At 42.4% G+C, this 144179-nt stretch overlaps 7 protein-coding genes across 16 annotated transcripts in view; 3 read left to right on the top strand and 4 right to left on the bottom strand.

Moving 5' to 3' along the window:
* The window catches only part of zgpat (zinc finger, CCCH-type with G patch domain), a 12971-nt gene extending 2013 nt beyond the window's left edge, over positions 1 to 10958 (bottom strand). The window contains exons 1-7 of one of the 2 annotated variants that reach the window (XM_083770368.1): positions 10895 to 10958; positions 6127 to 6757; positions 5510 to 5643; positions 4940 to 5095; positions 4284 to 4409; positions 3209 to 3626; positions 1 to 1789 (exon numbers count right to left, since the gene is read on the bottom strand). The exon at positions 1 to 1789 is cut by the window's left edge and continues 2013 nt beyond it. In XM_083770368.1, the coding sequence (XP_083626494.1) occupies positions 1654 to 1789; positions 3209 to 3626; positions 4284 to 4409; positions 4940 to 5095; positions 5510 to 5643; positions 6127 to 6716 (1560 nt within the window). In that variant the 5' untranslated portion in view covers positions 6717 to 6757; positions 10895 to 10958 and the 3' untranslated portion in view covers positions 1 to 1653. Of the gene's footprint in view, positions 1790 to 3208; positions 3627 to 4283; positions 4410 to 4939; positions 5096 to 5509; positions 5644 to 6126; positions 6758 to 8794; positions 8842 to 10894 lie in introns of those variants that run through there. The other variant, XM_083770367.1, reaches the window with a different exon arrangement.
* tti1 (TELO2 interacting protein 1) lies at positions 9225 to 21048 on the top strand. Of its 2 annotated transcripts, none has more exons than XM_083770358.1 (16): positions 9225 to 9307; positions 10823 to 11038; positions 11383 to 11650; positions 11902 to 12164; positions 12558 to 12895; positions 13188 to 13449; positions 13579 to 13756; positions 14156 to 14430; positions 14733 to 15110; positions 16449 to 16608; positions 16975 to 17136; positions 17818 to 17963; positions 18522 to 18662; positions 19184 to 19388; positions 20548 to 20635; positions 20732 to 21048. In XM_083770358.1, exons 1-16 carry the CDS (start codon positions 9260 to 9262, stop codon positions 20976 to 20978), a joined length of 3375 nt encoding a protein of 1124 aa, XP_083626484.1. In that variant the 5' UTR covers positions 9225 to 9259; the 3' UTR covers positions 20979 to 21048. The 2 variants fall into 2 exon arrangements, with proteins under 2 accessions (XP_083626484.1, XP_083626483.1); XM_083770357.1 differs by having other exon boundaries at positions 17791 to 17963.
* A 9125-nt stretch (positions 21049 to 30173) lies between these two features.
* On the bottom strand, positions 30174 to 39644 carry LOC310862448 (uncharacterized protein). Of its 5 annotated transcripts, none has more exons than XR_014569571.1 (9): positions 39264 to 39644; positions 36355 to 36468; positions 35207 to 35332; positions 33880 to 34125; positions 32734 to 33426; positions 31616 to 32187; positions 31433 to 31522; positions 31231 to 31297; positions 30174 to 30714 (listed from the first exon to the last, which is right to left on the bottom strand). XR_014569571.1 is itself a non-coding variant. In XM_083770363.1 (9 exons), exons 1-8 carry the CDS (start codon positions 39498 to 39500, stop codon positions 31262 to 31264), a joined length of 1644 nt encoding a protein of 547 aa, XP_083626489.1. In that variant the 5' UTR covers positions 39501 to 39644; the 3' UTR covers positions 30174 to 30714; positions 31231 to 31261. The 5 variants fall into 5 exon arrangements, 4 of the variants coding, with proteins under 4 accessions (XP_083626489.1, XP_083626491.1, XP_083626492.1 ...); XM_083770363.1 differs by having other exon boundaries at positions 31616 to 31717; XM_083770365.1 differs by having other exon boundaries at positions 31616 to 31717; positions 33322 to 33426.
* A 20627-nt stretch (positions 39645 to 60271) lies between these two features.
* ctnnbl1 (catenin, beta like 1) lies at positions 60272 to 71528 on the top strand. Its single transcript, XM_083770362.1, has 16 exons — positions 60272 to 60462; positions 61713 to 61910; positions 62692 to 62792; positions 63582 to 63725; positions 64020 to 64113; positions 64762 to 64855; positions 66045 to 66136; positions 66516 to 66588; positions 66803 to 66861; positions 67391 to 67539; positions 68001 to 68182; positions 69166 to 69263; positions 69556 to 69636; positions 69756 to 69893; positions 70433 to 70505; positions 70741 to 71528. Exons 1-16 carry the CDS (start codon positions 60433 to 60435, stop codon positions 70827 to 70829), a joined length of 1695 nt encoding a protein of 564 aa, XP_083626488.1. The 5' UTR covers positions 60272 to 60432; the 3' UTR covers positions 70830 to 71528.
* An 843-nt stretch (positions 71529 to 72371) lies between these two features.
* On the bottom strand, positions 72372 to 108350 carry LOC310862450 (calcitonin gene-related peptide type 1 receptor-like). Of its 4 annotated transcripts, none has more exons than XM_083770372.1 (13): positions 100284 to 100299; positions 89544 to 89601; positions 89045 to 89192; positions 84939 to 85046; positions 84693 to 84805; positions 84287 to 84378; positions 82813 to 82939; positions 82009 to 82162; positions 81469 to 81529; positions 79292 to 79358; positions 76281 to 76499; positions 75745 to 75786; positions 72372 to 74712 (listed from the first exon to the last, which is right to left on the bottom strand). In XM_083770372.1, the coding sequence occupies exons 2-13, from the start codon at positions 89595 to 89597 to the stop codon at positions 74398 to 74400; spliced, it is 1500 nt and encodes a 499-aa protein (XP_083626498.1). In that variant the 5' UTR covers positions 89598 to 89601; positions 100284 to 100299; the 3' UTR covers positions 72372 to 74397. The 4 variants fall into 4 exon arrangements, with proteins under 4 accessions (XP_083626498.1, XP_083626496.1, XP_083626497.1 ...); XM_083770370.1 differs by lacking the exon at positions 100284 to 100299 and adding an exon at positions 108266 to 108350 and having other exon boundaries at positions 72373 to 74712; XM_083770371.1 differs by lacking the exon at positions 100284 to 100299 and adding an exon at positions 91583 to 91711 and having other exon boundaries at positions 72373 to 74712.
* On the bottom strand, positions 95306 to 95812 carry LOC310862459 (small ribosomal subunit protein eS10-like; the record flags this gene model as incomplete). The annotated part of the gene is made up of 1 exon (XM_083770384.1): positions 95306 to 95812. One exon carries the CDS (start codon positions 95810 to 95812, stop codon positions 95306 to 95308), a length of 507 nt encoding a protein of 168 aa, XP_083626510.1.
* Positions 108351 to 109533: 1183 nt separating the features above from the next.
* itchb (itchy E3 ubiquitin protein ligase b) lies at positions 109534 to 141705 on the top strand. Its single transcript, XM_083770361.1, has 24 exons — positions 109534 to 109671; positions 113853 to 113939; positions 117503 to 117644; positions 120582 to 120706; positions 121808 to 121969; positions 122192 to 122237; positions 124867 to 125048; positions 125556 to 125799; positions 126753 to 126848; positions 127072 to 127246; positions 127830 to 127896; positions 128785 to 128869; positions 129367 to 129495; positions 130294 to 130366; positions 131233 to 131304; positions 131500 to 131588; positions 132046 to 132205; positions 133861 to 133994; positions 134652 to 134792; positions 137146 to 137266; positions 137806 to 137910; positions 138766 to 138862; positions 139050 to 139122; positions 139546 to 141705. Exons 2-24 carry the CDS (start codon positions 113870 to 113872, stop codon positions 139643 to 139645), a joined length of 2688 nt encoding a protein of 895 aa, XP_083626487.1. The 5' UTR covers positions 109534 to 109671; positions 113853 to 113869; the 3' UTR covers positions 139646 to 141705.
* Positions 141706 to 144179: the final 2474 nt, after the last annotated feature.

Genomic DNA, 144179 nt, shown 5'->3' with positions numbered 1-144179 from the left:
ACAGAAGTCAAATTGGGTTAAAACGTTGCCCAAATATGGAGATGACTGATGTAACCAACTGAAAAATATTTGTGCATATTTCACCAATGCAAAAACCCAGGAATCTACCACGACCAGTATTAATTAGAGTTGACTGAGATCAGAAGATCATCTACAAAGCATGTTTTCTGCAATAGTGAATGGTGTAAAACTATAAACTCAAAATCATTATTAGACATCTCAAATAATGCATTTTAGAATTCCATCAGTCCATATGTAAGTTCCAGTTTAGTTTTTGTAATTAGCTTAATTATCTTAGGTTCCACCAATTGTAGATGAACATGAACCTTGCTACCTGTACATAAATTAACTGGTATAACGGTGTCGCTTATCAAGAACAGCTGGCAAACTGACATGTGTCAATGTTTAAAACGGTTCACAAACATTTCCTTGAACATTTATTAAAAACATTAAGTGTAGGTGTGCCAGTTAGTGCACAACCACATGCTCCTTGAGTCTCTCTACAAAGCTAAATTTGCTTAAAAATAAAATAAAAAACATTAAAGGTGGTGAAGTGTAATATTTTGTTAAAATAAGTGTTCAATTGCTCTATATTCCGATAGCAACTATTGCAGCGTGTTTGTTCCCCCGTCTCCAGCTTCATCTTGAGTAAAGATCTGTCAGTCTCTCAAACCTGATAGAAGGCATGACCTTTTTGCGTGTTTCGGAAGTACTGTAACTGATCATGGTTTTATGTAGATGATCTTAAAATGCATTTTCTGTTCACGAAAGATCTGGAGAAATAATACACTCTATAGAAATGATTAGACAGAATATAGAGCTTTGACATTTAAAAAGAAAAAAACAAAACAAAAAAATATCCATGCATCCATCTTCAACCACTTATTCATAGTCGGGTCGCGGGGGCAACAGCTCCACCAGTGTTCCAGACTTCCAGAGCAACATTAGTGACTTCCTCCTGAGGGATCCCGAGACGTTCCAAGGCTAGCGAGTCGATGTGTTTCCTCCAACTGCGCCTTGGTCTGCCCCGGGGACTCCTCCCAGTGGGACGTGCCCCGGGGACTCCTCCCAGTGGGACGTGCCTCGAGGACCTCCCTAGGGAGACGCCCTTGAGGCATCCTAACCAGATGCCCGAACCACCTAAGCTGTCTCCTTTCCAGGCGAAGTAGCAGCGACTCTACTCCGAGTGTGTCTCGTGTGACTGAACTTCTCACCCTATCTCTAAGGGAGATGCCAGCCACACGTTGAAGAAAACTAATTTTGGCTGCTTGTATTCGCGACCTTATTCTTTCGGTCATGACCCACACTTCATGACCATAGGTGAGAGTAGGAACGAAGATTGCTCGGTAGACAGAGAGCTTTGCTTTCTGGCTCAACTCTCTTTTTGTCACAACAGTGCGGTAACAGCAAGTGCAATACCGCCCCTGCCGCTCCGATTCTCCGGCTGATCTCATTCTCCGTCCTCCCCTCACTCATGAACAAGATACTTGAACTTTTCAGATTGCAAGAAGTGGTGCCGGTCCACTCTCTGAAATCATACTGAAGGTAGACATTGGTGAGTGATGTTAATAATAAAACAATATACCAAAAGACAATTAAACAATAGACACGAGATGAAGTTGATTGCAGAGTTTGTGCTTGAGAACAGTGGAGTCAAAAGGTCATTTTCTTGTGTGTGTCGGCCTTCTTGTGCTCATTCTGGATGGATGTCTCATGGGCTTTTTGCTGTGCCAGTAAACCACGGGCCGCACACAGCTTATCCTCCAGATGAGTGACCATAGATGCATCCCTGTGTAGAAACCATACAGAGGGATGAGAAACTCCAAAGAAACAAGAGTGAGTAAATGGGGACTGCCCATAAGTCAGACTTCCCGTTAGACCGACCTACGTGGCCGGTTAAGACTGAGGTTAGGTTAGGGCTCGTACACACTGCACGATATTTGCTCCAATTGTGCTGTCGGGGAGCATTTTTGGCGCTCGCCGACAAAACTCCCAATCTGACGCAAGACCGGGCTTTGATCGCCAAGGTTTTGCTCGCTGTGTGTGAAAGGAGCTGCGAGAAGATCCAGCGCCGATAAAAGCGCTCGCCGACGCCTTCCCGTCTAAACTTTATTCCTTGGGTAAATCCCTGTGTCATACATATAGGTAGTTATATTAGCCCAATATTGCTGCTACGCATTTCACTTGAATAATGTTGATAAACCACATCGGAATCAACTCTGCAACATTTCGCTTTGTATAGCCTATTCTTGTTTGCACGCAGAGAGAGAGAGCGGGGCGGTATCACGATTCACGGCATCCTCCACGTACGTGGGATGTCAAAATGAATTGGAATAAAACACAAATTATGTAGCCTACTGTATGTATCGGGTCTGGATCGCATCTTGGTGAAGTCTTGCAGTGTGTTATCCCTACTTGGCTGTCAATTGTTTAGTGTGCAAGCCACAAAGATATAATGACAGTCGATTTCAAAAACAGACTCCTGTAGTCAACGATCTGATGACTCGCGGACAACTTTAAAACTCCTACAGTCTGTAGGGGCCCTTAGCGACCTGAGGTTAGGGTTAGCGACCTACGTGGCCGGTTAAGACTGAGGTTAGGGTTAGCGACCTACATGGCCGGTTAAGACTGAGGTTAGGGTTAGCAACCTACGTGGCCGGTTAAGACTGAGGTTAGGGTTAGCGACCTACGTGGCCAGTTAAGACTGAGGTTAGGGTTAGCGACCTACGTGGCCGGTTAAGACTGAGGTTAGGGTTTGGGATAGTGTTATAATTATGTGAGGTCGGAATATTAAGGGGTTGGAATAACGACATGGCTTGGTGAGATGTTATTGACTATCGTCGCTGTCATGTGGAAAGTTGGAAACCTTGTAAGTTACTTTTCAGGAAATGGGGGAAAAAACCTGTGCATCAATGGATACAATGTAGTTATAATTTAGTCACAAGCTCATTTCATTAGTTAAATATTTATAACAACCACAGACAGATTTAACCACTTTCACTTTAAAAACAATTAAAAATAGCCGCACAAGCTACAAGCCCACATCATGTTACATTGCGACATGCTATGAGCTTTCTGTTTGGCTAGGTTGTAGACATAGAAGTACCTATACACGTCAGAACTACCGCTCCCGTTTTTATGCGAGAGCTTCTGGGAACTCAGATTGGGTCACAATTAGTACATTACAGTACATTTAAAGAGTACTGACCTCCCTGCTCGTCTACTCAGCGCCTCCATTAGCCCCTTGATCTCCCTCTCTGTCTGAGTGACTTTTTCAGCTGCCTTGAACAGTTTCACATTTAAGCTCCGCTTTATGCTCTTTCCTCCCTGGTAGGCGTCCACCCCGGCCCGTGATGATGCAGGACAGGGAGCTCCGCTGGCGGCCGACTCTCTCCCCCCGTCTCCCAGTCTTTGGTTGAGGAAGTCAAAGACACTACTGCGCCCCCTGTTGGTCCTGGGCCGCGGCTTTCTCTTCCTTGCTTTGTGGACCGTTGTATCGCCGTCTTTGGCTTTCCTGCTCCGAGTCCGTCTTTGGGTGAGCTCACTGCACATGTCCAGAGACTGGCCTTTGGGCAAGACCATGGCTGTCACTGGTTCTACGCGACCCTCTTGCTTCTTCCCCAAACCTGCGAAAAACAAAAAGGGACACATAACTTGTTTGTTCATGAATGAGGCTTTTGTCCAACCAGTCACTTGGACAGTCAAGTAGAATTAATATGTAGGAATTTGTCTTGGTTGAACTGGTGCAGAGATACACACTTATTTCACACGTGGTTATACAGTTATGAATGAGACCACCTAAAATGATAATACCTGTGTGCACCATGAAGGAACCTCAACTGAAGCTGATGGTATGTGAAAGAGGGCTTTACATTGTATGTTAAACTTTTATTTTGAAGGGCTTGGCCACAACATAACAAAATATTAATTTTTATGTGGGGTATGCATTTAATCAGCAGAACAGAGGTATTACACCTTCCCAGGAAAACTGTTACAAGAGGGATAAACAGTGATTCCAGTAATTATGCACACAAACCAGTGTAAAACATACCAGAACCTGCACACATTATCAGCATAATTTGGCTCAATAGCAAGACACTGAATGTATACATTTGCATGAGCCTACTGTACCTCAAACCATCTAGCTGCTAGCACCTTTGACGGAGTCACCACAATTTGCGACTGCCTGTCCATGGTGGCAGTCTGAACATCCATTGAAAAAGTAAGAATAAAACATCTCTATGGTCAGTCTAACTGAAAATGTTCTTTCTGTTTGTACTTACCTTTACCATACTCATAGCCCATTTTGAGCATAAGTTTGGAGCCAATGCCTCTGGTATGTGCCTCCCAGCCACCGAAATGAGAACTGCTTAAAGTTGCACTGGATTCTTCAGCAGCAGATTCAATAACTGTTGGGTAAGAGGGCTGAATATATTAGTACATGATTTGTGTCTTAAATAAATGTTAATAATATACATATTATAGCATACCAGCCCCATTTTCTCATGGACAGGACATGGACAGGACTACACACATGCACAAAAAGGTACAATTCTATTTTATAATAGAATGTTGCGCTGGGCTTTATACTAACTATCAAACGTATCATGGCCAGTTCCAGATGTAACTGCATTTATTATTTCCTCACAAAACATTTTACATCATCAGCTTCGATGCAAAATCCTATATAGTCTGTGATTAAAAACTCTAACTTGCAGTCAGTCAGCTATGAGCCTTCGTCAGAGTATCTGATAAACGCTCATAGCCGAAACGCGTAAGCGCTTGTTTCTTGGTGTGTGTGTGTGCCAATGAAAAGTGTAAATGTGAGTACTTTGTCCTCAAATCTTACTTTTGATATGTATACTGGGTTTTGGGTCTAGCACACTGGTAGTCATAGGGTATTAAAGGTCACTGTGACTGATAAAACAGTTACACCTACCTTTAGCATAAGCTACATCTCCGTCTGCAGAGTCATCAGAGTCAGAGGAGATGGGGTCGTCTTCTCTCAGAGGAGGTATAATCCCATCGGCCTCAAGCACAGCATCTTTCAGCAGGACGGAATCAAACTTCACCGTGTAGAAACCGTTGTCAATCTCTACATGTGAATGAAGCAGGAAGCATTTGAATAAATTAAATACAAACACAAAACACACAAATTCCTTGTGTGAGTGTGAGTGTTAATGTTCGGAACTTATTAGACCGTTGTAGCTGAAAGTTTGGTTATTTATTTTGGCTATTATGTCCACATTAGTAATGATCTTGTATAAATATCCATTGAAAGCACCAATTATTGGCGCTTTCAAAAGGACATTGATATAGTGTGACAATATTCGTCACATTATCGATATCAATGTATTGGGTGAACTGAAAATGTTAATGTTCTATTTTGTCCATATCGCCAACGCCAAGCTTCTTATTCGACTATTCTACTTCTATGGAAATAATTGATAGTTGCAGCCCTACAATGTTTCCATCAAATCGCTGTGAAGTTGATTATCAGTGGAGTAACCTGTTATTTTGGCTGGGTACCAGATGCCATCCTCATGACGGGCCAAACAGGCCGAGCCGTCTTGGAGGCTAGTGAGGTCCAACTCCAGGAAGTCTCTTAGTTCCAACATATGGACCACCTCACCGTGCGAGAACCTACGAAACATAAAAACACTATGATGTGATCTACAATAAAAGGGAGACACACAAAAATAATGGTAATCATAAAAACACAAGAAAAAGGAGGTCCTGCACTTATATAACAGTAGTTTATAGGCTACTGAGTTATGACGTTTCGGTCTCACAACCTTCATCGGGTTAATCTCGAAGGTGTGCATAAGGACTATTTTCTACAAAATCATAAAACTTAAGATTTAACCACATGAACCCTAGCATCCCTATTCTAGGGTGAAGATATGATAGAATAGAATAGCTTGTAGATCGCCTATTTGTGGGGGAGACATTTCGTGTTGAGGTAAAAAAAAAAAAGAGAAAAGAAAAAAGGAGTGTGCCTACAGTACAGTAGTATAGTAGTATGGCTAGGATGAACTATTCTGGCAAACACTGCTTTAACTTCCAAAGATACATTTTTACAGTTCTTTGAAAACAAAAACAAAGCTAAGAGAACACATACTGTACCTGCAATTATCCGGAAAACGACATTTTTCCTCTAGAAAGTATGGACATGGTTTCATTGATTTCTGGGTGGGGTAGATGTACAACACCCTCACTTGTGCCTCGTCCCCGTCTGGGGTCTCTGTCCCCACCACCATGGCATTGTGATACTCCAGTGTACCCCACGATGTCCGGTAGGGTGCCCTGACCTTGGTACCACTCATATTGTCTTCCTCTTCTTCCTCCTCATCTTCCTCCTCCTCTCCGTTCACATCGCCGCCCTCTCTCCCACTAAGCCTCTCTGTAGCGTCTAAACCGTTCCCAGAAACCGCCCCAAGCTCAGAGTAGAAAGCACTGAACTCTGGGGCCAAGCTGAACGATGCCCCTGCGGCTCCCACTCCAAGCTCACCACTCTCAAGACTGGCTAGAAGTTGACTCTTTTTGACAGACATCAAGGACGCTTCGGTGAGCTCTATGAGCTGACAAAGGTCCTCCTTCAGCTGGAGCAGGTCTGACTGTTGAGAAGGGTCTGTGGCTGCAGAGAGGACTGTCTCCACCTGCTGCAGCTGGGCGCTGTAAGCGGCGATGGCCGCCTCCAGTTTTGCTTCATCCATAACGTCACCCCTCCCCTGGACTGTTTGTCAATGTTGAGTACCTGGAACCCAGAAAAACACAAACACAAACACAAACACACACACACACACACACACACACACACACACACACACACACACACACACACACACACACACACACACACACACACACACACACACACACACACACACACACACACACACACACACACACACACACACACACACACACACACACACACACACACACACACACACACACACATTTGAAGTCCACTTGAAACAACATTTGGAGAATAACAGTTGAAGATTGATTGATCGCTGGATGTAAGCCTATTTAAGCATGTTTAACAGGAAGAAAACATTTTGATTAAATAATACAAAGACATTTAAATGTATTTATTTATTCATTTGGCATAATTAGGTGCCCAGTAGTATGACTGGGAAATGTATCTAAAGCAGGGGTTTTCAACTGATTGTGAATGAGGGACCACCACCCAACCAGTTGTGTTGCATGGGGCTTTGGGCCAAGATTAGTGCATGCAACACTTGCTATGCATCCCATGTGTATACATCCCACTGTTTCTCAACCAATGGTCCATTTACTACTAATCATTTAATAATAATTCTAATAATAATGACTCCACCAGGCAATCTGGTGCACTTCCCCCTCTTGAGATTCCAACTCCCAGGTCAGAGTTCCCAGGTCATTCAGTTCACTGTTTCTCAAATAGTGGGAAGCCTTTTTTTTTTTTTTATCAACAAATCCTACATTACTAAATGAATGGTCTGGGACCACTTGTAACAGATCACCTGTTGAAAACCCCTGAACTAAAGAGTAATTATTTATTTTTATTCCATGCCGACGTTTAATTCAGTTGGCTATAACCATAATGGTTTTGGAAATATCTTTCACATAGTCAAACTATATGAGAGAGCAGTGGTAGAAAGTAGCTATGTGACTTACTCAAGTACTGTAATAAAGTACCATTTTGAGGTACTTGATTATTTCAAATTTGTATACTTTTATGGTTCTACTTCTACTCCACAAATGGAATCTGCACTCTGTAGCTACCTTGTGTGTGCACATGTATGTGGCCTAGACCAGTGGTTCCCAAAGTGCGGTCCGGGGACCCCCAGGGGTCCTAGAGGGAGTTCCGGGGTACCCAGCTTAATAACAGTTTAGAACCAAATGGACCCTTATGGGTCTGTAACTCTGAGTGTACAAATGAGTGTACAAGTGTACATTTTGTACACTCTCAGTTAAATTAACATTGATTTTACAATATTTATTTGGTTCCCGAGATAGAAATGCCATGGGCCGGGGGTCCGTAGACTAATGCATGTCAAACGGGTTGAGAATCACTGCTAGAGCCGTAAAAACCTTGTTATGGGGTCCCTGGCATATATTTTCTAATGGGGGTCCAGAGGCTGATTAGCGTCAATTTGGGGGTCCTTGACATGAAAAGGTTTGGGAACCACTGGCCTAGACATCCAAAATGACGTTCCGAGCCTGTACTCATCTTCACTCCTCCACTACATCTCAGAGCCAGTCATTGTACAGAATGTACACATCACTACATTTCATTTGATAGCTTTAGTTTACTAGTTAGGCCTACTACTTACACATAAATACAAATTCACAAAGCATCCCATAATACTATATTCAGCACAATAATCATCAGCTTCAACATTATCTTATGATTATACATTAATGCACAATACTCATGAAATTAATGAGCATGCATAGTTTTACGTTTGGTATTGTTTGATTCGAATACTTTTTGTACAAACATCTACTTCTACTTCTTCCAAAACAATATGAGTTATAGCAGCTAAAGCTAGATAACATATAATAGGTTAAATAAATAACCTCAGTTAATTGAACACATTGTTACAGCGAAACAAGGTGGGTGCTGTTAATTGTGTTGATGTTGACGTTCCAGAGAGGACAGTGTGTAGGGCTGTCGCTTGGAACAGAATCAACAGATTTAGATCTGTTCTTTTTCAGCAAGCGACACCGTCGTACTATGAAGCACACATTGGGCTTCAGCGTCGTTGTAATTAACTAAATATAACCATGTTAATTAACCAACCTTTGATCATTCTATTCTTTCCACCCGTCCTCCCGACCCGTCTATCCATGGCAGGAAATTCAAGCGTTTTTCAGGACAGTGTATGTTCAACCTAGCATGATATCTATACTGTGGCAGACCTGGTTGCAGATCCGGTTTATGTTATTGTTCCTAAGATCAAGATGCAATAATGTCACAAATCCAGCGAGTTTCCTCAAGTACTTCCTTCCTGGAATACGTAAATCGACATGTTTATGATCTAGTATAAATTCATTAATTTATTGTATATGAGGAGGAAAACGGTGCAGCACAAACAGGAAACGGAAACTTTAGAATAGGAGGGCTCTAGACCGGATCTCACTACAGTTCAGAGATAGAAACCCAAGAAACCACAGCCTGGTGACGGACGCGACGTTATGACACACGACACGGCGCGTAGTTTTGACGTAATTAACTAGTATGGCAGCAATGTGATGTGCAGCATCTATGTGCATCTTTGTTTGTTGTTATTCTGTTGTTGATGACCATGTGAAGGTAACCAAACTAGCTCGTTTTGTGTTGGATTGATGACTATATTAGTATATTTTACATTTACGTAAATACAAAGTACGTAGTTACGTTGGGTAAAGTATCATTGGCTTTTTTGTAATTTCTTTGTACTGACACATTCTCTTCTGTATCCTTGGATCAAGACTATCATAATATATGTATTTTATCGAGTCTGACTTTTACTAGTAATAAATGTCAAAATCGATAAATACCATGAAGTCTTGATCCTAGGCTACATCTTCTGCTTCTTTGATGTGCCTTTGCAAGCATGTCATCATCACTGGTTTTGATCAAACATGGTTTTATAGGTCAAGATACGGTAGGGTACCCATGGATATCTTGGCTATCACATGGCTATCTTTATAATATACAGCTATTATAAAGTCATTACATTGAGCTCCACTTGACCAACTACATTCAAGTGATGAATGCATTCATCATAATCATCATCATCATGATCATCATCATCATCATCATCATCAGTTTTTACGTCTGGAATGATCATATAGTCAATAACATTATTTTACTACATTTTGATGCCAAGACTTTTATTCTTTGACTTAATTAAAGGTATATTCAGTGATTTCACTTAATTTAAATATCACTTATTTTTTTGTTTTGTTGTGATAATCCTCCCTACTATAGAGTGTGCTGGCCATATAAGGAGTTCCTCCCTGTCCCCAGTTAACCCCTGGGGGTCAAAAAACCTTAGGTTTCGTTTTTGACTCTCTATCCCATATATGTCAAACTCAAGGCCCGGGGGCCAAATCAGGCCCGTGAATGAATTATCTTTGGCCCGCGGGATGATATTTAATTAGTATTAGAACTGGCCCTCTGGTATATTGCACGGACCACAATAATACTACAAGTCCCACAATGCACTGCGAGTGCATTGTCACGTATCGAGGGCCCACAAGCGCAAGCATGCGTCTTCTCTTCACTATTGATCAGCAGTGAAAGTATATCACTTGTGGTCAACTTTCAGCTACCTCTCTCCCCAAAAATGGCCCGTGTGTTGAAACACAGTCCGGCCCTCGACTTGTACCAATTTCTTTATTTTGGCCCACTGTGTATTTGAGTTTGACATCCCTGCTCTATCCTGATTGGACGAAAGGCTGGGTCCCACAGCCAAAAACGAAACCTAAGGTTTTTTGAGTGAAATCACTGAATATACCTTTAAGTTGTATGCACTGCAGGACGTTTAGTATTTTTACATTGTGGTATTTCTACTCTATTTAAAAGTGTTCAACGTTTAAATACTAGTATAACTGGTCCTCTCTAATCCTCAATATACGATGACGCAATTTCCGTCTACTCACTCCGTCTCTTGGTGGGCTACACTACGGAGAAGATTATTTTTCATCTTGTTTTTAAATGATGTCACTGGCTATAGTCGGGTGTCATAGAGACAGTTATACAGACCAGACCTGTGGAATGATAGTCCTTCCTGCTTAACTGCTTTACCCCTTTGGGTGTCTCTGTCTTTCTGTCCTCTCTCAGTGTCCCGTAATGTCACCATCATCAGCCTCATCCATGGCTCAGATAAACGACCCAAAGATTGCCTTCGCCTACCTGCGTCCGGCCTGCGTCCTCCTGACCCGTGAGCCCACACTGACCAACGTACAGACATTGGGAGCCCAGCTGAGAGACATTGATGATGCCACGTTACAGCAGCTGCAGGACTATGTCCTGTTCCCCCTGCGCTTTGTCCTCAAGGTATGGATGAAAGCTCTCAGGCGACACAACTGATTATCATAATGGAAAGCATATTGTGTACCAAAATAGCAGATCTACAAGTTCACAACACTGTTGTGAGATTTTAGATCGGCTATTTTCAGTTATTAGATTAGATTAAAGAGTATTTGAAGTGATCAAACTAGCAATAGAATACATATTTAGAAATTAGAAGCATCTTCTCCATACATGGTCTCAGAGAAAGAAAGAAAATGAAGCAAAGGTTAAAGCGTCAATCTGTGATTGTAGAACAGTAACAACATGATGATACCTAAACATCAACAATAAACTTGAGATTTTATTTTTGCTTCATTCCATGCCTCAAGGTCCCCGGGCCCAAGAGGGAGGGCCTGGTGGAGGCCGTGGCCGAGACCATGTGCTACGTTCTGGAGAACACATGCGTGCAGAGCTGGGAGACACTCCGCGACGTCCTGTCTGAGCTCTGCCTCTGCGTCTGCTGTCCCACCGATCCGGGGAAACCCGCCGCCGTGTCCGAGGAGCTGAAAGTGGCCGCGCTGCGTTGCCTGGACGCGCTGCTTCACGCGGCGTACGGCGATATAACATTCAGGCTCTTTGAGCCTGTCATGCTGCCAGGTAAGTAGGGCTCCAACTATCCATTAATGTTGAATCTTGGATCATCATCAATGTAAAATAATCGTAAGTCATGTTTTTAATCAACTAATTAAATTAGTCTGATTAACCACTTAAGCCATACAACTGTGTTGCCAAAAATAGCTAAAATAACCGATCTACTGTAGAAGTAGTGAGTTTCTATTTCCACAAAATTATCGATTGCAATATATCTTATTGCAGTCGATTAAATCCATTGGTTTGCCTACTGCCAGGCCTGGGCGCCACGGTGTCTCTGCTCCTTGCTCTGGCGGAGCAGGACAAGTCGAGGAGCATCCAGACAGCTGCGCTGAAGTGCCTCCAGGCGTTGACCCTGCAGTGTGACTGCTCTCAGGACCACATCATCCCCTCCACGGAGGAGCGACGCACTCTGGGCAGCACCATGGCCTCATTCCTGCCCGGCATCACCATAACTCTGAGCAGGATTATCATGGGAGATTTGAAGCAGGGCCATGCAGTCACAGTCGGGGCCCTCAAGGTGCATACTGTACATCCCTATATCTTTCATTTAACTAACCCATTACCGTTAATACCTGAGGCCGATTCTACTTCTAAATCAGTAGTTCTTCTGAAATGAACCAAATTGTATTTGCCCGCAGCCCCTCCCAGAAGCGATTTGTGTTAAAATTTCTAAAAGTATGGTACAAGATACCGGGGTTGTGGCTCTTTCAGAGCGAGAACTCTGGGGGGAGGGAGGGGTAAGAATTTCAACCTTTTTTTTTATTGCTATTTTGCTATCATATGTGACTTGAAAAATGTTCTACTATACATATTGGTTAAAATGACGGTTTAGTCATTCAAATAAGGTGTGTGATTTTGAAGTGAAATGTACAATTACAAAAAATAATTCAAATTCATTCATTTTATGTAGATGTGGTCCAGAGCAGTGGGACTTGTCATGGAAGATTGTCAGCTTGAGAAGTGTGACGCGGTGGGAACGCTGTCTCCCGTGTTGGGACAGATCAGTAAGCTGGTGGTGCAGCGGTCCCAGGACTGGGTGAAGAGCACCTCGCACAGACTGACTGTACAGCTGAAGAACATCATATCCTGCGTGTCGGCCCACCAGCACTGGAGGGTGCGACTGGAGCTCGTAGAACTGGCTGACCACGTGCTGGCCGGCTGCAGCCAGTCACTGGGGGAGTGTGTCGGACCACTGCTGGAGGTTCTGGTGGGGTCCGTGAATGACGAGGACACCAGGATCAGAGAGAGGCGAGTCATTTATTTGAGAATGGAGCCTGTTCAATGCCAGATTATATTGGATCTAATATATTTAGTACATAATTCTATAGCTGTCTATAGAATAACTAACGTTTGTTGTATGTTCCATACGGTGACAATACAATTTCACTTGTTTATCCTGTAGGAGTTCTCTCGTTTGATGGCATACAATTGGTATCCCGGCCTGAAAATGTATTTTGTTTACTAAAGAGCTGTAGTGACGGATCATTACACACCTTGTCTCCACTCTTCCCCTTCTCCTGTGGCGTCACCTCACCTACAGGTGTTCTAGTGTTCTGAGGTCGGTGTCCGAGAGGATCCAGAGGTCTGGTGGTGGTGGTGATGGAATGTTCACTGATGTTCTGTCAGAGAACCTGCACGTGTTGGCCTCCTCTCTGCCCAGACTGATGAGGACATCAGACGATCATAAGAAGCTGTTCGTCCTCAATGTGTTTCTGGGTTACTTAAAAATCCTGGGTCCCACGGTCAGTGTGGTGCTGAACTCGGCCGCACATCTCCAGAGGATTTCCAAAGCCCTAATGCAGGTAACGGTAGCAATGGCATTAAGTTTGCTTGCTATTCTTTGTTTTAAACATTTCTTTGAGGCAAAAAAATAAATCAAACGATGGAACTATCCGTTTTAGAATCGGCATTAAAACACTGTTCTACTCCAGGTGCTAGAGCTAGATGTTATGAATGTCCGCATCGTGGAGGAGAGGAGTACTGCTGTTTCTATAGACGGTTCCTCGAGGTCCCAAAATCCCTCCACTGCATGCAGCCAGAAGAAGAATTTTCTGTACTTCAGAGATGAAAAGATCTTCTCTGCACTCATGGAGCTCTGTCGAACCTTAGGTATGAGATAATTTGGCTTTTTTGACGACATAGTTATCTGCATTTATAATGCAGCCGATGTGTCACAATGTGTCACAAATATGTTGAGCTTGTGTAAATCTGCTATTTTTGAGAATTTGAGAAAAAGTGGTAAAATAAAAAGTTCAGTTTATGTGCGTTTTATATTTAATGGTTCATCTCATTCATTGTACATTTTTTAAGTCAATTTTTTTTTTTTATATTAAAGTTTAATGGTATAATGTTTTGATTCAAGATTCAATAATTTATTCATTTTTATTATTATTTGTATTTACAAAATTTCAGTCAAAACATCTGTATTATGTAATCGGTGGGGGTGTAGGACTCTCTAAATCCGCTATCGGTTAAAAATCTTGCATTGGTTGTCCATCTACCCCTCAGGTTGCTACGGCGACATTTACCTGTTGACCGATCACTTCCTGGATTTGTACCGAGAGTCTTCAGTGTACAGGAAGCAGGCGGCCATGGTGCTGAACCAGATTATCATGGGGGCTGCCAGCGGTGCCGCAGGGCCCACAGGGGCAGAGCGGTGTCCTCCCTGCAGCCTGGAGGAGCTGAGAGCAGCAGTGGTGTCTGTCCTAGAAGAATACACCAGTCTGAATAACTGGAACCTGCGTACTGTCACAGAGGACGATGATGGAGACACAAAGGACCAGGTAATGGAGGTTGTTGACCGGGGATATATATACTTGGTCCCCTCCTCTTCTGAAAATGTTTGCCTGTACCCAAAAGTGTTTCATATGGGCACACATATATTAACTTAAAGCAACAATTCATATTCGTGTTATGCTTATGTCTCTCCCGACAGAGAGCTAGTTTCAATGATGTCTAGACTACATAACAGTAAAGATGCCAGTGCATCTAGTGTTCTGTCCAATCCTGTCTGTGTGAGGATCAGCGTACAATTTGACATCTTTGAATATGATAACTCTTTTTATTCTCTCTCTCCCTCCTACAGCCTCACTGTCCATTCATGCTTCCGGCCGTATCTAACAGAGAGCTCGTCCCCTCGTCCCTCTCCACCTCGCCCGCACAGTCCGCCGTCCACCATCTCAACAGCAACATTTGGCAGCTGTGCGTCCAGCTGGAGGGTGTTGCATGCTTTGCCCAGGCCCTGGGGCGCGACTTCCGCTCGCTGCTGATGACGTCTCTGTACCACGTGCTGGAGAAGGCCGGGGACGAGAGCCTGCTGGTCAGCCAGGCGGCGTTGGACTCCATGTGGGGCGTCAGCGACGCGTGTGGCTACGGCTCGCTGAGGGAGCTTATCAACGACAACGCCGACTACCTGCTCAGCCACGTGTCCCTCAACCTGCGGAGACTCAGCCTGCATCCGCAGGTAGGGCTGTCAACATCATGGCATTTTAGTTCGTAGGTTCTCAAACCTTTTAATTTCAAGGACCCAACCATAACTCATAACTCATAATTCCATGTACAAATGGATTTGTACATCTCTGAGTTACAGACCTGTAAGGGTTTATTTGGTTCCTAGCTATCAATCAACAATAAATTGTCAAACTATTGGCTTTGAACAAATAAAAATTACCGTACATTCCAGTTTGCGTTTAGTCTTTAAAACAAAATTGCAAAGGGCATTCATGACAAATACATTAAATCTAAAATACCTAAAATCCGTATAGTATGAGTAGTACAGTACAGTACAGTACTGGGGGTATACGTGACCATACCTCTGTTACAAACATTTATTTTATTTATATGTTTATTTAACAATACAAAAAACAATGTATCATGTATAAAACATGAAACCGTTGCATTATAATATAGAGTTTATAGCCGAGGCTAATTTGCGACCCCAGTCCCTGGTTAGGCCTTTCCATGCCATGATCTATACTAAAAACAATTGTTTAAGTCTTTGTATTGAGTTTGCGCTTGAAATGTACTGTAATTCTGCAAACTGTTAATAAATATTTCAATCAATCAATCATCAGGCCTCATCATAGGTCACCAGGTCATCTAGTTTCTCAGGAAAAAATGAAAATAAAAGACAGCATTCACTTTCCTATATGTTTCTAAATGCATGATCAGACAGGGACCACATGCAATTCCTTCACGGACTACCAGTTGAAAACCCCTGCTTTAATGTATCACATCTGACATGCTCTTATGTAACATGCATTAACATTACATTTATATTTGACTTTGTACATTCATTCAATCAACAATCAGTCCTTATCCATGCATAAAAGCCTCTGAGTTGGTGTTTACAAGAATGGAGCAAAGAGATCAAGTACAAGTGCAAAGGAGAGGAAAAGGGCCCCATAGAGGATGTCTGGTGGATTATAGTACAGTCAGTACAATATGTTCAGTACAGTATGTACAGCACAGTAGTACAGCACAGTACGAGTAGTACAGTATAGTACGAATAGTACAGTACCGTACAGAACGAGTAGTACAGCACAGTACAATACAGTATGAGTAGCACAGTAGAGAACAGTACAATACAGTACGACGAGTAGCATAATACAAGTTCTTATTCTGTCACTCATACAGTACAACTCTCCAAACCTCCACAGTCAAGAGCGCCCTCTACAGGCTCTAGTCTAGCCTCTAGTAATCAATACAATCCATTTACCCTCAACTCACCTAACCTCCGCTCACCTCTTCTCTCCTCTCCTCACCTCTCCTCTCCTCACCTCTCCTCACCTCTGCTCCTCAGGCTCCCCGGGTGTTAACAGTCATGTTGGCCCATTCCAACCCCAGCCTGCTGCCACTAGTTGGAGATGTGATCCAGGATGTTCTCGTTGCGCTGGACCTCAGCTACGACCACACAGCTCCACTCTTCTGCTCCATACTGCACTCTGTCATGAAGGCCTTGGGTGAGCTTCAACACTCATTTCATTTACTCCGTCTTGTTTCATACAGATGTATTGAGGTGGTCGAGGCAAATGTTAGTACCGTATGCAGCTTTTTATATCATGAATAGGGAGACCACCTCCAACCACTGCAGATGTATTAGTAGTTGTATTGTGTTAAGAACCTCTACCGTACAGACTGGTTAAAATAACATTTTATTAATTCAAAAGTAGATTTAGTTTGTTTTCTTGATACATAATTGTTATGCTTGTTGAAATAAACATCTTATTGGTGAATTAGGTAATTTGCTCAGCCATACTACATCTCTAACTAAATGTACAATGGATAGGTATAACCTGATGTCCGGCGAATATTTTGTTTCTCTACAGTGAGTTGGTTCCCGTCTAGCCATGGTAGTAAAAGTGAATGTACCCGCGACAAAACGACTTCTCCCGAAGCACTGAATGTCCGTCAGTTCCTGGTGGACTACTGCAAACAGAAGGAGCTGGCTGAGGGTATCGCTGCAGAGGAGGACGACACAGAAGATACAGGTAATGTGATTTCATTGTACAGTATGACACTGTATAGCAGGGTTCCCCAATTAATTTTCCTCAAGGGCCATATTTTGACTACGGTACCAGGCTGGGGGCCGAGTCGGCACGCGTGAGGTCGAGGTCTTGCCCTGAAATTATTGTTCAGGGCAAGACCCCATTTGAAAAGGACCCCCAGTTTGACATGCAGAGGCTACTGACCCCAATTTAATGCCATTTATATCTGGGACCCCCCCCAAAAAAAATAATATATATATATATTTTTTCTTCTTTTCTTTTCTTTTTTTAAATTCTTCCGTGGGCCACAAGGGGCCGCTAATTGGGGAACCCTGCTGTATAGAATAATGATGAATATGATGATGATAATAATAATGTGTTTAGCACCTTTTCATATTATAATATCCTATGATGGATATAAAAAAAAAACTGTGTTAAAGATGAGATTAAGCAGAATTGCAAACACTTTCTAACCAGACTGCAATGCAACAGTAATACCGAAGTTATCCACTTGGTGTCACACTTGTCTTGGGAATAACAACTTCTTTAAAAAAAAAAAAAATCATTTATTACACTCGTAGTGTTTAGTTTGTATTCATGAAGAGTAAGTATTAGCTTAGCTAAATACATTTTTAAAGTATCTTGCAAGTATGGCAGCTCACCGTCCAGTTGCTGTGGTTACAGTGATACCACCCGCCCCCCAGGTTGAGGAGGAAGACGAGGGTCCAGATGTGAAAGAAGAACTCCCCTCCCACCTTCAAATCACCAAGGACATTATGGAGCGCTGCATTCACCTGCTGTCGCACCCCAGCCAACCACTCAGACTAAAGGTACTTTTGTGTGTGTGTGTGTGTGTGTGTGTGTGTGTGTGTGTGTGTGTGTGTGTGTGTGTGTGTGTGTGTGTGTGTGTGCATGAAAGTACACTAGTTACACTAGATTGGACTCCATACCAGTTCCACAGAAGATATAAGTCATGCATCAACATCTCAACGATACATACTGTAGTTTTCATGTAACAATTTGCACATGGGCCTATATACACTTTGACAATGGTTACTTTGCAGTTTGCACAACCTACACCTTCCGACAGCCTACATTACCTCACTCTATACCATACCACTCTAGACCATAAAGCCTGATTTAGGCTTAGTTGCATGTTCGTGTCATACACCGAAAAACAGCCGATCTGTCACATTTCTGCTATTTTTGTGAATTCTTTTTTAACATGTTCGCCTATAAGTGCCTAAATTATGGATTATGGATACCAGGTTGGAAGTGGTTATGTACTGTATGTCTGTAGATTTTATAAACATTTAACCAACGGAAAGTTGTATTAACTAGACCTTCCTGTAACATCCAAGTGAAGTTGACTATGCTGTATATATCAGGTGTTGGATGTGTTGGAGCTGTGTGTTCATGTACTGAGCGAGAGGGAAAACGAACTGCTTCCCATGGTGCACCGCTGCTGGCCTGCACTCCTACAGAGACTGACCACTGATGACCCGCTGGCGGTCCTCAGAGCCTTTAGGGTACGTACTTTATATGTAACATCCTGGTGTCCATTTAACTCAGAGAGTGTACATATGGAACCAAATGCATAACGTGGCCAGTTTTGTATTGTTTTATGTCCATTTTTGTATTATTTATTTTATCTGGCTTTAAACATTCAGAACTCACTCAGGCCAGGTCAAAAGATAATGCAGTAAGCTTAGCTAGCCGTCAGCTTGCTTTTATTGGTAGGTGCCGGTGGCTGATATGTACGTACAGTATGGTATTTGGCAATTGGCTGTATTATAGATTTTTTAAATGTGTGCTTAGATTCCAGTTTGAATGATTATTCACGTTTCATTCACGGGGTGGCTCCACCAATTGGTGCACTGATTATTATGCCCCTTGTTAGTTGCGAGTTTGAATCAGACTCCTTTTAATATATTTAAAAAAGCATAAAATGGAAAAAATGGAAGAAAAAAAAAAAATCTTCATAAATGATTGAGGGAATGCCATTTGGTTACACTTTTGTTTAGTGAGTGTACTTGAATATCCCGGCTAGGTGCTGTTTGTGCTGGGTGAGACCTGCGGCGACTTCTTGCGCAGGAGAGTGTCCAAAGAGGTTCTGCCCAAGCTGACGTCCTCACTGAGCAGACAGGCTGCGGTCAGTGGCAGGGCCACTCCCGTCTACACACACTCCCTGGCCTACAAACTACAGCTCGCAGTACTGCAGGGCCTCGGCTCCCTGTGTCTGTCACTTAACTTAGGTAGGAGAACACACACACACACACACAGGTACAGGGGTGCAGCAGTTAATCAAACTATTCTATTTAGATTTTAGAGCAATTCGTTTTGCAAAAACAGAAAAATCACACCTCTGTGAAGTGAGGGGTGCAACTCCGTGTGGGGGGGGGGGGGGGGGGGGGTCCGCGGAACTTCCAGACCCCCAGGAATGCGCCCAGGGTGCACGTCCGAAATGGTCGAGAAATGGACAGTTACCGTGTGGGGGTCCCCAGGGGGTCCCTGTACTGTACTGCACTGTACTGTACTGTACTGTACTGTACTGTACTGTCACGTAATGACTGCTAAAAACTCATCTTCCCATCATGCACCTGTGCACAGTGTGAAGCTCAACAGCGTACTGTACATACGTATACATACATATATACAAAGGGACACTCATTGCTGTTCAATGGAGTGAATTTGTTCTGTTGCTTTTGAAAGTAATCTGAATGGCTAATATGATGTTCAAACTGGGAATGAAAGGAGTAATGCATGCAAACACAATACATAAATCCAATTTAAATAGTTTCATGTACTCGTATGTTGATGTAAAATTCAACCATAAACCTATTGTCACTACCAGATATCAGTCCTGTAACATGCATAAAGTAGATAGGTAGCAAATAGTTACACCTAATAATTAGACATTTCAAACGTTCTTTCACAGAGATACTGAGATTCCACAGTTTACAGCAGTCGAAAGTACTTGCGCGCTCTGCTTGCGCACTAGTTGGCCATTTATGGCCTACTAGTGTGCAACAAGCAAGTATGCACTCGACAGAGTGCAGTTCTAGTTTATATACTATAGTTATACTGTACTGTACTAGTACTACTTTTGTAAAAGACAGCTGTTAAGCTCTCCACCACCGCACCACCAGGTAAGTGTTGGAAAGCGTCTGTTGATGAAAACCTGCTTATGAAGCAGGAGGCGGGTACAGTGTTGGGTCACAAGCGTTGATAGCAGTGGGCTTGTTGAAAAAGCCATAGTATGTCTGTTGGTGTCGGCTCTCGGGTGTATTCAGATTTTTACACCTTCCAACGGACTGATCTCCTAACTTCATTTGACTGTCTGTCGTAATCTATAGTAGTCTGTTTGGTGAAGAGCTACCTTTAGTGATAGAGCTGTGTTTTAATTCTGCTCAGGTGAGACAGACCTCGACTCTGTGTGTGAGGCCTGCCTGCCCTACCTGAGCTGTAGACAACCCATCAGACTGCAAGAGGCCTGCTTGAGGTAAGAACATAGAACACACTAGAATCAATGGTGCCACAGGAATAAAATAAATTGGTTTGATTAACTGCTGCAGCTCTCTTTGTCTTCTGTCGTCAGTGTTTTCCAGCATTTAATCCAAGTGGACCCAGACGCTATCTGGTTCATGCTCTGCGAGTTGCACTGTCCATTCTCCTATGAGCCAAAGCACTCCGACCTTCCACCTGTACACCTGAACGGGTTTGGTCAGCAGAGGGACGAGTATACAGACAACCTGCTGAAACTACTGCAGGAAGAGTTTAGCTCACCTGTCATTCAGTCCACCTCATTAGATAATGGCATGATTAAATATGCAATGAATGAATGAGTGAGTGCTTAACCTACCAATGCCAGATAGCCAATATATCTATACATACTGTATATTAAAGCTGTACTCCATAATTATAATTATAATATTTCTTTTAAATAAAACATTCCTTTTTACAAATCTGTATGGCGAGGTTCTTTTGTCTCCCTGTTCTTCTAGAAATGTACAGTACATCCTGTGGTCGTGTTGGTGCTGCTCTTGCAGGCGACCTGGGGTCCAATCCCGGGTAGGATATGAAACGTATGGATTGTAGCTTTAAAGGTGAAGCAGCAGGTACTACTTGCATTGCTCTGGAAGCCGCTGTCAAATTCAATGTGTATTGATGATACAACCTACCTATCTATCTATGTATCTCTCTCTCTCGGCACTTAAATCTAAATAATGTTTGATATAAAGTGTGTGTGTGTGTGTGTGTGTGTGTGCGTGCGTGCGCTTCCATGTGTGTGTGTGTGTGTGTGTGTGTGTGTGTGTGTAAAGGACCCTCTCTAAAATAAGAAGCTGCATCTCAAAGGGCTAAATGACCTCTCTGTACACTCTGACCTCATTCTGAAAATAGATGATCTACCTGTACAAACTCACAAGTCACAATGCAACATGATGAGCTGTCAATCATGGTTCCTGTCAGTCACTGTTAAAGGAATCCTCTGTTGGTTCACATTCCAAACACAGCAGAGTGTTTCCAGTAAGGAAGTTTTTTTAATATATAGTAAACATGTGTTGCCATGGAACTTAAAGGTATATTCAGTGATTTCACTTAATTCAAATCTCACTTATTTTTTTGTTTTGTTGTGATAATCCTCTACTATAGAGTGTGCTGAGTTCCTCCCTGTCCCCAGTTAACCCCTGGAGGTCAAAAAACCTTAGGTTTCGTTTTTGGCTCTCTATCCTGATTGAAAATGCCTTGTGCAAGGGACCCCGAGAAGGTCTGTGTCAAAAATGTCTAAAAACATTTTAGAGATTCTTTTAAAGAAACAGAAGATGTACAAGCTCACGGCACAAAGTGACACGCTGTGAGCTTGTACATGTGTTATTTTCTAATAGCCCAAAATCCCCAAATGACAATTACTTTTATCCAGGGTTATTGAGTTAATGTGTTTTTTTTTTCTTTCAACCAAGCTCGTATTCAAAACATGAATTCACGATCATGAATAATCGTGCATAGCTTTATTACAGAGACACCGTCCTAGACAGGTTATTCAGAACATAATAATAATAATAACAATTCTAAATAAATAATTTATTATTAATTATTATTATTACTTGCACAAGCAGAGCGTGCAAGTAATAGTTTTCGTCCATGTCGCCGTTTGATGCGTCATACCTCATAATTGTCTCTTTATTGTTTAGGCATTTAATGTTTGGATAAGGGGTGCAGGGCCGGAATTTGGAATGGGAGAATGACTGTGTGCTGTGGGCCATGCATGCGTCTTCTTCACCCGTTTCTCAAATACAAAGTTGAAAAGAAAGTAAATCATATACATATGGCCCATATATGGGCATATCGGTCGGAATGGCACTCCTGAACAACCGGCCTAGCCAACCCAGAGCCATAGTGTAAGACAGAGTTACGACGTTCACCAGACCAATGGCGGCTCTTCTACATAGACTCCTATTGGCGAATAGTTGCAAAGGCCTGAACTGGAAGTTTACGGAATGCATTGGAGTCTATGGGCTTTATAGTGGCAAACGAGTTACATGAACCACGTAACCGGGCTGTTTTCTGCCCCTCGATGTCGTAACTCTGTCTTACTCTATGGCTCTGATCCGACCGACCTCGACCCAGGCATGGATGGGACTTCTTCGGGACAGTGGATACGTTTTTTCCATAACTCTTCCATACTCTGGTAGACAGCATTGTTGTGGAGTGTGGAGAAGACGCTCATTTTCTTCACTGTCTGTCTGACCGAGTGAAGCCAATGTCGCACTGGCCGCAGTGGAATGGTTTTTCTCCAGTGTGGAATGTGGATACACTGCTGGGCCTTCAGACTGGCCAAGTGGTTGAAGGTCTTTTCACACTGCTCAGAGGAACAGTCTTTCCACGGTGTGGACACGTTGGTGTGTCCTCAGGTGGCTCGACTGATTGAACGTCTTGTCGCACTGTTTACAGTGAAAGGGTTTTTCTCCGGTGTGGAGTCGCTGGTGGGTCTTCAGGTGACTCAAAAAACAGAAGCTCTTGTCGCACTTTTCACAGTGGAGGGGTTTTTCCCCTGTGTGGAGACGCAGGTGCTGCTTCAGATTGCCCAAGCGATTGAAGGTCTTTTCACACTGCGTACAGATGAATGGTTTTTCTCCGGTGTGGATATGCTGGTGTTTCTTTAGACTATCTAACCGATCAAAGGTCTTTTCACACTGCTCACAGAGGAATGGTCTTTCCCCGGTGTGGGCACGTTGGTGTGTCCTCAGGTGGCTCGACTGATTGAACGTCTTGTCGCACTTTTCACAGTGAAAGGGTTTTTCTCCGGTGTGGAGTCGATGGTGGGTCTTCAGGTGACTCAACAGACTGAATCTCTTGTCACAATGTTTGCATGGGAAAGGCTTTTCCCCGGTGTGGAGATGCTGATGTTGCTTCAGATTTCCCAAGCGGTTGAAGGTCTTTTCACACTGCGTACAGATGAATGGTTTTTCTCCGGTGTGGATATGCTGGTGTTTCTTTAGACTATCTAACCGATCGAAGGTCTTTTCACACTGCTCACAGATGAACAGTCTTTTCCCGGTGTGGACACGTTGGTGTGTACTCGACTGGCTCGACTGATGCGCTACTTCTACTTTCCCTCCTGGCAGGGTTAAATGCAATTGTGGTTCATCTGTGTCTCCTTGATCTTGTCTCTGGCTAGTTACAGGGCTGGTGTTTTTCTGACAGGCTGCCGATGGGATCTGTCCATTTTTCAACATTTGCTGGTAGACGTTATTGTGGCTCCTCTTCATGTGTTTATGGAGCAAGATCTCAGACATGAAGCTGAAGCCGTACGGACACTCCGAACAGGATAAGACCTTGGGAGATTGGGATCTCACTCCTTCCAGGAGTGGCGGTTGATTGTCTAGGATAGACATGAAGAATTGTAGGTCTGTATATAGGTTTGCGTTTCACTTTGCTCAGCTTAGTAAGCTATGAGGCCTTGGAAACGTTATGTCTCTATAGTGCTCTGTGTGGTCCGCTTTTAAGTGGACCCACACTTGCATCATCAGTATGACATCAGTCATACCCAAATATGGAGTTCCATGATGTCAGCTTCCCCATGGAGCTCAGATTGGCCCCAAGAACTCTGACTGGGGATATCGGGTAACCATGGCAACCTGACAACAATGTCAAATCAACATGTCAACAAGCATGGATTGTGTGAGGCCTTTTTAACAACTAAACCGGTGTCCTTCATCCACCGGCCTACTCGGTGGAATGTGGAAGTGCTCATTCTATCTCAATGGGATAGTTCCAGCCATAGTAGCAATGTTTGGAATAGCCCATAGGCACGCGCTTTGTGGCGAGATCAAAGCGTGTCGCTACTCTCCTATTCTACACTCTGACTCGGGGACAACAGGAACGGTGCAAGTTGGGCATGCATGCCCCACCCGGTTATACAATACCTTTTGTCAGAGTATCCGTTGTACCCCTCTGTTTGTCTCTGTGTTCCTTTCTGTATACGTCTGTATGTGTCCCTTGTATGCCCATATATATATATGGAGTTGTGACTTGTGAGTCATGCCCAAATATGGAGTCCGTGTCTGACCCGACTGACTTTCCACTCAGAGAATAGTCTCCATATATGGGTTATTGCGACCGTAGGTTTTACTATAAAAACATTCGGTCAGTCAGGCACGCCTCCATATATGGTTGTCAGAACAGTGACATCACGCCTTGTGACATCACGCACAATCGCACATATATGGGCATTCTGAGAATGCCCATATATGGGCCAGACGATGCTCTAATACAATCCCTGTTATGCCCATATATGGAGATCCCTGATGTCATCAATATTAAGTGATAAAAACATGATTGGGTGACCTTCTTTACGTGGGGCTCGAAGTTCATGTGTTTATCGAAAAAGACACCCAGATTATTGGCAGTGTCAGTCATGTTGGAAGCCAGTGGGCCCAAGAAAAGTCGGATTGCGTTAGTGATGTTATCAGAGCCTATGACAAGGATCTCTGTTTTGTTAGCATTCAGGTGAAGAAAGTTAAGTGCCATCCAGTTAAACTGGAATAAATAACGATGGCCCGGTTATTCTCTGTAAATCTGGAATAGTACACTCCCTTCACAGGTGAAAGCAAAGCCTTGATGTTTATTTATTTGTTTATTTGGATCCCCATTAGCTACTACCTTAGTAGCAGCTACTCTTCCTGGGGTCCACACATAAAATACATTACAATTACATCATATTAAATACATTTTACAAGACTGTAAGAAAAACAGTTACAAAAATAAAATAGGCCTACAACTAAATATAAAACAAGTGATTAATAAATATAACATCGCAACCATGAATACAATTTCAGTTTGAGTAGCCTACCGTTCAGTATGAAAGATTTTAAACAGTGTTCAATGACCATCATCAAAAGCAAGTGACATGAGATATTTCTTTAACTTATTTTTGAGTGGTGCAACCACTCCTACATCCAGCAACGTCCGTGTACCTGTGTGTGTGTGTGTGTGTGTGTGTACCTGTATGTATGTATGTATGTATAAGTGAGCACGAGTATGTTACATATTTATACCAGTAGGGGGCACCAGAGATACAGAGAAGAAATTGGAACGATACAGAGAAGAAATTGGAACGATGCAGAGAAGAAATTGGACGATACAAATTGGAATGATACAGAGAACCAATAGACGGGAGTTGCACCACTCGGTTCACACTGGTGTGATTTTTAAAATCTGATTTACTTGTTGCCTGTCTGATTTGTGATGGAAGACTATGCAGATCTTTCATTGCTCTATATATTACTGTGTGTTGCATTGCGTTTTTGAGATGGGAAACGTAAAAAGACCTTGTGCTGAATGTCTGGTATTGTAGGTGTGTTCATCAGAGCTGAACTTCAGTCTGCAATACAGGACAGCTGGAACTTTAGATGCAATAACAAACAGTATATGTTGCAATATGAAACAGTCCCATGAGTCAACTGGTAGAGAGTCCTATAGTTAAAGTGTAACCATAGACACACTCCAGTGGCAACGCCTCCCCTTTATAAGTGAAGTCTGCAGTGGCATCTCTGTTCATAATATAGGCTCAGAGACACTTTGTGCTCAAGACTCATTTAATTCGACTACCACAATGATACCTGTGCTCGGCATGGCCCTACTTGGCCTGGCGTGTGTGTCTCATGCTCAGAATGGTGCAGAGCCAGCGGCCACATGCTCGGACTGCTCCTGTGGGTCAGAGGTGAATGTCTACACAGAGCTGAGGGACCTGCGAGCACTGGTGGGTGAGCTGAGCACTAAACTCACCATCACACAGGAACAACTACAACAGCAGAGTGCAGCTGTGGCTGAGCTCAAGAGAGAGAATACAGGTGCAGCATACAATACTTCTTCCATTACCTTCCAGATATTTGTATTTATGGGTTACTTTTCTTAGCAATTATTCCATTGATTACTTAATCAAATAATTTAATTTAATCAAATAATCGATCAATTTTAGCTGTGTCTTTTTTTTAATCGCTAATCAAATTTAGATTGTGTGCTTTGTATCAGATATAGCTTGCTGTAGTGTAGTGAATTGGTGATTCTGAATATTTGTAAGACGACAAACGGGGTACACTGCAAAATTGCATTGTCACATTGCCACATGTTTCGACTTTGTAGATCGGCTAATTGTGGTATGAAGGTTCCAAATGACTGATGCCAGACTGATAATGTGGATTCACTCACACGTCGCTCCATGGTATCAGTCTAGACTTCGGTCAGAGAGTATGAGAAATCAGAAAATGAGTTCCGCTTTTTTGAAATGCAGTCACTAATCCGATCTGATAATTTTCTGATTACCGATAGTTAATTATCAGTCTGGCTAATGCCAGGCATGCCAGAACTATGAGGAAGTAGGCTATGTATAAATGCAGGGCATAAGTTGTTAAATCTGTAACTGGTTTGTTTTGCAACACCAGTGTCACTTGAGACAGAGCTATAATTCCATTGTCCACAACCACACTTTCCACTAGCGTTATAAGGCATTGGTTCTCAAAGTGGGGTCCGGGGACCTCCAGGGGTCCTTGAGGGGGTCCTCAGCAAAACTAGTTAATATATCATAGCAACAAAATCAGTTTTTAACCCACTATAAATTGGCTGTTTGAAAATAGCCGATCTACAAGCTCACAACTAGTCGCAAATTCTTGCAATGTGATGTGAGCTTGTAGATCTGCTATTTTCCAAAATATCTTGAAAGAATATTTTCTATTGGGTATCCAGTATATCCACTGGTCTGACAACCACTTCCTTGACATCAAAAGTTTGAGAACAATCCTGGTCTCTAAAAATACCGCTGCCTGGCCAGCCGGGGCGCCTGATGGAGGGGAAAGGAACTGGTTGGAATAACCTGTTCCTTCCACACGCTACGTCTGGCCAGGGAAATTCCCCCGTCAGGTGAAAAGAAGCAGCTTGGACTCCATGCATAGAAGGAGGCATGAGGTCAGTCCGCTGCCTCCCCAGGTTGGCAGAGGAAGTGTAGTGCCCAGGATCACATTAGATTTTGAGAACCACTCTTATAACAATCTGGGATCCCAGTGATAAAACAAAGGAAAAACAGACCCCTCTTTTTATCCTTTGAATTTGAGTCAACCCCTCTGTCCCCTTTGAGTCAACAGTTTGTCTCGACTCTCTCTCTCGACTATACTGTTATAAGGACATAATAAGCCCAAGGCGTAAACGTGTCAGGATGACGAAGGTATTTGTTCTGCTACACTACAGAGCGTCCAAAGGTGGCCTTCTCAGCTGCCCTATTGTCCAGTGAGAACAAAGATTATGGCCTCATCAACACTGAAACAAACCTGGTTTTTGGTAAAGTGCTAACCAACGTAGGCAACGCATATAACCCAATTACAGGTAAGATACTGTATCTACTGTTTAGTACAATGCAATTGTATGAAACATTATGAAAATTCACATTTTGTCTCTTTCTCCATTACCATTACACACACACACACACAGGAGTCTTCACATCACCTGTGAAGGGAGTGTACTATTTCAGATTTACAGGATATGCTTTTGCCAGCCAGGATATGGGCCTGAGCATATTCAAAGGAAATGAGCGGATGATGTCTGCGTACGAGTACAAATCCAGCGGTGACACGACTGACGTCATCTCTAATGGAGTCACACTGCTGCTGGAAGTGGGGGATGTGATCTACATGCGCCTGTGGGTCAACTCGTGGGTCCGCATCGACAGCAGCTACGACTACACCTCCTTCAGGGGTTTTCTCCTGTTTCCTGTTTGATCGCTTCAGTTCACAGACGTCTAGTGCCACGAAAAAGGAAAAGAAAGTTGCATTGTGACATCCTTTTGCCTTCAGACATAATTATGCTATACTTTATATAGATATATTTTAATAAAGCTTTACTGATTATTAAGTAAACCATAACTAAGCATAAATGAGGCTCAAGATGTCTTACTCTGGTTGATTTCAGACTTTCTATCATTATAGAATTATCTCTCACTCACCTGCCACTGTCTCTCTTTAGTAGTGGTTCTCTGTTGCTATACATACAAAATATTTTCAGATGGTGGTGGTCTGTGGCCAAATACATGTTCATTTGGGGGTCCTTGATGTTGAGACTCACTGCTGTCCGCCTTTCCTTGCTTAATTACATACAATTCAGGGCTTTGCGTTATCCTTTTAGCATAACCTGTACCTTTATTGTACCTCTGTGCTTTTGCAGACTGTTAAAGTATATTCAATCAATCTGTCCATCAGCCTGCCTGCCTGCCTGTCTGCTCGTCTTACAGCAAGTGTCCCAGCTGACTGTTCTCTATTGGAACATGAATGTCATTTTGGAAACATTTACATGATTATAGCAGTGATGGAGCAAAAAGTGGAAAATGCGGTGCTCGTCTATGACCTCAAGTTCACAACAGATCAAACATACAGTAAATGGCCTCTGTCTGAAATAAAACCTGTAATAAATGTAAATGATGCTGAAACCTTCATATCATAACATGCCATGCGCTCCTCACTAGTGGTGGTACAATGAATCATATTACTTGATGATTTTATCCAAGGCGTTAAGCCTGGGAAGATCTTTTTAATGATGAAAAGCTATAGTTCAGGCAGACAACTCGTGAGCGAGCCTACCTGATCAGGTGACTAGTCTCATGCAATCTTTCCCTGATCAGAGCGGCTATTTAAACTTATCTGCTTACCTGCTCATTCCTGGCTTCTCTCCTGCTGTGCAGACATGTGCTGCTGCTGTCTCCCTGCTAACCTGCTGCTCATGAAGTTTTTGCAAATCCCACCACCTCCACAGCATCCACCTGTAGGCTCCGTTTCTAGATCTTATTCATTCCCTGTAATTCTATTTGGCTTATAACTTAACTAAAATGTTAAAGGGAATGAATAGGGACAGAACCCTGACGCCAATCTATGCTTCATATATCTATGCTCAATATACTGTATATTCTAAATTCATTCTAAGAGTCATCTGACTGAATTCAACATTTTAGGCTAGTTCTAAAGAAAACAGCACAGTGATTGCTTGTACCTTAGATCTTACATTATATTAATTATGTTGGGATATTTATATATGATAGATTCACTATGACTCCAAGATTTTAGTTTTATATTTAATGAAAAATATATACAGATACAATATTATATAAACAAGATTGATTATGCCCCTAATGACTGGCTGGTCAGTTTGTGTAAGCAATTTGTTGTAGAAGCATTAGACCTTACATGTCAAATGCTCAAGCATGTTCAGATCATGTATACTGTACTTCCGAATATTTTCAATATTCGTATGTTTTACATTTTGTTGCCACTCTTCTGGTTTCCATTTGAGTGTTGCACGCCTACAATAAAGTCATGTGAATCAGTTGCCTCTGCAGTCAGTGTAGAGACAGCGGATGAACCCCTTTTGGTGTTAGCATTACGTTATGCTTTAGCTATTTAAAAATAGCAGATCTACAAGCTCATAGCACGCCACTTACGAGCTTGTAGGTCTGCTATTTTTGAAAAATCGAAGAACGACTGACATAGAAACATAGCTTTATCAGAAAACTGTCATTTTCAAACAGACATTTGTAGAATCTGATCTCAGGTCAGAATGGGTTAAGGTCTTTATGGGTGCTCCCAGAGGTAGGCCTCAACAGAGGGGGCAGTCTCTCACAGTATCTGCCATGCATCTCAACTGGAGCATTGCCCGGCCGACAGCACACGTGAAAAGATGTGAAGAGGGGCATCAGGATGTTCTCAGAGGTACCCAGCCCCTCCCCCCCAGCGGCCGCTGTGGTCCTGTGTCTCGCAGATCACCATGCGGGTACCGTCAAGGCCATCTTAAGAACGAGGAGGCCTCATTCTCCAGGCTCGCTGCACTGCACAAGGCTGATCCCCAAAAGGAGGTTTGGATGCTATGATGGCAGGCTCAGAGGTGTGCCAGTTGCTCTGGAGGCCCCTAGGTCATAGGAGGCGTTTGTCAAGGACCCCCGCTGGGCTCAATCGGGCGTCTCACAGCTCCATGATGTTTGGAGACAGCTGATGTCACACTGGAGAGTCAGCAGGTTGTGCTTAGACTTACTGAAGTACTTTGAGCCTACAGAGATGAGTGGAACAGTAGCATCAGGCTAGGATCTACAGAGATGAGTGGAACAGTAGCATCAAGCTAGGATCAATTGCAGAATTATGTTGAACTCGATCTAATTCAGTGGTTCTCAAAGTGTGGTCTGATTACCCACAGGTGTTAATATAAATCAGTTCAACCACCAATACGCTAGCCTCGGAAACCCAGACGTTTTTATTTCCACTAATACGCTGGCTATTTGGAAATGGCCGATCCGGATCTAAAAGCTCAACGTGTGCTTGAAATTTGTGATAGGCTATTTTCAAAAGAAATTTGAGATAATGTTTAAACTTTAAACAGTGAATATTTGTGAAACATTTTAACGTTACAAATCTTGTGGGTACACAGATGTTTTCAGGCGGTTTGCGGCCAAATACATATTCATTTGAGGATCCATGACATGAAAAGTTTGAGAACCATTGCTCAAATTTTTTCATAGCCGAAAACTCAGTTGGCTTAGCCTAAAGAGTTCTTTACAGAGATACTCACTCTTGGACTTGCTTCCCTTAGGCAGAAGTCTTTAGTTGTTGGTGGCAAGAAAACCGCTAGATCTCTCCTGAGTGGCATAGAAATGACAAATTGTGCAAGTCAGAGATTATCAAACTGTTTGTCTGCATCATTCCCCAATTTAAAAATATTGAAAATTGAATAGGGTGGTATGCATTATGAAATCTGCAGCATTATTGCCTACCTGTTCAACATACAGGGCGGTCAGCTCAGATTCTGATAATGGCTGGAAATCAGACATTGCACTTTCTTCACAGCTGGGACTTGAGACTTCCTTTGGAAAACAAAGAAACAAAACAACACTTAATCTTACTGCTACACTGAATAGAACAACCTTTACATGTGTAAAATCAACGTTATCAGTTACCTGTTCACTTTGATATGGACTCTCATCTCCGGATTCTGTGTCTGTCGTTACCATCTCCGAGAGACCACTTTGACTGCTGCTGGAACTGGCATCACTGTCTGCCTGTATAGCAGTAGACAGGATTCCCACACATTTTTACCAATACATTTCCAAAACTATTCCATATTTAACCCAATTTCTAGGCCTATATTAATATAACAATCATTCAGCGCACTAGTTATTCTCGTACTCGTATGTGCAATGCCCTCAGACAGGCAGTGTAGCCAAATGAATAATATCCTATATCCCATCCTAGGGCATAGGATCACGCTGCAGCATGTTGCTTATAGATCTGTTCTTTTTGTCATGTACCCGCAGCCCATTTGGCAGAAAACAACGTATGTTACATATACATTTCACTAGTAAGAGACCACACCTTCTGCTTAAAGTTTAACGTTTTTTATTGAACAAAAACGGATGGGCGAGTATTGAATGGGGAACACAGGTAGGGTGGGGGAAATAGTCTCGGGAGCGAACACCATCAATGCTCGCTCGGGGAGCGGTCGTCTCTGCTCTGATACTGCCCCGGGTTCCTGGAAGAGATGGAGAAAAGAGTAGGAAGGGGGATAATGAGGAGGTAGGGGTGGATGGGGAGACTATTCAAGACCACGTAAATAGTAGTAAGAACAAGTAAGTGACAGCTCGCAGGTGTGTTTATAGTGTGGTGATTTTGATGGGGATTGGCCGAATGATAATAGAAGGCAAGTGATGTTGATAAGGAGGTACTGTAGTGAGCGGGGAGTACCATGATAAGCAGAAGGAGGTCTCTACTCCTGAAACTACGTTGCACATACACAACTTCCCATTATGTGTAATGTTAACAAATCAATAGCCCAAAACAATGCATAGCCAACAAATTGTCCAGAACCCTTGATAAATTCCAAACCTTTTCCAGGACTGAAAAACTTTTTTTCTAATTTCTAAATATTTCCAGGAATTTCATGACCGTGGGAACCCTGAGTAGAAGATCACAACAATGTGTACGAGAGAGAGACAGAGAGAGAGAGAGAGAGAGAGACACAGAGAAGAGACAGAGTGAGTTCCCCATTCAACAATTTCACATTTCTTTGTTTACAAACCTTCTGGCCACTGCTTTCATCTGTCAAACCTTCTTCGATGGGGCACTGTTCATCTGTGGTCCGGCATCCACTGTCGTCTTTCCACTGGAGAAGCTTTGTGTCCCATTCTTTACTTCCATGCATCTCCTTCAATTTAGACATAGACTGACGGTAGGAAATGCAGACTCCAATTCTTGTAAGTTGCTGAATGCACATTTTCTTGACTCCTCCATGTCTGAGTAGAAATGTGTTGCGGTACATTGGGGCACTCATGGCAATGTCACGTGATCTTAAGAGGGTTGCACCAGCCATAGCCATTGTGCAGGCTTGCGTTTTCCTCTGGTGTTTTTGTCGTGATTTGAGCCCCTGTAACCTTAGAGTTTCATTGTACATGGTGCCAGCACATTCTAAGAACTTTAAAAAAATGGGTGCATTGGCCCTCCACTCAGCTATCAAATTGTCCCACTTGAAGTCGGTCAGAGCTTGCGGATTTGTTCGCCTTAATATAGAGTTGAACAATGGACTACACAGTGTCTTACACTCTTTCTTCAACAGTTCAAGAACTTTATCCACTGTTGCATCCAGCATGCCAGGTACCGCCATCATTACCTTTGGGAGGCGTTCATGTTTCCCTCTAAGAAGAAGTTCTCCCATCTTTTCTAATGGCCCACGTAGGATTCGGCTGGCAGAACTGTGCTGAGTAGTCCTTTGAACCTGTGGAATTAATTACAGCAGCTTTTCTCAGAAATCATGTTCGTGTGTAGAGGGCTTATTATGGACTAGACTAGACTAGACTATAGGGTTTAATTAAAGGAGTTACATGCTAGAAGGCTTTCTTACCTTTCGTTGTAGTTGTTAGGTCCGCACCAAAGTGGTCCAGGTGGTAATTTGCGCAAAAACGCATTATTGGCTTGGAAAATACATTTCCCCTACCCCACCATAAGCCCTCAATGGGGCGCTGGGTTTTAGTGCTAATTCCAATTTGCTTATTTCCATAAAATAAATAAGCGAAATAGCACTAGGAGAAATAGCCAAGAATGCGTTTTTGCACGAAATAACACATGTACAACTTTGGTGCGGACCCAACAACGGTAAGAAAGCCTTCTAGCATGAAATTCTCCTTTAAGTAAACTATTGCACATTTTATATATTTATTGAATCAAGTACCTTGATTATTTTTCTGTCTATGCATCGTTGCCTTCGCTGCATACTTGATGGTCTCAGCACAGAGGGACGTATTTTGGGTGAGGTATTTTGTGTGGAGGTGCTTTGGATGGACTGTGGGACAGCAGCACGTGTTGGGATGGGTTTAACGATGTTGTGGACGGTCAATGGCAGCACAGATGCTGTTGGAACGGGTTGCGTGGATTTGCACGGCTCTTGGCGATCCATGGAGAGTCTTTGTACAGCAGACTAAGAAAAGTAAATTAAGTTTGATTAAATGATTGAAATTTTTATTCACGGTTTGTAGAATGGGTACAGTTCAAATGAAAGTAGAGGTCGATACAAAAAGGAGGATAAAACCAGAAAAAAGCACTAAGACTTGTTTACGTTTACTTGTTTAAGTAATCAATTAATGCAGATGTCCTAGCATTCTTGAAGTCAAAGGTATAGGGATGGGACGTTAATCGTTAATCATGATAAAAAAACGCTCGCTATTCTTTTATTATTATTGGGGTTTTTTTACAATTTTTTGTTCGATCGATTTTTATGTTGCATTTAATTGTTATAATCATTACTATATTTTCTCATTTTTTTGTCAACGGTGGTTGGTGCTGGTGTTTGGAGGTAGGATTTTTAAAAATGAGGCAAGGGGCAAGCCACTGATTGTACGGTAGTTGGCAAATAATTTGAATTATGTTTTATGTGCATTTTCTTTGTATGCCTGTACCTGTGCCTTTCATCCAAAAATGAAATAAATTTTTATTTAAAAAATGTAATAAAAAACCGCTCGCAATAATCGTATTGCAGAGATTTCAAATTATCGTAAGATTGTCCTCCATCTGATGAATTTGTTTATGTTGAGCTGCAAATTCAGTACCACTCTTAAACCCTTGATGAAAACGGACTGGTAAAGAGCACATTTGCTATACTCCTATTTCAATCTACACAAATAAGTTAATAGCAGATCTACAAGTTCACAACACACTGCATTACAACGTGTTGCATTTTGAGCTTGTAGATAGACTACTTTGGCGAACATTCCCCCCAGAATAGGGATGCTGGGGGCTCAAGAAAGTGTTATCGCGGTAATATAGTTAATCACAATTAGTTTCACCTCAATAATGTACAGTAATTTGAATTTCCATATCGTTCCATCCCTAGAAAGGTATTGGCCTGTCTGTTGTGTAACTGTAAACAACATGCTCCACCCCCTGGGGGTCTTAGGATAATTACCCTTTTCTTCGTTTCCAAAAGGCTGGCCAGGACACCACACACTCATATATATTGTACAATGGAACATATGAATATCACATTTTGAATACAGACTAACCTTTACAGAGCCAAGAGAAAAGGGTACAGCAGCTATAAGCTTTCCAGTCTGTTTCTGGGATGATGGTTGAGACACCAATGGTTCTGGGATGGGTGGCATCACTGCAGATGAAGTTGCTTCTATACTCTGAAAATGACACGCCATTGGTATTAACATTTAACCATAATAAGGCTAGAAAAATACATTTTAACCACTTATGTACTACGCATGATGTATGTCGTATGACATCTAGCAATGCTATGTGTTGTGAGCTTGTGGATCACCTATTTTTGACTAGGCGATTTATTGTGGAGGGGAAAAAGAGCAGAGCTTTGAGCCAAAGGTTAGTTTTAAGTTGAATAGAGGAAGGAAGCGCTGCCGTGGTCCTTTGTTTGTTGAATGAATACAGGTGCTCGTTGGCGAGGTTTAATCATGAAGATATTAAGAGAGTCCAAGGCACTCTGTTCCAGTGAAGTGAGAAAGCCTTTATTGTATGTTTTATGGCATGGCAAAGATAATTTATTTATTTTTAATTTTTAAGTATTGTGAGAAAATACACTAAAAAATATATAAATTTACACAAGACATATGATAGTATACCGTCAAAAGATTGACCCCTGCAGCTGTTTTGAGCAGTCAGCTAAGTGAGCAGTCATTGCTATGGTGGATAGTCTGGTGACACTAACGTGAGGTTACTCCGTGGTGGGAAATAATACAACTTATACAAGTACGACTACGGTATAATACAAGGGACAGAGAATGACAGCTTGGGTTGTTCTAAATAAAGTGTTTGTGTTGATTATCGTGCATTAATCTAATTATAGTAAACTAATACTATTATACTAAAAAGGATGAAGATGAAGGGATGTATGAGGTCTCTGAAACCCGATGAAGAGCAGAGGCAGGCGGGGCGTTACCATGGGCGGTCTTTGTCTGATGTAGTTTAGAATCATGCACGATTGCTATTGACCCTGCCGTTTACAGACGGCCCCACACAGACGGTGTGTGCACGCGTGCTGGCACGCGCGCACACACGCACACACACACACACACACACACACACACACACACACACACAATTTTTTTATACTACAGAAAACATTGTATAGTTTTACGTCGTACATATAAAAATAAAAATAAACAGCCATAATAAATCAGATAGCACTTACCCTTCTTTTTCTGTCAGGTGATGCAGGTGGACTTGGATTCTCACTCTTGATATGGACTGTCCCACAACGCTCTGGGATGGGTGGCATGTCTGCAGATGAAGATGCTTCTATACTCTGAAAATGGCCATTGGTATTAACATTAACCATAAGGCTAGAAAATACAGTTTACATAATGTGACAAGGTTAGTCTGTACTGTACACTTACTTACACGTATGTCATCTAGAAAAAACATTTGTTTAAGTCTGTAATAAAAAAGTAAAAGTCTGTAATAAAAAATGCACTTGGGCTTGACGGCCCGGGTATCAGAGGAGACCTGAGGCTTTCTTCACCCTGCCAATGACTGATTGTGGGGATTAGCAAAGATGGAGTACTTGTAGAGAGGCTGGGGAATTGGCTTCACTAAATTGGGACTTTCTTTTGTCTTGAAGGGGGTATGTTTTACCCAACAACATAGTCTTTTCATTATGTCTGCCCATGATCTCTGTGATTTATACGTTTATTACCTCTGAGTCAGACACTAAAATCTGATGTTTTAATTTTTTCTATGAACCTGTGACTTGACATCCATACTGTTTTGTATGAAAGAAAAATGCACTTGACTAAAAGTACAAAGATATTGGCATAAAAATGTACTTAAAAGAAATGTAGGGCTGAAGTGGTTAATTTATGTTTTGTAAAACATTGTAACTAAAGTTTTCAAATAATTGCAGTGGAGTAAAAGTACAATGTTTGCCTCTGAAATGTAGTGGAGCAGTGATGTAAATGGTTTTCAATGTAATGAGTCCCGGGATGCAGGGATGGTCTTTTAGTAAAAGACTAGCTCTGGTCCATAGCTCAGAGCTATGGACCAGAGCTAGTCTTGAGTCCCAGGGACATTTTATGAGTCCCACTTCAACGACGTTTTTGCAGCATTTAATTCCCATTTTATTTTATATTGTTATATCCATGTAGAAAACAGAAGAAATTATAATTATAACTAAAGCTATTTAGTTATAAGAACATAGGGATTAATGGTTATTTTAAGAACAGAGGGTTTAATGGTGATGCTCACATCAGTCTTATTGGTTTTGTGTTGTATGGTATTGTGTGCTGGTCCTTCCAAGAGAAATTAAACCCCCACCTGCTTCCTACAGCCTCTCCACACCACAACAAGCTTTTTAAGAGCATGCACCATGCTTTGTAGTGGTAATGTCTTTCAAAACATAAATACAAAACCTATGCTATGGTCAGTTGACTTGTGTCACTGTTGTTCAAGCTAATCGATTCTGACATTTTAAATCTGTCCGAATCGATCAAAGTCTAAATCTTAGGCTAGCCTAGCCCTCCAAGTAGAACCCAATGGTACTGAAGTTTCGGACTTTTTGACGACACAGACCATTGGGTCCTGTTCCAGCAGTACCCCTTAGATAGCATTTCTGTTGGCTTAGATAGCATTTGACACAGACTTATAGCATGTTATGTAGACAGCACTATAATTGTATTGTATATAGTCATAGCACGCCATAGTACATATGTATAGCATAGTAGTAAATATGTATAGTTTATATGTATAGTGTATGTATAGTTTCATTATATAGATATTCCACTGTTACTTTCTTAGCTTACGCATGTTTCATGATAAATGCTTTTATGTGATGTATTCCCATGCTTTTGTTCTTGCTTAAATGTAAGTCGCTCTGGATTAAGAGCGTCTGCTAAATGCCTAAATTGTAAATTGTAAATTGTACCATGCCACCTGGTACGCAGACATACATAAAACATAAACAACGTGTTTATGGCCTGTCTGCGCTCTTTGGCGACATTTTTTCGTGTTTCTGAATATGTGAAGTATAAGTACCCATACATGCCGCTGTGAATATCTCCTGTGGCACGGAAGCCGTTAAGTATTTAACGTTTGACCGATTTGGTCGCTTTGATTCTTCTCTTCCTTCCTTGTTTATTGACACCTCATTGTACCGCCTATCTGGCTAGCTAGTGGCGCTATAGCTATGACAGAGCAGATCAGAGGCAGGGACGTAGCCGGCACAAGCCAACCGCACACCGGGAGGCGGTACAATAAACGGTAAACAAACAAGAAGAAATAAAGCGACCAAATCGGTCAAACAAAGATTAAAAATACTTAACGGCTTCCGCGCCACAGGAGATATTCGCAGCGGAATGTATTAGGTACTTAAAGTTCACGAATTCAGAATAAATTAAACTAAAAAAGGCCGTCAAACACCGCAGATACGATCTTGGAGAGAATATGTATGTCCGCGTTCCAGAATTCCCATACGAAAATATAGTTATGAGCAGGGACCCTACATAAAACTCATCCAAATTTCTGAAAAGCTTTATGGAGGGTTCCGAGAGGGGCTAAGGCTAGCCCCTTTCTGTTTGACCGATTTGGTCGCTTTATTTCTTCTTGTTTGTTTACCGTTTATTGTACCGCCTCCCGGTGTGCGGTTGGCTTGTGCGGCTACGTCCCTGCCTCTGATCTGCTGTGTCATAGCTATAGCGCCACTAGCTAGCCAGATAGGCGGTACAATGAGGTGTCAATAAACAAGGAAGGAAGAGAAGAATCAAAGCGACCAAATCGGTCAAACAAAGATTAAAAATACTTAACGGCTTCCGCGCCACAGGAGATATTCGCAGCGGCATGTATGGGTACTTCACACGGAAAAATGTCGTCAAAGAGCGCAGACAGGCGTTATCCATGTTGTTTATGTTTTATGAATGGCCGCGTACCAGGTGGCATGGTAGTGATGCAACAGGACCCAATGCACTGGGTCGAACAAAATGTCAGAAACTTCAGTAGCATTGGGTTCTGCTTGGAGGGCTAGGCTAAGGCTAGCCCTGAAACATACTGTCGTGTCATGTGAACCATGGCTCACGACGGAATAAACAGAAAAAAACAGATGGCACTTACTGTTGTCCGTATTCTTTTACCGTCAGGTGAACTTTGATTATCACGCTTGACATAGACTATCTTACAACGTTTGCGTCCCGCAGTATTTTTGTCACATAGTTCCCTGACCAAATGTGCGATGTTTTCCAGATTGACTCTGGCGCGATCCAGAGCCGCTGTGGCGCGATCATACTTCTCCAGTAATTGTTTGCAATATAAGCAAATCGAATGTGCATAGACGGAGACTCCATCTCCCATAACAACAGGTACTTCTGTTATAGCTTCCAAAAGAGCCTTCAATTCCACATTTAAGAATAAATTAAACACTTGTCCCTTTCGACCAAACTTTAAATCCTCTCCACAAACTCTACAAATGAGAGTCCATTGCACCGTTTCCACGGGGGCCGCCATGTTGGATGATGCTTGTTGTTGTTGCCGCCGGAACTTGCGGCTCCGTCTTTTGAGCTAATTTAGAACTTCCTGTCTGAGAGCTAGCTAATTTAAGAAATCCGGTTGCCTTCAGAATAAAATAAGGTTATTTAATTAATAATTATTACATTACATTAGTATTATTATTACATTACAGTTATTGTAAAGACACACATTATGTTTCTGTGTAAAAATAAGTAATTAAATAACATCAAAAAGTTATCTAAATGGATAAATGCTATTCACTGGAGTGAATATTCTATTATATTCTAAAAACGACTTATAAATCCTAAAGCCTTGTTTATACTTCACTGTGCAACGGTCCTAGTCCTATGCTGGACAATAGCAGATATGCAAACTCACAGCACATCTCATTCAAGACACTGAACTTGCAGATCTGCCATTTTTGAACACACTATAAAGTTAACCATTTATCATGCTGCTCTACGTGGCACTGCATTCTGTGACATTAAACCAAATGGCATTTTCCACTCTATGACACTACTGTTCTACATTTTTGTCTAATAAAATAGGCTATTAATTTAATCAATCAAACTGCATTAACTAACAGAGATACTACTAACCAAGCTATCCATGTCAACATGCTCTATAGGAGTCTCAATAACAGGTATAAGTAACGTTTAATGTTTAGTAATGTTTAATGTAGCAGAAGAGGCCATTCATTGAACAGAGTTTTGCACAATTTTAACATCCCAGATCGATTGAAATATGAATCTACTGTGCTGTGCTACACCATGATATATTAAGAGTACAATAACATTCCATTGTGAATAAAAACCTATTAACCACAGTGTAATGCTAAAGGTTTCATCACAGGGCTGTCTGCTTCATGTAATATCATTAAAAGTGTTGTTGGTGACAGTTATATGAGTTGGAAGCATTAAGACCCATTTTAACCCTCAATGGCTTCCTTTCTGACAAATAACGTTATTGTAAAAAAAAAAAAAAAAAGATTCACGCGTTCATATGTAGCTATTTTGCATTAGAAGCGGATGGGACCAAGGGACCCGGATGTAACGTAAGAGGACTACAATATGACTCAATAGATTCGCGGTTAAATCTCGCGGGCGTGGCCTCACACCGGAAGGAAGTGCCGCCGCCCTCAAATACGGAAGAGACGCGTGGAGGTAGGTTTGGTCAGTGTTTGTTTGGAACGTGCCACGTCACCATCGCGGGTCCGTCTTCGGAGCAAGTAAGTGATTAAATGTTATTTAATACTTAACGCTGTTGTTGTTTGTGTGTTCAAACGTCTATCACTTGAAGTTACTTGTTATGATGTTTATATATGATGTTTGTACGAAACTGTAAAACAGTGTTTCACTAGCCGAATGGTTAGTGTCGAAGGTTTATAAACAACTATGCCCGGCCTCAATGTTTACTAACCGTCGACAGTACCCACTCGACTACCGAAACACGGCTTTAAAGAGTAGTATTTACATATCTAAACACAACAAGTAACTTCAAAAGTGATAACATGTTTGAGCCACGGACCACCATTTCACATTAATAGACTCTCACAATGGTGGTCAGTGGCTCAAATGGGTCTGAGAGACTAGATGGCCTCAAATGGTGGTCCGTGGCTCAAACGCTGAATAAATAATCGACTAGAGGTGAAAATAGTATTGTTTGGTAGGTAAAAGGACAAACATTCTGTGAAAATTGGCACGAAGCAACAAACATTATTTGAAATTGGTGGGAAACGATCCCGGGCACTCATGTTAACAAAGCTCAGTCACTAACCACTATGCTACAATCAGCATTATATAGTCAAAGGATCAAAAGTAGCAATCTTCTACATTCTCTAATTGTGTAGTTTTTTGGGAAATTAAGCAGATGCTTAACAACAATTGAACTATTGAGAGTGTAAAGATCTACTATTGGGGTCAATTTGGTTACCTAAATTAAATTGCTCTGTATTGTGACAGTAATCATTGCTATAGTGTGTGTTCAGTAACAGTGTTAAATAGCTCTATAGTGTGACAGTAATCATTGCTATAGTGTGTGTTCAGTAACAGTGTTAAATAGCTCTATATTGTGACAGTAATCAATGCTATAGTGTGTGTGTTCAGTAACAGTGTTAAATAGCTCTATATTGTGACAGTAATCATTGCTATAGTGTGTGTGTTCAGTAACAGTGTTAAATAGCTCTATATTGTGACAGTAATCATTGCTATAGTGTGTGTTCAGTAACAGTGTTAAATAGCTCTAGAGTGTGACAGTAATCATTGCTATAGTGTGTGTTCAGTAACTTGCAACACAGCAGCCAAGTATATGCAGAACACATATACACGCATTTGACATAACACAAACAACAAGACAATTTACATACATAAAGACATGAAGAAAAGAGCAATATCCACCGCTTAGATTATCCTGTGGCTACTACAACTCCTGATTAAACCCTTTTCTATTTATTAAAGAGCTGGAGAGACAGGAATATTCCTGTTACTGAACACACACTATAGCAATTATTACTGTCACAATAACTTTGTACTTTTGCTACTGATGTTTGTGTGCAACATTTGAGCTGGTGTCAAGTCACCTTAATTCAAGTGATAGATTATATACAGGGGCATGCCATATGGTCTACCTGCACAGCCTTTGTGATTACTGGTAGATCACGATGTACCTTTTGGGCACCCCTGCAATACAGGATTCCTGTCCAGAATTGTTTTTTATTAAATATAGAGGGTTTAAGTGTAGGGTTTGTCATGTTGGTGTTCTCTATAACTTTTCGTCCTGGGCATGACGTTAAACTGTCCAGTGTAACTCCAAGTTACATGGGGTGGGTATGGTTTGAGAGTTTGTGATGCTCAGTTCTTTTTTTGCGTCTCGGTTCCTCAGGTGGAAGCTGCATAGTTGGGTTTTTGATGGGTTGGGTTTCAAGTGGCTGGTCGTTTGTTTAGATATTGAAAAGGAGGGGGGCGAGCGCGCTACCTTGTGGGAGGCCGTTCTTTTCGGCTTTCCATTTACTCCTCTGGTCATTTAACTGAACATAGAAGCGCCTGTTGTTGAGGAGGCTTTTCCTGACCATTGTGCGGTGTTGGACAGTGTCGTAGGCAGCAGAGAGATCTCTGAATGCTGCTCCAGTTATTTGTTTCCCCTCAAACCCATCCTCAATGTGTTGGGTGAGGTTGAGCTCTGTCCAGCACAGGAGCGGCTGGGACGGAAACCAGCTTGGTCTTTAGTCAGCTTGGTATCTATGAGTGGCAACAAGGCGTTGGAGTAGCAGCTTCTCATATAGCCTTGTAGGTGATGCAGAGGGAAATGGGTCGGTAGCTCTTTGTGGATAATGGGTCTATGCCAGGTTTAGGGATTGCAACCACGTTGGCCTTTTCCCAGACAGAAGGGATGGTTTTCTGTGCTATGCATGTGTTCAGCATCCCCACAAGCCAGGTCTTTGCGTTGGGTCCCAGGTGCTGTAACATTTCTGCCAGTAGGTCATCAATCCCTGCTGCTTTTCCGGGTTTCAACTTTCCCATTGCAGTTTCAAGTTCTTCTAGGTCGAAGGGTTTGGTTTGAGGGCTGGCTGATTGTGGTTGGTCTGATACCACTGTGCGATGGTATTCTCCTGCGGGTCGGTGGCGGTCTTGGTCACAACTGGTGGCCAACAGTTGTAACCAACACCGCCACCGACCCACATAGAATACCATCGCACAGTGGTATCAGACCAACCACAATCAGCCAGCCCTCAAACCAAACCCTTCGACTTAGAAGAACGTGAAACTGCAATGGGAAAGTTGAAACCCGGAAAAGCAGCAGGGATTGATGGCATACTGGCAGAAATGATACAGCACCTGGGACCTATCGCAAGGACCTGGCTTGTGGGGATGCTGAACACATGCATAGCACAGAAAACCATCCCTTCTGTTTGGAAAAAGGCTGGAGTAGTTGCAATCCCTAAACCTGGCAAAGACCCATTATCCCCGAAGAGCTACCGACCCATTTCCCTCCTCTGCATCACCTACAAGCTCTATGAGAGGCACTACAATTTCTGAACAGACTATATTTACATCAATATGTCTGGGTCCCCACCTACTCACTCAGGGTTGACGTGTCACACCTGCAGTGATGGGAGGGGCACCAAAATGTGGTATTTTGATTGTTTAATGGGGGCACTCCCTTAGTATAAAAGTGTATGTTTTGTGTACACATGACCTGATGAAGATCAAATGGATCGAAACGCTGTCAGTATTTCAACAAAGAACGTCTTTCTTATACCTGTGGTGTGCGGGCTCCATCCAATACCTACACCAGTTGTGATGCAACAGAGTTTGCTGTGACCGTTGTGAATTATGGGTGGTGTGGTTTTTGCCAAGACGGTGGATTGTGGCCCATGCCTTCCTGCTGTTATTTGACATGTTGGTGTTCTCTATATCTTTTCGTCCTGGGCATGACGTTAAACTGTTCCGTTCGAGAGGACCAGCGACCCTCGAATGTAAACGGCCACGAAAGGAAATTATGTGTGTGTGAGGTGTTCTCTATAGGTTGGGTTTCAGGTGGTTGTATTGTAGTAGCTTGACATTTCTTGGAGGGCACTTTCAAGGACAGACTCAATCTTCTGGAAGTCTGCTTGTTGGGTCGTAATGCAGAGGTTGTCGGCGTAGATGAAACGCTGGCATTAGGCATTGGGTAGTGGCTGGTCGTTTGTGTAGATATTGAAAAGGAGGGGGGCGAGCACGCTACCTTGTTGGAGGCCGTTCTTTTGGGCTTTCCATTTACTCCTCTGGTCATTTAACTGGACATAGAAGCGCCTGTTGTTGAGGAGGCTTTTCCTGACCATTGTGCGGTGTTGGACAGTGTCGTAGGCAGCAGAGAGATCTCTGAATGCTGCTCCAGTTATTTGTTTCCCCTCAAACCCATCCTCAATGTGTTGGGTGAGGTTGAGCTCTGTCCAGCACAGGAGCGGCTGGGACGGAAACCAGCTTGGTCTTTAGTCAGCTTGGTATCTATGAGTGGCAACAAGGCGTTGGAGTAGCAGCTTCTCATATAGCCTTGTAGGTGATGCAGAGGGAAATGGGTCGGTAGCTCTTTGTGGATAATGGGTCTTTGCCAGGTTTAGGGATTGCAACCACTTTGGCCTTTTCCCAGACAGAAGGGATGGTTTTCTGTGCTATGCATGTGTTCAGCATCCCCACAAGCCAGGTCTTTGCGTTGGGTCCCAGGTGCTGTAACATTTCTGCCAGTAGGTCATCAATCCCTGCTGCTTTTCCGGGTTTCAACTTTCCCATTGCAGTTTCAAGTTCTTCTAGGTCGAAGGGTTTGGTTTGAGGGCTGGCTGATTGTGGTTGGTCTGATACCACTGTGCGATGGTATTCTCCTGTGGGTCGTGGCGGTGTTGGTTACGACTGTTGGCCACCAGTTGTGATGCAACAGAGTTCGCTGTGACCGTTGTGAATTATGGGTGGCTCCCTGAGGTCCTTGATCGCCATTGGGTCCAACAGTGGTCATTGAAGCGTGCACACACATGCACACATGCACCTACACACACAGGGGCACATGCGTATGCACACCTGGACCTTTAAATGAACAACAACACAAAAACTAAGGCACTGGTGTCGGACTTCTGGTTTACCGGAACGGGGTTCAACTCCCTGCAGTGCCCTGCTCAATGTGTTGTATTTCATTCATTGGTCCATGGTCTCAGGTCATTGAGCGGCGCGCTATAGTGTGCGATTCTTCATCATTGTTGAGGATTTTTTAAAGGTGAAAATCAAGGAAAAGCAAAAGGCTATAGTCCATGGTCATGGACCGCATACTGGTCAAGGTCATTTATACTGGTGAAGATCATTTACTAGTCTTCTAAAGGTCATTTATACTGGTGAAGATCATTTACTAGTCTTCTAAAGGTCATTTATACTGGTCAAGGTCAATTACTAGTCTCATGAAGGTAATTTATACTGGTCACAGTCATACTGTATACTGGTCACGGTCATTTCTACTGGTGAAGGTCATTTATACTGGTCAAGGTCATTTGTACTTGTCAAGGTCATTTATACTGGTCATGGTCATTTACTAGTCTTATTGAAGGTAATTTATACTGCTCAAGGTCATTGATATTGGTCAAGGTCATTAAGTGGCACGCTATAGTGCGCGATTCTTCATCATTGTTGAGGATTTGAAAAAAGGTTAAATTGCAGAAAAGCGAAAGGCTAAAGTCCATGGTCACGGAGGGCATACTATAGTATGTTGTTTTTCTTTTTTTTGGTGGTGTGCGGGCTCCATCCAATAACTACACCAGTTGTGATGCAATAGAGTTTGCTGTGACCGTTGTGAATTATGGGTGGTGTGGTCTTTGCCAAGACGGTGGATTGTGGCCCATGCCTTCCTGCTGTTATTTGTCATGTTGGTGTTCTCTATATCTTTTCGTCCTGGGCATGACGTTAAACTGTTCCGTTCGAGAGGACCGGCGACCCTCGAATGTAAACAGGTGTTGGGACAGGGTCAGGTGTTGTCTTGATGCATCCTATGATGATGCCACAGGTGTCATTTAGGGCTGTGTCGACCAATTTGGTGTGACGGGATAGGCTTGTAGGTGATGCAGAGGAGGGAAATGGGTCGGTAGCTCTTTGGGGATAATGGGTCTTTGCCAGGTTTAGGGATTGCAACCACTTTGGCCTTTTTCCAGACAGAAGGGATGGTTTTCTGTGCTATGCATGTGTTCAGCATCCCCACAAGCCAGGTCTTTCCGTTAGGTCCCAGGTGCTGTATCATTTCTGCTAGTAGGTCATCAATCCCTGCTGCTTTTCCGGGTTTCAACTTTCCCATTGCAGTTTCACGTTCTTCTAGGTCGAAGGGTTTGGTTTGAAGGCTGGCTGATTGTGGTTGGTCTGATACCACTGTGCGATGGTATTCTCCTGTGGGTTGGTGGCGGTCTTGGTCACAACTGGTGGCCAACAGTTGTAACCAACACCGCCACCGACCCACATAGAATACCATCGCACAGTGGTATCAGACCAACCATAATCAGCCATCACTCAAACCAAACCCTTCGACCTAGAAGAACTTGAAACTGCAATGGGAAAGTTGAAACCCGGAAAAGCAGCAGGGATTGATGACCTACTGGCAGAAATGATACAGCACCTGGGACCTAACTCAAGGCCCTGGCTTGTGGGGATGCTGAACACATGCACAGCACAGAAAACCACCCCTGCTGTCTGGAAAAAGGCCAAAGTGGTTGCAATCCCTAAACCTGGCAAAGACCCATTATCCCCGAAGAGCTACCGACCCATTTCCCTCCTCTGCATCACGTCTTTCTTATACCTGTGGTGTGCGGGCTCCATCCAATACCTACACTAGTTGTGATGCAACAGAATTTGCTGTGACCGTTGTGAATTATGGGTGGTGTGGTCTTTGCCAAGACGGTGGATTGTGGCCCATGCCTTCCTGCTGTTATTTGTCATTTGTCATTATGGTGTTCTCTATATCTTTTCGTCCTGGGCATGACGTTAAACTGTTCCGTTTGAGAGGACCGGCGACCCTCGAATGTAAACAGCCACGAAAGGAAACTGTGTGTGTGAGGTGTTCTCTATCATTTCATTCCAGACTTCACTGTCTATCTCCTGTGTTTTCCATTCATCTTGAGCGTTACACAGTCGTCTGATGTGCGGGGGGAGGTGCCGGCTAGCGCATAAAGGCACGGACGGGACAGGTGTTTTCTTGACCCATCCCGTGATGATGCGACAGGTGTCATTTAGGGCTGTGTCGACCAATTTGGTGTGACGTGATCGGCTCCAGCTTGAGCAGGAATACTCTGCTGTAGAGAAAGACAGGGCCATGGCAGTTGCACGGATTGTTTGTGGGTCTGCGCCCCACTTGGGAGTTCACTAGTTTTCACAGGATGTTATTGTGGGTGTTGACCGTGGCTTTTGTGTTCTCCAGGTGTTTTTTTGAAGAAGAGTGTCCTGTCCAGTGTAACTCCAAGATACATGGGGTGGGTATGGTTGGAGAGTTTGTGACCATCCCAAGTGACGCTCAGTTCTTTTCTCGCGTCTCGGTTCCTCAGGTGGAAGCTGCATAGTTGGGTTTGTGTGTCTTTCTTTTTCTGTCTTTCTTTCTTAGGACGTAGATCAAGTTAGACGCCATAGGAAGGCTCAACACTAGCCGATGCCCCTAGAGATCCATCCCAAAGCTTCCCTCAGGGAGCACAGCAAGCCAGCTAGCCAGCAAGCCTGCCCAGTCAGCCAACGCAGCCAGTCAGCTCCGCCAGTCAGCCAGTGTAGAAAGTCAGGCTGCCAAGCCAGAGCATATCAGCCCTTGCAGTCAGCCATTGCAGCCATACCAGCCTTGCTCAGTCAGCTCAGCCAGGCCTCTCTTGAGGCCTGGCTCTCTGTCTGCCTGGCCCGGTCTGCCCTGCCCTGCCTTGCAGCAACAGAACCAGCCTTTCTGGAAAGCCAGCCAGCTCAGAATGCGAGCTGAGCAAGCCAGTGCAGCAGCAAGCCCAGACTAGGTTACCGCAGCCTTACTGTGCAGCCACAGCCACTCAGTCTAGACCAGCAGGAGCTGGCCAGGCTCCAACCCTTGCAGCGCAGCCTTAGGCCGGACAGTCCCCCTGCCTGCACTTTGTTGCCTTCCTGGCCTGTCTGCCTGCCTAGGCGCCTCGGTCTTCCTGTCTGTCTGCCTTGGCCTGCCAGTCTGAAACTGGTTTAGACTAACTGCGTGCTTGCCAGCTGCGCTGGCTTGCTGAGCTCGTATTCTGAGCTGGCTGGCTTGCCAGCAAGGCTGGTTCTGTTGCTGCAAGGCAGGGCGGGGCAGACCGGGCCAGGCAGACAGAGAGCCAGGCCTCGAGAGAGGCCTGGCTGAGCTGACTGAGCAAGGCTGGTATGGCTACAATGGTTGACTGCAAGGGCTGATGTGCGCTGGCTTGGCAGCCTGACTTTCTACACTGGCTGACTGGCGGAGCTGGCTGGCTGCGTTGGCTGACTGGGCGGGCTTGCTGGCTAGCTGGCTTGCTGGACTCCCTGAGGGAAGCTTTGGGATGGATCTCTAGGGGCATCGGCTTGTGTTGAGCCTTCCAACGGCGTCTACCTTGATCTTCGTCCTAAGAAAGAAAGACAGAAAAAGAAACACACACACAAACTCAACTATGCAGCTTCCACATGAGGAAGGCAGGCAGGCACGCAGGCAGGCACAAGCTGCCTGCGTGCTTGCTTCGCCCTCCAGTTGCTGCTCCAGTTATTTGTTTTCCCTCAAACCCATCCTCAATGTGTTGGGTGAGGTTGAGCTCTGTCCAGCACAGGACGGGACGGAAACCAGCTTGGTCTTTAGTCAGCTTGGTGTCTATGAGTGGTATGAGGCGTTGGAGTAGCAGCCTCTCTTGTAGGTGATGCAGAGGAGGGAAATGGGTCGGTAGCTCTTTGAGGATGATGGGTCTTTGCCAGGTTTGGGGATTGCAACCACTTTGGCTTTTCTCCAGACAGAAGGGATGGTTTTCTGTGCCATGCATGTGTTCAGCATCCCCACGAGCCAGGTCTTTGCGTTAGGTTCCAGGTGCTGTATAATTTCTGCCAGTATGTCATCAATCCCTGCTGCTTTTCCGGGTTTCAACTTTCCCATTGCAGTTTTGAGTTCTTCTAGGTCGAAGGGTTTGGTTTGAGGGCTGGCTGATTGTGGTTGGTCTGATACCACTGTGCGATGGTATTCTCCTGTGGGTCGTGGCGGTGTTGGTTACGACTGTTGGCCACCAGTTGTGATGCAACAGAGTTCGCTGTGACCGTTGTGAATTATGGGTGGCTCCCTGAGGTCCTTGATCGCCATTGGGTCCAACAGTGGTCATTGAAGCGTGCACACACATGCACACATGCACCTACACACACAGGGGCACATGCGTATGCACACCTGGACCTTTAAATGAACAACAACACAAAAACTAAGGCACTGGTGTCGGACTTCTGGTTTACCGGAACGGGGTTCAACTCCCTGCAGTGCCCTGCTCAATGTGTTGTATTTCATTCATTGGTCCATGGTCTCAGGTCATTGAGCGGCGCGCTATAGTGTGCGATTCTTCATCATTGTTGAGGATTTTTTAAAGGTGAAAATCAAGGAAAAGCAAAAGGCTATAGTCCATGGTCACGGACCGCATACTGGTCAAGGTCATTTATACTGGTGAAGATCATTTACTAGTCTTCTAAAGGTCATTTATACTGGTGAAGATCATTTACTAGTCTTCTAAAGGTCATTTATACTGGTCAAGGTCAATTACTAGTCTCATGAAGGTAATTTATACTGGTCACAGTCATATACTGGTCACGGTCATTTCTACTGGTGAAGGTCATTTATACTGGTCAAGGTCATTTGTACTTGTCAAGGTCATTTATACTGGTCATGGTCATTTACTAGTCTTATTGAAGGTAATTTATACTGCTCAAGGTCATTGATATTGGTCAAGGTCATTAAGTGGCACGCTATAGTGCGCGATTCTTCATCATTGTTGAGGATTTGAAAAAAGGTTAAATTGCAGAAAAGCGAAAGGCTAAAGTCCATGGTCACGGAGGGCATACTATAGTATGTTGTTTTTCTTTTTTTTGGTGGTGTGCGGGCTCCATCCAATAACTACACCAGTTGTGATGCAATAGAGTTTGCTGTGACCGTTGTGAATTATGGGTGGTGTGGTCTTTGCCAAGACGGTGGATTGTGGCCCATGCCTTCCTGCTGTTATTTGTCATGTTGGTGTTCTCTATATCTTTTCGTCCTGGGCATGACGTTAAACTGTTCCGTTCGAGAGGACCGGCGACCCTCGAATGTAAACAGGTGTTGGGACAGGGTCAGGTGTTGTCTTGATGCATCCTATGATGATGCCACAGGTGTCATTTAGGGCTGTGTCGACCAATTTGGTGTGACGGGATAGGCTTGTAGGTGATGCAGAGGAGGGAAATGGGTCGGTAGCTCTTTGGGGATAATGGGTCTTTGCCAGGTTTAGGGATTGCAACCACTTTGGCCTTTTTCCAGACAGAAGGGATGGTTTTCTGTGCTATGCATGTGTTCAGCATCCCCACAAGCCAGGTCTTTCCGTTAGGTCCCAGGTGCTGTATCATTTCTGCTAGTAGGTCATCAATCCCTGCTGCTTTTCCGGGTTTCAACTTTCCCATTGCAGTTTCACGTTCTTCTAGGTCGAAGGGTTTGGTTTGAAGGCTGGCTGATTGTGGTTGGTCTGATACCACTGTGCGATGGTATTCTCCTGTGGGTTGGTGGCGGTCTTGGTCACAACTGGTGGCCAACAGTTGTAACCAACACCGCCACCGACCCACATAGAATACCATCGCACAGTGGTATCAGACCAACCATAATCAGCCATCACTCAAACCAAACCCTTCGACCTAGAAGAACTTGAAACTGCAATGGGAAAGTTGAAACCCGGAAAAGCAGCAGGGATTGATGACCTACTGGCAGAAATGATACAGCACCTGGGACCTAACTCAAGGCCCTGGCTTGTGGGGATGCTGAACACATGCACAGCACAGAAAACCACCCCTGCTGTCTGGAAAAAGGCCAAAGTGGTTGCAATCCCTAAACCTGGCAAAGACCCATTATCCCCGAAGAGCTACCGACCCATTTCCCTCCTCTGCATCACGTCTTTCTTATACCTGTGGTGTGCGGGCTCCATCCAATACCTACACTAGTTGTGATGCAACAGAATTTGCTGTGACCGTTGTGAATTATGGGTGGTGTGGTCTTTGCCAAGACGGTGGATTGTGGCCCATGCCTTCCTGCTGTTATTTGTCATTTGTCATTATGGTGTTCTCTATATCTTTTCGTCCTGGGCATGACGTTAAACTGTTCCGTTTGAGAGGACCGGCGACCCTCGAATGTAAACAGCCACGAAAGGAAACTGTGTGTGTGAGGTGTTCTCTATCATTTCATTCCAGACTTCACTGTCTATCTCCTGTGTTTTCCATTCATCTTGAGCGTTACACAGTCGTCTGATGTGCGGGGGGAGGTGCCGGCTAGCGCATAAAGGCACGGACGGGACAGGTGTTTTCTTGACCCATCCCGTGATGATGCGACAGGTGTCATTTAGGGCTGTGTCGACCAATTTGGTGTGACGTGATCGGCTCCAGCTTGAGCAGGAATACTCTGCTGTAGAGAAAGACAGGGCCATGGCAGTTGCACGGATTGTTTGTGGGTCTGCGCCCCACTTGGGAGTTCACTAGTTTTCACAGGATGTTATTGTGGGTGTTGACCGTGGCTTTTGTGTTCTCCAGGTGTTTTTTTGAAGAAGAGTGTCCTGTCCAGTGTAACTCCAAGATACATGGGGTGGGTATGGTTGGAGAGTTTGTGACCATCCCAAGTGACGCTCAGTTCTTTTCTCGCGTCTCGGTTCCTCAGGTGGAAGCTGCATAGTTGGGTTTGTGTGTCTTTCTTTTTCTGTCTTTCTTTCTTAGGACGTAGATCAAGTTAGACGCCATAGGAAGGCTCAACACTAGCCGATGCCCCTAGAGATCCATCCCAAAGCTTCCCTCAGGGAGCACAGCAAGCCAGCTAGCCAGCAAGCCTGCCCAGTCAGCCAACGCAGCCAGTCAGCTCCGCCAGTCAGCCAGTGTAGAAAGTCAGGCTGCCAAGCCAGAGCATATCAGCCCTTGCAGTCAGCCATTGCAGCCATACCAGCCTTGCTCAGTCAGCTCAGCCAGGCCTCTCTTGAGGCCTGGCTCTCTGTCTGCCTGGCCCGGTCTGCCCTGCCCTGCCTTGCAGCAACAGAACCAGCCTTTCTGGAAAGCCAGCCAGCTCAGAATGCGAGCTGAGCAAGCCAGTGCAGCAGCAAGCCCAGACTAGGTTACCGCAGCCTTACTGTGCAGCCACAGCCACTCAGTCTAGACCAGCAGGAGCTGGCCAGGCTCCAACCCTTGCAGCGCAGCCTTAGGCCGGACAGTCCCCCTGCCTGCACTTTGTTGCCTTCCTGGCCTGTCTGCCTGCCTAGGCGCCTCGGTCTTCCTGTCTGTCTGCCTTGGCCTGCCAGTCTGAAACTGGTTTAGACTAACTGCGTGCTTGCCAGCTGCGCTGGCTTGCTGAGCTCGTATTCTGAGCTGGCTGGCTTGCCAGCAAGGCTGGTTCTGTTGCTGCAAGGCAGGGCGGGGCAGACCGGGCCAGGCAGACAGAGAGCCAGGCCTCGAGAGAGGCCTGGCTGAGCTGACTGAGCAAGGCTGGTATGGCTACAATGGTTGACTGCAAGGGCTGATGTGCGCTGGCTTGGCAGCCTGACTTTCTACACTGGCTGACTGGCGGAGCTGGCTGGCTGCGTTGGCTGACTGGGCGGGCTTGCTGGCTAGCTGGCTTGCTGGACTCCCTGAGGGAAGCTTTGGGATGGATCTCTAGGGGCATCGGCTTGTGTTGAGCCTTCCAACGGCGTCTACCTTGATCTTCGTCCTAAGAAAGAAAGACAGAAAAAGAAACACACACACAAACTCAACTATGCAGCTTCCACATGAGGAAGGCAGGCAGGCACGCAGGCAGGCACAAGCTGCCTGCGTGCTTGCTTCGCCCTCCAGTTGCTGCTCCAGTTATTTGTTTTCCCTCAAACCCATCCTCAATGTGTTGGGTGAGGTTGAGCTCTGTCCAGCACAGGACGGGACGGAAACCAGCTTGGTCTTTAGTCAGCTTGGTGTCTATGAGTGGTATGAGGCGTTGGAGTAGCAGCCTCTCTTGTAGGTGATGCAGAGGAGGGAAATGGGTCGGTAGCTCTTTGAGGATGATGGGTCTTTGCCAGGTTTGGGGATTGCAACCACTTTGGCTTTTCTCCAGACAGAAGGGATGGTTTTCTGTGCCATGCATGTGTTCAGCATCCCCACGAGCCAGGTCTTTGCGTTAGGTTCCAGGTGCTGTATAATTTCTGCCAGTATGTCATCAATCCCTGCTGCTTTTCCGGGTTTCAACTTTCCCATTGCAGTTTTGAGTTCTTCTAGGTCGAAGGGTTTGGTTTGAGGGCTGGCTGATTGTGGTTGGTCTGATACCACTGTGCGATGGTATTCTCCTGTGGGTCGTGGCGGTGTTGGTTACGACTGTTGGCCACCAGTTGTGATGCAACAGAGTTCGCTGTGACCGTTGTGAATTATGGGTGGCTCCCTGAGGTCCTTGATCGCCATTGGGTCCAACAGTGGTCATTGAAGCGTGCACACACATGCACACATGCACCTACACACACAGGGGCACATGCGTATGCACACCTGGACCTTTAAATGAACAACAACACAAAAACTAAGGCACTGGTGTCGGACTTCTGGTTTACCGGAACGGGGTTCAACTCCCTGCAGTGCCCTGCTCAATGTGTTGTATTTCATTCATTGGTCCATGGTCTCAGGTCATTGAGCGGCGCGCTATAGTGTGCGATTCTTCATCATTGTTGAGGATTTTTTAAAGGTGAAAATCAAGGAAAAGCAAAAGGCTATAGTCCATGGTCACGGACCGCATACTGGTCAAGGTCATTTATACTGGTGAAGATCATTTACTAGTCTTCTAAAGGTCATTTATACTGGTGAAGATCATTTACTAGTCTTCTAAAGGTCATTTATACTGGTCAAGGTCAATTACTAGTCTCATGAAGGTAATTTATACTGGTCACAGTCATATACTGGTCACGGTCATTTCTACTGGTGAAGGTCATTTATACTGGTCAAGGTCATTTGTACTTGTCAAGGTCATTTATACTGGTCAAGGTCATTTACTAGTCTTATTGAAGGTAATTTATACTGCTCAAGGTCATTGATATTGGTCAAGGTCATTAAGTGGCACGCTATAGTGCGCGATTCTTCATCATTGTTGAGAATTTGAAAAAAGGTTAAATTGCAGAAAAGCGAAAGGCTAAAGTCCATGGTCACGGAGGGCATACTATAGTATGTTGTTTTTCTTTTTTTTGGTGGTGTGCGGGCTCCATCCAATAACTACACCAGTTGTGATGCAATAGAGTTTGCTGTGACCGTTGTGAATTATGGGTGGTGTGGTCTTTGCCAAGACGGTGGATTGTGGCCCATGCCTTCCTGCTGTTATTTGTCATGTTGGTGTTCTCTATATCTTTTCGTCCTGGGCATGACGTTAAACTGTTCCGTTCGAGAGGACCGGCGACCCTCGAATGTAAACAGGTGTTGGGACAGGGTCAGGTGTTGTCTTGATGCATCCTATGATGATGCCACAGGTGTCATTTAGGGCTGTGTCGACCAATTTGGTGTGACGGGATAGGCTTGTAGGTGATGCAGAGGAGGGAAATGGGTCGGTAGCTCTTTGGGGATAATGGGTCTTTGCCAGGTTTAGGGATTGCAACCACTTTGGCCTTTTTCCAGACAGAAGGGATGGTTTTCTGTGCCATGCATGTGTTCAGCATCCCCACGAGCCAGGTCTTTCCGTTAGGTCCCAGGTGCTGTATCATTTCTGCTAGTAGGTCATCAATCCCTGCTGCTTTTCCGGGTTTCAACTTTCCCATTGCAGTTTTGAGTTCTTCTAGGTCGAAGGGTTTGGTTTGAGGGCTGGCTGATTGTGGTTGGTCTGATACCACTGTGCGATGGTATTCTCCTGTGGGTCGTGGCGGTGTTGGTTACGACTGTTGGCCACCAGTTGTGATGCAACAGAGTTCGCTGTGACCGTTGTGAATTATGGGTGGCTCCCTGAGGTCCTTGATCGCCATTGGGTCCAACAGTGGTCATTGAAGCGTGCACACACATGCACACATGCACCTACACACACAGGGGCACATGCGTATGCACACCTGGACCTTTAAATGAACAACAACACAAAAACTAAGGCACTGGTGTCGGACTTCTGGTTTACCGGAACGGGGTTCAACTCCCTGCAGTGCCCTGCTCAATGTGTTGTATTTCATTCATTGGTCCATGGTCTCAGGTCATTGAGCGGCACGCTATAGTGTGCGATTCTTCATCATTGTTGAGGATTTTTTAAAGGTGAAAATCAAGGAAAAGCAAAAGGCTATAGTCCATGGTCACGGACCGCATACTGGTCAAGGTCATTTATACTGGTGAAGATCATTTACTAGTCTTCTAAAGGTCATTTATACTGGTGAAGATCATTTACTAGTCTTCTAAAGGTCATTTATACTGGTCAAGGTCATTTACTAGTCTCATGAAGGTAATTTATACTGGTCAGTCATATACTGGTCACGGTCATTTATACTGGTCAAGGTCATTTGTACTTGTCAAGGTCATTTATACTGGTCAAGGTCATTTACTAGTCTTATTGAAGGTCATTTATAATGCTCAAGGTTATTGATCAATATCAATGACCTTGATGACCCCAAGGTCATTAAGTGGCATGCTATATTGCGCGATTCTTCATCATTGTTCACGATTTGAAAAAAGGTTAAATCGCGGAAAAGCGAAAGGCTATAGTCCATAGTCTCGGAGGGCATACAAAAATGTGTGGTGCTATACAGGCCGTTCTGGAAAATTTGGGACAGAGGTTCATCGTTGGCATCCAGGGAGTGTGTGTGCAAAATTTGGCATCGACCGGGTTAATGGTGCTGGAGATTAGCTGTTAACAAACTGACGGACACACACACACACACACACTCACTTAGAGTGCAAAACATACTCTATCCCCATGGCTTTGGCCTGGTGCCATACCGTTATTAATTATTGCCTACAATGTCAATTGTGAAATTACTTTACCGTTGCAATGCAAAATTTACATTTCAACGAATGGACCTCGTAAAACAAAACAAAAACCAAGGCACTGGTTGTGGTACTTCTGGTTTACCGGAATGGGGTTCAACTCCCTGCAGTGCTCTGCTCAATTTGTTGTATTTACATGGTTCATTTTTATTTTCTGCTCATTGTGTTGCCTTTTCATAGATGATAACCCCCAGGTTCTTTAATGTGTTTGCACTCCCTACAGTTAGGTTACCAAGTCTATTTATTTATTATTTCTGTTCACTAGAACTAGAACCAATTACCAAAGTAGGCTTTCTAATGACACAACTCGCCTTTGTTTTTATGTGTAGCAAAAACGTTCTTTTTATTTACGCCAAAGAGTAGAGGCTGGTCTGCATTCATGCGAGCGGGGAAGTTTAGAGTAACATAGCTCTAAATGAAACGCATTAGAGCTATGGACCAGAGCTAGTAGTCATAGCACTTCATGGTATATGCATAGTTTATATAGTTTCATTATAGATATATTAAACAGAGAGGACTGGAGTCAATTGGGTTATATTATGTTTAACACTAATTTGAAGCTGTCAAAATCTGACAGACTTCTGGCGGCCATGGCCACGCCCACCTTTTGGTAACGCCCACTTTCGGCCAAGCCCACAAAAAGGACCCCCCATGTCATTTGCCAGGCAGGCTCCACTCTCAGACAGATATTTGGCTCCGTCTTATGAGCTAATTTAGAACTTCCTGTCTGAGAGCTAGCTAATTTAAGACATCCGGTTGCCTTCAGAATAAAATAATGTTATTTAATTCGTTAATTAAATAATTGTCAATGCCCCAAGGCACAGCACTTTTTTGAGCGTTGACCTCAGTAGAAGGTCTGCTGCCGTGAATTTTACACCTCTCCCACTTAGCGGAGAGTGGGGTATGGTACAGGACATCTCCCCGAACGCGTGGGTATACTGCATCTACAAGTAGTACAAGATAAATTGAAACCATTGACACCTACTTCGATGGTTCAGTTGTCATCTATGCCGGGGAATTTAGCAGCTCTCATTCAAGCGTTTTTTCAAAATCCAGGTCACACATTTGATTGCAAAACAATCTGTGGTGTCACTCAACAACTAGTGAATAGCATCTTACTTGGCCTTAGGAATGCACAATGACCCATTAGATTTTATACACAAACTAGTAGTTTGGTTGAGTATGTGTGGTGTCCACACAGTTGTTCAAGCAAAACATACAGACATCTGTACATTCTGTGCCTGGACAGTTGAAAGCAATTAACAGAACAATAACGGAGGACAATTTGGAAGAAGATGATGATGATGTGGTTTTATGCAATGAAAGTCTAAATGACAATATGTGTGAAGCTATACCATTACCAATTCTAACATTTCTACAACAGACATCTGCTATCAAAAAATGTCACACACGGCTTGAAGAAGCAGCAGCGCAGGACTCAACATTTAGACGGAAACTTGAGAAATTCAATCTAGCCAACACATCAGTGTCATTAGTGTCTCAGAAATGTTCTAGGACAGAAGTATGCACCATATTAAACAGCTTTGTAGAATACACACTTCGGTCTCCTTTCCTTGGAGATGACCTGCTTTGCCTGAAAAGTCTTAGTCTGTATAGTTGTACTCAATGTGGTGACAAGGCCTTACCATCTACAAAGAACATGTCACAATTCATAGTGCAGCCACTTGACGTGTCACAAAAAGGCATCTTAGACACTATTGCACAAATATTACCTGCTCAATCTGAACAATGTGAAACATGTCAGCAGGAAAAGAGCTTATCAACATATGAAGTAATTAACAGCCCACAGACCTTACTTCTCCTGTTAAGAGCTGGCACAAAAATTCCAAAAACGTTCAATTTATCCTGTCTGTACCACCAAAATGAGTATGCTTTGACCAGTATGTGTGTATTTTTCGACAGGCCACCATATGCGTCATTGTACATCCTTAAAGATCATAAATGGCATATCTGGACAAATGAATCGAATGACACAGCAGGCTATACCTTTGAGCTGATGCAAAGAACATCCGCTCGACAGCACACAAAGACAGTAGTCACAAGTAGTTTCTATGTCGTGTCATACGAGAAAATAAACAGTCGAGAAATAATCAAGTTTCGTCAGGACAAACAAATGCATAAATGCACAGACAGATGCAATCAACGCACACAAGTGACACCCATTCCAAAGCTAGAGGTAACTCCTTGACCTGACTTAGCTTGCGTAGAGAAAGTGATTTCATGTCAATGCCCCAAGGCACAGCACTTTTTTGAGCGTTGACCCCAGTAGAAGGTCTGCTGCTGTGAATTTTACACCTCTCCCGCTTAGCGGAGAGTGTGGTGTGGTAGAGGACATCTCCCCGAACGTGTGGGTATGTCCAGATAATTGCCTCGCGGAGGCCTCTTTGTCCAGTGTCCATTCTGGGTCCGGAAACGGTACTTTTTGTCAGCCATGACCCCAGTAGAAGGTCTGCTGCTGTGAATTTTACACCTCTCCCGCTTAGCGGAGAGTGTGGTGTGGTAGAGGACATCTCCCCGAACGTGTGGGTATGTCCAGATAGTTGCCTCACGGAGGCCTCTTTGTCCAGTGTCCATTCTGGGTCCGGAAACGGTACTTTTTTCAGCGTTGACCACAGTAGAAGGTCTGCTGCTGTGAATTTTACACCTCTCCCGCTTAGCGGAGAGTGGGGTGTGGTACAGGACATCTCCCCGAACGTTTGGGTATGTCCAGATAGTTGCCTCGCGGAGCCGTCTTTTGTCCAGTGTCCATTCTGGGTCCGGAAACGGTACTTTTTGTCAGCCTTGACCCCAGTAGAAGGTCTGCTGCTGTGAAATTTACACCTCTCCCGCTTAGCGGAGAGTGTGGTGTGGTAGAGGACATCTCCCCGAACGTGTGGGTATGTCCAGATAGTTGCCTCGCGGAGGCCTCTTTGTCCAGTGTCCATTCTGGGTCCGGAAACGGTACTTTTTGTCAGCATTGACCCCAGTAGAAGGTCTGCTGCTGTGAATTTTACACCTCTCCCGCTTAGCGGAGAGTGGGGTGTGGTACAGGACATCTCCCCGAACGCGTGGGTATGTCCAGATAGTTGCCTCGCGGAGCCGTCTTTTGTCCAGTGTCCATTCTGGGTCCGGAAACGGTACTTTTTGTCAGCCTTGACCCCAGTAGAAGGTCTGCTGCTGTGAATTTTACACCTCTCCCGCTTAGCGGAGAGTGTGGTGTGGTAGAGGACATCTCCCCGAACGTGTGGGTATGTCCAGATAGTTGCCTCGCGGAGGCCTCTTTGTCCAGTGTCCATTCTGGGTCCGGAAACGGTACTTTTTGTCAGCATTGACCCCAGTAGAAGGTCTGCTGCTGTGAATTTTACACCTCTCCCGCTTAGCGGAGAGTGTGGTGTGTTAGAGGACATCTCCCCGAACGTGTGGGTATGTCCAGATAGTTGCCTCGCGGAGGCCTCTTTGTCCAGTGTCCATTCTGGGTCCGGAAACTGTACTTTTTTCAGCGTTGACCACAGTAGAAGGTCTGCTGCTGTGAATTTTACACCTCTCCCGCTTAGCGGAGAGTGGGGTGTGGTATAGGACATCTCCCCGAACGCGTGGGTATGTCCAGATAGTTGCCTTGCGGAGCCGTCTTTTGTCCAGTGTCCACTTTATAAAGTCCATGCACTCCAGTGAATAGCATTTATCCATTTAGATAACTTTATTATTATTATTATAAGGATTTAATTACTTATTCTTACACAGAAACATAATGTGTGTCTTATAGCATCATATAGCATCATTTAAATGCTTAATTTGTAGTTTTAATGTGCAAATTAAACTTTTTTTCAATACTCTAGAGGGTACTCTTATTTTGAAGAGATCGTCCACCGGAAGTCTTAAATTAGCTCACTAGATTAGCTCACTAGACGCTGCCGGAACTGGCCGCGTTATTATTATTAGACATCCGGCAAGAAGAAGTACGACTGAGCAACAAGACGCTTTACGGCAAAACGTTTTTGAAGCAAGCTCCCCGCTTGTGTTTAATGTTGATCTGCACACAGTTCACATCTCATTGAATGTGTCCATGACGTTTGGTTCAAACTACTTTTTCAGTTTCAGGAAGGATTTAAACTAGAAAAACAAGCAGAAAAAAGATGGACGTTGGTGAACTCCTGAACTATCAGGTGAATATGTTTTCAGTGTTATTATGACAACGGATAGCGACTAGCTTAGCGAGGCTCAGGCAACATGCATTCATTTGAATAAATGTAGTTTACCAACTTCATCCTCGTGAGTCGTGTGAATGCATACAGTGGTTAAATAATGTTGGACTGTCGCTTGCCAAAGGGACAGTCTTGTAACAACAAGATCTACAAGATAACTTGTAGATCTTTTATTTTTGCTTTTGGAAAGCAAAGCAGTGATATAAATTAACAAATACAGAGCTATTTAACAATATATATATATAACCTACACACATTTAATGTATGTACTATCGTGTAATATTAAACGTATCATAATCATAAGTTACTCTGACTTGACTCTGACTGACTTGACCCAATGGAAATAAGCGCTAAATATCTCAAAGGATTTAGAGCTATATACTTAGCTCTGGTCCAATTGGACCAGAGCTAGGGCTATACTGTAGCCTATATTTGCAAACTGTTAATACAGTATTCAATCATTTAAACTCTAGCCTTGGATCAAGACTTACTATCATAGATGTATTTGATTGAGTCTAGTAAAAGTCAGACTCGATCAAATACAAATAGTCTTGATCCAAGCATTCCAAGGCTACTCTGACTATATCCCAGACATATAGCCCGATATTCCATAAATAGGAATTGTATTCCAAATTCATATACAGCCATAGAACACCCAATACATGTTCATGGAGAAATTATAATCTCATTGGCGTTCTACATTGCCACGCAATAATACATTGCTGTAACATGGAGTCAACTCTTGCCACGAAGAGTTGGCATGTTTGGGCTAAGTTGGCACTAAGGAAAAGTTCACCTCCATGTAAAATTGGGTTTTCCCCCAAAATGTAAGTAAATAAATAAAATGTTTGTAAAATGCTCTTAAGTAATAATGTAAAGCATTTGCCAATAAAGGTTAAATATTTCTACTATTGTGACAAATTGCTACAAAACCTCTTTATTTATCCAATCATTTTGGGCATAAACAAGATGTTGAAGGATAACTTTTGGTCTGAAAATGATGTACTGTTCATGTAGAAATCATGTATACTTTACGTTACTTGTATCATTTCCGAGATGGAGACATAGCCCATCTACAAGCTCAAAGTGTCGCAATGCAATGGCTATTTCCGCTGTTTTAGAAATGTCGTGACATCTTGAATTTCTTGATGTCTGATCAGCTTGTTGTCTGTATTCATCTTGTTTTTTGTTCATTCCTTTCACCTTTGCAGCCTGATAGAGGCGCAAAGCGTCCTAGGGATGAGAATGGAGGAGAGGAGGAGACCAGAGGAGGGAGGAAGGGACATAGCAGGTTCAGTGGGGAGGTGACAGGAGGAGCAGGAGGAGAGACTGTCGACACAGACGAGCTGAATGGAGACAAGAGGAGGATCCTGGACAAGCTGATGGATCAGGACGAAGAGGAACCTGAGGTGGGTGATCACTGATGATGGGGATGAGAAACTTGAGTTATTTAAATTCATCATACTTGTATGGCGTCTATAGCGTTACTTAGCGTATGACGCCGAGAGGCTAAAGAGGGGAAATGTTTTAGCTGTCAGACTCGCTGCTTCAGTCGTTGTCATATGAGAATCACTGCTCCAGTCCAGGGTACTGCTTTAGTTATGTTTATTAAAGTTAGAAGTTTACTACAGTGAATCATAGCATAGAAAAAGCGATTTGCGGTCAACAAAATTGGACCTTCCCCGTTCACCCCCTCTCTCCTTCCATTCATGAAAATGCCGCTTTGCAAACAGCTGACTTTCTATGAGTGACGTAGGCTAGTAGCACACAACACCACGTGACCCATATAGCTGTCACCAAATAAATGGTAAATAAATGGTAAATGGTGCATTTATATAGCGCCTTTATCCAAGGCGCTTTTACAGAGATTGTGCATTACATTCACCCATTCACACACCGATGTCAGCGGAAACCATGCAAGGCACCAACTAGCACATCGGGAGCAATTAGGGGTTCAGTGTCTTGCTCAAGGACACTTCGACAGTAACTCTGGGGGAGCCCGGGTTCGAACTGACAACCTTATGGTTACCATCCAGGAACTCTACCCCTGAGCCACCGCCGCCGCCGCCGCAACAATACTAATCAATTTAATCTGAAAAGGTTGCACATCCCTGGTGTATTTGGTGTTCTAGTAGTAATTATCTTGTTTTTGTCTTTACTCTTTTCCTTTCTCCACTATGACATGAACAGACAGTCGACGAGAGTTCAGTGAAGAAAATGATCCTGACCTTTGAGAAAAGGTCATACAAAAATCAGGAATTGAGGATTAAGTTTCCAGACAACCCAGAGAAGTGAGTTGACTTTTGACTCAGTCTTTTGAAGATATCTGCAGAATGTATTTCCTAAATGCACATGTTGAAGCACCAGTCTATGCTACTTACATGTATATTACATGTATGCTACTTACATGTATGTAAGTAGCATCTGGGACTAGTAAGTACTAGCATCTGGGACTAGTAAGTACTAGCATCTGGGACTAGTTAATTAATACAATGTTTTAACTGATCTGTATGGTAGAGTTTGTTAATACCATATATAACTAGTACATCCACAGTGGTTCGAGGTGGTCTCCCTACTCTTCTTCCATTGAGAAATTTAGACCCTGGTGTCAGTAGGACACCTACTGGTTGATAATGACAATTACAGTTTTTGAAGCAGACTGTCCACCGGATTGGACAGTATTGCAATGACCTCTCCTGAGGGAGAGGAAGACAACGGAAATAAAAACATACATATTCAAATAGTTATTATTTAACCCATTTAAGACATGAGGCCTATTCTAAAAATGTCTAGCATTGTCCTAGCATTAGTTTTTTTTTTTAAACCTACAAATTGTTTCATGTCAAGGACCCCTGAGATCATTTGTATTTGGCTGCAGACCCCCCCCATATTTGATTTCAGGGACCCACAGAAGCAAGGATTTTAGTTTTTTTTAATCGCTTTAAAAATGTATTCAAATATCTGCTCAAAACGGTTTTCAAGATTCTTCAACAATAGCAGATCTACAAGATGATGTTAAATCCATTATAAATTACAATTATAATCTACAAGGTGTTTATGACACATGTTCTGTGCTCTAGGTTCATGGAAACGGAGCTGGACCTAAATGACATCCTCCAGGAGATGCACGTGATCGCCACCATGCCAGACCTCTACCATCTACTGGTGGAACTCAATGCTGTCCATTCCTTACTGAGTCTCCTCAGCCACGAGAACTCTGATATCCTCAGTGTCTTTAATACAAATAATTCCATGTATTATTATTATTTTATACTACTGCTTATAATGTACATACTAGCGTCATGTCCAGGGGGTGTACTTGTACATCAAGCTGCCTCACGCTCATGCTACAGAAACAGGACATAGGCTCCTGCCCTATGGGCCTCATGGCTCGGCAAGGCTACTTACTACTACTACTACTACTATAATATGTAGGGGACAGAAATGCTTTAATATCCATTTCTAGGAAGAAGAAGTACAGCAACTAGTCATTGTCCTTAATAGCTGGTCTTACATATTGCCATAGCAGTGGTGGACCTGCTCCAGGAACTGACGGATATTGATACGCTCAATGAAAGCGAGGAGGGGGCTGAGGTACTCATAGACACACTGGTGAGTGTTGCACTTGCATTTATGTGGTATTATTAATGCTGTTTTTTGTGTCGTTTGCTTTGGGGTACTTCTTTGTCAATGTATCTTTGCATCTACTTTGAATGCATTTTGTCCTCTGCATTTATCCCTGTCAAGGAAAATTCAAGCTTGCAGTCCAGATCGTATCTTAACCAATTTTGACCTGAGATCAGATTCTAAAAATGTCTTCTACACGCTGACAGTTTTCTGAAAAAGCTATGTTTCTATGTCAGTCGTTCTTCGATTTTAGACCTCTAGTCTAGTATGGGCCAAACCGATATCAGTCTTGCTCTAGTCTAGTACACAACTTTCAATCCACCCCACTCGTATCAGAATGTGCTGTGTTGCTGTTTGACTGAATATCAGGCTGCTTACAGTTGCTGACAATTTCACCTGGTCCACTTCTGACACTGGTTGCAATTAATTCAAATATGGTGCATAAATATAAATGGATATTATCACTATATAGCAATATGTAAAGAACAATTCCCATTTATCAGATTGATGAGAATTTAAATATCTAATGGCTATAGGTATAAATTATTGTCTAAACTCTAAACCCTCTGTCTTGTATTTAAATGTACATTCTTCCCTTGCTTAATGGTGTTGGTTGGGGCATCTCTTCTGTAGTTGGAGGGTCAGGTGGTGGCATTACTGGTCCAGAACATGGAGCGCTTGGATGAGCAGGTGAAGGAGGAGTCAGACGGAGTGTACAACACACTGGGTAAGGTCATGATGCATCTCAACTCTCACTATGAGTGTACAACACACTGGGTAAGGTCATGATGCATCTCAACTCTCACTATGTTTTGCAGCGGTACCATTTGTACGCCTGTGTTGTTGCTACCGGGACCCTCCATAATTGGTCTGTTCAGACAGAGAGCGAGTGACGCAGGCATTGTCGCCTGGATCAGCACACAGGTCTGCTCATGAGGGGTGCGGGGCGCGTAGTATGGAGAAAAAAAAGCTCTCATGAAACGAGCACACACACGACAATTTCACGGGACAGAGCCCATGAAAATACACTTGTGTAATCGCCTCCTCAACTTCTCACGCACGCCTCTCATTGAAAATGTAATACTAGGCATGTCAGTCGACCCCCCCCCCCTTATAAAGGTCTTATTTCTGGCATAAATGCACAGATGCTTCTACGATGTGAGAGTTATGATCTTTTAAAGTGCATAGAAGTTTAAACTTTATAGTTTAAACTTTATTATAGTCCCCGCCATGTGGCCAATTGCAACCATATTTCATTTTCACCCTTATTTCATACACTTAGAAATAGAATGAGTGTGCAACGTTTCTCGTCTTAATGTTTTCCCTTACAGAAAGTTAAGCAAATGGAATAGCAACTCTTTGTTGGTCTGGGTATTTTCCATGTCTGTGTAACAGGATTTGGGTGGTGTTTTCCTGCTCACCACTCTGTTTAGATATTCTAATCTACGCCTTCCGTGAATGTAGGTCCATTAAGTAACCGTGTTGTATCTTCTACTAGGCATGTAACGATTCACTCAACTCACGATACAATTCGTATCACGATATGAGGTTCACGATACGATTTTTCACGATAAAGAAAAAATACAGTTTTTTTAAATGTTATATAATTTAACTTCCCCCCTGAGATTTTTTATTTAACTACATTGCAAAAGAAGTAGCATTACTTTTGACAGTGCAGAAACATAATTGCCTTCCTTGATGAGCATCAACGACCATCATCACCTGGGCACAGTCACAGACACACACAGCTCCCTTCTACAGTGCTCTACTACTGAAAGTGACTATAATTTCTCTCCAAAAGCAAATCGATTTTTTTATTTCAATGAATCGATTCGAATCGATTCATATCGTCCGGATTAATATCGATATATATCAATATACGATATATCGTTACATGCCTACTTTCTACCCACCAGCCATCATAGAGAACATGGCAGAGTTCAGACCAGGCCTGTGTACAGAGGCAGCTCAACAGGGACTCATGCAGTGGCTGCTCAAGAGAATCAAGGTGAATTAGTTATGTTGATAATTATATCAGTCAGTTGATGAAATTCACATAAATGTGAGACTGTCACAGGAATTCCTCAGTTTTGTATTTTTGGGCCTCACACTAGTTTCTGTCCTATTTCATATAAGTTGGTTCTGTATTGATGAGCATTTTTTATAATAAAACTGCCCAACCACAAGCTACAGGTTTACATATTAATGTATTGCTAAATTTCCAGATGATGTCTATATTATATACCGGTAGTTTAATCAGTGACGATAACGTATACCACTAGAACTACATGACACACCCAATCTCTGTAATGAAATAAGTATGTTTTATGGATGAGGTGTACAGTAATTAAAATTATTTAATCTTCCCCTTTCTTCCTCTCACTCAGGCAAAGATGCCATTTGATGCTAACAAGTTGTACTGCAGTGAAATATTGGCAATCTTGCTGCAAAACAATGACAGTGAGTCTTCTAAAGATTGTTCTTATGTAACAAAATAGTGATAATACATCGACTCCCTCTGTTTTCTCTTACATCATCCTGTTCATTTCTTTCTTCTGCATTCTTCCTTTTCCCCCTTCACTCAGCATCTGTGTCATTTTTGATTTTAGCTATATCATTTATATACAGCAACAGCTTTTGCTAGTCCGTGTCCCTCTGTCTTTCTCCCTCTTAGACACCAGAGAACTGTTAGGAGAGATGGATGGCATTGATGTGTTACTGCAGCAACTCTCTGTAAGTTATATATGTAGTATATACATGTATATAAATATACACGTATATAAAATGGGTTTCTTCTAAAATGTATTCACGCAGTGGTTGCACATTTACATAGTGAGACACTCACTTATGTTACTCGGTGAACTGAGTCTCCTAGTTGACACTTCATCAGCTATGATTTCAGCACAGCCTTTTGTTCATTTTAAAAGCCATGCCATTAAAAAGTTATAGAGTTATAAAACTGGGGTTTATATATAGAATACACTAAATGGGATTTAAGTTCCTTGTTAACATAATGTTAACCTTCTGCTTGTTTAGGAGTTCATTAACTATATTATAAGCAGGCTAATTTATCACCTATACAGTACCTGGTTGTGCATGTGTCTCGGACAGGCGCATACATCAGGCATAATGTGTTAAAACCAGTCTAAGGACTACCAACAGTCGCTTTGAAGAATAAAATCTTTGCGCACGTTTCATCGGCATACACACGAAAAAGCCTAAGAATATCTTTACTGTGATACCTTGTACTCCCCTTTCTCAGGTGTTTAAGCGTCACAATCCAGCCACAGCTGAGGAGCAGGAGATGATGGAGAATTTGTTTGACTCTCTTTGTTCTTGCCTCATGCTCGCTGCCAATAGAGACCGCTTTCTCAGGGGGGAGGGTCTTCAGCTCATGAATCTCATGCTCCGGTAAGAGGACCTAGAAGTTTTATTGTGGGCTACAACAAAATATGCTCAGAATAGAGCGTCGCAGTCCCTCCCCCTTTCAGAACGACGAGTGGCCCAGGAAATGAAATGCAATGCATTGCTCCCATAGGATTAAAGTATTTATTTAAAGACGGTTACGCCACGGACAAAGCCAACTCGGATCGTGACAAATCATGACAATGAACACAATGTTTTGGGCCGATCAAATAATTTACAAGAAGAAAAACAAAATATTGTGTTCATTGTCATGATTTGTCACGATCTCAGTTGGCTTTGTCCGCGGCGTAATCGTCTTTAAATAAATACTTAAAGAAAATCCTATGGGAGAAATGCATTGCATTTCATTTCCTGGGCCACTCGTCGTTCTGAAAGGGGGAGGGACTGCGACGCTCTATAATGGTTTGGTAATAATTGTCCATCTCTGACATTTCCTCATTTCCCAGTGAAAAGAAAATCTCTCGGACTAGCGCTCTGAAGGTCCTTGACCATGGAATGATTGGAGCAGAGGGGGCTGATAACTGCCATAAATTTGTAGACATCCTTGGCCTCAGAACCATCTTTCCCCTCTTCATGAAGACACCGAAGAAGATGAAAAAGGCTGGCATGACCGAAAAGGAGCACGAGGGTTAGTCAACATATACAAGGATGATTTGCTAGCGCAAAGATATGAAGACTAATGGACACATTGAAGGCCAAAGTTGCAAAGACAAACTAATTCATATAGTATGAATATTTGCAGCCGAGATTATTATATAGTGCCGCCGAGCTTTTCTCGACATAACGCAGGATATGATAAGAACGTAATTTTAATGTCTTTTGGTGCATTAACGAACTTCAACATTTTAGTCTATCAGTATGTTGGGGTTGCTTGTTTGGAATAACAATGTCTCTGAGCATATCTTTAAAGCGCAATAACACTTTGGTAGAAGTGTTGGTTGTGTAGTTACCATGGCCTGATGTCTTTCTCTATTGCTCCATTGATTAGAAATTGATATCCCAAAAAATGGTCTCCTCATTGACTTAACATTGCACAGTCAAGTAGCTCTCAAACTTCTCAAAGTCACTTCTTTAACAAATAAATGATTGCAAACCAATCAGATTCTGCCAATATATAACAACATCAGACACAAAACCCACCCTCTACTGCATTTATTTTAAAGAAATGCCAGTACAGTATGTCAACTTCCCGATCTAGGTATGTGGATCCAGTCTGGGTGGTCTTCCGTTAAAATAGCAAGATCAACATGAAGTGAAGTTTTAAAAATGACACAAAAAGACAGTAATGGGTTTTGTGATTTTATACTTTATTTGCATTTGTTTTCTTGATAAAATAGTGACTGAGAGCTGTTTCACAGGTTTCTATGGTAGATTTCTAACCAACGAAAGTTACCTAACAGAGTAACATATCTTGCCAATATTTGGAGTTGCATCACGGTAAGGTAAATGAGCAATCCATTCCAAACCTCTACTAAAGTGTCATTGCACTGCACTGACACTTTAGTAGTATTTAAGTTCAATATTTGGCAAATCGTCCAGGTTTGATCAGGTGATATTGATGAGGATGGCCACAGTTTGTCAAATGAATTTATTCTTGTATGTTGTGTCTAGAACATGTCTGCTCCATCATCGCCTCCATGCTGAGAAACCTCAAGTCTCAGCAGAGAACTCGACTTCTAAACAAGTTTACTGAGAACGACTGTGAAAAGGTCAGTTTCTGTCAGTTGTATCTGCTTCATGACTACAAGCAGTAAACGCCTGTCCGGGTAGCTGTTTGTGTGCATGCCTATGGGCATTTGTGGTTGTTCCTTTTAAGTTTTTGTGTAGTAACTATATATCCACTATATAAATTGCAAATATCCAGTTTACAAGCTCACAATGTGTCACATCACGACACATAAGATTGTCGATTGGCTATTTCCACTATAGGAAAATAAATGGTTAATAAATCATACATTGCTGTCTCTCCCCCCTCCCCCCCACCCTTCTCTCCATCCCTAGGTTGATCGACTGATGGAGTTGCATTTTAAGTACCTAGAGGCTGTTACACAGGCTGACAAGAGAATAGAAGGAGAGAAACATGTAAGGCTGTGTGTGGGGGTGTGTGTGTGCGTGTGTGTGTGGGGTGTGTGTGTGTGTGTGTGGGGGGGGGGGTGTTAAGTGAGTGTTCTTGATATACTGACCTTTTCACATGTGTGTAGGATATGGTGCGACGTGGAGAGATCTTGGATGACCAGCTGGAGGATGACTTTTATCTTCGTCGTTTGGACGCTGGCCTGTTTGTTCTGCAGCTGCTCTGCTACATTATGGTAGAGATAAGCAACTCGGGGATAACACAGGTATACACACATACTGTACACATGCAGTACTCCAGTCCACACACCCGAACGTGCGCACAAAGTACATACATACATTGTAGCATACAGGCACACATGGTTCAGTAAGCCCACGTTTCGTTTTGAAACGTAAACTTTCTGTTTGTTTTCGGTACAGACTTGACGTCACAGTGTTTGTACATATTGGTACATAAGAGTAGCCTGGCTCCAGCCCTGAATCGCTAGCCACGCCCATTAAGAAAATATGTTCTGGTAATGAAGTGAAACGAAATGAGATTCAGACTGAGTGTCAGGCTAACATAAGAGCTTAGTTTAGTGCTGGGTAATCATTGTTCTCTTCCAGTTGTGAATTTGGTTTTTCAAATTGGAAAACATAGACCTATTCACTTTGTGTGCATCACTTGTACTATACATAAACCAAGTCGGACGTTATAAAATGTTTGCTCTGCAAAAGAAGTTGAGTTGATTACTGATGGCACTTCAATCAATAAAATCCTATGTGTGTAATGTGGGGTTGTTTTTGTGTGTGTGTCTTTGTGTAGCTGCAACAGAGGGTTCACCAGATTCTGAATCTGAGAGGAGGCTCTGTCAAAGTGGTACGACACATCATGAGAGGTAATGTTACTAGAATACCAAACACACCCTACACATTTTGTTACCAAGCATTGGATGGGTTTTAATGCGTTGGTGAAAAAACTTTTAGTAAGAAAAGTCAATGGATGTGTTTGCCCGCATTCAATTGTGTGATTTTTACAGAATAAACCATCTTTGACGTCTCTCCCGTCCTCTGGATTGAAACTCAAGATGGCCAGTGGTGAGCTAATCAACTGTCACCTGTTGTGTTTTGCAGAGTACGCTGAGAGCATCGGAGATGGGAAAACCCAAGAGTTCAAAGAGGCTGAACAGAAGAGAATCATGGACCTGGCAGACAACTTCTAACATCTCTTGTTCTATTTCTCACGCAAACACATTTTTATTTGTGTGTACTGTGAACTGAACATACTGCTAACTAAAAATACCCAACCCTTAAAATCGGGTCTCCGAGGCTACCCAACCCTTGGTGTGAACATGCTGTTAACTGAGAATACCCAGACTTGGATAAGCTTCTATTTGGCTAGTAGAATGGACTGTGCAGTATTTAAAGGAGAGGTATCTGATATTGTCTTTGTTTAAAAAAGTGTTGCATAGCTCTGTATTCCCATAGTAATCATTACTATAGAGTGTATTCAGTAATAGGTGTCTCCCCAGCTCTTTAGTAAACAGAAAATACATTTTCAGGTCAGGAAACTGAACGTCCATCGCATAGTGATGACCTGCCTGGGAGATATGCACATTACAGAACAAACACTATAGTATTGGTTATCAGAATATATTATGAATATAGCATGACAAATGACAATAAGACTTTAAGTTTGGCATAGCTCCATTCTACGAGTATGTTCAGTGGCATTTCATAGCATAGTGGTAAATGGCTAGTTTGACATCATTGTGCAGGCGTTTCTGCACTTTGCACAGAAATTCACAGAATGCATAAGGTATTCAGGCTATGTTATGTTGTGGGAACAGATATGTCATATTTTACAAGAAACCCACATCGGAACAATGAGATTGAATGATTGTTTTATTGAAATACCTGACTGCCAGTGTACGACCATTGCCTACAACAATGTCACTGACATCTTAGTTATCCCTGAAACTCATGCATTCCAGAAAGAACCGGTCTAGCTTAGAATCATTATTATTTTTGAACAAGAGTTTTTAAGATTCAGGTGTATCTGTATCTTTGGCACCTGAAATTAAGATACGAAACATGAGGTATAGCTGTGGCAATAGTGGCCATAGTTCTAGTACACTGGTTTAAAATACCTATAGTTTTACAAGTGGTGTGAGAGTGAGTGTTGTAAGTGTACATGGACAAAAACCGCAGGATTACCAACCGGTCGCTTCCAAGGTTATTTCTGTATCTGCTTTATTTGCTTTGCGTTTACTTGTAAAATGTTTTCTAATAAAACATTTGGTAATAAGATCCTGAGACAATCTTCATTTGGTTAATGTACTGGCTTAGAAATGGAGAATGCCACGGTTTGCCAACCACAGAGTGAGAGAGAAATATGGAGAGCAAATTCTCTAAGGGATCAAAGGTCTCATGACAGAAAACACTAGCTTCTTAATCTTAAATATAGTTGGTGCACAGATGCATGTGCAGTGCCAGTGTGGAGCTCCGCCTGACAGGTGTTGCCCCAGCCTGTAGCTATCTTTACGTGCAGTGACAATTATCACCCTCCCTACAGAAGTAGTAGCAAAACGTGTTTTGAAGAAAACAGGTTATTTATTTGAATTTAGTAACCCAGTAATTAGTTACTAAGCACTGCACTTGTATTGTGGTAAAGACAACAAAAAAACTGGAAGAATTTGGTCTTAATTTCTTCATATTGTAAAAGAACTCAAAATATTCAAATACACTGAACGGAAACCCAAACTATTTTCTCGTGTTTTTATTTGCACTAATAACTGGCGGTACTCATTAAAAGAAAAAGTATACAAAGTTGGCATTTCCTGTGACAGATTAATGGAATGTTTCTTATGAATCTCTTGGGAAATATCTGTACAATATGACAAACATTTATGCACTGGAGATGTGAGTCTGAAGTAGATCTACAGTAGGCCCATAACACAGACAAAGAGCAAAGGACAGGGGAATATCTAGTCTTTCATAGATCAGACATTGTATACGGATACATGTGTACATTCAATGTGGGCTAGAGTACCACCAGAAATGATCACCAACCATCCTACGCCCTATGCTTTGAAAACCAATCCTGATACTGTCCCAGTATGGAAGACCGCTCTAAAGTCTTTGTATTGGTTATGTGATGCTATTGTGATTAATTTAGTTTCCCAATTGTTTCCACCGATTTATTGAATTTAGATTTCCCCCGTATGTACTGTATAAAGTATCTCTGATCTCTGATCGTAGATTAGTGAGTATCATGTTAACATATTATGTTGGTTACTATTACACCATAAATGTTTTTCCACCATCAAACAATGGTTCAATCATACCATAGTGCACATTCAAGCTACTTAGAACTTGCATGGTAGTTTCAAAATGCACTTTATTTTTGCTTGTTATATCTTCACACAGTGTGTTCCCTCATCAGTTCATATCATCAGATAACAAATAGAAATTCTACCAAATTTGGTTATTTATATACAACATAATTTTCAGTAAAATGTTATCAATGAGGGCTTAACTAACCACTTAAACCCCAGCATCAATATTGTGGGGAAAACCTTCACAGAAAATAGCAGACCTACAAGCTCACATTGTGTTGTGTTGGGACACATTGTAGAGCTTGTGAGCTTGCAAGGTGGCTGTTTTCAGCGAAGACTGAAAATGAAGGTGCACAGCATATATCATGGCACTCCAGGCTGTTCGAGATAAGACAAAAGTGGTGGACAGAAGGGGCATCCAGACCCACCACTAGAGGCCCTAAAAACACATAAAAACACCTAAAAGACGGAAGATGGAAGTTCAGTGTCAAAAGGACACTGACATTGATATGCTTTAAAACGCTTGTACCCCCAATCTGGCTTGTGTTCTTTTATACAACATGTATTGTCTCCATTGTGTGAAAAACCTTTAACTGCACTGAACCCAGGGCAAAATCACATCTCTAAAATGTATGTGCTGCTCAGGAAAGGGTTTCTCAGTGTTCCTGATATGTAGATGTGATAAGACACAAAAGCGATGAGAAGTGTACAATGTGGGCTCAAAGAAGGCACTAGATACAGTATCTGCCAACCAAAAGGATTAGACATTCAGCATTAACAGTGAGCACAGGCTTCAATGGATGCAGTAAAGTACATCAAATAGCCTATTTAAATATGGCTCTGTATCAAAATGACAGGTTATTACACTTCTGTCTATTAATACAATATTATGAAGACTGATAGCCTATATAGCCACACTCAGGCCTACATGTTTTACATTAAGTGCTAAAATGTAATTACAATATGATACAGTAGCAAATATGTAATATAATTTGTGTCCAACTGTCTGTATGTGTGCTTATTTGGAACAATCATTATGCTCGTGTGTACTGTTCATATATTTATGTATAGTGTTCAGATTAGATATTTCATGCATACAGTACGTAATACTGTTCTGATATCTCATACATAGGGCCAACACATACTGTTTCATACTCTTATGATGACTCATACATACATCATGCATACATACTCAGACTTCAGACTTTTCATACACCTACATACTGTTCGGATATCTCATACATATGCACATACATACATTTGAACTTGACGGAATCACGCTGTGAATCAAACTCGAATGGCAAGAGCCCAAGGAGATAGATTTTTGTCAGTTGAACAATACAAAGAAACAACACCATTTTCAGTTCTGTTAATTGTGTCTTTGTCTGTCTGTCAGTCAGTCAGTCTGTCTGTCACGTGGACTCATTGTCCATTCAGAAAACGTCAAACCAAATCAGATGTTGGTGGTCTCCAGCATTTTGGACATGTCTGCCTCTCCGTTGGTGTACCTCTTCCGGTAGCTTTGCTGGCCATTGGGTTGCTCCTGTCCCCACTGGGCAGGCCCGTCGGTGGACCTGGACAGGTGGTTGCTGAGGGGGTAATGGGGCGTGACGACGGGAGGCTCCAGGTTGATGGTGGCACGGCTCGTCTCCGTCACAGAGTTAGTGTGGTAGTAGGCAGAGTTGTTGGTCATGGGCGTTTCTCCCCAGCCCGTTTTGCCCCATGCCACTTTCCACTGAGCCCACTTCCTGCGCAACGCTGTCTGTGCCTAGTTAAGATGGAACACACATTATAAGACCACTCAACTCCAGGTCCACGTACCACCAATGGTCCGTTTGGATATTTTGAAATCATTTTCATCTCTGGAACCATAGAGATTTTAATTGAACTCAGAGCATACAAATGGAGACATTTGTTCCATTTGAACACTCTCAGAGTTACAGACCAACCCCTGGTGGTCCCCGGACCCGACGTCGAATACTATTGTTCTAAAATCCTGAATTTGTATTAAATTGAGAGTGTACAAATGCAACTAAATTGACCCAATGGACCAATTTGTACACTGTCAGAGTTAAGTGAACACAGAAACAGATCGGACAGAACTGCCAACCGCACATAAAATAATTTCAATATCATATATGATGATCAGAACTGTAATTTAAAAGTTACACTTGATTGTTTTCCCCTTTTATAGAGATCAGTAGACCATATGTTGTGTGATTCAAAATCGGTTATTAACAATGGTTTATTATATTTATTATCTGGCATCATTATCAGGAGGCAAGGACTCTGGGCTGCACTGTTGTGCTTTTGTGCTAGTCTGTAGTACTTGTGCACATGATGACCTTCATAAATGGCTCAGTATATCCATCCTTCACTTTGCCTACTCTCCTGCTACTTTAATTTCAATAGCTGTCTCAGTTATGACCTCCCTGCAGGTAGTGTTAATTTAAAGCCTGATATAACACTTCTTTCATTCAGCAAAACTATCTTCAAGGTTCACATTGTTTCACAAACAATAATAGTTGGTAGAAACATTGCAGGCGGTGAAATAAGAATATAAAATATGAATGTGTTTAATGTCAGCGAATTAATCATATTACAAATATGCTTGAGGTTTGCAAAATAGGCACCAAGCATTGACTCATAACGCATTTCTGTTGATACATCTAAGATGCCTTTTTATGTATAAAGTAGGCCTACTTTATACGTAAAAGATGAATTCCATCAGCTAGTACTAGTTGAGATATATTGGTTGATAATGTGTCGAGACATCTTCAAAATACTATTGTTGACTTACCTCAGCATTGCAGAAACAGAATATAATTGCCACCAGAAGTCCCTGTGAAGAGAAAAAGTATCCTGTAATTGAATAATTCAGACAACAGGTCTTGGAGTCATGTCTTGGTTTGATAAAGCTAATCTATGTAATAATATTAAAAGTTATTATGGTCTCTGGGTGGCGGGGTGTCGGCAGAGAGGGAGCTTGTGTCTGACGTCAGACCAGAGCTGCTTAGAGCAAGAGAAACAGAGAGAAGGTGAGATGGATAGGGAACGTGCAGAGGCGCGGGTGCTAGACGGGGCCTTGAGGGATCTCGGGCACCTTCGAAGACCGTTTTGAGGTCCAAACGTCGGTTTCTATTGTCAACAAACAACAAATGTCTGCATCGTGGCCACGAGTGTGCAGCCTTTTTCTTTATCCCCCCTAAGAAGGCCACGGCAGCCCTGTTGCACCACCAAGACATGTTTGAATTACTTTCTTCTTTTCACTGAATAATGAAAGAATGTGAAGAATGAGAAGGTTGAGGCCCGAAACGCATTAGCCTTGACATGTACCTGGAAGTGGGCAAAGATGTTCATGACCAGCTCATAGACGGCCCTGGCCATGCGTCCCTCTGGCCTCCAGGGGACCAGGATGAACTGGGCCCCCAGCAGGGGCATCAGGATGAGGGTGGCACGCACTGCCTTCATGTAGGCATTAGACTGGGCACGGTGCGTCACCTTCAGCTTGGTGATCAATACTCGAACTATGTTCAACAGGAAGAAGAAATTCACCTGCGTAGACAGTAGGAGAGATGGATACATCGCTATAGCACTTTAAACGAACATCCGATTAACAAACATTAATGCCTGATGCTGCAAATGTATTAGTGGTTTGCGCCATGTCGTGCACCGACAATAGCAGCTCTACAATAATCAGTGACAAACGGACGGTGTACTCTTTGGCACGGCCTCTAGCCAGGGGGTCCGCAAAATAATTCTGAAATAAAGCTGAAATGTGGTATTTCAACAGATACAGTAGATGAGCATCTTGTGGCCACTAGACCCGTAAGGCCCACAAGATGAGTGACCCACCCTGACACGTATGAGACAAATGACTCACAAGATGAGTGACCCACCCTGACACGTATGAGACAAATGACTCACAAGATGAGTGACCCACCCTGACACGTATGAGACAAATGACTCACAAGATGAGTGACCCACCCTGACACGTATGAGACAAATGACTCACAAGATGAGTGACCCACCCTGACACGTATGAGACAAATGACTCACAAGATGAGTGACCCACCCTGACACGTATGAGACAAATGACTCACAAGATGAGTGACCCACCCTGACACGTATGAGACAAATGACTCACAAGATGAGTGACCCACCCTGACACGTATGAGACAAATGACTCACAAGATGAGTGACCCACCCTGACACGTATGAGACAAATGACTCACAAGATGAGTGACCCACCCTGACACGTATGAGACAAATGACTCACAAGATGAGTGACCCACCCTGACACGTATGAGACAAATGACTCACAAGATGAGTGACCCACCCTGACACGTATGAGACAAATGACTCACAAGATGAGTGACCCACCCTGACACGTATGAGACAAATGACTCACAAGATGAGTGACCCACCCTGACACGTATGAGACAAATGACTCACAAGATGAGTGACCCACCCTGACACGTATGAGACAAATGACTCACAAGATGAGTGACCCACCCTGACACGTATGAGACAAATGACTCACAAGATGAGTGACCCACCCTGACACGTATGAGACAAATGACTCACAAGATGAGTGACCCACCCTGACACGTATGAGACAAATGACTCACAAGATGAGTGACCCACCCTGACACGTATGAGACAAATGACTCACAAGATGAGTGACCCACCCTGACACGTATGAGACAAATGACTCACAAGATGAGTGACCCACCCTGACACGTATGAGACAAATGACTCACAAGATGAGTGACCCACCCTGACACGTATGAGACAAATGACTCACAAGATGAGTGACCCACCCTGACACGTATGAGACAAATGACTCACAAGATGAGTGACCCACCCTGACACGTATGAGACAAATGACTCACAAGATGAGTGACCCACCCTGACACGTATGAGACAAATGACTCACAAGATGAGTGACCCACCCTGACACGTATGAGACAAATGACTCACAAGATGAGTGACCCACCCTGACACGTATGAGACAAATGACTCACAAGATGAGTGACCCACCCTGACACGTATGAGACTAATGACTCACAAGATGAGTGACCCACCCTGACACGTATGAGACAAATGACTCACAAGATGAGTGACCCACCCTGACACGTATGAGACTAATGACTCACAAGATGAGTGACCCACCCTGACACGTATGAGACAAATGACTCACAAGATGAGTGACCCACCCTGACACGTATGAGACAAATGACTCACAAGATGAGTGACCCACCCTGACACGTATGAGACAAATGACTCACAAGATGAGTGACCCACCCTGACACGTATGAGACAAATGACTCACAAGATGAGTGACCCACCCTGACACGTATGAGACAAATGACTCACAAGATGAGTGACCCACCCTGACACGTATGAGACAAATGACTCACAAGATGAGTGACCCACCCTGACACGTATGAGACAAATGACTCACAAGATGAGTGACCCACCCTGACACGTATGAGACAAATGACTCACAAGATGAGTGACCCACCCTGACACGTATGAGACAAATGACTCACAAGATGAGTGACCCACCCTGACACGTATGAGACAAATGACTCACAAGATGAGTGACCCACCCTGACACGTATGAGACAAATTACTCACAAGATGAGTGACCCACCCTGACACGTATGAGACAAATGACTCACAAGATGAGTGACCCACCCTGACACGTATGAGACAAATGACTCACAAGATGAGTGACCCACCCTGACACGTATGAGACAAATGACTCACAAGATGAGTGACCCACCCTGACACGTATGAGACAAATGACTCACAAGATGAGTGACCCACCCTGACACGTATGAGACTAATGACTCACAAGATGAGTGACCCACCCTGACACGTATGAGACAAATGACTCACAAGATGAGTGACCCACCCTGACACGTATGAGACAAATGACTCACAAGATGAGTGACCCACCCTGACACGTATGAGACAAATGACTCACAAGATGAGTGACCCACCCTGACACGTATGAGACAAATGACTCACAAGATGAGTGACCCACCCTGACACGTATGAGACAAATGACTCACAAGATGAGTGACCCACCCTGACACGTATGAGACAAATGACTCACAAGATGAGTGACCCACCCTGACACGTATGAGACAAATGACTCACAAGATGAGTGACCCACCCTGACACGTATGAGACAAATGACTCACAAGATGAGTGACCCACCCTGACACGTATGAGACAAATGACTCACAAGATGAGTGACCCACCCTGACACGTATGAGACAAATGACTCACAAGATGAGTGACCCACCCTGACACGTATGAGACAAATGACTCACAAGCAGGGCAGCCTGAATGGGCCCATGGATGATGTAGAGCAGGTGTGTGTCTGAGCGGATCCAACACCTGGAATGTATCGCACGCACGCACGCACGCACGCACGCACGCACGCACGCACGCACGCACGCACACACACACACACACACACACACACACACACACACACACACACACACACACACACACACACACACACACACACACACACACACATGTTCAGGTTCAGGTTTATTTGTCATTTGTATAGATACAGAGTATACATACAATGAAATTTATTTTGCTCAGAGCACTCTCAGTCTTACATACACAGGACATAAACAAACATCTATAGTGCAAGAAAAGACAAAAACAGGAAAAGAAAAGTGCAAGTGAAGTGAAGTGCAATACAGTTCAAGGTCAGCTGTTCAGCAGCCTGACTGCCTGGGGGTAAAAACTGTTACTGAGATGGGTGGTACGAGATTTGATGCTCTGGTAGCGTTTTTTGGAGGGGAGTAGTTTGAACAGGGTATTTGCGGGGTGGCTGGTGTCTTCCATGATGTTATGGGCTTTTTTCATACAGCGAGTGGTGTAGATGTTATGGTCCTTAGGAAGTATTAAGTTGTTAACTTAATTTTAGCAAATTTATATATTTTTAATAATGGGATGAATCTACAACAAGAGCCATTCTAGGGCTAAATCTAGAGTTGCAATACCCTCCATTGACTCCCCACTCATCAAATAAATATTGTTTTGCTATAAGTTATTCATCCCTCTTTCATCCATCCGGCGAGACGGGTCGCCGCATTTTAGGAGCACCAAGCAACTCCTCCAGGTGCTCCTCTGAGTACTAGACCAAAAAAGTTGTGTGCAGCCCTGGTTATGGAGACTGGGTAATTCTGTAGTGCCGATGATTTTAGCTGCTGTTTTAATGGTCCTCTTGCAATCCTGAGCGGTCGTGTTACCGTACCACACTGTGATACAGCCAGTTAAGACACTTTCAATTATACAGCGATAAAAGTTCACTAGTCCTTTTGTACTTAAGCCAAATTTTTTAAGGCGCCTCAGAAAGTACAGTCGCTGCTGCGCCTTCTTGAGGATGTACTCGTTGTTGAGTGACCATGTGAATGTGTCTGTGATATGTATGCCCAGGAATTTAAAGTTATCAACTATGTCGACAGATGACCCTTTGATGGAAATGGGGGTGTGGATGCCTTTGGACTTCCTAAAGTCTACAATGATTTCTTTGGTCTTATTGGTGTTAAGTGAGAGGTTGTTGTTATCGCACCATAGAGTTAGATCCTCTATCTCCCTCCTATAGGCCCTCTCATCACCGTCGGTTATTAGTCCGATCACTGTGGTATCATCCACAAATTTAATTATGATGTTATTCTTGTATCTGGCGACACAATCAAACGTAAACAAGCTGTACAGCAGAGGACTGAGGCAGCAGCCTTGGGGCGCACCGGTTCTGGTGAGAATTGTGGATGAGCTTCTCTCTCCTATGCGAACACACTGGGGCCTACCCGTCAGAAAATCAAATAGCCAGTTACAGATGGAGCTGCCCACACCAAGGCCACTGAGTTTCAACACTAATTTAGATGGTACAATAGTGTTAAATGCGGAACTATACTCTATGAACAGTAGTCTGACATAAGAGCTTTTCTTTTCTATAAGAGCTTTTCTTTTCTCACACACACACACACACACACACAGCCTTTTCAATCACATTAACCAAAAAGAGCTGTTATAACAGGAAACATTTTCAGGTGGGTCACCAATTTCATCCAATTGGAGAGAGAACCCAATCACAATGACATTCATGCTGTATCCTGAATGCGTTCCTGATTGGATGAAATTGGTATCCCAACCTAAAAAAATAACAGAAATCTATTTACTAAAGAGCTGGAGACACCTGTTACTATTATACTCCACACTATGATTACTATGGGACACTAGAGCTATTTAAACTTAATTTAACAAAAACTTAAATCACTTATAGCACCTTTAAACTTGCACATTCACTGAATATTGTTGACACACCCACAGCATGATGGCAACGATTCTGAATCACAATGCTTTAGTTTAGATTCTCAGCGCTGTCGGGAGATGATATTACTTACCTATAGCTCAGAGACAACACTACACATTGTTTTAGCATCCACCAGAGGTCAACATAATGTATGTGGTGTATTCTTACTTGTCATTAAAGAACAGCTCTCGCCCCACAGCGTATGTGATAGCAGGAACAACAGGAAAGCCTGGAGAGGAAGAAATTGTACTGAATTATGATCTCGTTGCTGTTACTTTTCAGGAAACAGAAGAAAATAAATCCAATTGATCCAATGTAGTTGTTATTTAGACACATTTGACCAGAGCATCGTGGTCAAACGTGGTGAGATCCATTGACTTTGATTAATTCTGCATCTCCAATGCAGAATGAATCAAAGTCTGGCTCAGAGAGTCTGAGCCAGACTAGCGATTCAGGGTCTGGAGCCAGGCTAGTTGTCATATGAAGTGTACAGGTGCCTCTAGACGCTGTTGTGGACTGTGGGGGGTTTGGAGAGTTGTAGGATGGGATGAATAAGAATGATGGCTTGTTAACGTTGGTTAATAAAGTTTGGATGAAATCCTGACATGGTTGTCTCTAACAGTATCAGAATAACAGAGTAACTGAGTTATAACTGAACTTATAAGTTATAACTTTTATAACGCAGACGTTTTTGATCTTGAGACTCACCCCATCCCAAGACATAGTACCAGAACAGCTGTTGTTCGCCTACAAAGACGGCCACGATAATGAGAGTATGGAGATAAATGCCTTCGCACAGCATCCAGAAGTAGTTGGAAGCAACTGTATACTGGTTGATTACATAGAGGACCTTACAACTGATCTGGGGACAGAGAGTAGACACACAGATTGCATTTAGATGAGTGATAGGAAGTTCGAAAAGGAGTTTAAGGCAACGGGGGGGGGGGTTCCAGGGGTCTCCGGGGGAAGGGGGGGTTATGAAACTCTTCTATCGAAAGACAGGTTTGCAGCAAAGCAATATGGGAACCCATTGGCAAAACAAAGGAGAAACAGTCTGTCTCGAGAGACTAGCAGCAAAGCACTTTAAAGGTCCAGTAAAGGACAATGCAGATAGGCTACAAGACAGAATAACACACCAGGGATCTGTCTCACAAAGCATGGGTTGTGAGAAAAGGTTTATGTAACCCTGGCTTTTCGGTCTCACAAAGGTGGCAACGTAACGTAAAGTGGCAAGCCTAGCATGCTCCAGGGCAGGTTATGTTCAGGACTGTGGGTTGTGAGCTTGTAGACGGGGGCATCGTTTTTTTTTATGATGCCTCTGCTTGTCACCTATAATGATTAGGTGGCCCAAAATAGGGACGCCAGGTTCAAAGTAGTTATGAATTGGGACACATCGGCTGCATAACTGCTGATACTGATGTTGTTAAAAATGGCTGATATATCGGTCGGGCACTAGTCATGATCACCTTTGTTAGGTGTTTTGCAGCTGAATGTTAGTCGGTTAAGACTCACAGGATTGCTGACCAACAGTTGCTGGTTAGTGGCCACAGCAGAGAGCCATATGACAGTAAAGACTGAACTTAAGATGAAGGAGAGGAACATGTTCTTATGGATGGAGATCCTCTGGCAGCTAAGACTCCTGAGAAAGAGAGAGAGAGAGAGAGAGAGAGAGAGAGAGAGAGAATGGGGCGGGGGGTAGGGAAGGAGAGAGAAGTGAGACCAACACACAGAGACACTCGATCTATGTTACTATCTATCTATCTATCTATATATCTACCGGTATCTATCTATCTATCTATCTATCTATCTACCGGTATCTATCTATCTATCTATCTATCTATCTATCTATCTATCTATCTATCTATCTATCTATCTATCTATCTATCTATCTATCTATCTATCTATCTATCTATCTATCTATCCTGTATACCAATGGCCAAGTAAAAATATCAAAATAACTCTTATCACTCTGTGGTAGCTGATCTACAGGCTCAAAAACATGTCACATTGGCGAATGTGCAGAGGTTCATGTTATGTCTTCCAGATCCCTCCCTAACCAAACCAGCAGGTGTCACTATAGTGCAGTGACAAGGGGTGCAGTACGTTGTTAAGAGTACTAACTTCAGACTAGTCATTGGTCCAACAAATGACAACCACCTCATCTCCTAACCTAACCATAACCGCAAGCACGGGAGCAGACAGGGCATTAGTCCGACATGCGGACGCATGTCGGACTAATGCCCTGTCTGAATTACATGCGGTCCCCGTGACAAGAACACAACCCCTTCCCTGCCAGCTTTGAACCTGATGGTTGCTGTTCCTTGGAGTGTGAGTGGTTTACAGTACATCTACACCACGCAGATCATATGTGGCGTACACCTCTACACCACATGAGTGGCTTATGTTATGGGTATTACCTTATGGTAGTGTATGGGTATTGAAAGAAACATTACATACTTGGTGATATGTTGGTTAAAAGGATTGTTTGTTTTTTTTTGTTTTTTTTTAAGATATATTTTTGCGGCTTACGCCTTTTATTGATTTTTGAAGGGACAGACAGTAGGCTGACAGGAAACGGGAGAGAGATGGGGGGATGACATGCAGTAAAGGCCGTGTCGGGTCCGGGAGTCGAACCCGCGGCACACTGTGACTGGATTACCAGTCCGGTGCCCAGACCGTTACGCTACGGCCTGGGCCAGGATTGTTGAATAGGCCTATTTAACACCTACAATTGTGTTGTTTTGTTTTGGTGAAATTCATTCTCATCTGTGTCATTTTAGATTTTTGCGTTGGCTATTAAAAAATAACAGATATATAAGCTCACAGAGGGTCACGTTGTGCTGTGCTGCGAGCTTGTACATCTGCTATTTTTTACATATTTTTAATATACTACTACTACTGCACTACGGCATTTGTAGAATCGGCCTCAGGTCTTACTGGGTTAAGAAGGAATGTAATGGCTGAACAAAAGCCTCCTCCTACTCACCTGAAGTAGGAGAAGATGACCAGAGAGATGATGAGGGACACGATGGACAGACCTTGTCCCACCATGGCTAGATAGTACAGACTGAAGGCAAACTGCAGAGACACACAGAGACCATACGGACAGCTGACTAGTCTCGCGTAGCCAGACAACTATTCCACAACCTCCGAATGCTATAGTCTGGCCATGCGAGACTAACAGCTGACCAACAGACATCTATCTATCTCATCATCAGCGTGAAATACGCCAAAGAAGAATTTGTGGTCAAAAGAGCACAAAAACGTCACGTCAACACATCTAACAGAGATGCACATACAGTATAACTCGGTGTCATCAGATATTGAGTTTAATGTATCATTATGTGAGCATGGAGCATCCTACCAATAAAGTGATTGTGATTCAGGTTTACCTTACGTTTTTCTTTGGTGTAGGCCTCACACTGGGTGTAGTTGGACCACACTCTGTTGCTCTCTGGGTGGTGGAACCACTGACCATCAGGATTGCACACTTTTGTCACCTTTTCTGTGGAGAAGATGGGGACATTTTTCAACTTCCAATTAACCACTTAAAACTGTGCTTAGTTGCGAGTGCGGTATGCGTGCGTACGAGTGTGTGCGTGCTTGCGTGTGTGTGCGTGCTTGCGTAATGACTTCACCTTCGGGGTCAAAATCTTGAAAGTATCCAGGACACATTTGCATGACAGTTCCTGGAGCAGTGTCCCCCCAGCACAGCCAACCATCCCATGTACGGTTGCAGAAGGTTCCTGCAGGGGGCAGCAGTACACCCAGTATTCAGGGAATCACGTTATTACACTTATAAGACAGTACTGGAGAGAGAAAGAGAGAGATGGAGAGAAACAGACCTGCAGAAAAGAGGGTATGAATTTGATTGGCTATCGCTGGACGATGTCGTCCAAAAGAGAACATAATTTTATGCCTCTTCGCCTGGCTGCTATCACCAGAAGTTGCCGGGTCCCATAGACAAATTACACCAGGCTGTCGCCCACTGTTAAAATGTACCGCCAGAACGTGGCAATGACTGACAGTTTCATATGGACCATTTACTCTGGCATAGCATAGCAACAGGCATAGCATAGCATAGCAGGCATAGCATAGCAACAGGCTGAAAGCTCTACAGCAGTCAGACTAGCTTAAAACACAGGCCTACCTAACCTGCACTTAACTACTGATTGAGAAGTGACATTCATAGGCTTTCCTTGGGTCAAGAGAGGAAAGAAACTAGAGGACCACTTCACCACTTTTCAACCTATCTTCATATCATTGTTTTTCTTAAACCAAAGTTCAGTTCAGTTTTATTTTCGGAATGGTGGACATACAGTCCATTTGCATATTTAGGTGCACATGTGTTGTAGATTGTAGTCTACCTGCACAGTGCATACATTCATGTAGTCCTTAGATATATACATATACATTCACACACACATATTCATTTATATAAACATATGCACATAAAATTAAGGGAGGAATGAGGAATGTTTTTCTTAAAAGCCCTCTGTCATGGTGAATCATAAGAATTATCCATTGAAGATCTGGCATAGTTAACAACTGTACTGCTTTCAGCTGTCCAGCTTGAATTCAATTCAAACAAAGCACGTCAACAATACACGGAAACCTGGCAGTGGCACGTTGTGCTGTGGCATGTTGGGAAATAGAGCGCAAAATAACATTTCAAAGGCAGTTATTTACTGAGCAGCAGAAACGAGACAAAGAACATGCTTCCCTTCTTTCAGAGCCCAGAAAGCTCACTTCCTCTCTGTGTGTGTGTGTGTGTGTGTGTGTGTGTGTGTGTGTGTGTGTGTGTGTGTGTGTGTGTGTGTGTGTGTGTGTGTGTGTGTGTGTGTGTGTGTCTCTCTCTCTCTCTCTCTCTCTCTCTCTCTCTCTGTCTTCATCTCTCAGAATGAATGAATATGACCCATTGTACATACTGTATTGTATGTAGGCCTACCTGAAGGTTCTATTTATATAGATAACAGGCCGATGTGAAACATTTGGAGCTGATATTCTGCCCTGGCTTCCGTGCCTTCAGCCTTGTGCAGACAAAAATAGCCAGCCTAACCCCAACATCATTTAGGGACCCTCTGATCCCAACCCCCAGTTTGGGAACCTTTGCTCTAGTGAACGTGACCTACTGTACATCATTCATGGATTGGACGAGAGTAAAAACAACATCCGGTCCGGATTTGTATTCCCTGATGACAGAGGAGACGGAAATAGCCTGGGTGGAATTATACTCTGCAGTACGAAGGTGTTGCTTGTCAGAAAGAACAAATCTACAAGCTAGCAACACATTGCAGATCCTGTAGATCTGTTCTTCGGCAAGCGTTGGGGGTATAAATTAAGCTTAAATTAGTTTCAAGTCCCAGGAGAGTGCTGGAGAGTTTCCAGTCTGGGACGGAGAGCTGGGCCATTCAAATGTTATCACCATTTTTATGGGTCAAACATTAATATGCCATTGTGTCATTCCTCCACACTTCCTTAATGGCACAATTAAACAATGTATTTCCATGTACTCAGATATATGGGAATATCAGTTTAAGTAGTCACTTCTTTGACACCCTCTGGCGTTATTTCTTTTTTTTTGAGGGGTGCTATAGCCCCTATATATTCAGCTATTAATGTGGATTTCCGTCCTACACAAACAATAAATTCCCATTGACAATGAATGGATAATTTTGCGTCAGTGTCTGAGCAAATAGGCTCAGTGTAAATGTTTATCTTACACAAACATTAAATTCCCATTGACAATGAATGTAGAATTTTACGTCATAGTGTCTGAGCAAATAGGCATATTGTCTATTTTTGTCCTATACAAACATTAAATTCCCATTGAAAATGAATGGAGAATTTTACGTCATAGTGTCTGAGCAAATAGGCATAGTGTCTATTTTACATCATGATGATGTATAATGATAAGAGCACCCATCACTTCACACGGGTGTGATATTTCTCCTCCCCCCCTGCATGACGCCTCTGTCCAATAGCTACCATTGAGAGGTCATGTCCTTAGTATTGTGTTCTCTGCATTTTCACTTGAGTCACAGTTCCTCCTATTTTGCCTACACTTCCCATGAATCTCTAACCGTTGCTTTCAGTATTTTGGGAGAAGTATGAGCGAGAAACTGGCGCGTTTGGTGGAGAGGCTCAAGATGTTTCTGATACAAACATTAATGAGACAGTCATCAATGTTAGATTTCACGTTGATTTGAGCAAGATTGTTTATTAAACTATTAGTGATTATGTGCTGGTTATTAAGAAACCACTACATTGTTAGTTTTCTGTTTCTAGACCAAGAGTTCCCAAACTTTTCACCGTGACACCCCAAAATAATTATATTTGAACTGGGGACCCGCCACCCTGACAAGTACTTGGAATAGTAGGCATTTCATTTAGTTTGACTGTGAAAATAGCCAAACTACAAACTCACAACGCATCACACTGCTGTTGTGAGCTTAGATCATCTTTCTTACATAATGTTTGACAATTTGGCCAATTTGGAATTAAGGTCTTAAATACCTGCGTACACTTATAACTGTTCTAGACCAGTGGTTCCCAAACATTTTAGCTCATATCCCAAAAGAGAAATTAGACATTTGTCCAGGACACAAACTAGTGAAAATAGCGAATCGACAAGCTCACAAAGCATCGCACGTGTTTTTGTTTTCTAATTTATGGAATTTCTTAGATGCTTATTTTATTTATTCAAGAAATTACTTTTATAATTAATATAAAAATCATTTAATAAGGTATTAATTCATAAATTGTTTTTGGGGATTTTTTTTTATGACAAAAACAAAACAAAATGTAGGAAACAAGAAATAAAGGGACCTATAACAATGTGTCCGTGACCCATAAATGGGTCCCGACCCAGTGTTTGGGAACCAGCTAGTGTTCTAGAGACCACACGCACACACAGACCCAGTGTGATTATTGTTGTTCTAAAACAGGGATCATAACCTCTACAATCGTGGCTACGGCCCTGAATGCAACGCAGCGTCAGCAACACCTCCTGTCTCGTCACGTTATATTTCTCATATGTTGCAACTAAGCTACCTAGACTCTTCTCCTCCTAGCCTCCAAGCTGTGGGATGACCTCTGTGCTAAATGTTTAAATTGTAAATGTTGTTAACATACGTGGTACGTAGTGGCCTGGAACATCTAAGTGGCCGCATCCACAGAAAGCCAGGAGTGCAACTTTAATCAATCTACAATATCAGACATTACCCAACACGTGAGCTTGTAGATCGGTGATTCGTCATACAAGAAAGAATATATAGGGCTTAAGTGGTTAAATGACGTGGTTAAGTGGTAGTCAAGTCAACATAGAACGTCGCAGTCCCAACCCCTTTCATGACGACGAGCGGCCTGTGAGAGAATTTCCCATTCATTTTTCTCATAGACGTATTTATTTAAAGAAGAAAAACAACAACAAAAATTGCCCTTTTTTTCTTCTTTCTAATTATTTGTTCGGTCCAAAAAATGTGTCACCATCCGAGTTGACTTTGTCCGAGGCTTACAGGCCTTTAAATAAATACTTTCTGAAACATCTATGGGAAAAATGAATTGGAAATACTCTTCCGGGCCGCTTGTCGACGCTCTGAATATAAAAAAAATAATATTAAATACTAGATCTGTATGTATTAAATCTAAATATGAAATGTGTATTTGTATATAAATCTGTATTATTCAGGGCTTAAGTGGTCATACTACAGAAATATCCTTGTGTGTAAATGTTTATTCTTACCTTCTTGTGAGCGTGGAGGGTCGTGGATTATCTTTAGGTAACACTCAAACTGAGCAGCTAGGATCTGTTCTCGGGAACGCCCCAGAAAACTGGACACATTGTCACTGGATTCGTCCATAATGATCCCCACATCGTCTCCCTGGGAAACCTGGGTCATGGAGTTGCACATTATTTTGACAAGTATAAGTATAAGTAAATACAATTTGCTGAGAGAGATAATTACTCCGGAATACTCGCACGCACACACACACACACACACACACACACACACACACACACACACACACACACACACACACACACACACACACACACACATACACACACACACACACACATACACACACACACACACACACACGCACACGTGATCGCTCACACGCGCTCGCTCACACACACACACACACACACACACACACACACACACACACACACACACACACACACACACACACACACACACACACACACACACACACACAGTAGGCTACTCACTGACCTCAGTACCCAGCAGCAGTACAGCCAGGAGTGACGATGTGAAGGTCGTCCACATGATTCTGAAGTGAAACAAAGACCAACATGTCTGGTTAACATCGTCTACTAGTGGCACTGTAGACCAACATGTCTGGATAACCTCGTCTACTAGTGGCACTGTAGACCAACATGTCTGGATAACCTCGTCTACTAGTGGCACTGTAGACCAACATGTCTGGTTAACCTTGTCTACTAGTGGCACTGTAGACCAACATGTCTGGATAACCTCGTCTACTAGTGGCACTGTAGACCAACATGTCTGGATAAACTCGTCTACTAGTGGCACTGTAGACGCCACTGGAACAAACAGATACTATAGCTGAGATAGACAAGATAACACAACCTGATCGGCAGAGAGAGAGAGAGAGAGAGAGGATGACCTGAATCTGGGAGTGAGTGTATGTGTGCGTGTGTGTGTGGCTGGCTAGGATGGAGAGGATATCCATACCTCTACCTACCTCTGTTTTATTGTTTACATGTTTGGAACTGTAACAACTGAAATCAATAATATATCAGTATTCTGCAGGTTAATATGCCCCCTTTAACGACAGGTTGTGGGTATAGGATACATTTGATAATTTTCCTGTTTAGTTTCCTATAGTAATTTGTAAGTAAGTAGGCAGAAACATATGTAATGTATCTATGTATTTATTTGTATTAATAAATTAAGCAGTCCATATCCATTAGCCTGATTGCTGGGGTAAGTACAGTAACAGTACGTATCTTTTTAGCAGCCCACTGCCAGTGGCTCTGTGGCTACGAAACAAACCACTTGCCGACCGTACGTGTTACATATACGTCTCCTTGTCCTTGCCAAAACGTCTCAGTCATGTGAACGCATACTGTATACATAGAGGAGAGGAGCATGAGAAGCAAAGATATGGACGTACTTCCTTGGCCAACTGGCTGCGTACACAAGAAACTTGGCACTGATCGGTCCAGCTGTTGCTGGATTAGACAGTCACACAACCCACAGAAACACTCACAGACAAATTCTGATAAACTGAAAAACGTGCAACAGGTTTGCAGTAGCGAATACATATGTCAATAGATATTTACAATGTCAAGCCACCGCGTGTGCGAGCGACGAGCATGCGTGTGTGTGCGTGCGTGTGTGTGCGTGTGTGCGTGCGCACTTGTTTATGTGACAGTGTGTTTTCTCAAGAAGGACAGGAAGTTCACACTTCAGCAGAGGGTCATGGCACTACAGTCACTCCTCTGCTGGGCCACAGAAACATGCATCCATTATCACAGTGGGCCGGATTAACCCTTTGTGGTGCCCGGGGCTATGACCAGGTTTGGTGAACTAGGTCATTGCTGAACATGTTTGCTAACAGCTAACAACGCCGATGAAGCTGCTAACAACAGCAGCTTCATCAGCGATATGCGGGGTGTTTAACACTATTTCAACGGTATTCCGGCATGTACAGTACGTTACATGCAGTATAGTCTGTGTTTTCTTTCCATAATGGTATTATATGCTTGTCGCTTAACCCTTTTCTCAACTTCTTTTCTCTCTAATGATCATAAAAATGGAGGTAATTCTTGCCCCCAAAACATAAATTATTTCACTTGTACAGCGCACAATGTGTTAAAGATTCAATATAGAAAGCTGAATCGAAAAGCCACAGTAGTGAACAGTGTGATAGCAAGGCCTTTGGCAAGAACTTTGAACCACATAACTAAGTGAAAGTTGCCCCTTTGTGTTTCAACAATATTGTTGGTTAGCTCTTAGGCCATCAACAGTATCCTACTCCTACTGTCTGTTAAAACTGGCTCCAAGAGGGGCTTAATTACTCTGCTACGCCTGGCAGTCAAAACAAGTTTGAATACCAGAGAATATTTGCAGTCTGTGCTTTAAGTCTGAAAAGGACAATACTTCATAGAATCATATGACATGAATATTTAGACATCAGAGGAAGTGTGGAACAGCTGAAGGAAAATGCAACTAAGAGAGAACAAAAAGGCCAAACAAACCTTTTTCACCTTCCTTCTTCTTCTTACCTCCCATTCCTTTTCTCTCTGTCTTTCACTCCATTACATTAATTCTTCATTTTGTTGTTATCTCTCAGCACTCTACGCTTGGTTGTCTCTTGGAAGTATAGCTTTTTAGCAGCCTACTGCCAGTGGCTGTGTGGCTACGAAACCACTTGCCACGTGGTTGCATCTGAAACAGTCCATGGACTAATGCCTATCTCTGAGTCATTGGCTTACTCTGGGTCATGTGCATGCTAGGAGAAATATAATATGTACAGAAAGAATGAACATGAGAAGCAAAGATATTGAGGCAGACATTGGACTATAGGCTACCTCAGAGAACTAATTTGTCTACCGAAAACATTTCTAATCAATTTAATAATCACATGCGCATTTGCTATCAATTTAAGCCACAATTATCATACAGTGGCCTTGTGGTTAGAGTGTCAGGGTTCGATCCCCAGCCGGGTCATACCAAAGACTGTAAAAACCCAATGCCCAAAGACCCAATGCCTCCCTACTTGGCACTCAGCATCAGTGGGTTGGATAGGGGGGTCAAATCAATGATTCCCGATCGTGGCACAGCTGCAGCTGCAGCTAATACAGAAAACTAATTTCACTGCGGTAACGTGTGTGACAAATCGTACGACTTTGAAAATAATTCAGGATGGAAAATCAGGACAACTCTGCCTACTGCATCGCAATGCTTGGTTGGCCATCCACATCCACACAGCATGATAACTGCTGTATAATGACAACAATAATGAGCTGAGCATCCACACAAACCAAATACAATATTATGCTGGTCAGCGCAGTAGCAAAAACTGTGGACACACTCACGCACGCATGCACGCACGCACGCACGCACACACACACACACACACACCACGACTACAAGGAACAATGTCCAGAAATGACTGTCTTTCACACAGAAAGGATACCCTGCTGAATGATGCAATGGAAAAATGGAAACATCACATCTCCCAGTCATAGCGTTTAGGGACAGATTAAGGCTGAGGAGGAGGGCCCTCAGCATTCATAGAGATTTCCTCCACCACCATAAATGCACCCCCACCCCCACCCTATTCAGGGAACCCAATTATATTCTCACATGACATACAGCAAAGATTTCTTACTGTCTCATTATTAAGTCAGCCCAAAGATCTTCTGTAGCTTCTGTATTTATATTTTCACTGAAACATATATGATATATGTATTTTCATTCATATTTTCCACTGTTCATAGGTTGTACATTTTATATTTAGATTCTTGTCTAGTGTCAGATTATGTTTATTCTTATTTATCAATAGCTGTCTATTGACTTCCTGTGTTCCTTATACTCTTGCTGCTATGAAACCTGTATCTTCCCACGGGGATCAATAAGGGGTTTTAAGGGGAAATAAACTCTCCAGCTTCTTAATTAGTGTTGTCCTTTTGACAGAAATCATTTACACAGATATGGTCATTTATTTGCACTTTTTCTCAATACAAACATAAAAAAGAGTGACAGTTACAGTAAACAGATAACATATAAAGTTATTGTTTGCTATTCTTATTGCATGGGACTCAATCAGTCAGCATCTCTAGCCAAATAAAAATGTCTGGGTTTCCGAGGCTAGCATCTAGCTGAGCTGTGATGTGGTAATTCAGAATAGATTTTTCTCTGCAACTTTCTAAAGCAGTCTGCGCACATCATGAACTAGGCTTTAGAGACACATTACTTCAAGGTTTAATGACGTGTTTTGATCCGGACTATTCTGCTGATGGAACCTCCCGTATCTCGCTATTTTAATTAATATTAAAATATTAATATTTTTTATCTATTTATCTATTTTTGTTATTTTCCTCTCTTCAAAATGCCCAGCCCATACTCATTATTACTCAGAAGGTATAGTTCTTATTAACCAAATTATAATATACTGGAACATACTGTACGAGTAAATGTCATTTTCATGGAATTTTAATCATGTTATTTAATATTTAGTGTTTATTTTGTTTGTTGAAGAAGCAATGGACATCTCACTTTATTGTATTTTCATCCTCTGTGATACAATGACTGTATGTCGACAAATGCTGTTGTGCTTTTTTATGTCACCAAATAAAATAAAATCTATTTATATATCAATTATTTTTCTGAGACTGGTCAGCCCCTTGATATTTATTTCTAGTTTTTGTTTAATGGAGTTGAATTGTCTACAGTGGTTCTCAAACATTTTCATGCCAAGTTCAAGGGGAAAAATGATTTTGTGTCAGGGTCCTCCATAATCTTCGTTCTAAGATAACTTTTGTTCAGAATTCTACACAGTCTAATACCTTAGGTACTGTAGGTGTTTGAACGTAATATTGTAGGCCTATTCTTTATACATTCTTATTGGGCTAACTTCTGACTGGTAAAATAACAGTGCAAATAAACTGTTCTTAATTTGGCTGGGGACCCCCCTCAAGGACCCTTGGGGTTTCCCGGACACCACTTTATGAACCTCTGTTTATATTTATTTTAATCAACACAACACCAGTGGTCCACTGGTCTAGTCTAGTGTTGATATTTATTTATACACGTAATACTATTTATATTGCTCTTAACCCTTTTGACTTCTGAAAAGACAATTACCTCGGGGGTAAGAGTTAATGAAGTGATATCTCATTTTGTGTGTGTGTGTGTGTGTGTGTGTGTGTGTGTGTGTGTGTGTGTGTGTGTGTGTGTGTGTGTGTGTGTGTGTGTGTGTGAGCGTGCATGTGTGCGTGCATATAGCTAATCAACGACATGTCGGGCAGAAACCTCATATCTCCATAATGTTCCTATATATCCATATCCCATACTTTTTGTGTCTCGTCTTCTTAAATGAATGTCCTACTTGCTCATACAGTGTCACACAAAGGCATCAAAAGTAACAGATCCGATCCACAAGCTCCAAGCGTGGCACGAAGCCACGCGTTTTGAGCTTGTAGATCTGCTGCTTTTGCTACTATTGGATTTGAACATGCAGGAACAGTTTTTCTTTTGGCCATGTGAGGTTTCCACCCGAGAGAGACGATATGCATGCTGCCAGTAGGCCCCAGTAGGCCCCAGAAGTACTCATTCTCTTTCTTGCAATTAACTTTAAATTACGTAAAGGAAGTCGATGGACGAGATAATATCTTATACGGCCGAGATATTATCTTGTACGGACGAGATTAAATATATCTTGAATGCATGGCCATTTAGGGGCTCCGTAGAATTTCTTATTTGTGAGCGCAAATCTTTTGATGTAATTGTTTTTTAAATGTAAGAAAATACATTTTATTCGAGTTGTGACCGCCAAAAATTGGCCCATGACCCAGCAGTAAGCAGGCCATTACGTTATGGGAGCTGGAGGTCATGACGTGGCACAACGCCAAGGAGGTTACCAGATCCTGCTTGAATCATTGGGCAATACACCTGCTAGAAGCATGTCCACCCTCACTGGATGGACAAGGATGGGATGGGACCTGCTAGAAGCATGTCCACCCTCACTGGATGGACGAGGATGGGACCTGCTAGAAGCATGTCCACCCTCACTGGGTGGACGAGGATGGGACCTGCTAGAAGCATGTCCACCCTCACTGGGTGGGGAGAGAGATGGGGGGGTGACACGCAGCAACGGTTGTCGGGATCAGGAGTCAAACCTGAGACACGCTCTCATGTCAGGCTTGGATTACCAGCCTAGGTGCCTGGGCCGCTGAATAACTTATTTATTTTGCGTGTTTTGGTATTTATTGTGCAGAATGCATTTACTGCTGTCCTCTGCCACGTCCAAAGCCACCCCAGCCACCCCTGAACTGGAAGTCCGTGGCTGCTCCGGCTCCTGCCTCTGCCTTCTTGTCGGCACCAGGGGGCGCAGCAGAGCGCCGGTACGTGTCTCTGTCGGACTCTCCGCGGTTAAAGCGGCCGGCTCTCTCTCCTCCCTCGGTGCCCCTGGGCTTGGGCCTGGCGGTCTCGGGGCGGTTTGAGCGACGCAGCGTGGATGGTACGATCTCGGCGGGCAGGTGGAGGAAGTCCCTCAGGTACTGGATGCCCTCGTCGGTGAGGTACCAGTAGAAATGGCGCCAGGAGAATGTCTCCTTGACGTACCCGCGTGACTTCAGGGACTGCATTGTCTTCATCACGTGGAGGTTGGGTACGTTCTTGTCGGCCAGTTCGGGATGCTTGGCCAGGTGCACATCCTTCTTAGCGACTACTACCCCGTCTTTAAAGAGGAGCTCGTAGATTGCTTTGCGGTTTTCCTTTGGCATCAGCATCTTCCTTGGCTTGTCTTACAATCTCTGACTGTTCTTGAAGTCTGGGACAGTAGTCTGGGAGTAGTTCACTCGATACTACACTTTGTGTGGCCCTCTTTAAGCTGAGATACCTCCACGCTTGTGTCATCAGTAGGACATCGGTCGTGCCCAAATATGGAGTTCCATTGTTCAGTCATGCCCAAATATGGGGTTTCCATATCAGTTGTGCCCAAATATGGAGACCCATGGTGTGTCAGAAATAACATTGAGTAACCAAGACAACCTTTTGGGGCGGGAACCCTTTTTGGTGTTTTAAGCATTATGTTATGCTTTAGCTATTGAAAAATAGCAGATCTACAAGCTTATTTTTGAAAAATCGTGAAAATGTAGTGCAAAGCTTTGAATATATTATTTCAGAGCCAACGTTTTTAACTCAAATCTTTGCTTCTGGGAGGTCCCTGGAACAACATATTTTCAGATGGGGGTCGGCAGCCAATTAAATACAATCTTTTGGGGTTCCTTGACATGAAAATGTTTGAGAACGGCTGACATAGAAACATAGAAACAGGATTTAGAAGACAATTTTGTAGAATTGGGTTAACATGGGTTAACAAACATGGGCGTTAAGACGTGAGGTCTTTTTAACAACTGGGCCCAATGCCCGTTGGGAACGCTTGCCCCTTGGTTACCATTTGTAGGCATTGCCAGTACTTAGTGCAGTAACCATTATCATTGCACCCTGGGCAAGACCTACGCTGAAAAGACTATCAGCGGAAGTTGCTGGATTTTAGCGGAAGTATTGCCCAAGGAAATTACGTTGATGCTTTACAAATCAGTTTACATTCTCCGCGAATGAAACAAGTGTTGTGATTGGTCGGGAAAATATCGTATCCGGGGGAAATACATTTGACGGATGTTCCGGAGGATACGTCAGCCAATAGCTTCTCTGCCTTATGTTGTGACCAGGCTTTTCTTTTCGCAGATAAGTAAACCTGCATGGGACCCGAGGCTATTATCATTGTAGCTGGAGGCCAGTCTATGATGTCATGCATTCGGAACGCATGCTCCTTCGGTTATGCTGATGTCGGTACTATGATGACATATTGCCTTGGTGACATCAGGCATCTCCATTCATAGGCATAAAAGGGACACAAACTGATATACAGAGGGACAGATACAGTGCAAGGATTGGAATTATTTCTGGACAACCGCCAGTCAGACCTACTTCCCACCATGACTGGTAAACCCACTCATCACTCCCTCATGTTCTTGTTGAGGTCGAATTGTCAGATGTTCGCAAGATATGCGAGTGACGGATATATTGAGGTATATCCGTCACTTCTGATTCTCTCTTGCGCGCTCGTGCGTACGCATGCACGCACGCACACTTATTATAACCTTTAACCAGTAAAACAAATCTAAAGACACAACAAAATTACAATTACAATAGACAACTCTCTCTCTCACTCTCTCTCTCTGTGAAAGTACCAATACTGCAAATACTCTATTACAAGCAAAAGTTGAGTAAAGTATGAGTAAAGTATTGGTATCAAAATGTACTTAAAGTACCAAAAGTAGAAAGTAATCATTATAAACATTGTACATACTGTAAGTACAGTACTTGACCCTATAGCCCCCAGCAATGGGACTAAATGACTAAATGAGACAGAGCCATGTAATTAAACGGAACCAGTCCCACAAGTCATATTAATATTCACTGACACACACACACACACACACACACACACACACACACACACACACACACACACACACACACAAACATCATTAAAACCAGTCACCACTAGCCAACCATTACTGAGATATAATAGGCTATAAATTCACTCTTAGATGCTAACGTAATGTAGCACATATAATGTTCCATTAGATTTCAAATTGTCACTGTCTGGCATGAATCTTGTACATTTCTTGTCAGAAAATTTAAACATGAACCTGTGTTTCATATAGTTTTCATTAAAGTCGCATGCTCTTGTTAATACTTTTCATTGGTTTAATATTAATAAAAACCCAAAGACATTCTGAATCGCTGGGTGCTGTAGGAGGGGTGATCATTTTATCTGTGTGAGAATTAATTAATTAATGCATTTTTATTTCCGTTTTTGGTCGTCCTTACGGGATTATAAGACACCAAAAACATAAATAGACTATATCACATTAACTTCCCAAACAGAAACTGCACGAAAGGAAAAAAAAATTGGTTAAAACAAAATGAAAACAAAAATAAATGTACATCACATATATGTTTTCTTTGTCCATTTGCTGCATGCTTTCTCTAAATATTCTGCAAGTGCAAATATCGTTACGTTAAAATAATTCATGCAAGTAACTCTGCATCGCTTAACGATGGAGTGCCACAGTTTTTGTATTTTTCCAGTTTTTCATGTGTCTATGAGGTGACAGTACTTCATTAGGCACACTGGAGTCGTTTTTATGTGCAATGATGTATTAACTTTGTATTTAGGGTTTCTTCCTGGAGAATGAAACCTTGACAGTCAAACGTGCCAATGAAAAAAACTGTAATATAGTGACATCACATTATCAGCCCCTCCCCTGACCCCTCCCCCTTTATCATACAACTACAGCTGTGGGTGCGGCTTCAGTTCAGGTGGATCACCACCCATCACCACCTACCAGGCAAACCAGGCATACTTAATGAACTGGTGGGTTGCCCACATAAAAACGACATTTTAACAAATACTGTACACTTTTTTTAAAACTTCTTCCTCCTTATATAAGACCTGATGATCATGTTTTAGGGTGGAAAAAAATCATGGCACTCCACCTTTAACCACATCAGATCTATGTTTTTACACCTGCTAAATGACTTTTGACGTAGCTTATGGTATAACAGGCAATAGAAAACAAACATTTATATCACAGTAAGTGCAAATCCGTTCTTCTAAGTTCTAGTACTCTATATACAGTATCTACCAGTCTCAAGGTGCAGGGGCAATATCCCAGAATGAAGTTGGGCAAGGTCTAAAACAAGCCCAAGCAAAGCGACTATCAGTTAGTTTAAACCCATACATTTCATGCTCTACACAAGCTCAGAGCTTGTAGATCTGCTATTTCCCCAAAAATATTGAAGACAGTGAAATCTAATACTTGGAATCTCTTTGAAACATTTTAAATACAGAAATATTTACACGCTAGAGTATATTTACACTCTAAAGTGTCCATTTGCAGAAGAACAAGCCCAAAGTCGCTTATAATAAGCAGACCCGGCAACACTGGTGCGTGTCTATGTTCATCCCTCTCTGGATAAGCTGCATTTCCTGTGAGACATCATTGTCTCCCGCAGGGGACACACACAAAACAGCAGAGGTTAGGGTCAGGTCAGGTGCGCACACGCCTGCACGTACGCACGTATAGTTGAATTTGACAACTAGACAACCTCATTAGGCCAATTTTCCTGCAGGTCCTCACAAGCGAAATGGTTGCTTTATGGTTACGAAGGCTTGCAATTATGACAAGATTCAGGTTGGGGTTAGGATTAGGCATTTAGAGGTTATGGGTATAGGGTTAGGGTTATGCCTGGTTTATCCACTGAAACCACATGTGGGTAAACTAGAGTCCCTCAGTTTTATGTAATTGTGGGAAAATAGCCAATCGACAATCAACTCGTGGCTTTGTGAGCTTGTCGATTTGCCATTTTCAGGGAATCCTTTCCCCACAATACCGATGCTGGGGTTGAAGTGGAAATAGTTGCACTACTGTACATAAGGCCATTTGTTTTCTTTTATTCTATATTTAGGACAATAGTGGTCCATTGAGCTATATGAAGGGATGTGTGTGTGTGTGTGTGTGTGTGTGTGTGTGTGTGTGTGTGTGTGTGTGTGTGTGTGTGTGTGTGTGTGTGTGTGTGTGTGTGTGTGTGTGCGTGCATGTGCGTGCATGTGCGTGTATGTGCGCGTATGTGCACGTGCAAGGAATGAGTGTGAGTAAAGAACGAGGAAGGACGAAAGCTACTCTCTTCCTCTGCTTATCCTGTAACTTCCTCCTCTCCTCTCTCCTTATACAACTCCCCCCCCCCTCCCCCTCGCCACAGGCACACACACACACACACACACACACACACACACACACACACACACACACACACACACACACACACACACACACACACACACAGTTTAAAAATAAGCCATTGTTGCACCAACACAAAGGGACAAGAGAAGGACATTCAGAGATCTGAGGGGACACAGCTAACATCATGATGGCCTTTTGATTTAGAAATGACACCGTTTTATTACTACTACTTTCACACTTGCACTGAAAGCCGTAAATCCACTGCCAATATATTATGTTAACACTAGAACACTGTCTAGAAGCTTGCACGCTCACGTCTAATGCCACACGTCGTGGCAGTGTGCGATCTGAGTGAGACACACACACACACACACACACACACACACACACAAACTGTACATTTTGAACAAAGGCAGACAGCGATTTATCGTTGGCCACTGACCGTGTTTTTTCCGTGCTGAGCGGGTTGTGTGGGCGCTCTTTAATGGGTCCATCACATCACAGAAACTGTGAAGACCCACAAAGCTGGGTTGAAAACGCAAAGGTAAAGTCAGTGACGTATCACCGCCACAAAGCACAGGCGTGAGCGGCACATACTTACATAGTTACGTCACGTCTATGACTACCGGCCAACCGATTCGCGCACAAAGTGTGCTCTTTTAAAAAAAGAGAGCAGATCTAGAAGCTCACAATGCATCGCATTTTGAGCTTGTACATCTGCTATTTTCAAATGTTCGAAACTTTTTAATAGGGCTAAAGTGGGTAATGTAGGTTCGTTCAGGACAACTCAAGAATGGATGGAATATATATTTATTGAATATAAAATGAGCAATATATTTATGGTTTGGCGATTAATTGGATCTGCTTTTTAGGTACTCAGATCAAGCGCATCAGTCCCGACCATAGGGACTCCGAATCCCCCGTACCTAACCAGCAGATCCAACACATCAGGTGGTAGCCGGGGTGGAGGAGTGTGAGCAGCAAAGGTTTAAGCAGACAGCAGCGCAGCAGTATCGTATTTTGTATTAATAGTCCTTACCCGTTCTGAATATATGAACAGCAAATGATGTTCAGTGTGGGTAATGTGTTGTAATAGATCACATTACTGATAGGGGGGAACGGGGAATTGTTTACAGATGGTCTTGGGAAGTTAGGTTGGGCACAAAAGTAGGCTAATTAGTAGGCTACTGTAGTTTCTTTTGCAAGAAAATGCTGCAGTACAATCATAAGTATACCATTGATAGCTTGGTATTGTGGCTGCTTTGGAGAGGTGATCCTTTAAGATGAATAATCAGTTGGATAAATATGATTTGAAGTGGAACGTGTTCTTCAGTCATGTTGCAGGTCCTTTGGTGTGATCCATGGTCAGGCAATGCCCTTTTGCTTGTTTATTGTATTAATATACATAGTCCTTACCCGTTGTATGGACTATTGCCCCCCATAAATATATTTAATTGCTCTTCATTTTAACTTGTATAATATATTTGTGTCTTTTTTGTGTGAATAGAAACAGCACTATAACATGAAAATATTTGTATGGTAGGGAAATATTTTCATGGCAAGGACTGTAAAATGTACACTTATTAGCCCACAGACCCCCATTTGAAAAGTATGAAAGACCCCAGTTTGACATGCAGCACAGAAAGTATGGGCTGTCGCACAGGTATTCCCAAATGTACAGTGTGGGTAATGTGATGTAATATATCATATTATTGATATATGTATTTATTGTATTTTGAGGAAGAATTGCTTTAATATAGACTTGTTCACTGGAAATGGAAAAACAGTACATCATAGTCATACATAGAACTGAAAGTCTCAAACAGTCATTGTCATGTTAGTAGTGTAGTAATTGCATTTATGGGGAGATGAGTTGTTCAGTACCCCCTGGTGGCCGCGGGGGGTACTGCGCCCTGGGTTGGATTATAATTTCATATAAATGGGTGATGTAAAAACAATATCTGTACAGTAAATACGACAGTTGCGTCGGTAAAAAGTAGCCTAGCTGGATTGTGGGAGCGTGCAGATTTATTTTGGCATGGAGAGATGTGTGCTAATAGTGTGGCTCGGTCGGAGATAGACCACGGACAAATAAACAGGTTTTTATTCACTAATAAATTCATTATTAATCTTATTGGAAAAATGGCTTCGTTAAGACCTCCATATTATTATGGTCAATGCCTGTGTGAAAAGTGGGAGCGATTGGTGCAGGCAATGAGGAGATAAGTGTTTGTTTCTGACAGACAGACAGACAGACAGACATTCGCTCGTTTATAGTATGATAATCAAAATCTACATGTCACTAAAGTTGTCAAATAATTGTGGTGGAGTAAAAGTCAAAAGACATCTGCTGAGATGCAGACAGTGGAGTAGAAGAACAAGTATTGGAATGGAAATTGGAAATACTCAAAATTGTTCTTGTGCTATGTACAGACAGTGCAACAGTACTTAGTGTAAGTAAATGTAGCAGAGTGTGCAGAGTGTAACTCTGAGAGTGTACCCACTTTAACACAGGAGTTAACTGTGTCTGAACTGAACTTCAACCAGTTTCTAGCCTGTTGCTGAATTTGGCTCATAGAGTCATACTTAAATACTTAAGTCCAATAAATCAGTGCAAGAGTCACTCCGCTAGTGTGTATTGTTTGTTTGTAGTATGTGTCCTAACAGAGGCCCTAGCTGTCCACGTATGAGTTATTATATACTTGCTTATTTTCCCATCGCTGGATCCAGAAATAGATTGTCCAGCTTGGAGCTAGGCCATACTGTTTTTTTCTTTTTTTTTATACCCCTGGGGCAGTGGAAGCAGAACGGATAGTACAGAATACACGCACGCACGCACGCACGCATGCATACAGATTTCCTAGCATTAGAAAATTCCCCCCCTCTTTGTATGTGGATGAACAGAGTGTGTGTGTGACTGTGTTACATAGAAGTTGATCTATTGAAGATTCTGACAAAGTACATAATTTTTGTTTTGATTGTATTGCTGTATTGTTGTATTGTTCTTTCTGCTTTGGCAATGTAAACGTATGTTTTCTCATGCCAATAAAGCCCTTTGAATTGAATTGAATTGACTGTGTTATATATGTACATGTTATTGTACATAATACTATTGCATATTGCCCAAATATATTTAACATTTTATATAAATGGGTTAAGAAAACAAGTCTAAAATCATACGACTGCCTGAATAATTTGACATATTGACAAACAGGGTGGCATGCTGTACTTAGGATCACAATAATTAGCCATTAGCAACATGGCAGCTTCACCTTCACACCTATCATCACATTGAAGCCCCGCGCGCGCGCACACACACACACACACACACACACACACACACACACACACACACACACACACACACACACACACACACACACACACACACACACACACACACACACACACACACACACACACACAACACACACACACACAACCCTAAAATAAACCGGGAGCAATTTTAGGGGAGTGGGGTGCGCTTGACACTTGGCTGTGTTGCAAAAGTAGAAGGCAAAGCAGCTATTAATATGCTGACAGCTGCCCAGTGAGACCAGCCTGTTCCAGGCTGATACTCATTGTGACACTGTGAATGAGCGACTGGTTCAGGGGTCAACACATCAGCAATGTGACGTGTTGTGAGCTTGCCTTGTAGATCTGCTATTTTATCTACTTTGGGGGAAAAAAGGGAAATGTATTGTTAATGTCATTGTATGGCGTTGTTGCACAAAAGTGTGCTTATGGATCTGCTACTTTTATTTCCCTTTCTTTTTGAATATTTTAACCTACAATGGCATGCCCAAAAAATGTCCCATTATATTAGATTAGAGCCAGACCGTTATATAATTTTAGGCCATATAACAGCCATTATTTGACTTTCTTCATGACATCGGTACTGGCAATTATGCAGCCAATTTTTTTGAACCGTTTATTTACTACAATAATAGCAGATCTACATGCTGACAATGGGTCACCTGCGTCATTTCAGTTTACTAATTTGCTTGTTCATTGTATAATTCAAGTTAAATGTTAAATATTATTACATTTTTAATTAATCAAAACATTAATTTCGTATTTGATTGCTTATACGTTAAATGTTCTCAAATAGTAATCAAAACTATGTTTTTTCAAATTGAATTCATGATTTTGCATTATTATTTATTTTTTTAAACAAAATATCGGTCTACAGTATTGGTAAGATGGTGGTCTAGGTCAGGTCTCCTTAGAATGGGGATCGACTGCAGACCCATACAGTACAGTTATATTATATTATGTCCAGGTAGGAGTCCACTGTCACTTCTATCAACGCTAAATAGTTAATATGTTCTCATCTGGTGTTTTGCAGATGCAGGACCCAAAGAACAAATAAGGAATAGTAGGCAAACACTATTACCAGTGGCAAACAAATTATTCAACCAGGGGCGCCACTGACTTGGTTGCCCCAAGCAATCAATCAATCAATCAATCAATCAATCAATCAATCAATCAATCAATCAATCAATCAATCCAAAAATATAATGACCCAAGTAAAGTACATACGGTGCTCAAGTAAATGTACTTTGTTACTAACTTACTGTCTACCACTGACTTATTACCTAACACTGTTTACAGCTGCAAGTGGATTGTGTTGACAGGACCAGGCACACAAATCAACGGAAGGAGGAATACCACCAACTCTGCAAAACGTCCCAGTAATTATTTCAGACAAGCACACAAGAATAAGCTCAACCAGAGGCAATGCAAATTCTTAGAAGAGTGTTCATTATGATTTAAATCAGAGTGTCCCAACTGGACCATTTTGCAGTACCTAGAGAAAAATCATGTGGATTTGTTTACACAATTGTTCAGCCAGTTATTCTAGCAACCTCTGCGAAAACACTGCAAAAAAAACACAGGAGGTTTTGGTCCAAATGTGTATTGCCAGTGATATACAGGTTTATTTATATAGGTTTATATTTACAAATATATTCACAGAAAAATCTTATGCTTTGCAACTCATTTGAGTCATTAGTCCTGTTTGTGCCAAGACTATTAAAATGTTGGGGGTAATTGGATAAAGCTTACAAAATAAATAAAATCGTTTTTAGCCCCAACAATAACCTAATTTATATTTATAGTATAGGGTTCAAAGACACTCATTACACCACCCCTTACATCTTATCCCTAAACATATTTGCCATTTTTTACTATTTTAAAACATGTTTTAAATAGTTCAAATTGATCTACAAGCTCACAACGTGTTGATGTAGATCGAACTATTAAAACAAAACAAAAAAGAAAGTAAAACAAAAAAAAGGCAAATACATTTATGTATAAGGGGTAAGTAAGGGGTGGTGCAAATTGGGCCCTGACCAGAGAGAAAAGTCTTACAGGTGATTTTAACGGAGTTGACGGGTATTTTGGAAGGATGGGTCTACTCTGTAATAATGTGGGAGAGCTGAATCGAGGCCGGGATACTGGCTGTATAGGCGTACACTGACTAATTTAAAACAGTTGGGGCCACAGCCAGATGTGATGGACTAAACTCACAATGGTGAATAAACCAGTAAATGAATAACAGAACCTCTTTCAAGAATCGAATGGGTAGGACATCCCGGGGACTGGAGTGTTCATTTGAGACGCTGTGCCAAGGAGACAGGGGCAAACCAGGACAAAACAACATGATCGGCGGAGGAGGAGGAAGGGGGCATTATGTTAGATCCGACATCACTGACCTTGTTAACAAAGAAGGATAAAAAACAATGCAGTCCACAGCAGTGGTTCTCAAAGTGGGGTCCAGGGTTCCAGGGAGTCCCCAGCTAAAGGATTCATAGTTAGGAGCCAAATGGACACTTACTGGTCTGTAACACAAGAGTGGGGGTCCGTGGCCTAATCAATGCAAGCATACGGTACCTACATACTGTACATAATACAGGAAACAAAAATAAAAATGTTTGAGAACCATTGTTCTACAGGTATAGTAACAGGAATTAAGAGAGTACAATTACCGTAACAGGATGATTACTCTACTGAAAAAACCCCACTTCTGAGTAATGGCATTAAAGTAGTTGCATAAACAATATGCATATAATAAGGTGGGTATAATGTATACAGTGTCCTGACTGCATCACTCGCCATAAATAACTTGTTTTCCAGGAAGAAAATCAATCATGTGGATCTCGGGAGACACATGAGAACAGCGTACTGGCTCCAATGTGACGCATGGACTTCATCTGGCCAGCCTGTGACATCAGTCGACTATGACATCAATAATTGTCTATGGAATTGAATAGAATTGAACAAGTGTGTAAAAACTGAAAGGTGTGTGTGTGTGTGTGTGTGTGTGTGTGTGTGTGTGTGTGTGTGTGTGTGTGTGTGTGTGTGTGTGTGTGCGTGTGTGCGTGTGCGTGTGTGTGTTCGTGCGTGTGTGCGTACATGTGTGTGTGTGGGCCAGGCCTCGGGGCATGCTTGCCACATGAGGGGAGGAGGATTCAGTGAGGTCAAGGGATCCTGTGATGAAGTTGTGTGTTTCTACAGCAGAAAGAAGGACATACTGTAGGTCTTATCTGCCATTTGTTTAGCCCAGTGGTTCTCAAAATGTAAAATGTCAAGGACCTCCATAGCTCATTTCGTTCCATTTCTACACTCTCAGTCGGAGTTAGAGACCTGTAAGGGTCGATTTGGACATCCTCAATGATCCCTGAGGGTCCCTCCCCTAGACCCCACTTTGAGAACCACTGATTTAGCCTTTTCTGTGCAACTATTGTGATAAGGCAGCTGAAATGTATCTGTTCAACACTGCACAGTGCAGAGTAGACCATACAAAATAATTGATTACTGCAAATGACATATCTTCATGTATAGACTGGCACACTCACCGATACCGATATACCAGCATTTTAGGCAGTTATTGGCACAATCGGCAGCTTTTCTGATACTGGTATTGGAACAACTCTTCCCAAAACCCCAGCAGACACACTGTACACACCATCACACTCTACCATAGACACTGGCCATAATGTCCTCCTCTTCACCAAAAAACATTAGGTAGCAGCCTATTAGAAAGTATACCCCCCGACTAGGCATGCTAAGGTTCAAGTGGTTAAAGACCCATCACACTCAGTGAGAATTGGGTAGTTCATAGTGGAACAACGCCCAGCAAGAGGGAGCAGAAGCGCCGGAAAATGCACTCGCTGTCCCTCAGAGAGAGGGCGCTCGGGTGGTGCAGTGGTAAAGTAGCCTACCTCTCCCTCAGAGAGAGGGCGCTCGGGTGGTGCAGTGATAAAGTAGCCTACCTCTCCCTCAGAGAGAGGGCGCTCGGGTGGTGCAGTGATAAAGTAGCCTACCTCTCCCTCAGAGAGAGGGCGCTCGGGTGGTGCAGTGATAAAGTAGCCTACCTCTCCCTCATGCAGAGAGAGGGCGCTCGGGTGGTGCAGTGGTAAAGTAGCCTACCTGTCCACCACCACTGCAGAGTCTAGGGGTTCTTTTAATTATTGATTGTGGTACATCCGTCTTTGTCGAGCATCTACACAAACAGTGTAGATGCAGGAGAGAGAGAGAGAGAGAGAGATATTTGTCATTTGCACTATAGTCTAGTAGTGTATGTACTCCTGCGCCGGGACGGCCCCTGTACTGTCAGAACTCTACAGGGAGTGTTGGGTGGGACGGAGGAGTGGGGCGGAGGTGCTGTGTCCTCCCAGTGGGGGCTCCTCACTGGCAGGTGAGCTAGTAGGATATGTTACAACAGCAGCGACAAATTCTTGGGGAGAAAAAGGCAAGAACCAAAGGGCAGCCAGAGGGCATGCAGCAATTCGATGATTGTAGCAAAGTCAATATACAGTCCAGGTTATGGTAGCCTATATATTAAGTCAAGGATAGTGTTCCCATTTTCCCCTGATGTTGACCAGGGACCTTGAAAGATTCCATCACAAGGTTGATTGTGAAACACACAGGCCTAATTAATTGTATTTTATAACATTATATCCTATCTATTTATTTTACACAACACAATAATTGAGAATATAAATTGTGTCATGACAGTTTTCTAAATAGTAGGCTACTTGCTGCCACCTTGATTTATGCATCCCATAGCCTACTATTACTACTAGTAGCCTAATTAAAAAGAGGTGTAGGCTACATGTAGGCTAACAGGTGCCATATCTCAGTGTAATATTAGCAGTCTTGTTAACAGTATTCTGCTCTCCAAGAACACACCATATAGACACTGAATGCTTTCTATAAATAATGCATAGCCTATAACAAACCTGTCTTCCTTCTGTTTAATTGGTTTACACAACCAGTCACCCACGCAGACAAATCGATCACCACAAACAGCTAAATTAATACAAGTGGATAATATGACGCCAGGCCAGTCAATTATCGGATAAATAGCTGTCTACTGTGGCCTATTGTGGCATACCTGTTGAGAGACGTGTAGCCTACCTGTTAAATTGTTTGTTTGTATGAGTGGTCAGGTTATTCTTCCTCCAAATATCCGTTTGATGTCATGATGATCCAAGTGTCTCGGACTCCTAAGCCAGCAGCGCTGGTCCCAGCCACTAGAAATAATAGGCGGTGCCTAGATATTAACTCAGTTGTTTTCAAAGTTTTCAACCACACTTCTTCCACAGTTCCACTATTAATTCTGTAACTAGTTTTATGGAGATGTGAGCAAATTGCAAAAACCACATGGCCTTTTGAGAGTACCCTATTCCGAATGGTCTGAATTTAAATTATAGCCTACAGCCATTTCAGTTCAAATTCAATTAAATGCCCGATAATAGTTATTGATTCACAGTACACTCTAGCTGGTAGCTGGATCGTGGGGCTGGTGTGAATTCCATGTCCAACGACGCCATCTGCTGGAGGTAATTGTTATCACATCAGCGGGGTTCATTCACTGCTAAATATCTCAACGCCAAGTGAACAGAATAAATTAATTCTACAGCCAGAAATACTCCTTATCTGGGTTTTACTTCTAATCTGACCACCTTTAGATTTAATATACAATTTAAAATGGGCCTATTTTCGGCAAAAAACCTAAAACATATGACAGGTAGCCTACAACAACAACAATAATAATAATAATAATATAATAACAATTGTTGGAGGGAGTTTGCCTACTACACTACTCCTCCTTGTGCCCATGACTGAGGACATGATGATATGCCTTGATTTTGTGGATGTAATTAACTTTGTTGCACCTGAGCTATTTATGTCCTTTTATGCAATTTCCTTTGTGTGGACATAAATAAATTGTTAAAATGTGTGTGTGTGTGTGTGTGTGTGTGTGTGTGTGTGTGTGTGTGTGTGTGTGTGTGTGTGTGTGTGTGTGTGTGTGTGTGTGTGTGTGTGTGTGTGTGTGTGTGTGTGTGTGTGTGTGTGTGTGTGTGTGTGTGTGCGCGTGCGTGCGTGCGTGTCCAAATATTTAGTGGGTCGTCTGCTATACTCTAAGGTCGTCTGTCGTCTCTTCCTTGATATAAAAAGTTTGGACTTTCCTTGCCTCTATCTCTCATTCTCTCTGCTTGTTCTGCTTCTAGCCCTGAAACATGACTGTCATAAATAATCGTGAAGTACGAGCGTCATTGTGAACCATTGGCTATGCTTGTTCCAGCCGCTCATTGGTCCTCCTGCCTCCCCGTTTGGACCAATCAGAGTGCACAGGAAGAAGACGCGTTCCTCACGGCGCCCCACCTTGTTTGTTTCGGTCACGTGACGCGACGGTGAGGAAGATGGTGGAAGTTTGTTCCTGAAGTGGAAAACACCTTCCAAACAAACACACAAACAAGCTAGCAGGATTTAAAAGCGCCACGGCCTCGTTCAACCCCACGTCCGACCATCGGATTCAGGTCAGTGATACCAGCCGCTCGAACCTCTTTTTACCCCGGTTACATCTGGTTGCCTACTCTACCAGCCATGATAACACCAGCTAACAGGCTAACGTTAGCCTTGCAACACGTAATAACAACTAACTGAAGCATCTGGTAAACACTGCTATGTACTGACATTCAACATGTAACAACAATGACAACTAAACTGGAGTGTCTGGTGTGAAATACTGCTACGGCTGTCTGTTGACGTTCAACACGTAATGACTAACTACTAAACCACTGACATTCAACATGTAATCAACATGTTTTTGATACATTATAGGGCCACAATGGAAACAAGCCCTTGGGGCTTTTTGTGTTATCCTTTTAGCATCATTGATAGTACGTGTAATTGTACCACTATACTATTTGAGAACTGTTAATACAGTGTTCAATCAAGCAATCAATGGCCAGTAACTAAACCATCTGGAAGACTGACATTCAACATGTAATAACTAACTTACAACTGGTAAATACTGCTATCTAGTCTACTGACATTCAACATGTAATGATGTAAAATGTACTAGCTTACAACTGGTATATTCTGAATCTACTGAATGACATTCGACATGTAATGACTACTAAATACTAAACCAACTGGTAATTGCATTCTACTGACACACTGACATAATAACTAAACAACTGATAAACTATGCGATTGTTTTTTTTTCTTTCAATAAACACAATAAAATTGCATAACACAGCTTACACACACACTCCCCCATCCCCCAGCCTTTCAAATGTCAACACCACTATTGTTGTCTTAAGCTTGAGTAGACTTGATGAAAATACCATCCAATAGCCAGGATGACAAGAACCAGACAAAGGTTTATTTATTATGGTCACAGTTAGTTTGTTGCTAGTAGTTTGGCAAGGTTGGTCGTGTTACGGTGTTAGTTTCTACTCTGTCACTGTTGTCCTCTGTGAGCGTCATGCGGTTGTTAACCATCTCTGCTGACTTAACTGTTTATTACAACCCCAAGGAAGGAATGCCCCAAGACAGGCCTATCTGCTTTGTAATGTAATTTCGTCCTTCCGTCATTGGAAACGTGACTAGGAATGTATATCACTTAGCAATTCAAGACTGACTGGCTGGTTTGGCATCTAATTTCCTTTATGCTTAATTTCTTTCATCTAAAACACGATCATATATATATTTCAATGCTATGAGCACTTGACGAAGCTCACGGCGAAACGTGTCATGCTAATAAATACGTTGGTGATGCAGTAAATTGTCCGTTTCTATTCCCTGGAGTGTGCAGTCCCTGTCCCCTCATTGGAAGGTTTATCTCTCTTTTTGAAGTCTATGCCTGCTAACTAGACTTGCACCTCCCATAGGGTTTCTTGGATGTGCAGGAGTCCCTTCTTTTTTTGTCTCATATATATATATATATATATAATATATATATATATATGCAGAATTGACCATATAAGTGTGAGGCCTATTTAGTATGTCTAGGCTGTGTTCAGCTTATCTCATTGTGATGGGATTCTCTACCGTCACCAGAGGTAAGGAGTCGATTCGCCCAGTAGCATCATGGCTCTGTGCAGAAATGTAGCTCTGGTTTCCTGAAGGTGGCATACCTATTACCTGTTTCCAGTGAGTTCACTTTCCTGTAGTTTCACTTGCAAAATTGGCTTAGGAATGGAACAAAAACAAACAATTCAAAGAATAAATAATAATAATAAATTGCATTTTCCTCCTGTGTTAAAAGCTGGTCTACGCTCCTGTATTTTAACATCAGTTATTATGGTGGTACTTGGAGAGCCGGCTATTTTCTGTGGTGGTACTTAGTATAAAAACTAAAAAGGTTTTGGAACCCCTGCCCTAGTGTCCCCTACTGTGGAGTTAACATTCAGCTTAAACAGCAGATCTACACGCTCACAACAGTACAAATTGCAATGATTGCATTATGTGCAATTATGTGCATTATGCATTCTGAGATTGACTACACAGTTATCCACACTTGCACAGAGTTGATTGCATCAATTTATTTTTTAATAATGATATGTTGCAAGAGCAAGGTTGTAGAAGTAAAAATCTGGATTTAGGTTTCAGTTTAGGTCACAAGTGTAGGCATTGGTTTCATTTAGCAATGCCTGGAGGAGGGCACAGGCTTGTGGATCTTGATTATTGAGAAGGTTAGTGTGCTGGGTGTGTGTAAACGCAATTAACTGATATGTTGTTTTGGGCCCTCCTAAATAGTAATAAGTTCTTGTTTCTGTAAAGAGTATCTGAACTGAAGCTTGTAGATCTATGATTTATTTTTGGTATTAGGCATAGCTTCATTATACTCTTTCACACACTCACTCTCTGTGTGTCGACGGCCCCAGACCAAATCACACTGCTGCTACTCCGCCCCCCCAAAAAAATAATTGTCAGAATTTGTCCAAAACCCAGTGAGCCCGCCCACTGGCAAGGCTGTGGAGTCAGCATCACTGATGAATTATTGACAAAGACTGACGCAGAAGCCAAAGTGAAAGTTTACCCAGCCAGCACGCCTCACTCTTTCCCTCTCTACCATCTGCATACTTGAAGAGATGGAAGAAGGAACATGCATTATTCACTGACACATTAGGGCAACGAAAGATCACACAAGGCTAAGTTAACTCTCCCCTAAATGGCTGTGTACTACAGTACTATACTCTATGACGTTTCTCCCCAAATGGAATTACAGTTATCCATTAATCTGTGTGTTTTTCTAGATGTTGACTTGTTTCAGTGGCTAAATTATGTGTTAAATCCACGTGTAAGTAAGACGACATGTCCATATCATGTAGTGAGTGCGTGTGCCAGGCCTGTGCGTCCAGTGCCGTCCACCGGTACTTGCCACCTATACTCTGTTTTTTCCTTGGGGAAACACTTAGCAGAATCTTAAGTCTACAGTATATAATAATATGGGGTGTTTTCTTAGAGGGGGACATGGCAATTGTAGTCCTTATCTGTCTGTCTGTGAAGTGAAAGCCCCAGGTACCTGCTCAGACTAGGTCTAAGGAAGGCTGCTGCAAGGTCCAGACTGGCACTACTAGCCCATTCTGACCGGGCACCCATTTTGGTGTCAGCATCATGTTATGCTTTAGCTATTGAAAAATAGCAGATCTACAAGCTGATATCGCGCCACCGAGTGGCGCGATACGAGCTTGTAGGTCTGCTATTTTTTGAAAAATCGAAGAACGACTGACATTTTTTAGAATCTGATCTCAGGTCAGAATGGGTTAATCAGACCAGTGTGTGTCCAGTGGAAACCTCGTATGAATCTGACCTCAGGTCAGAATGGGCTAGAGGACTGACCTTTGTCCACAGTCACACACACCGTCAAATGATATTGCTGTCTATGCCCGTTGTTAGCACAGCCCATTGGAGTGTCTGTATAATACTTTGTCAGGTTACCGTGTAACAGACAGATTGGGCTACTTTATTAAGTATGTGCTTCAAGTCGTTCTGCTTAACCTATTTAGGCCTGACGTCGAAAGAATATATATTCAAAGATTTGTGCCGCATTTTCACGATTTTTCAAAAATAGCAGACCTACAAGCTCGTAGCGCGCCACTCGGTGGCACGCTATGAGCTTGTAGATCTGCTATTTTTCAATAGCTAAAGTATAACATAATGCTTAGTTAAAACACCAAAAGGGGTTCCCGTCCAGAATGGGTGAATATCTTCTATCAATGCTAGGAGCTTTGAGACCAAAATACATTGTTTAGCACCGATTCCCAACCATTGGACTGTTCCTTGGAGATATTGAAATAAGGTCCTCATAGTTGGCAAAACACTAAATAATGTAAACAATTGTGGGGAAAAAAGACAATGGGAAACCTTGATTTAATTGTTATATGAGTACATTACAACGTAAAGTGTAATAGCGGATTAGTTCCACTTATCCAAGCTGGAATACTAAATGCATGTGCACCAGATTTAATTTCATATCTTGTTATTAAAATACTTGCAGGGGCAGCTCCAAAGCTATTAAAAAAAAAAGGATTAAAGTATGTTCCCTCAACAATGTTAAGTACCGGTATGCCTAAAATTTTATAAATGTCCTGACCTAATGTCCTGCACTGATCCAAAAAGACCACACGAGTGGACTACTATGCCTTGAAGTGAAGCAGTCATGTCTATTTGTAAAAGTCCTAATGATTTCATATGGCCTGTTTTGCAGAAACACAGCCCTATGTCATGGCCAGCGGTGTTGCCAAGCCAGGCCCTTCCAATGGCTACCCAATGAAGGCACAACTTCAAATAATTGGTAAGTTTTAAACACTTTCATCACTGTGTTTTTCTTTTTTGCTTACTTGCCACAAATCATATTTGTATTATGAAGTTATAAACGGGGAAACTGCACATGGAATAAGATATATTCCACGTTCTGTTTTGGATGTGAATCTGATCTGCCGATGTGACCACAGTTTGGAATGTTCTGGTCCTCACAATTTGTTCAACATAACACGAGGAGAGAAGAGAAATGGAGGATGAATGCTCCTTTTAAATATCAGTGTCTTGCAAGACACTTTGATTTGCTGGAAGCCTTAGTCAATGCTCTGCAGGGTCACTACCCTTCATTGTCTCAGGCCAAGAGAGACAATTCTTTCGCCCCTGTCTGTCCGTGCGTGTCCCTGTGTCCTTCCGTTTGTGTACAGCTAATAGTACAGCTCAGGCACCATTGGCCCGATCGACGTGAAACTGTGCACACACATTCCCTTTAGGGCCAGAGCAGAACCTCTGCCCCACCGTTTTCATATCTGACTTTTATAGTGCCACCAAGAGGCAGATGTTTGTTACAACTTTTGTTTAAATATTACTCCTACAGATTCTGTCCAAACATCACACCAATCGCCGCAATCGGTACACAGTACTGTATCTCTGCTAACCTATGTGTCTTTAGTACTGTGTACTTGCACTGCTGTAATGTTGTAGTTGTATGTATAGGACCCCCTCCTCTAAAACGAGATGCTGCATCTCTAGGGGCCATCCTCTCAATACAATTCTGACAAAAAGATTCTCTATAGTCAGTCATGTGATCAAGACAGACCGGTCTGGTTTTTCATATTCCATCCTGATTGACTACGGTCTTATGAACATGGTCAAGCTGGACAGACTAACCCTAACTTCTACTGGAAGCCAGTTGAGTGATTTTAAATTGGCTCCTTCCTACCTATTTGTGACCAAGTGCCCAAACCTAATAACCCTGTTTAATCTGTATTCTGTGCTGTCTGCAGCTTGACTTTGAGGATTTTGGTTGAACTCTCAAACCAGGAAATGCAGGCAAAATCAAAGTGACATACAAGTAATGATTTGGCTAAAACAAACCATTGAATCCATGAATCTAGAGCAGGGACTTTCTATTTGGTAGTTTATAAGTCCATTCCTTATATGTAAAGAATAAATGTGCTAAAATGTGCTAAATACATAACAATTAATGCCACTACGTTTGAGTCCTGTTTCATCTTTCATCATGTTTGATAGATGTCTCAGCCAATTTGTAAGATAATGAAAGGGAGAGAGACTATTTTGGTCACACATGCTCCCTGAATTGAATCTGTGCGATCGCGAGCATTTGTGTGAGTGCAAATTTGTTCTTGTGTGACACTTTCCCCCACCGCCAGTTGAAAATCCCTTTCTTTGTACATGCATTGTAGTATGCATTTGTTAGCAGTAGGTGTTCTGCATATATAAAAAGATAGTTTGAATTGGCACAACGCAGCAGAGATATCACAGAGCTGTCTGCTGTGCTGGCCTTCTTGCGCTTTCTGTGCGACCACACCGCGTGTTAAAAGTCTTAGAACCTATTTGCAGAAACAAGACGGAGACGAGCATTGTGAAAGAGAGGTGGGGCTGTTTCATGTGAGCGTGCAGCAGGTGCGTCATAGGTGTGTGTGACACATGTGTGTCACTCACTGACACACTGAACTGGTATCGATAGTGTAGCACGCCGTTTCCCAAACAGGGTTAGGAGTCGAATCTTTGGGTCACGGATGGTTCGCGAGTAAATATTTCCCTTTTTAACATTTAAAATTCTAAATAAAAAGTAATATATATATGTATATGTATATGTATATGTATATGTATATGTATATGTATATGTATGTGTGTATATATATATATATATATATATATATACCGTAATTTCCGGACTATAAAGTGCACCTGAATATAAGCCGCACCAGCTAAATTTAGGGGAAAAACCAAATGTGTACATATACAAGCCGCACTGGACTATAAGCCATAGAGGCCATAGAGATAGATTTAGAAGGTCTGCTAGTGGCCAATAGCTGTAAAAATCCATAGATTAGCCGCACCGTTGTATAGGCTGCAGGGTTCAAAGCATGGGAAAAAAGTAGCGGCTTTAGTCCGGAAATTACGGTATATATATATATAGATAGAATACACTATTGTGGACAACAGTTAAGTCTTTATGATGCATACACAGTATATAATACAAATAATAATAATAAAAACGTTATTTATAAAACGCTTTTCAAAACAGAATTACAAAGTGCTTTACAATGGAATATAGAAATGCAGTGCACCAGTTTAGAGGCACTTGGTGGAATTAAACAACAACAATAAATCGATAATGCAGTACACAGAAGCAGTAAAATAATATCACATAGTAAAAACAATTAAATATATCTAGGGATTTAAAAAGAGCCACTTAGGTTGTGTCTCTCAGGTTCTATAATATATAAAATTACTTTTAAATGTTTAAACAAAACAAATACAACTTTTCATCAATTAAAAACAATTCCAACATTTTTCAAACGTATTTAATAAATTAAATGAAGAAATAGAATAATTTCCATAGATAAATAAAAACCTTTATGAGGTGGTGAAAATACAATGTGGCACAAAGCGATGTGTTGTGAGCTTGTTGATCTGCTATTTGTTTGGGTCCTGGCCCCTGGGCAATGGGTATGAAACGGTTACAGTATATGTAGCCTATTGAAACATGTGGATGACAACAAATTGATTGATTGATTGCAGACATTTGAAGTGAGTACCGATATATGTTTTGGTGGGTGTTCCTACAGTTTTGACGGGGCTCCTTGAAGTAAAGAGCAAAAAAAAGAAAAATAATTGAGCCCTGCAGCTGATACGTAATGTAAACGTTTGCTATGCAACAAGTTGTGACACTGTCAAGTTTAAGTTTACACATGCACGACTGACATTGAGCACCAGAGCGTGCAGTAGGTAGTAGTTGTAGTAGTGGTAATAAATAGAAACCAAGTAGTGTCAAGTGTGCTCCTTGGTTCATTGTTTAAATACTATACAAACAAATATGTAGTTCCAAATGTTTCAACCTTTGTTGTACAAATCTACGGGCACAATTTAAGTAACTTTCATCCTGTTATTTTCACCTCATGTTTCTCTGTACATCCCTTGCAATGATCTCGGAAAGACCCGATCTAGAGGATTTTAGAGCATTTTAGAGTTCATAATAGAGTTCATAGTAAATAGCAGAAGAAGTGAACGTCTCCATTCATCTTTTAACCCACTTAGGTAACACTTATTCCAAGGTTGATGAATATTTAAAGAACTTATTGCTCCTCCAAATGATTAAATACAACTTTATTGTCCTTAATTAAGTAATTGAGGTAATACAAAAAAAACAATACACTGAGACTTCAAACTACCATTCCGCTTCAATCATGCATGTGACATGAACAACTTAATACTTATCCTGTATTAGGTGCATAAATATTAGACACTAGAGCATGACTAGTGCAACTTCTCCTCCTTGACCCTCTCGCCCTCTCTCTGTCACTTGCTCAGTCCTTCCTTCACCTCACTTCTGTCATTGTTGTTTTTTAGTGCTATCAGCGAAACTGAAAGAAAACAAGAAGAACTGGTTTGGTCCCAGCCCCTATGTGGAGGTGACAGTCGACGGGCAGTCCAAGAAGACGGAGAAATGCAACAACACACACAGTCCCAAGTGGAAGCAACCTTTCACTGTGTAAGTCCACAGTGACCTGTTAACTGTTCATCCATGCAGAAATACAACAAGTCACTTACGCCAGACTTGACCATGAACCCTGGTGTCCTTATTCTGGCCAATGTCATAGAAGGGGAATATTTGGCAAATATTGCCGATCTCTACAAGTGAGACGTTGTACCACCTCAAAAAATATTTGTCTCTCCAAGTACCATTATTATAACTGATATAACTTATTGTGGCGCACAGCCGTACAGCAACCCTATCCCATCCTATTCAGCTATGCACAGTTCACACAGGACTCAGTAAGTTAATTCTTAATAATATAATTTGTATAATATAACATGCACTGCTCCCGTGCTTGCGGTTAGGGTTTGAGGTAGGTTGTCGTTCTGAACAACCTACCTCAGGGGTCTGGGTTCACTGCTCTAGATTGTACAGTGTACTCCACTCGTTGGACTCATGTATCTGAGCACCACTTGATGTTCTACTTCTGTGTGTACAGTGTATGTCCACTTTATTTTAGCCTGTCCAGTCCACAGGCTCCGTGTGTGCACTGCACAGAGTGCCTTCTTATTATAGAGTCCATCTCGTATTTCACTGACCCGCTGGCGGTGTGGAGTTATTATATAACAAGAGTTTACCATGGGATCGTAAACGGACCCATGTGTGTTGTCCTGGAGACACTGGGGGTTGATTAGCTAGACGACAGTCACAGGGTTATGTTATGAATGCTCACTTGTCTCTGAATATCTTTTGAACTTTATTGTGCATGGATTGTTTGTACAGACTACAGATCAGGAACAACACTTGCGTTGATCACAGAATACTGGTTCATTCACCACAAATTGACAAGCCACATTCATCCTGACTTGGCTGGTTATCTGCTGAAGTGTCGCTGCTGTCGCATGTAAAAAGGCTTCACTTCATGTAAATACTAAGAGCAGATGTTCAAGCCCGAGACGAGTAGTTACGTTTGCTCGACTAAAACTTTAAAGCTTGCGCTGATGATTATTTCTTAACCATTTAAGACCTGTTGACCAGGGTCCTCTTCTAGAGCTCAGCCTCTATCTTTGGCCCACTCGCTTTTTCCCCCCTCTACACTAAATAATTCTTCCGACTCTGCTGCCTAATAGCCCGCTGGCATCCTCTGCACAATAAACAGTAAAACCGAGACACATCGCAGAAGTAGCTAGCTACAATGAAGTACAAAAGCCAACCAAGGTGTCAACTTCAGATATCCTCATATATCTCAAAGTTTTACAACATGTCACAAAATGACATAACTCATCAATGAATTGAACAAAGTGATGCATGGACCGATAAAACATTGCAGGCAAGTTACTTCCTAAAGCTGATTATGTAGGCTCACTGGGCTGCAAAGGTTGAACGAAATGCAAACCCCAAAACATGCTCAAACCGTGTTGGTTTCGAATCGGTAGTATCAAAGTAATTAGTATCACAATGAAGTGTTGGAAGGAAGCGCTGCATTACAGTAACAAAGTGTAGTGATCACACACACATGTATTTGCAAAAAAGCGAAATCAAAACAGCATGGACAGCCTGTTGTAGTCCGAACAAACCCCTCGTTCACTTGCATTGAACCCAGAAGCCCTAGCAGCCCAGAGCATGGCTTGATTTCCGGTTTCGTCATCATAACGCGACGGCCTCGTCACCAGGTCCGTGACAAATCCGCTCTTTCGTTTTAATTATTAAAAAAAACGCGAATTAAACACATTAAACAAATAGCGGGTTTAGCGTATTACGCAGCACCGACACATTGATTAAATTGCGGGGAACACGGGTTACGCAGTAGAATAAAGAGATAAGCCACAAGTCTCAGGTTGTATTTTACCATAGGTGAGAGGCGTGGTGCACCCATGGTAAAATCCATGGTAAGCTGGGGCCTCGAGTGGCTTATTGCTTTTCTAAAACGGTTACAAAATATAGCAATATTAACCTAATAAAACTATTAAATAAAAAAAAGTAGCTACGCTTTGCGCCACCAGAGCGAGCCACATCACTTCCTTGTTTTGCTCAAGGACTGTCTAAAGAGGACAAGAAGCGAAGACCGTACAGGCGACGCCATGTTGCTCACATGGTGCACCATGGAAGGAAAGAAACATGCGCAGTTGCAGACCAAGGAAGCTGAAGGAGGAAGTGTTGGCTGCATAAAGCCCACTGCGCATGTTTCTTTCCTTCCATGGAGCACCATGGCGGCGCCCGTACGGTCTTCGCTTCCCGTCCTCTTTAGACAGTCCTTGGTTTTGCTCGGCAAGTAGGCTATGTGACGGGAGAATAGCGCTTGATGTCTTTACGGGGCTGCCTGGAGTGGAGCCACACATTCATATATGAGCCGGGCGGTGCTTAGACGCCCACACGGGATGGACTTGTAAGGCAATCAAGTGCTCCCCTTCCCCAGTACAGCTACAGAGCTGCGGAATCAGCTGGGAATGATGTGAAGTGATTGAAGGTGTGGGTTATCGGTAAAATTTACAACGGTCACGTGACGGTAACCTGCCAATCGGAATCAAGTATTGGGACTAACCGTTTTAGAACTGTTAATATTGACCGATCAATTTAACATTTTGCTGGAGAATTGGAATCTTGTCGGTCATGTTGGCCAGCCAGAAAAATGCCCAGCAGAAACCCTAGCTCTAGGGTCCAAGTGGTTAATTGTCTCCAGCAAAATTGTGCTTTGTGCAGCTCTACAAACTCACCATGTGTTGAGTTACGATGCATTGTGAGTTTGTTAATGTGAACCTATAATGACATGCCCAAAGTAGGGACACCAGGTTGGAAGTGGTTAATTGGCAACCAGAATACTGTTTAAACTTATAAAACATGGTTACAATTTACTCATTAGAGTTGGATTAAAGTCTGCCAAAGTCACTCTTCATTCTAAAGTTTGACATCTAAATTAATATTTTTTGTCCATCTCTCTCACACACAAAACAGGATCGTCACTCCATTCAGCAAGCTGGTGTTTCGTGTGTGGAGTCACCAGACCTTGAAGTCAGATGTGTTACTGGGTGTGGCCACGCTCGACGTCAGCGACACTCTCAAGTCCAATGACATGAAAAGTGAGTATAGAACACTTACACACACAGCGCGCGCATGATTTTAATGCGGCATGTTGAACCAGTCTGTTCATCAGCGCTTGGTTATCTCATGCTGATTAATTCAATTTCTTCTGTCCTACTCTGACCAGTTTGCAGTTCAATAAAGGGAAAATACTGAACAGCTGAGTCCCTAGGACAAAGGCCCACTGTGTGTGTGTGTGTCAGTTGCTTATCGGACTATGCACACCATTGCTTGCAGGAAAGCCTGCACTGGCTTTCTCCATGCCTGATGTGACGTATCTTGGCTATAGACAATAGACATACACTACAAATTTCAATGTGGGGCCATACGTTGCTTTTAGCCGGGGAGCCACAGGCCCAAAAGCTCAACGGTTAAGGATTAACGATTAACCTGTGATGTCATGACATACTTTTTTTCATGATTCTGAATCTATTCCAAGCATTGGATTTGCACGAAAAACACTCCTTGGCCTAAATTTGGCCATATCCACCGTTTTTAGGCCAAGGAGTTTTTTTTCGTGCAAAACTAATGCTTGGAATGGGTTCAGAATCATTCAGGCTCTCCAAAATCTGTTTCTATTTAGTGAACGGCCTTCTCCTCTGATGACAGCTATCGGTGCTGTCGAGCAGAAGCCTCATCTCCTCTCAACTGTTTTATTTTCTTCGTAAATTAACGCCCTACTTAATGATACTACTACTGCGTCACACAAGAGCATCAAAACTAGTACATGTGCAAGTTCGATACATTCTGAAAAATAACAGTTTTGGACATACGAGGTTTCCACCCGACAGTTTTGGACATACGAGGTTTCCACCCGACAGATACGATATACTGTACTGTCAGTGTCACTCCAAAGTATTTTGGTTGGTGTTTGAGGTTTTCTTTACGCACGTGTACAGACTGCACACAGCACAGAGCACAGCAGACATTTCAGCTTTGTGGGATCTCATAAACTAGACCTTGACCTTGCGGACCTGCTGTTTGTTAACAAGACGTAGCACACAGCCCGCACGCTGCACTCAGTGCTAAAATGCTTTCAGGAGTTGATGATATGTTGTTGACCTTATTATTTGTCATTGTCTTGCTCCTTGTCGACACAGTCTCAGAGGTGGTGCAGACCTTACAGCTGAGTGGAGCTGTAACTGCAGTTGTAGCTGCAAGCCACGGGTTCCAGCCAGAAATCATAGGAGACCTGTCGGTGTGCCTGGATGGCATGACGGTTGACCCGGACATGTTCGCCTCAGCTGTGGCCAATCATCAGAGTAAGTCCATTTAGAAGCTCTTCCATGTCCATATCCATACATTGAAACTATAAACATTATAGAATCCTGTAGAATGGCAGATCAATAATGACCCGTCTACATAACATGCTATCTGAATTACATATTTTAGCCTTTGCATAAGCCTGATAGACAACGGCAGCGAATGCCATTGGGGGAAAAACATGTAGCTTAATTCATTAATTCTGTCATTTTGTGTCTCAGGTACATCAAACGGGGAATCGGAACATAACGGGGATCATGATATAAGGTACGGAACGATTCCATTCGTATAGAGGTTTGTCCAAATTCTGCCAGCAGTTTTCTGTTGTTTTGCACTTGTTCCTATTTTTTCAAAGCTTGTTTTTCTTTTTTACAGATACCAAATTAAAATTTATTTTTATACAATTATGTTGAAAATATCTGAATTAAAACTGAAAAATGTATCATGTATCATGAGGCAACATGTTTTCACTTCAGAATCGGTAATTTTTATTGAGATAACCCGAAATGTTTGGGGAATTTGTCATGAATGCAGCATGCTGTTTTATCATCACAACAAACCTGTGTTTGTTTGAATGAATCACTCATAAACAATTAAGAGCAGCTCCTGTACTGTATAAACAATCTTTATACAGTCAGTTATTCCCTCTTCAAAATGTTTAACATTGGTGGTTCTCTTTCCCCTGGAGAAGGATGAGTAGAACTGGTCTTGTGAACACCGGCTGAGACACGTCGTAGATGTCAACTCTCTGTTGCCCGTGACCTTTGTTGATGGTGATTGAGAAAGCCAGCATGACAATACTCTCTGCGTGTAAAGGTCCTGCATCGCCGGCAGCTCAGTCCTGGTGATGTGCTGTTTTTAACAGCCACTTTAGAGCCTTCCATTGCGGTTTGGAGTGGAGCATCTTCCATAGTCTTGTCACCCGAACCCATCAAGACCTAAGGCCCGATTCTTGATTCTTAAAAACACCAAATAAATCCTAACCCAGGTTTTCTGAAAAACGTCTATTTTGATTAAATTTCTTATTTCTTTTTAATATTTTTTTTTATATTGAGCATAGAAGGGGATTTTGAGCAGGGAACAATACAGGATTTCGCAAAATATATGTCAATCAAATGAAGTAAATCAATTTATTTATTTTTAATCATGTTGCTGAAGCTCACAGTGCACTTGTAGATTCCTATTTTCAGTACTTTTGTGCAATACTCTTGTATTTATTTATTTGACAAGGACAATGCTCATTAACCCTTTCCGGGCACAGGGCGAGATCGGACGAGATTATTTTTTGATTTTATGCCGCCTAGGACGAGGTTGGACGAGACTAGTTTTTATATTTGCAGCCGCTATAAGACACTCTCCCCCACCCTGTGACAAAGTTTGGTAGCGCTGCGATAAAAGACAGGCCCTAAAGTATTCAATCACACCATGACAACACAGGCTGAGCCAAAAAATGTTCCCATGAGCCACAAAAAGGCAACAATACTCCACTCCAGTCTGACCCAGAGTCGTCGGGACACACTGACCCACAGCACATAGCAAGACAAAAGCAGATCAAAGACACCAGCGATCGATCAGGGCTAAAATGCCCCCCCAAAAAAAACCTGGCCGGACCCCCAAACGAGCCAGCGAGACGCTCATGCCAGGCTACGAGCGAGCCAGCGGGCAGCCTGTTGGTCGCCGCCGTGGAGACGTGGAAGTCCCCGCTGAAGTGCGCGCTGGACCCAGCCGAGGACGAGGCAGAAACGGGCAGCGTGTCTACAGGGGCGAGCGCAACAATATCTGCATTACTGTGACTGTCCGATGATACACTGTCTGCATCGGAGGATGCAACAGTGTCCGCGCCGCGGTCACCGGATCAGCTGGGAGCGGGACATCAGGCGGGGGCGGGACATCCGGCGGGGGACGAAGGTGATTGGCTTCCCATGAGACCGAAACGAAAATGTGTTCAAAGGATAATGAGTAGGCTAGTAAGTGCAATTTTATTTAGTTTTATTTAGTTTCGGACGGGGGTGATCTCGTTGCGACCGGGCCGCCGGATGGAGTAAATGGAGTTACTGTTTGAGTCTCATTCATGGGGTGAAAATAAGATTTATTCAACAAAAACACTTTTTTATACTTTTTTTTAACTTTAACTGCTTGAAGACAAATACTGTACATATATCAGATAAGTCACTATAGAAAAATAAAAAAGTTTCAAGTGAGTATTCTGCTTGAGAGAGTGTCTTTCACAAAAGTGCTGTTTTCTCAGACAAATTATTTCAGAGGGCTGATTTTGATGAAACCATGACCTATTCAACTGCCTATAACTAAAGAACGGAACATGCTACAAACATAATTCTTTTTTTGGGGGAAAGATGAGACTTATCACTTTCATATGAGTTATTTCATGACATTGGGACATATTCACATAATATTATATATGGGCTTTGACAGATTGGTCAAATGTCCACATTGCCTGGAGGAGAAGGGGAATATAATGAAAACAAACATGGCCTGGAAAGAGTTAATCAACATGTCACATCCATGTAAATGGGCCAGAGTTAGCCAGAAGCTAATCAGGCTAAGCAGGCTCTTAAAAATGATGATAAAACTATCCATACAAAAAACACATACAATTTAATAGTATGATGAAGTAGGACTTTAATTTACAAAAACAAAACAAAAAAAACATACACGTTTCTGACCGACAGTGACGATACTGTATATAGTAACGACTAATATGACAGATGCTTTACTGGATTGAAGGGTATAACAACGTATAAGACTGGTCTATACTTGTAGTAATCCAACTTTGCATGTTGGTTCTTGCAGCACTGAAAAGAAGAGGTGGAAGATGTACTCATGTAGAAATAACTCTTACAAGTAAGAATGTTAATGCATCTGCATCTGTCTCTAGGCGGAGTCGAGACAGCTCCCCAGCGCTAGACGGAGTAGATCTCCATCCGTCCCCGGGCAGTCGGAGGGCTGTGAACGGCACAGGCTCTCCGTCCGTGTCTTTGGGTGGCTCCCGGCCGCTGAGACCTCCCAGGCCCTCAAGACCTCCACCTCCAACCCCACGCAGGCCCACGTCTTCACCAGGTCAGAAGGAAGAACTATGACGCCATTCACACACAGTGAATCGCCTCACACATTTTTATACAGTACCGGTATTTCAAATTTTCAACAAAAATATCTAAAAAAGAAAAAGAATTATAATCGAGTCAATTGATTAGTCTGATTAACCACATAACCACTTGAACTCATATTACATTCTGCTAAGATTTGGCAAAAATAGCAGAGCTTGTAGATCGGCAAGCTAAGTTAATACTTAGTGGTTAACCATATTTTGTTGCAAAGTTGCCAAAATAGACGATCTACGTTCCCAACGTGTTGATCCAGCTATTTTTGAAAGGTTTTTGCCTATAATGACATGCCCAAAATAGGGCTACCAGGTTGAAAATGGTTAATTGTCATAGACCTATTGGACTTCATGGTACATTTATGCTACTATAAAAAATATATAAATTTAAAAAATCAATTTGTCAATTATAATTGATTAAATTAATTAGGTTGACTTAATGTTGAGTTCTGACACCTTTCCCCCAGCATCCTCCAATGGTTCTGCTCAAGCTGAAGGCAGTGACGGACACTCAGGCTCTGATACGCCGGTGCGGACACCAGCCCCTGCATCCACAGCGGCCCCGCCCCCGGAGCCCAGCCCCTCCACAGCTTCGGAGAGCACTTCCTCCTCAGCATCTGGCACCGCCGCAGGCAGACCGCCAGCTAGTAACGCCACCCCAGCCGTCACTCCTAGGGTGCCCGCGGTGAACACTGGACCCATGCCTCCTGGGTTGGTGACACTTGACTATACCGAAACTTGGATGTAAAGACGCTTACTTGCATGGTCTGCTTTTGTAGCTCAAAGATGCCATTCTGTATGGCCACTGGCCTCGTGGAAGTGACATTTGGAACCAGATCCTGCATAGTAGAATAGCTAGGCAGCAAGCGGTGGCCTAAATAGAAATGCAAATTTAGTGACCACCGTTTATAGCAGAAGGCCAATAAAAGTCATACACTCTAGGATTGTCTGTTTAGTAGTTTGGCGCATCTTCATTCAAATTCAAATTAGAAGCAAATTTTGTCTCTGTTGAGTGACACTCAATACCCGTTGAGTTTAACAGAATAGTACTCCAAGACAAGAAAGAAAGATACCTGGGTACTACAGTAGAGAGACTACAAATACAATACCAGTCTAATGCGCCGGCATTGTATTTGGGTAGTCTCTCTTTTTCTAATTCAAGTTGTCCCTGTTGAGCACCGAGCCCTTAACTGGCTGAAGCACGTTGGACTTATCTTTGTACTCCATGATAACTATGGAAGTACTGAATATTGATAACAACATTTTTAACTAGCAGTTGTAGAAATTAATCCAGGTTGAGATGTTGAGCAACTGCATGGCCTATTTCTCGTCTAAAATGTACAGTTGGTTTGCTGCCAGAGACGGGCACCAATTTCTTTTATTAATGGCGATATATTAGTAGGCCTGCGTTGGAGAAAACTCCACAATGAATACAGCAAATATGATGTCATTATTTTGGGTAATAAATAATAATAGGACAAATGTACTGAGCTGATAATAGTGAAATAGTATTTCAATTTCACTACTCAGAACGCCAAAATCTGGATCAACATTGGACCCCAAAAAACTGGCCTTTGTTGTGCATTTGTTTTATCTCTGAATTCCTGATGACTAGTTGAACACACTTTTGCATCTTACAGTGACCGTTGTGTTTTTCCGTCTAGGTGGGAACAGAGAGTAGACCAGAATGGCAGGATGTATTTTGTCGATCACGTGGAGAAGAGAACGACGTGGGAGCGCCCCGACCCGCTGCCTGCTGGGTAAAAAATAAATACAAAATCTTGCAGTTTTCCTCATTTTTGCAGTCTACGAATCTTTTCCGTTATCAATCTTCAGGGTAGTGTATGGCAGTAGCTTACCCACTAGCGCACACACTAGTCACTGAATCTCACTGCTGAAGGAACTTGGCATGTCAAACACGCTGCTAGTAATAATAAATTGATTGTCTTCATTTCTCTGTGTTCTTTCTTCCCCTGTCTTTAGCTGGGAGCGTCGCGTGGACCCGATGGGGCGCGTGTACTTTGTAGACCACATCACGCGCACCACCACGTGGCAGCGCCCCACAGTGGAATCAGTGCGTAACTATGAGCAGTGGCAGCATCAGCGCAGCCAGCTGCAGGGCGCCATGCAACAGTTCAACCAGAGGTTCATATTTGGGGTGAGCATGTTTTTAAACGCATCCCATTTGGGTTGCCAATCCAATCAAAAGTGCAAAATAATCAATTTGGAAAACTTTGATTTCAATAAGGTTTCTATTTGAGAACATTTAACTTAAGTTTAAGTGAACAAACTAGATAACAACTATTGGCATAATTGGCATTGGTAATACTGATGTTATAATGTCCGTTGTTTCGGTCGGGCTCTAGTTTTTCACCAACTATAGGGCATAGCAGTGGCGCACATTTTGTGGTTCCACAGATGGAAAACCCATTATTTTTTCCCATAGAGATTTTCGAAAATATTTATATACATTATTTTAAAATGGCCACCACTGTTATGCCTTATAGTGATCCCATCCAACTTTCTTTATAGAGCACATTTTAAAACAACAGATGATGATGTACAGTTCAGTACACAGAAGGCCAGTTGACTGGTTAAATGTGCAGCATGTGTCAGAATGTACTGTGAAACTATATACGGTGTCAATATGTCTGTGGTGCAGCAGTGCCGCTAAAACCATGTTCTGTACTTGTGTAATAGTGGTGGCAGAAGTGACTGTATGTGTGTGTCTGTCGTTCCAGGACCAAGTTGCTGCTGGTGGCCAGAAGCCAGAGTTTGACCCTCTGGGAAGCCTGCCACATGGATGGGGTAAGAGTTCATTCAGTTGTTCACATTCAAAACCTGAGGTCGGTTCTACAAATGCCGCCGAAATCTGTAGTTCTCTCACACAGTTCTCAAAAATAGCAGATGTACAGTACAAGCTCGCAGCTGCTATTTTTTTGGATAGCCAACAGAAAAAAAATCTAAAATCACATAGATACTTTCCCGGTACGGCTTTAATGGGTTAATCGATCAGATGGAATCAGTAGATCACCATTTCCTTTCAATGCAAAGGCTTGGTGATTAGAAACCAATCAATGTTAACCCATGGTGTTTTGACCCTTCTGGATGGGTTCTTGTTGCTATGTAAAGTATTTAGCAGCATAACATTTTTGTAATTTTGGAATAAACATTTGTCAGGATAAATTCATGAGACGCACGCGCACACACACACACACACACACACACACACACACGCACAGGCCATACAAGACACCGACCTGCTCAAAAGAAAACCAAACTACTTGAGCATAAGATGTTAAAGGTCTTATAAAAATCTTGTATCGGAATAGTATTTAAAGGTATATTCAGTGATTTCACCTAATTCAAATATCACTTTTTTTTTTTTTTTTTTTTTGATAATCCTCCCTACTATAGAGTGTGCTGGCCATATAAGGAGTTCCTCCCTGTCCCCAGTTAAACCCCTGGGGGTCAAAAAACCTTAGGTTTCGTTTTTGGCACAGCCAAAAACGAAACCTAAGGTTTTTTGAGTGAAATCACTGAATATACCTTTAAAGCCCTTCAATTTTCTACACTGAATGGGTACTCATTCCTAAACCTTCGAGTTCTTCAGATTCTTCACAATCTTTCACGTTTTTTGAATGGTATACAAGCATTGTAGACATAGTTGCTGACTAATGTGAGTGCGTTTTTCAGAGAAGAGAACTGACGCCAACGGCAGAGTGTACTATGTACATCACCCCACACGGACAACACAATGGGAAGACCCGCGCACACAGGGGTTAGTGTACACATTTTTATCTTTCTATGTATGCAGGTATGGTTATTGTGAGTGTCCTACTGTATGTGTAAAATAACATGTGGCCACTTTCAACCTGCTGTCCCTTATGTTGGACATGCCATTATAGGCAAAAAATAAATGTCAAAACAATCTCTTTTTTTGTTGACAGCTGTAGTTTTTGAGTGGTGCAAGCACTCCAAGGAACAGCAATGTCCGTGTTCACCTATGTGTTCACCTATGTGGCCATGAGCACCAGTATATGACTATATACTATGAGTACCAGTAGGGGCGCTGTTGTGCCAGAAGCAGAGAGAGAGAGATAGTATTAGTGCTGCACTGTTGCCTGCTAATGAGAGAGACAGAGAGAGAGAGGAGGAGAGGAGGGGGGGAGAGGGGAGTTGCACCACTCGGTTCACACGGGTGTGATTTTGGAAAACAAAATCGAGTTTTCATCCCTGTTTAACTAGTTAATACTTGTGTTCTTATCCTCCAATCAGGCTGCTGAATGATAAGCCATTGCCAGAGGGTTGGGAGATGAGGTTCACAGTAGATGGCATTCCCTACTTCGTCGACCACAACAGGAGAACCACCACTTACATCGACCCGCGCACCGGCAAATCATCACTGTATGTGTCATGCATTGTCAACAGGCTTAATACTGAGCAACAACACTTCTCAGAGCTCCACTGAGATCACATTAGCTAAAGTGTGCCGTATATTCCCTAAGAAGTTAGAAAGGTCACCTTTGAGAATAACTACTTGCGACCATGTTCCCAAGCAGCTGTCGGTATACTCAATGATGTCGTCACTGTAGGGGCTGGGATAGAAACCTTTTATGCGCAAAAACATTACTTTTCAAGAAATGGAAATACAAACTAGTGTTCCAATGGGTCCAATGTAGTTCTTTTTTAGCCACAAGTTCCTGTGAATACTTTTCATGGGTTCAATATTTTTAAAAGGCACATTTTATATGGAGATAAAAGGTTTCTGTCCAACAGCGACAGTACCATGCTGTGTCAATCCACTCCTCCTTGCACTACTACCAAGCAGGACGAGAGCAGTAGGTACAGGAACCAACAGCTAAAATTTGAAAATAATTACATCAGCTAAAAGTGCTGGTTTAATTATAATTGTGGACAACTACTACTACCTTTTTCTTTCTTTTTTTTGTCAAGCTAATGAATGTGCACTTTACACAATGAAAAGATTTATTTTGGCAGGAATTTGGGCATTTTTCTGCGGCATGGTTTAAGAAGTTTATTAAAGATTGAAAATGTTTGCTGTGTTATTGGTTACGGAATACTAAATATAAATGTATATAAATAATGTTTATACGCCATGTCTCTTCCCATTATTTCATCTCTCTCCCAAATATTTCTCTCCCCTTATTTCCCCCCTCTATCTCTCTGTCCTCGCCATTCCAGTGAAAATGGGCCACAGATCACCTATGTACGCGACTTCAAAGCCAAAGTGCAGTACTTCAGATTCTGGTGCCAGGTAACTAATATTATGAGCATTATACATTTTAGTCTAAGTGCTTTGCCTTAGAGGTGGTGTAAGTATTTGTGTTAAATAGCTTTATATTTGCATAGTTTGCTATCAGGTGTTTGTTCAGTAACAGGGTTCTCCCCATCTATCTAGCCCTTTAGTAAACAGAAAATACATTTTCAGGATACCAATTTCATCCAATCACGGGATAATAAACAAGTGAAATTGGTGAGGAACAAAAAAAGGTGTTAAATGTGTTCTACCTCCTGATTTGGTTAAATTGGTGACCCACCTAGAAAATAAAATGTGTTTATTAAAGAGCTAGAGAGATGGGCAATGATTCAAATTACTTACCCCTTATCCCTAAACTTCTTTGCCTTTTTTTTTTTACTATTTTGTAAAACATTTTTGAATAGTTAAAATGGCCAGTCTACAAGCTCACAACGTGTCAATGTAGATTGGCTAGTTCAAAATAGTAAAAAAGGCAAAGAGGTTTAGGGATAAGGGGTTTAGCGGTGACGAAAATGGAGCCCTAGGTCTTTAACCTTTTCAAAAAAATCTTAGTTTTACCAAACAATATCACTTATCCGGGACTTATTTTAATGGTTGGAGCAGAAGTGGACTCCCTACTCTACCATTGATCAAGTGTTGCATGTCTAAGATTGCACCACATTGTTAGCTTATGTAGATTAGTTATTTTTGACAAGTTACACCCTTTCGATGTAAGTATAAATTATATAGGGCATGTATACCTCAAAGCTCAAAATGAGTCACATTACAAGCTTGTAGATATGCTATTCTCAGTATTTTCAGACGATCTTGGACACTTTAGCCTATAATTAGTGGTTAATCACTTGTGATTTCCCATTCCACAGCAACTGTCAATGCCTCAACACATCAAGATCACGGTCACCAGAAAAACTTTGTTTGAGGATTCCTTCGCACAGGTAAATGTTTTAAAACCATCCTACCTCAGGGCTTCCCGGTCCTTTCCATATCAAGGACGCTCAAATAAATAGCCATAGCCTATGACTGTGGTCCTCCTATTATAAAAGGAAAATGGTCCAAATTGATGTTGTATGGCATTGTATTTATATTTATTTATTCATTCACCACTGAATACATGAATTTGTCTGTTTTAGATCATGAGCTTCAACTCCCAGGATCTCCGCAGGAGACTGTGGATCATCTTCCCTGGAGAAGAAGGCCTCGACTATGGAGGGGTGGCCAGGCAAGTCCATATTTTTGTTGTATTCATCATACTCCTTATAATAATTGTAGACTTTTCATTATCGCTGCAAGGCCAGAACGGCCGGGAGCGAGGCTTAGGTCTGTCTGTCTGTATGTGAGCAGCTAATCTTAGAGACTGCTGCACCGATTGGCATGACACTTTGCATACTCCTAGTAGACCAAGGAAGAACTTCTACCCCCACATTTTCTAATCGGCCATGCCTGCAGATTTTGTCTAAAACCTGTCCAAAACTCTCACAACCCGGTAAACATTCTCTCCGGAGTTATGTGATCAAGGTGTGTGTGTGTCATGTTTTCCATATTACACTCTGATTGGCTTCCAACGTTTGCGGTAAGGGCCCGTTTCCTGATTCACTTGTGTGTTTTTCAGACCTTACCTGTACTGTACTACTGTTGTGCTGTCCTTTATGAATGGCTCCTCTGTCTGTCTTCTTTAGGGAATGGTTCTTTCTGCTGTCCCATGAGGTGTTGAACCCCATGTATTGTCTCTTTGAGTATGCCGGGAAGGACAACTACTGTCTCCAGATTAACCCCGCCTCCTACATCAACCCAGACCACCTGAAGTACTTCAAGTTCATTGGACGCTTTATTGCCATGGTCAGTCATTTTGGCTTGTGTTTGCTTTCTGGCAGCATGGCTAGTAACTACTAACCATTAAGTTATTATTTATATAGTCTAAAGCTATACTCTTGTTAATACTCACATGCAGACTTGCTGTAACTAACTGGAGTGATGCTGATGAACATGCCTGATCTGAACTATTGATTGATAGTTCATGTTCAGTTATATAATATTGCATATTGCGGTTGCCTTTACTTCTCCAGAGTAGGAACTAGTTCTCATCTACAATCACTTGGCACTTAAGCCTCTCCAGCTGATCCAAAATGCAGCAGCTCGCTTGGTCTTCAACCAGCCAAAATTCTCACATGTCTCCCCCCTGCTCCGCTCCCTCCACTGGCTCCCGGTCGCTGCCCGCACAGAATACAAAACTCTGATGCTGGCATTCAAAGCAACCAAAGGTATGGCTCCCCCATATCTTACAAGTATGATTGAACCCTACAAACCCTCCCGCGCACTCAGATCAGCCAACGCAGGGAAACTGGAAGTACCCTCACTAAAAACGCCGGGACAACGCTCCACACGTCCCAAACTCTTCTCCCTTCTGGCTCCAAAACTGTGGAATGCACTTCCCATTGCAGTCAGAACTGCAGCATCACTCCCAATCTTCCGCCGTAGCCTGAAAACCCACCTTTTCAGACTCCATCATGGCCCATAGCACTTACCCTAACCCCTTAGATAGCATTTCTGTTGGCTTAGATAGCATTTGACACAGACTTATAGCATGTTATGTAGACAGCACTATAATTGTATTGTATATAGTCATAGCACGCCATAGTACATATGTATAGCATAGTAGTGAATATGTATAGTTTATTATGTATAGTGTATGTATAGTTTCATCATATAGATATTCCACTGTTACCTTCTTAGCTTACGCATGTTTCATGATAAATGCTTTTATGTGATGTATTCCCATGCTTTTGTTCTTGCTTAAATGTAAGTCGCTCTGGATTAAGAGCGTCTGCTAAATGCCTAAATTGTAAATTGTAAATTGTAATCAAATATAATGTGTTGTATAGTACTGTAGGAAAGAAATACTGTTTTATGAAGAAACATGTGTTCTCTGTAGTGTTTTACTTTCTACAAAGAAGCTATACACCGAAGTCCTTGTGGCGGTGCCGGCACACGGGAGAAAACTGTAGAGGAGATCTTGAAAAAACAAGAAGGTGGCCGGACACGCCAATAGCCAGAGTGCCAATATTTTATTAGGACAGCAGGTAAGACAAAAATGAATTCGGATTCATTTTTGTCTTAATTTTTGTCAAGTCTGGCTATTGGCGTGTGCGGCCACCTTCTTGTTTTGTCAAGATCTCCTCTGTAGTGTTTTACACATAGATAACAGGTATATGAAATTTAGGCTAGTAGATACAAAATAACATTAGAAATAATGTCAGACCCTGCGACCACAACGAGGTTCCAGTCATACTTGGCAATAAATAGAAATCTCATACTGATTAGATCAGTAAAAGATGTAGTTTGTTTTGGTAAATTGTACATTACAATTACATTTTAAGAAACTATCTGGCTGATGTTCAATATGCAAACTGAAGCCCTGATTATTCTACCTGCTGTGTTAGTTATACTGCCTTTCACTGGTGTATTTATTCTGCTCTGTATGTTTGTGTTCACAGGCGCTGTTCCATGGAAAGTTCATTGACACGGGGTTCTCTCTGCCGTTCTACAAGCGCATCCTCAACAAGCCTCTGGCCCTCAAAGACCTGGAGTCAATAGACCCGGAGTTCTACAACTCACTCATATGGATCAGGTGTTTATTATTATAGGCGACTATTAACCCATTCTGACCTGAGATCAGATTCTAAAAATGTCTTCTACATCCTTACAGTTTTCTGAAAAAGCTATGTTTCTATGTCAGTCGTTCTTCGATTTTTCTCAAATCTCATTTGGGAACAAATACATATACTTAATAATATTATTAAGTATTTATGTCCCAATTTTGGGCATATCATTACAGGCAAAAATATCAAATATGTAGCTTTATAGATTAGTGAGACACTGTTACCATAACCTGAACCATTCTGTAATTTGATATAGAAAAGTTAAGAGAGAAACAAAATACAGAAAGCTCGTCTTTAATCACAATTTGTTTGTATTATCTAATTATGATAAAGGAATCACAAGAGAATGTTATGGCATGATGAGTTAACCCATTTTGACCTGAGGACGATTCAAAAAATGTCTATTTGAAAATGACAGTTTTCTGAAAAAGCTATGTTTCTATGTCAGTCGTTCTTCGAATTTTCAAAAATAGCAGACCTACAAGCTTGTAGCATGATGAGCTTGTAGCTATGAGCTTGTAGATCTGCTATATTTCAATAGCTAAAGCATAGCATAATGCTAACACCAAAAGGGTTAAGTGAAGGTGAGGCGAGAGGCTGTAGTAATAACTCTGTTCTCTTGGCAGGGATAACAACATAGAGGAATGTGGCCTGGAGATGTTCTTCTCTGTCGACAAGGAGATCCTGGGGGAGATCACCACCCACGAGCTGAAGGAGGGAGGAGGAGATCTGCAGGTCACCGAGGAGAACAAGGAGGAGTATGTCAGGTGGGTCACAATGTCAGGAGTACACGGTTTACAGTGGATCGGGACCCATTTGTGGGACAAGCGACGCGTTGTGACATCTAATCTCTCTTTTGGGTCTCTACCCGTAAAGTTTGGCACACAGCACACAGGGTTCCAGAGTGAGGGCCAGCTGGGGTGTCAGGGGGAGCAATTGGCAATTTAAACTGCAATTCATGATGATTGTACCAATTTAACCACTTTCAACCTGGTGTCCCTATTTTTGGGCATGTCATTATTGTCAAACGTTTGAGCGTTTCAGCTGTTTTTGACATTTTCAGTTTGTTCATCTTTTAAACCATTCCACAATAGTCAGAGGCTATGGCTATTTGGGGGGCCTTGGCTGGAAATGTGTCAGTGGCCGCGTTTATATGAAGGGTGATCATTCCGAATAAATACTTCCGAATAAAATACTTCGGAAGTAATGTTTTTTGCTGCGAGTTTCCATGGGAAATGGTCATTCCGAATGAGTGTTTATATGGAGAAGTGATATAAGACATGATACATGTTAATTCACGTGAAACTACGCCATCTGTTGGACAAAATATAGGCAGTTCATTCATTGTGACTGTCTCAACAATACAAACATTACAGACGAAAGACGATACTTTGAAATCCCATCATTTCATTCCGCAGTAGCTTTGAGGCTGCTGGTTGGATAGGGGCGGGCATAATTATATGTTTACCGTCTTTTTTTCCCCACCCGCTGCAGCTCCGCTTCTCCGCTGGGAAGGTGATCATCTCGTTTTTATTTGTACTTTATTATCTACAGCACGGCCAGGGCACGCAACACTGATTATTATTGTATCGGGTCGCTCGTTATTTTTGAGAGAGAGAGATAGAGACCGTTGAACACACACACACACACACACACACACACACACACACAGAGATCAGGGGTATCATCATCTGCTGCTGGCTGCTGCTCCATGTCTTTTTGTGGATTTCGGATCTGCAAAATGCACGAAATAACGCGCTCTATGTGCAAACTCCTCGGTGCGCCTTGAATATGAACGCCTTGGAGCATGCTCAGAAAGACCAGAATGAACTTACATCCGAAGCAGTGTATACATGAGTCCAATTGTCTTTCAATCGCATTGAACATTGGAATAATCCGGCCAGTGACATCGGAATGGTTTTTAGATCGCATCGAGCCTTTTCATTCGGATTTAAGTTTTTGTAGGCGTTTACGTGACAACGTGTAATAGGATTGAACTTCTATTCGGAATGAAAAGGGGATTTAACTGCCCATGTAAACGTAGCCAATGTAAACAAAACAAAAAATCTGCCATTATTGATGTACCCAAAACAGTGACACCAAGTTGAAAGTGGTTAAAATTTGGGACACATGTCCAATACTGAGGGTAACAAAAAGGCCATATAATGCATACATGGGCCACATGGGGGCCACATGCGGCCCTGCAGGTTAATATCTGAATGCTGATATATTATTGATTGATTCAGCTGTTTACAATTCCAAACATGAAAACCCAACCCGCTTTAATTACTCCAGTCTTTTTCATTTCCAATGTATTTGTATTTAAGTTCATAAAGTTAAGTATAACTAAATGCATTTGAAATTGAATAAAAGAAATACTTTTCAGGAATTCAAAAATAATTCAGGATTCCAATTCAAATATAGCAAAAACAAAAAACAGATCTACAAGCTCAAAACGCGCAGCAGTGTGGCCCGTTTTGAGCTTGTAGATCAGCTATTTTTGCTATTTGTGTGTGACATAGAATGACGTAGGGCATTCATTTTTACGAAACAAGTTAAAATACAGAGATAAGAGGTTTCTGCCTGACTGTGTATATGTAAAGTAGCCCTCTGGAGTGAGTGTGGAAACACTGATCTAATGTATGTGTGTCTATAGGCTGGTGGCAGAGTGGCGTCTCTAGAGGACACTGATCTAATGTATGTGTGTCTATAGGCTGGTGGCAGAGTGGCGTCTCTAGAGGACACTGATCTAATGTATGTGTGTCTATAGGCTGGTGGCAGAGTGGCGTCTCTCTAGAGAGGACACTTATCTAATGTATGTGTGTCTATAGGCTGGTGGCAGAGTGGCGTCTCTAGAGGACACTGATCTAATGTATGTGTGTCTATAGGCTGGTGGCAGAGTGGCGTCTCTAGAGGACACTGATCTAATGTATGTGTGTCTATAGGCTGGTGGCAGAGTGGCGTCTCTAGAGGACACTGATCTAATGTATGTGTGTCTATAGGCTGGTGGCAGAGTGGCGTCTCTAGAGGACACTGATCTAATGTATGTGTGTCTATAGGCTGGTGGCAGAGTGGCGTCTCTCTAGAGAGGACACTGATCTAATGTATGTGTGTCTATAGGCTGGTGGCAGAGTGGCGTCTCTCTAGAGGCGTGGAGGAGCAGACGCAGGCTTTCTTGGAAGGCTTCAACGAGGTCCTCCCCCAACAGTATCTGCAGTATTTTGATGCCAAAGAGCTGGAGGTTTGTGTTGGACAAGGACATGCCTGTGTGTGTGTGTCCTATTCATGTTCATTTGTTCTTCCTAATACAGTATAATATTCAACCCCACTTTATTGTCACATGTTCATGTCAGTTTGTACATTCTGGATGGAATTATTGCCGCTCTGCAATTTATGCAAAGTTTACAGTTTAAACATTTACATACAGTATATCGTTGCTGTGGAAGTGGAAATGTGGAGTTACAAAGTTTCTGCCCGATGGTGATATTACATTTAAAGTGGTTATATTTATCATGCGGTGACAGTATAATAATCAACTCAACTTTATTGTCACATCTATTGATAAATGCATTATATAAGTATTATTGATACATTATCATCATGGACCCCGAAGCTCCCACAAAATGGGACGGTGAATTATTAAAAAACAATGTCTGTTGTCAGCTGTCTGCAATTTATTGTCGATAAATGATCATGAGTAAATCTGAACTTGACTGATTCGAGACGAGCACGAATCAACTGTGGGCCATGTCTGAGCGAGTGTGTGTGCTCCCGCTGCAGGTGATGCTGTGTGGTATGCAGGAGATCGACCTGGCAGACTGGCAGAGGAGCACCATCTACAGACACTATGCACGCAGCAGCAAGCAGATCGTCTGGTTCTGGCAGGTCAGTACTTGTTGATCCCCAAACTTTTAGCCTGTGACTAAAAAGACACATTTGATGCCTCCCCGGGACCCAAACTAGTGAAAATATCTGATCTACAAGCTCCCTTGTAGATCTGCTATTTTACACTACTACTTAAACATTTACTTTCTAATTTATGGAATTTCTTAGATTTTTCTTTTGTTTCTTCATGAAATGCCTGGAAAAAAATAGTTGAATTTGTTTTTAATTTATGAAAAATGTTTGGGAATGTTTTATGAAAATGTAATTGAAACCAAAAATAAAGGGGCCCTAAAAATGTGTCTGCGACACATGGGTCCCAACTGTTTGGGAACCAGTGCTTAACAGTTTGACGGCCGCTAATTGTTTAATCCAGTGTTCCACTGCGCGTAAAACGCTATACCCGACATTTGTTTCATGCGTTTAATTCGCCGTTTTAAAATAATTAAAAAGAAACAGCAGATTTATCCGGGACCTGATGACGAGGCCGTCGTGTTATGACAACGAAACCGGAGATCTAGTCATCATCTGGGCTGCTAGGGCTTCTGGGAAATTGAGCTCAATGTAAGTGGACGGGGGGTTTGTTTGGACTACAATGCCTCATGGAGGCGGATCCTGTAGTGCATTGTAATGGCCGCTGGTACTGATGATCAAAACATGCCGACCGGATTTTCGTCGTTGAAAGCTGCAAATACTTCAGCGTATGCTCTAAAGGTAATAAAACAATCTCTGCAGCGTAGAATATTTGATTAAATAGCGGATAACGCGTTTTATGGAGTCAAACTGTTAAAAAGCTACACAGGCAAAAATATGCTGGGAACATTTTTAAGCCAGACTGTCTGTCTGTGTGTGCCTTAGCTGATTAAGGAGATGGACAATGAGAAGAGGATGAGACTGCTGCAGTTTGTCACTGGAACGTGTCGATTGCCTGTAGGTGGCTTCGCTGACCTGATGGGTAAGAAAAGCCATTTAACCACTTAAGCTCAACTGTATAATATATGTATGACTGACGGGGTCATGCAGTGGAGAAAAACGAATGGAAAAAGAATATAATAAAATTATGAAAAAACGCAAAACTACGATAACCTGGGTGTGAAGGCTGAAGCGATATTGACAGCTGTTGTATGTACTTGGCTTTATAGGGAGCAACGGTCCACAGAAATTCTGTATTGAGAAAGTTGGAAAGGAGAACTGGCTTCCCAGGAGTCACACGTGGTGAGTAGACTCTGTTCAACAAAACTACACTGGCTTCCAATCAGTTTAAAGTTAGTGAATAAAACGTATAGATTTGAAAATTCCCATATGATAGAAATCCTAACTTGTTTATTACTTACAGTATGGTGAAGTCCCCCCTTATATTGCAGTATATAATGTAACCACTTATACCCTTAAACCTCTATTCTTAGTGAAACGGACCTGAGTTGCAACCATACTTGTTGCGCTGATTCCCTCTACACAAAATCTCTTCACCAACAATAGATGATCTACAAGCTCACGACGCGTCCGTGTTGAGACACGCTGTGAGCTTGTAGATCTGCTGTTTTTTGCGAATGTCCCCTCCCCCCCAGAATAGCAGTCGTTGTGGTTCAGGTGGTTAAGGAAGGCTGTGACCACAGAATGTATTGTTTTGTCTCGCAGCTTCAACAGGCTGGACTTGCCTCCGTACAAGAGCTACGAACAGCTGAAAGAAAAGCTGATGTTCGCCATTGAAGAGACAGAAGGCTTCGGACAGGAGTGAGACACACTACAAGCACCCAACAAAACACGGCAGTGTTCAAATCAGGGAGCCTCTCGGGAAAAGGCGCGTGTGTGTAACACGAATACATGGGCACTGTGCATTTGTGTGTGTGTGTGTGTGTGTGTGTGTGTGTGTGTGTGTGTGCGCGTGTGTGTGTGTGTGTGTGTGTGTGTGCGTGTGCGCGCGCATAAATGGCTGCAAGGTGCATGTAGTTGGAAAAGGACAGGCTTTACAAGCTTCATTTATTCTCCATTGTGCAACGGGGTCGCTTGCTGAAAGGAACTGATATGCAAGTTGTTATCTTGTAGATCAAAGCTTTTCGGCAAGCAACACCTTCCTGATGCAGAGTATAAATGTAGGATTTTAAGGCTGATGGCTACATTTTTCTTTTCTTTTTTACAAATCCAAACCAAAAACACAGGAAGCATCTTCTCTCTGTCTGTCTGTCAAGTTGTGCGCGGAACCAGGACGCTGCCTATTTATGGCAGGGCTGTTTCAGAGCCAGGTTAAGTTTCAGCATGAGTTGTTTCTTTGTCATGTGTCAGATTAATTTTGTGTGTTCAAGTATTTAACTCAATCCATTTCTCACTTGTTCCAGAAACTGCTGTGTGTTAATCCGTTTCCTGTATTTCACTCCATACACTGAAGAGTTTAGTTTCAGTTGGTCATTGGTCGGTGGTCCGCTTCCAAACTTTCGGGGGTGGGCCGAAGTGGAGGTGTGGGGGGTAAACGTCTTGCCCATCACCACGGAGAGACTAGGGGTTTGAATCGTCCACGGTGCTCCAGCGAACACTGTTGGTTGTGTGTTGGTAGCAGGGAAGCTGGGAGGCTATCGCTGCAATAGTGACTCCTACTGGTTGTTCAGTAGAGAGCTGAACTGAGAATACTGTTCCTTCCGTTAAACCAGTGGTTCTTAACCTGTGTCATAGCTTTGACATGGTGAAGCTAGTTGATGGAAAAATAGCTTTCAGAAAGTAGGTTTTCCTGAATGTTCTGCACACTTTCCATCCGTTGCTGATGTCAAACTTAATGCTTCATATGTGTTATGGAATCATGAATAGCAATCATGTAGTTTTGGTTGACTGTCTTTGACATGATTTTAATGTAGACAAATAATGACAAGAAAATACTATCCACAGAGCTTTTAAAAAAGGTGTGGAGACACCAGCAGAAGGGTTTACAAAGGTGCAAGCTTCATGAGTTCTGCCTTAAAGGCGCAACTCTAGGAAATAAAGACTGCTAGACACTGTCAAATCCTCAGTGTTCATTTAACCCTGTCTGAGAGTGTACAAATGGAAGCTGATGGACTCGTTTCTGGTTCCATTTTGTATACAGACCCATAAGTGTTGGTTCCTAGCGGTACCCCACATTGAACCTGTAATCTAGAACAGTGGTTATCTCATTATTTCATGTCAAAGACGGCCAAATTGATATATATATATATATATATATATATATATATGGCTGCGGACCCCCCATCTGAAAATATTTGATGCCCCATGACCCCCATAAGAGAAGATTTGTGTTATGTTATTCCAAATGTTTCACGTTAAAAGATTGTTCAAATGAAACTATTGTTTAAAATAGGCGATCTACACAGTACACACAAGGCGTTGTGAGCTTATAGATTGCATATTTTCACAATATCTATCTCAACTGAGTCAAACAAAAATAATGCTTCAAGTCCTACAATTCCAAGTGCTTGTCAGTGTGGTGCGTCCCCAGTTCAAATATGATTGGGGGGGGGGGGGGGGGGGGCTCAAAGGTTTGAGATCCACTCATCTACAATGCAGATGTGTAAAAGGAAGTGTGCGTAGCTGGCATGTATGTAGCATGTATTGCTGAAAATGGCAGAGTTTTTAGACTACAGCCTGATGAGTCCGTTTTTATATTTATGGGAAATTACTTTAATAAGTTGAAGCGCAATTGGGCCTGTTGAGATGTGATAAATCTAATGATGGTTGTACCCTTGCATCCCTATTCTGGGGGGAACATTTCACCAAAAATAGCAGATCTACAACACGTTGCAATGCGACACATTGTGAGCTTGTAGATCTGTTTTATTTTTGCAAAGACATTTGGTGTAGATGGGGGGGGGGGGGGGGGAGCAGTACAGTACAGTTATAACTCAAGTCCGTTTTGACTTAGAATAGAGGGTTTAATTGGTTAGTGATATTAACTTCCCTTGGCAGAAAGGTTGTCACTTTTTGGTACACAGGCATCGATTGATGTCCATCATAAATGCACTGTTGATCTGTTGTCATCACTAACAACACTATCTATGAAACACAAGACATAATTTAGCTGATTCCAATGCAAGCACATGGTGCTGATGACAGCACCCCAAAATAAGCCACTGTTGTCAGTTGAGTGTGTGTGTGTGTGTGTGTGTGTGTGTGTGTTCTCACAAACACATGAAACTTCAGCTGTGCGAAGATGCACTCGAATGACAAAACACTGGATAGGTATAGCAAGTTTGTTCTTTAACTTTGTGGGGCATTTCTTTGTAGTAGGACAATATACAGTGTCGGTTAAACTTGCAATCTGGAAATTATTTAATGAGTCAAATGTTATTTTAACCAATATGTATGTTAAGGTGGTCTCCTTACTCTTCCATTGAAACATTTCGGGTACTACCCGTGACGGGTATAAGCCCAATATCGCGCCCTGGCCAAGCAGTGATTTCCTCTTAGATGAGCGGTAGGGGTTTGGATCTTCCACGCAGGAGACCCCGGTTCAAATCCTGCGTGTTAGTTGCAGTTGATATAAAACTTGAGGATTGCAGCTTAAATGGAGACTCTGCTGGCATGTTGGCTATTCAAAAAATATATAGATTTTCTCTTTTATTTCTCTTTGCATTTTTGAACATTTTTGAAAGTGTTAATTTCTTATTTTTTTCTTTTCTTTGTTTTTACACAAATCTCTTCTGGGTGTCCACTGGCACAAAACATTTTCAGATTTTCATTCCGACTACGTGGCTTCTGCGTGCGGTTAGGGTTAGAGTAGTTAGGGACAGGGTTAGTATTGAGCGAGTCGGAATGGTCGGCTTCGGAATGCCAGTGTGTAACGGGGGGGGGGGGGGGGGTCGGGTCTGCGTCTGCGTCCAAATACATGAAGTTTGAGAACTACTGATTCTGGCCACCAACCTTTTTACACCACATCTGACCAGCTGTAGTGGAACAGAGCTGATGTGGAGTTGTGACTTTTATCCTGACTGTCTTGTCTGCAGTGTTCAAACTAAAGCAGTGATTCCCAACCTGTGGGCCCACTGGTGGGCCAGGAGGACGTTGCAAGTGGGCCCCCAAATAATTGGCAAATATCAGTATTTATTTATTTATTTTTCTTCATAATGAACTTAAATTATACCACATTGGTTCCATTGATCCGAGCCGGAACACGATTGATCGATTGATTGATCATTAAAATAAACATGCTCTGAAAATGCACAGGACCCATACCATCTGACCAATGAAGAAGGCGGCTGTTGTGTTAAGTGGTCAGATGGGTGGGCCATGAACGCTTTCAAGAGTGTGGGCCTTGATCCAGAAAAGGTTGGGAACCACTGGCGCTAGTGTTTGTCGGTCTAACATCTGGATTTCCAAATGCATATTATATTAACCAAGCTCACATGTGTCCAATAACTTCCAGTCTTCTGCACAGTAAAATCCTATGTGTTAACTCTTGAGATCGCACAAATGGAACCAAATTTTACACTTTTTACAAATTGTACAGTTACGATTGGATAAATGATTTTTACTGTGTAGCTGTATTACTTGTCAACCAGTTTCTCTCTCCAACACAAGGTGATTCTCCTTGTTTCACAGCTAAAACTAGACAGTTCATTTAACTCTGATGGTGTAAACAATGACAAAAAAATGTGTGCTCTCAGAGTAGAATTGTCACATTTTTCTATGTTGGGTCTAGTAAATTGATGTCTTGTTTTAAACTGGTTCATGAATCTTAACAGGATTATTTTCAGATTCTCTAAAAGGATTGATGATACATGAAGTCTGTTTGTAGATGGGCTTCATTGCCTTTAGCAAGGGGTAACATAATGTGGATATCGTTGCTGTAAGGTAGAAACCTTGTTTCTCCATATTTCAACATTTTTGTTGTAAATGCCCTACTTCATACAAGAGTGTCGCACAAAAGTAGTGGTGATGCGATGAGTTTGACTTTAGATCTGCTATTTTCCCAATTTTTACAAATTAATTCGAATCGTTTTTTTGTCATCAAGGATTCCACCTGGCTGCAACGATATAGCAGGATATATGGAGCTATTAGGAATGATATAAACTTTACCCAATATTTGCTATAATTGCGGGTAACAATGCCCAACCACTGGCCTAAGAATGTCCATGAATCAGGGCCTGTAAGATAAGTGTTAATTCTGATCATATTGGCTTCTGAGTACATCATTAATTGAAATCCCAGGGACTTGGTAGATAAGCAAACGTGTAAATAATGGTGAATTTATGTCACATCATGGCAAATAAAATGTCCACTCATCTTGGTTTTTGGTATCCTGAATCTT

Source organism: Protomyctophum parallelum (assembly GCF_964188405.1).
Source record: "Protomyctophum parallelum genome assembly, chromosome: 7".
In the NCBI taxonomy this organism is placed as follows: domain Eukaryota; kingdom Metazoa; phylum Chordata; class Actinopteri; order Myctophiformes; family Myctophidae; genus Protomyctophum; species Protomyctophum parallelum.
This window is presented reverse-complemented; position numbering and strand designations above follow the sequence as displayed.

Bases quoted from the DNA above. Each gene is read 5' to 3' on its own strand.
- tti1 (XM_083770357.1), top strand. From the start codon at position 9,260: ATGTGCATCTTTGTTTGTTGTTATTCTGTTGTTGATGACCATGTGAAG. The intron at 11,039-11,382 runs GTATGGATGAAA...CCATGCCTCAAG, and splicing joins CCCTGCGCTTTGTCCTCAAG to GTCCCCGGGCCCAAGAGGGA. The intron at 13,450-13,578 runs GTAACGGTAGCA...GTTCTACTCCAG, and splicing joins TTTCCAAAGCCCTAATGCAG to GTGCTAGAGCTAGATGTTAT.
- LOC310862448 (XM_083770363.1), bottom strand. From the start codon at position 39,500: ATGGGAGATGGAGTCTCCGTCTATGCACATTCGATTTGCTTATATTGC. The intron at 35,333-36,354 runs GTAAGTGCTATC...TGTCATTTTCAG, and splicing joins CACCTGACAGAAAAAGAAGG to AGTATAGAAGCAACTTCATC. The intron at 31,523-31,615 runs GTAACTGATAAC...TGTTTTCCAAAG, and splicing joins GTCCATATCAAAGTGAACAG to GAAGTCTCAAGTCCCAGCTG.
- ctnnbl1 (XM_083770362.1), top strand. From the start codon at position 60,433: ATGGACGTTGGTGAACTCCTGAACTATCAG. The intron at 66,589-66,802 runs GTGAGTCTTCTA...TCTCCCTCTTAG, and splicing joins CTTGCTGCAAAACAATGACA to ACACCAGAGAACTGTTAGGA. The intron at 66,862-67,390 runs GTAAGTTATATA...CCCCTTTCTCAG, and splicing joins TGTTACTGCAGCAACTCTCT to GTGTTTAAGCGTCACAATCC.
- LOC310862450 (XM_083770370.1), bottom strand. From the start codon at position 89,597: ATGTGGACGACCTTCACATCGTCACTCCTGGCTGTACTGCTGCTGGGT. The intron at 85,047-89,044 runs GTAAGAATAAAC...TGCCCCCTGCAG, and splicing joins CCCTCCACGCTCACAAGAAG to GAACCTTCTGCAACCGTACA. The intron at 82,940-84,286 runs GTGAGTAGGAGG...TCTCTTTCTCAG, and splicing joins GTCATCTTCTCCTACTTCAG to GAGTCTTAGCTGCCAGAGGA.
- itchb (XM_083770361.1), top strand. From the start codon at position 113,870: ATGGCCAGCGGTGTTGCCAAGCCAGGCCCTTCCAATGGCTACCCAATG. The intron at 130,367-131,232 runs GTAACTAATATT...CCCATTCCACAG, and splicing joins ACTTCAGATTCTGGTGCCAG to CAACTGTCAATGCCTCAACA. The intron at 131,305-131,499 runs GTAAATGTTTTA...TGTCTGTTTTAG, and splicing joins TTGAGGATTCCTTCGCACAG to ATCATGAGCTTCAACTCCCA.